Source organism: Teleopsis dalmanni, chromosome 1 (genome assembly GCF_002237135.1).
Source record: "Teleopsis dalmanni isolate 2A chromosome 1, ASM223713v2, whole genome shotgun sequence".
In the NCBI taxonomy this organism is placed as follows: domain Eukaryota; kingdom Metazoa; phylum Arthropoda; class Insecta; order Diptera; family Diopsidae; genus Teleopsis; species Teleopsis dalmanni.
Window position 1 is genome coordinate 5811796 of NC_051846.1, and position 121204 is coordinate 5932999.

Below are 121204 nucleotides of genomic sequence, written 5' to 3' on the forward strand. Positions count from 1 at the left end.
TAAGAAAAATGCATTTAAAGCGAAAGTAAACATTAAGTAAACGTAACTAAATTTCGCCTGCAGCTGTCGTAATAATTATCTCAGCGCTTAGAAATCAATTACGACCTCATATCGCACCTCTACGGCCTAGAGGACAGGGCATTTGCACTGCAATATGCAATTTAAAACTTCATGTAATATTTATTTAGTTTTTTTTTTATTAACTTATTTGCTTTAACTGATAAGCAATGTAAATGTTTAATTCCTAAATGAAAGCGATATTATCTTTTCACATGTAATATTTAACATTTGAACTGGGAAAGTTTCTACAGAAGAATTCTCATACTTTCAGAATTCACATGGCACTTTTATTCTTCTTTACTTTCATTGAAAATTATTTTATTTTTCCCATGCTTTCTGTAATTGCCAATATATTGTCACTGCTGTCATTGTTATTGGTTTTAGTGCTGTTCTAATGCACGATTACCCACGGTGCCCGAATTGATCCGAACTGTGTACCGACTCTTTAAAGAGTAATCTACGGATTTACGACTTTAGTGCACCTTGTAACTGGTATCAATTCACTTTAGTGGTGGAAAGTACTCGGTGACTCATTTGAACTGCAAACAACTTCAAACCGCTATAAGTGATAGTCTCAAATTATACATATTTCTAACAACAGTTAATTTAATTTGTAGTACCATTCGCAACTCAGTTTTTTAGAATGGCTTATAATAAGAATTGTTCAGGCTATAGGATATAGTGTGATTGTAGTATATTCGAATAAAGCAGCACAAGTGGGGCTATTATTCGAAACTACAAACACCCCAATGTGAATAAATCATTTACATTTTAAACCATCACGCGTTATAATGAAGTAGGCAGCATTGTAACATCGTGAGATAATATCCAAAATATAATAGAAACATAAACCTCAAGAAAGTTGAGATTGAGAAACATAGATTTAGATTAGTTTTTCGTATCTCTTTTTGTGGTGTGCCCTACTCAAGACTTTAACCTTACTCTTACTAAGGAGCTATCGAAATGATAACATATTTATTCCTTTGCGTACTACGAAAGACGAACTGTATCCTTTAGATTTCTCATCTTCATCTTTGTTCGTGCGAAAAATAAAGTTCATAAAGTTGTTATTTCTAATTACTCTTCGAATTATCCCCGTGGGATGCACGTCTCGCATTGTGTAACATCTCCTTGGGTTTAGTTGGGAGTTTGAAATAATATATGGTTCTGGGGTTAAGCCTTTAAGATGAGTTTGCGACAAATTCCCTATGAGTCTATTGTGTTATGATAGGGCTATTGTTGTAATATGTTCCATCTCTAAGTAACATGGTTTTTATAGCGTTTTTCTTGGTACATGTATTTCTGATTCAATAGCTACCAGAATTATTTAATCATATTTTCTTTAAAAATGTTGTAAGGTATTCTAAAATAAATATATCAGACAATAAATATGTTGTCTAATATTTTGATATCAGTTTTAAATAGTTCGAAATAGGTCTACGAAAAAAGTTTTTCTCGGATTGGAATTATTTTTAAATTAGTGCTAGAAACTGTTTTAATATTGCGATGTTCGAGGAGTCTGAGTTCATTTGAACTCAAGCACTTGGATCAATGTTTCAATGATTGAAGATGTTCAAGACATTCGATTTGAATAGCAAATCGGTTTTATGTTTAATTGACATTTCGTTTTGTCTTTAATAGACATATATCAGCAAATACTTTTACATTATCTCTTATATTATATTTGATTATATTTGAACTGCTTGCTTTGCTCGAGCCTCTTCGAAAATTGTTGTGTTCAGAGCTTATATATGAAGTTCTTCGAGATTTATTTGATAACACTATCTGTTAACTACTTAAGTATCATACAGATCTAACCTAACCTAGCTAATGATCTGTGTACGGAAGTCAATTTTTTTTATTTATCAATAGTTTAAATGTAAATTATAAATTCTCCATTAAGTATTTAATTTAATGCTTTCAATTAATGTCTGTAGATTTATTTTGTGGGAGAGGTTCGCTGGAGTAGTTTTTATATAAGTAAATATTTTGCTTATGAAAATTATTTCAGTCTGATTTCTAGTGATTTTAATAGGAATTCATAGTGAATCATACTAAAAACAGTAAATGATTTTTTTCTATTTTCATGGCTGTTAATGGCAGAGCGGCTCGTAAGTCGTTACGTAGTGAATGTCACGTTGTTCACATTTTGTATTTGTTGTTGGCGTAGCGATGAACTAGTCAGTCGTCTGTGTCATTCACTGCTTTGGTTCTGTACACTTCCTCAGTAAATTTGTTGCAATCGTAGAACGTTCCTAGCAGTGCTTTCTAGATATTGTAGATATTTCGTCTAAATATAAGAACATTTTTATTTTTGTTTTTAATTTTATTTTATTAATTAAAATTTTTTGCTTTTTATATCATCACGAATATATAATCAATTATATAATTAAGTAAAAATATATTAAAAAATAAAAAACATATAAATAAATACAAAACTAAGAGAATGAAGTGTCATACTAGATAAAAATATAAAGAACTGTTATATAAAAAATTAAAAATAAAATATTTATTTAAGATATAAATTTAAATATAACAGATGATATGGCTACTGACGCTTTTAGTGACATAGATTTTAGTTTCTAACCAAAAATAAATTTTATGAAACTAGAAAATAAAAAAAAAAAACAAGCAGCTTTTTTGTTTTCAAATAAAATAATTGATCAAAATTTCAGAAACTTGTTTGTATTTTATACCCCGGCAAAAAAAAAAAAAAAACAGAAGTCAAGATAAAAAAATGGATTGTTTACATAACAAAAACCCAAACTAAAATAACTAAAATAACAACAACAACTACAACAACTACAAGTTAGCCGTGGCGTTGTTATTTAACAAACAAAAATTAAAAATTAAAAAAAAAAAAAAATCAGATACGTAAGTTTAGAACCGAAAACGTGCACGTTGCGTCAAAACAAATTGTTTTTGTTCTGTCGTTGGTTGGTTCCGCTCAGTTGGCTTATTCCGTTCTGTGAGATACATTTTACCATATAACTTACTAAGTTTGTTTTCTTTTCACCTGTGAATTTCAGAATTTCAGAATTTCTGAATTACTGAATTTCTGAAATATTTGAATTTAGAAGAGCAAAGGTTTGCGTTCATAAATTCTCTTCAAACAAACACATTTACGAGACCGCGAATATACACATTCGCGATAGCAGAAGTACGAGTATCTCAACTTAATTGCATGTTTGTTAGCACAGAAAAATATTAGTTCTACGAGCCATTCGCTTTTGATGAGTGATTCTGATTGTGATTCATTAAAATTCTATTTAATGTTTGTTATATAATCAGTTTGATTAGAGTTCATTGTTTGGAGAGGAAAGAAACATATCACATAGACATCATGGAACAAACGAATTATGAGGAATTCGAAGCCATAGCGGATATGCGGATTTGGTTTTATTAAGCGGATGTGACTTTCTTAATTAAATAAAAAAAATTGAATTTTATCATTTATCTTGCATACAAAGAAATAATTTGGAAAATGGATTTTTTTCTAATTTTATGAATTAATTGTTCATGTTTTATTGTTACGGAAAAGTTGTATTTATATAAAACGATTTTTATTTCTCGTACTATTTGCTGAGTTTTAATATATGCACAATATTTGTCATTTAATTGTACTTTTTTGGATACATGGGATAATGGGAAGTTCTTTAATAATAAATGCAGTATGTTTCTACAAGACCTACAAAAGATATATAAAAAATCTAAGAAAACTATTAAGAATTTGAGTTTTTTTAAGGTATCGTCATACGAATCTCAAACAAGAAACAGTTTCAAAAACCTTTGATGAATAGGATTTTCCAGAAAAATAACCAAATCCTTATAAAAAAAATTAATTCTATATCATATCAGTATCTGAAATAGAAGTACTTCACAATATTTGCTGTCTCACCTACAACTGCACGAGTCTCAAACAAAAAACAGTTCCAAAAACCTTTCAGATGAATTGGATTTTCCAGAAAAATAACCAAATCCTTAAAAAAAAAGTTAATTCTATACCATATCGGTTTCTGAAATAGAAGTACTTCACAATATTTGCTGTCTCACATACAACTGCACGAATCTCAAACAAAAAACAGATCTAAAAACCTTACAGATGAATAGGGTTCTCCAGAAAAATGATCGAAAGCTTGTAAAAAAATTAAATTTGCACTATATCAGTTTCTGAAATAGAAGTGCTTCACAATGAAATAGAAGTAAACTATTCTTTACGAAAACAAATAAACAACCTGTTGATAACGGATATTAACTGATAACTGGATATGAGAATAAAATGGTGTACTATAAAAGCCCTTTTACACTAATAGATCAGTTCATACCTACAACTTTTATAATACCCTGATCTATTTAAACTCAAATATATTTTAGATATCATATTTAAACATATTTAATGGGCTAAGTATCGATGTATGACTAGTGCTTTTTCGATACAACATTTAAGATATACTCTCAATATCTTAAATGTTGTATCGAAAAAGCCTTTAACTGCAGGTTTCCCAACTTTTTTTGTGTTTAAATACAGATATTCTGTATCTCGATAAATATTAAACCTCATTTTCCCTCTCTCTTTCGCTTTTCCCTCTTTTTTGTCTCTTAGATTAAGGAATCACCTCATGTAGTCCAAAGTAAATCCAAAGGATATTCACGCAATTGCAATAAACCTGATAAGTATAATGCCGCAATGCTTTCTTTTATGAACTGATCGAATATATTATAACATATATTCCAATTTTGGATATATATTATAAATTCATTCTTTCGATACAATTTTTTTTGAAAAATACTTTAGAATACTATACTATTTTCTAGTATATAATTTATTATATATATCTATCTTTATATATATATATTATATAATTTATAATAGTAACGCTATACTATATAATAAGATCATTACTTTGGGAAATCTTCTTATTCCTCTTAAAGTTGTTCTATTGGTATATGTGTTGGAAGCTCAATCCGTGTTGGAAGCTCAATTTTTGGAAGTAAGAACTGTGATCACTTGGATGATCCAATATAATAAGTAATTAGAGTACTATATCTAAAGTTGATATTATTTTTTAAGCCGTGAATAATAAACTAATGCCATTTCATGTTCATATATTGACTCATGTTCTTACATATTATTTCTAGCTAAGTGTTTTAATCTAATTCTCTATTTATAAATGTAAATTATTTTATTTTATGCATTTCTTACCTAATTGAAGTTCATATAATATCTACACTTACTTCTTGACCTACAAATGTGATCTATATTTGTATATTTAACTCAGAACAATTGACACTTGCGTTGTCAGTTGTTTCATATTACTTATACTTTCGCTGACTAAAAGGTTTATGTATTACGGAAATGAATTACTAAATAATTAGCTTTGTTAAGCGTTCTATTTATTAAATATTGTATATATTTGTGAAATGTTATATGCACAAAAAGTGCTAAATATTGTATTAAGAGTTTGGATTCTATTTAGGTTTATAGGTCATATGTTTACTAAATATAATACTGGTGCTATAAGCTAATATGTTATCTCAGTTTATGGGTTCATAAAAAGATGATATAGTCATTGTTGTTTTTTATAGCTGTATGTATCAATTTGAGGTCTGTTGTTGGATAAAACCAATTCCTTGACGTTTCAATGGAATTTAAAATTCTTAATATAGTTGTTCAGTTCCGTTTTCATCCACAAAATACTTAGTCACAGAGATGATAGAATTTAAGTTATATATCTGTCTATTTAATTTTTTAGATGTATTGAAGCAGTTATTTAATACAGGTTTGGTTTATTTAAAAGGTTCGATAGTAGTTTTTAGTACTTAATACTAGTGAGCCGATTTACACTATCATGAACGTAACATGAACATAAACTTGAAAACCGGTTACTTATAGATGAGAGAGGGAAGAGAGTGTGATGATGATAGTGTATAGGCCCAGTAGTTAGATTTTGATAGAAATAAAGTCAACTCCGGTAAAAATAGTTGAAAAATTTTTGGTACATTTATATATAATTTATTACAACTGTTTATTTTTTTCCACTTACAATTAAGTAAAAAGCGTAATATCAGGTTTTTTATGCACTCACCTAAGCATTTATTTAATACCGGGTAAGGTAACAGCTTGAAGTATTTAATTTTATGTAAAATTCGATTAAACCTCATGAACATCAAACTCTGTATACTGCTTATTTTATATAATAATTGAGTAGTTTGTAACATAGAATAGTCAATAATTTTATGTTGACTCGAGACAGGGTCTTTCGTTATAAAATGACTTAAATGGCCTATTTTTAGTATTAGTATTTGTTTTTTTTATTATATATAATTTTTTTTTATTAAATTTTTTTTTATTATTTAACTTTTTTTTTTCTCAGTCTTATAACGATTTTATTGTGCTAATAAGAAACGATCTTTGTGTGAATATTATTATTATTATTAAAGAGTAGACGTGAAAATTGCCCAACAGCCGGTACTGCGGCCAGAAGGGACCTATTGTACCAGTTTCACTATTGATTAAACAAAGTCCCTTAAAGCTTTGTGAATAAAGTCTGGAACTAAATCTAGGGAAGAGTTCTTAATCTGTTTTGGTGACAGAAATTCTTTATGAAACAGGTTTCTTCAGTGCGTTATTAAAGCTGGGCAGTCACAAAGAATGTGCATAGTCGTTTCCTCATCTTCAAGGCATTATCTGCTTTCCGAGTTAGCAGATCATTGTAGTTTATGAAGGTGATATTTCAGACCATAATGACCTGTAATGAAACCCGTTATTAACCTTAAATTACATTTTGAGAATTTAAGAATGTCTTTGTAGGAGTACAGTGCTTTGCTTTGTCTGAGTCCTGGAAAGTTTACCCAGTACTCCAACCGCATATGATTTTCCATTTCCTTGATAATCTGTTTTGGACTGGCCCAGTTTATTCCACAAAAGGGTTGAGGGCCTATAAAAGCAGTTTTTGATGCAGTTCTGGCTAGCTCATCAGCTTTTTCATTTCCCAAAACTCCTCTGTGGCCCGGAACCCAGTAAAGGACCTGTTTTGATTTGAAAGTCCAAGAAAAAAGAGCTTTAAGAGCAGCCTGGCTGTCAGATTAAATAACAAATTTCGAGCCAGAAGATTTTTTGATTAAATTGGATGTGTGAATAAGAAACTGCTCTAAAAACGAATATAGTAAATGTCTAATATAACGCAAACCAAATTTAACGAATGTTCAACCTAATGAAGATCACATCTTCGTAATGAATATTCCATATAAAGATGGCATAATTCTTTATATAAAAATAAAATATAAAATATAAAAAATATTACGAAGGGTGCACTTGAAAGAGGAAATCTCCAAAAATACCCCACAATAACGCTGTCAATCATTATAGGTTTCTATATATTGTTCTCTGATCTGTACACGTTACTTTTGATACTTATTTCCTTTTAAAAGTAATGATTTCGGTACTCATTAATGCGTTCAAATTAAATTATTTAAATTTACTGTTATAATATTTGTTAACTACTGAATTTATAAACAAATTCACACTGTCCAGTGTTAATGTTTTTATTATTATTAAAATTACTAATACTAACTTTGAACTGATAAAAAAGTATGCGTGATTCAGAAATTGAACTGAAGTTCAAGGTTAATTACTGTTAACCAATGACAAGCAATTAGATATAAAATAATGGGAAAATAAAAAAAAAGTAAATAAATAAAATTTTCTAAAGTAATTTTTTTTCTAAAGTAATTTTTTTTCCAAAGTATTTTTTTTTGTCTAAAGTAATTTCATTTTATTTGGAGTTGTGGAAAAAGAATTGATTCCCAACGTACGTACCTATTACAGATAAAAACGTTTACAGACAAACAGATAACGTTGATGTTATGGAAAAGAGTAACATTGGAATTTTGTGTGGAACAGCAAATATTTACTGTAATTATGTTAAACGCTATGTAAAGTGTTGGGTAACAAACAGCGTAACAGAGCGTTTTACATAATCACAAATGATTTAATTTTGATGTTAGTTGTGTTGTGTAATAGATTTGTATAATTATGAGGGTTTGAAGGTGTAACATTTTTGCACTTCAACGATAAATAGTTGGGTTTTGTTTTGTGTTATAGAATATTTGACAGCAAACTTGAAGTGGTGGTGTCTTTAGTCCACTTAATATGTGACTGCGGCAAAGGTTTTTAAGATTTAAATAGCAATCGAATCTGTTTGAGTTTTTAATGGAGAAGAAATTACGCGAAGCAGGTCACGTCTCTTCAAACCAAAAAATTGAAATTGAAAAAGTCCAAATTCAACAGTTTTGTATTTTTATTTATTTTTTTTTCCAATAATAATTTTATAACTGCTGATTTTGATTTGATTTTATTGCACACTCTCTCATTTGGCTTTGCTTTTAATAAACCCCTAAGAGTTGGGTTTTTCAGTGTAATTGCTTTGCAAGAGCACAAAATAATATAGGAAAGAGTCTGTTATGTATCTGTGAGATACTTTTGCTCACACAATCTATAAAAATGTTTGATAACTGCTGACGCTGTTGCTCCGGCTCTCACCGCAAAAACAATACAAACACAAACGCAAAATAATGAACTCAACAACTCAACAACTCAACAAAATTCCTATCAAAGTAGAAAAAAATGATTTTAATATTACGTAAATTCTTTTCTGTTTCCAAACATTTCAGATTTGAAATTCACAACTGAAGTCGTCGTCGTCGTCGTTTAACAGTCGAACTTTAAAATTGGATGGAGCGGTACGTGTCAACTGACTGCGGCGCATAAACAGCACCACCAGCAATAAATTGTGTATCAACAAAGAAAATTAAATTAATTCAAGTGATTTGATAATGATAATGAAAAAATTTTTTTTGAATTTATTTAAAAGAGAATTAAGTTTTTAATGTAAAAAAAAATAAAATAAAATTTTTTTTTTACAAAATAATTAAATTTAGCACAATTGAAGGAAGCGTGATTAACGCTAATTTTAAATTTCATTTGAAAAGTGTCGCGTGCGAGCCATAAAAATAGCCGAAAGTGAAAAATATGTGAAAAAACGCGCCGTCACAAGAAGCAGCAGAACGAAAAAGAAAATTGCTTTACAAAAAAGAAAATAAATTTATTTCAAAAAAAAATTTATTAACAAAAAAATAAATTTGTGTAAAAAAAATTTAAATTTCTTTAAAAAAAAAATCAAATATATTTAAAAAAGCAACAAATTTAGCTAAAAAAAAAATTTGAAGTGAAAAATCGTGAAAAATTAGCTAAGAAAAATTCACACACAAAAAATAAAAAAATTAATTTGTTTATAATCATGTGTATTTATTGTATATAAAAAAGAAATCAAATATATTAGAAGATTTATTGTTTTATGAAAGAGTGCGAAAAATAAATAAATTTTAAAAACGTGTAAGGATATATAATGTTAAAAAGTGCTACCGAACGATTTCAAATCAAAAAGAAAAGAAAACGCAACCAACAGAAAAATAAAATATTAATTAATAAAACTTATTTAAATAAAAAAACACCAAACACAACAGCAATAACAGCAACAAAAGTTTCAGCATTGTTAACCTCAGCAACAGCAACAACGGCAACATTAACAATAGGAAAAAATCAACAACAGAGGCAGCAACAAACAAAGCAAAACGTTGCTACCGTGCAAATTGCCGCAAATCTTGAGGAAAAACAAATTCTTAATAAATTTCAATATAAAAATTATTTCTCACTGAGTTCGTTGCTGCCTACGACAATTTTGGGTGAGGACTGTGATTGCATCACAGACGATTGTTGCGTTTGTGACTGCGATTTGAAGTGTGAGTGTCGTTTTGATTGTGAGTGTGACGACTTACCCAAAGCTAAAAAAACCGAAAAGAACAATAACTGCAACAGCAACAGCAACAGCAACAACAAAAACAATAGCAGCGGCGGCAGCAATTGCTGTTTACGTGACCAACAGCACGTTACTAATTCGATTGCTGCTGCAGCTAAAAGTATAATGCCACTATCACAGGGCTTTAACGCCAAGGGTGTGCTAGCCACCAAACGTGCACACAAGACAACCAAAGTCTATAATAATCGTGATGAAGCGAAACGTAAACCCAGCGAGAATTTATGGTACGACAATCACAGTAGAAGCAGCAACAACAACAACAACAACAGTAGCAACAGCAACAATAATTTATATGCATATGTCATACCACAAAAGCGTATGATAAATCAGTTGCAGCAACAATTATACAATAATGGCAACAATTTGAAAAGTCAAAGCAATGCAGAGTTTTCCTTTCTAATAGCTGAGTCCTTAGCAAGTTTTGGACAATTACAGGAAGCTTTTGATATATATGCCTGCATAGCTAGAGAGCAGTGTGTGCCCTTGCAGCGATTGAATAAGTTGGCAAATTGTCTTATAGTGTATATGCGTAGGTTAAGTTATAAGCAAAATGAAAATATAGCACTAACAGTGAATAGTAAATTTCAAACCAACAATTTAAGAAATGAAAATGATTTTGATTATGCTCTAATAACAAATTCAAAGTTAAAATATAACAGACAACAACAACAACAACGTACTTGGTCACATTCTTACGTCAATAATAGTAGTAGTACCGATTCCACAAACCCCACGGGACATATGCTAGGTATGAATTTAAGTTTACATGCACCTACACGAGAACTACGCGTACCAAGTCCTGAAATGTCCGATGATTATGATCCACTCTTATGCCCACTATGTCGTGACATCTTACGCTGTCCAGTTACCACGAATTGCGGGCACACATTTTGTCGTCAGTGTTGTGAAACGATTACCATGTGTAATATATGCCAAATTAAATTTCCACGCACTAGTCTTGATGACTTTGTTCCAGATTCAAATGTTGTCAGACATTATAATAATGAACAATTGTTCAATATTAATTCCCCGCGCACATATTCAAGACCTACTGCAACAACAAGCACGACCAATAGTAGTAATATCACAACATTTTACAACACTAATTCTAATACGAATGTGTTAGGCAGTGTTGTAAGTGACAATAGCAACAATGCACTGTGTAGTGTTAGCACACGCAACGCGCTTAATTATTCTACAAGTGGAGCAACAACAACAGCAACAACAGCCATAACAACAATGCCACAAACAACAACAAGACTGTGTCTGAGTACTACAACGCCTATAACAGTAACAACAACAACTGTTGCTTCAACCACAGCAACAGCAACAACAACAATGGCATCGACCTCAGCTGCGTCAGCAACGACTACAATTGGCGGCAATAATAAGCACAGCGGTATAAGCAGCAGCACAGCGGCTGTTGATAGCTTGAAATTTATGCCGGACGTGCAAGTGCAACGTCTAGTCGAAAAGTGGTGGGGTGCCGATGTGCAAGCAAAAAAAATCAATGAAACAGCGGCGAGCTATATGCATTCCAATCGGCTCGATGAGGCGCTGAAGAACTGTAATGCGAGCTTAGAAAAATGTAAGTCATTTTATTATTTAATATATATAAAATAATTAATATGTTATAAAGTAAACTAAATTTTATGAAAGTATAAAACGAAAATATTAAATAATTATTAGTATAATAATATATTATTATATTTTATGCTTGTTCTTATAAAAATTTATAGTCTTTATAAGTTAAAAACATGCCATAAAACTTTACATAGGGACTTTCAAACAATTTTGTACTGTACACCAAATCCTCCTCTTCCTCCCACTAGTCGGAAAATGTAATAAAATTGTATCTCTGACGCACACGTACGCTGTTTCGCTTTTTATTGCTGTTGTCATGAAAGACGTTTGTCGTATATACATACGCACACAAACAAGAAGACATACAGACAGACGGACAGACAGTCAGTCAAGCAAATTCAGCAACAAGTAAAATTAACTTAACTTTTGTTAAGTTGTCCTTCATTGAAAAGCTTTTAAGGCAACAAAGTAAAGTGGCAAATTTTTTTTTTTGTTTGTTTGTTTTCCATAACTTTTTTTTCTTCTTTTCTTTTTGTATCTTTATGTTATTTTCTGTATTTTTATTTTTTTTTTCAAGCTCTTTGAACTTCAAAGCGCTTATATACTATGCGTTTGTTGTTGGTTTAACAAATTTTAATGCCAATGAATGCATACGTAGCACACGGGGGGAGAGAGTAGTTCTAAACGTTTTATAAGTTCAAATTATTGCTGTGTAATTGAAAATGACATTCTTTTTATTTATTCAAAGGTTTTCAATGTTTGCTTCAATCATTTGATATACCCGTGTCCTATTCTGTTATGTTCTTTCTGTACTGTTATGTTCTGTTCTGTACAAAGCTCTGCTGTATTTTTGCGCAGCAGAGCAGAAACTCTTAAGGACGCCATTAGCTATAACAAACGTACACACCTGTTTACACAGAAACACACACACACATTTTCATATATATGTATATCAGTCACCTGGTGGTTATGCCTGCTTGAGTGCTGTTATTTGGCAACTCATAACCTGTGCCGCCTAAGCTGAAGGCATTGGAGTCGTTCATTGCAGTAGCAAGCAAATTTCGTATAAAATTCAAATACTTACAGTCCCCAAATGGGTCAAGGACTTCAGTGTTGTTTGGTGGTGTTATTTTATGTTTTGTTGCATGTTGTATGGGTTTTTGTGGCTTTATCGTAAATACTGAAAAAAATAAAATATTTCGAAAATAAGTCTTTTAAATTTATACTTATTGTATGGTCCAATGGTTAGTGTCAAAACATTTTCAAAACCCAAAAAAAAAAAAATAGCACAAAAATATTTAATGCTTGTTTTTATAAACAAATATAAATAAAATTTAGTTCCAGTTTCTTTCTAAGTTTATTTATTACTTTAAATAAAGTTTTTTTTATAGTATCATTTTTAAAAACTTGTAAAAACTATTAAAATCAAAACAGATTTTTTCCGAACAAAATTATGTGTTGGATATAAATCGGGTAGTAATAAGGCCTATTTATTTTATGTGGTTACCTACGTCAACATCACGGTATTCTCAACACACGTATCAAGATAGTTAAATGTTTGAATATAATTTCCCCGTTTTAACGGAGTGAGGTTTTTTAAAACTTTAGATGGACTTAGGTTCCTGTTGAATTAAAGCAACTTAATTCAACAGGATTAAGGCTTTTCACCCATATTGAGTGAAAGCATATTGCCAATTCTCTTTTTGCGTTACTTGTAGTATTAACCATTGCTACCACGAATTTTTTCCTATGGCGCTAACCCAGTGTTTAGCATAACTGAAGTTGTGAGCAATTGGATCTCGCATTACCGGATTTCATCTGTGGTAGGATGTGGTTAGCCTATTGCGCTAAAATAATAAAAATATTCTGTGCTTGATCGGAACCTCAAACTGTTGTAGAAGTGCCACTGTTAACATTATATTGAGAAATCGTATCAAGTCCGATCGCCCCATTTCTCTTATTTAATCCAATGGACTCGATTAATATCGCAAATACCTTTTCATAATTTAAGTTGAATTGCTTAAATCGTTTTCTTCCCTTTGTTTGTCTGTTTATGCCTCTGTCTTCTTATCTGTCACTTTGTATTCTGTCTTTTAGTTTAAATGTTGATGATATTCTAACAAAAGTTTGTTTCGGAACTTTTTCTATATATGGGTAGGTAAAGTATATTACGTGTGAATGTAAATGCTATTATGCAGACCTCATATAATTCTTTAAATTCTGATTGATTGAAATTTTAAAAACAAGTAGTATAATATTAAAGTCTAGATAAAATGTGTAGGCATCACTGTTAAATGATAATAATATACAAGTTTAATATATTTCATAACTTTATGATATGTATATAAATATTTTGCCAGTTTATGAATATTTTTCTCTGATTTTAGTTTGTGATTATCTGTACAAAAATTTTCCATTTGATTTGCCCTTTCTAATTGATTAGAGACGATAACTAACGTTTTCGCTTGTGCAATATACTATAGTTGTTGTCAACATACTGCTTTAGAGGTTTCAGTAAAAGAGTTGTTATTTAGTTGCATAGTTTCTAGCAATAAATGCACCAATTGTCGTTTAACATTATTACACGACAAATCTGTAAAATCAATTATGCTACAAATTTAATAACATTGTATCTAACTATGATATCATAAATTCCATCAGACTAAGACCATATGTATCTGTAAAAAATTTTAAGATTAATATCATTGGTATATAAATTAATAATGTATTCTTAAGCTGATAAGTCAGCATGAAAAGCAACTATGACATTTCATTAAGAAAAAAAAAATTCTCACACAATAAAAAAACTGTATAAAAAACCATAATTCTTTCAGTGCCAATAACAAAAACATTTCCTACAAGAGCACAACATTAATCATTTAAACTTCGAGATTATTTCTTAATCCCTGTTAAGTCACTAAAAGAAAAATCCGAGCGACAATCTGTCAGCATTATTCTGTTAAAGTCAACAACATAATCATTATGATGATTTGTTTTCATAAATAGTAAAATAGTTTTAATGTAGTTTTAATGCTTCGAGTTCGTCATCATTATTGTAGTTGTGATATTTTACATTATTTTATCAAGTTGAGATATTTTTTATCTTGCATGTGCTGGCTCGTCTGCCCGCTGCCCGCTGCCTTCTCTATTGTCATTTTGACATTTCAGTAACATTGCATAATCACTTAGTGTTTATACGAGTATCTACAAACTGCCAGTAACAAGAAAATAGTTATAAAATATTTATGACACGATTAAAAAAAAAATAAAAAGAATTATCGTGCAGATATTTTAAGTCCCTCTGAACGTTTGTGCACTATTTGAGCTCATATTTTCAACAGTTTTGACATTTGAGTTGATGGAAAATCAAATTGTGACGGAAAGAAAACCGTACGCTTAAGGCTTTCATATCTGATGTCACTGGCAGTGCGTCGTGAAAAGTGCGGTAGTCACAACTTAAATTTTATTTTTATTTTCATTTTTTATCAGCGTTTAATTTATATTCTCATGTTTTTTTTGTTTTCCGCTTTATTTTTGCTTTGATAAGTGCGGTAATTTAAGTATTTTAAACTAATAACAACAGCGGTCAAAATTGTTATAGTTTAAAAAAAAAAATTCATATAATAAAAATTATTACTTAATTATATTTATCAGCGAAACGTGATTGATACTTTCGATAATGTGTTATTGACTTAATAAAAATAGTCACAGTCATAAAAACCAAAATTACTTAAACATTACGCATGCCATTGATAAGATTTCACAGTGCGTAAGTTTTCTAAAAAACTATGAAATACAAATTAAGTTTGAATCTATTTTATTTTTAAGTAATTAAAAATCCCTTAAAATATATTTTCATATATATTACTTATTCCCTTCGCTTTGTCATATCCGTACAAACTATTAGGATAAGAACCCGAAAAGGTCTACTATTCTGTGGTGTTTCTTCGCAATGCAGTTTTATGTCATTCAAAACCATTCTCACTCCATTGTCCTTTGAATGGCATTTCTATAATGTTTATGACCTTCTCGCCATATGGTTTTCGTCTTATATCTTCATGTGGCTCCTGTCGCAATATGACTTGCGTCTCGTGTCATTACATGGCTCATTTCACAATATGTTTTCAGTTTCGTCATATTAAGTGAGGCGCTGCTTCTTTATATCCTTTAAAACTGTGCTCATTCGGGTTGCTTGTAGTGGACTTATATTATTGGCGGCTCATCTCACCATATAATTTCGTCTTGTCTCGCTATGAGGTTCATTTTACAAAAAGACCTTCGTTCTTCTTATTATGTGACCACGTAATCCTAATCGTTTTTTTTGTAACTCGTCAGTGATAGAAGTAACTTTCGTTGCATTTCTTAAATAAACGCAATTTTTAATCAAATTACTTTCGTCATTATTAATAGTGATTGGATACGGGTCTCTTTCAACAATGTAGTTTTCTTTAAAAACAGCGAACAGTAACGGGCATTGCTCCAAAAATGCAGTCAGTTCGGTATATATGTATACCGATTAGATGGGGATTTCTTTGATAAGGTAGCTTTTATTTAAGTAAGTTATCTTCATAGGTGGGTATGTCACACGGACAAAGACTCCTTCTTAAAACTGTAGTCAGTTCCTTAGTTATATATGTCGACCAAATATGAGCTGTAACTTTATTTAATCAAATTATCTTTGTAGTTATGCAGAAAAGATATGGGTTCCTTTTTAAAAGTACATTCAGAAATGAAAAATTCTTGAACATTTACTTTCGTACGGCATATCATTGATTAGACGAGGTCTATGCACTATAGATTCGGGGTCTTTTGACAAGTATCTGTTATGCCACATATGTGTATTACAAAAATTGCAAAATAAGATTAATTTAAATTTAATTTTTATCCGTTCATTAAAAATTTATTGTAATCATAGAAACAATGATATTATAGTTCGTAATAGAAGTATTCTTAAACTCCTTCGTGAATGTCACAGCGATTCAACTTTTGAATTACTTATATACACTCACTATTTCTTAAATAAGGTGAATATTTATTCATCATTATGAGACACAACAGCCTCATTAATAAGTATTTAACATTGTTTGATACTATTTAATGATTCTTCTGAGAGAGCATTCTTCCATATACTTTACATGCATTTCAGAAATGTTAAGCATTACCTTAACAATTCAAGAGTAAAGACGTCCGGAGTTAAGTTTTTTACTTTTATATTCCTAGCAGAAAACTACTGCAAACAGCAACCGCAAAAGCATCCACAATTCTACACAGTTCAATCAACTAATTTTTGTGGCTACCGTTGTGGCTGCCTTAAAATTGTTTTCTTTTTTCCATACAAAACACATTCTGTTACTGAAAATTGTTGTCCACCGAGTGGGTCATCAGTAAGCTCGTATGCTTTAAAACTTCTCTGTAATATCACAGTAGGCGTACTTTCTATAGTACTTCTTGAAATCGAAGTATGCCAATTGGCATCTATGAGTTGAGCTACCATTGACAACTATTTGTCTATTTGCAGTAGAAATTCAATACTTTTAATCACTTGTAACATTTTAATGTAAACCGCTTAAGTAAGTTTCACCTTTAACCTCCGTACTTTGTTATCATTTTAAATCAAATTAAAAAATATTTAAATTATAATGACAACAAAATCGTTTTCATTATGAAATACTCGTACTCTGCGACGTTATGTGAACTATGTAACAATTTCACTTAAAAATAAAATGCAAATGCCTGCTGTCAAAGCATCGTAATTTGTTGTTACGTTGAGAAATAAATACAAAAAAAAAAGAAAAAATTAAAATTAAATTAAATAAATTAAAAGAAGCAAAAAATATTAGCAAAGTACGAAATAGCGTACACTTAATGGGCGGCGTGCAAATATAAACGCCCGCGCTTCGTCAGGTCCAATATTTGCCAAGTCAAGTTGTGTACAAAAATAGAGCAGCTTACGACTTAATGCAATTTAAATCCATCAACAACAGCAGCAGCAACAACGACGACGCCATCAACAACAGCGCACAATAGCAACAAACATAACATTTTGCAAAATACGTAAAAGCATACGTTTCTGTCTATATTTGGAACAATAACAGAGCAGAAGTAGTAAAATAAATATAAAATATATATAAAAAAAAAAAGAAATTAAAATTAAATTGTAAATAAGAAAATGTATAAGCTTTGCCTTGTACTAACTGTCAGAGCAAAGCAGCAGCGCAATTATGTATCTTACGATTACACGTTGAGGTAAGATACTTTGACAAAGCAAGCACCAACCAATCGAATGAATATCGAATTCATGCCGTAACACTTACGACGTTACTAGAAAATGACTCATTGATTGATTAGATTCATCGAAGCTATTTCCAAGTGCCCTAAGCAATAAAATTGTAAAAGGCTTATCTGTTACGAAAAGCGCACTTGCAAGGATTAAATCTCAGCAATAGGTAGGAATTAGTTTCAAAGTCTCAATGAGCAAAATGACAAGTTGGCAAAGGAATAGAAATAATAAAAATAAATCCTTTAAGTTGTCACTATCAATTTGCTCTATACTTTATTGGCTATAAGAAGTTATTATCCTTTAAGGTGTTTTAACAATTTGATGCTTTACACAGCTTCAAATTCTTTGAAATAATGTGGAATTTTGAAACTTTTTTTAACTTACAATTGTCTTAAATTTTTTTAAATTAATTTTTAATTTAAGGTATTTAGATTCTCATCAAACAATATCTTTACTCCTTTATGTGTATAAAAGCAAAGATTTGAGCCGCTTTATATTAATTCTTACAGTTTTTTATTTATCATCTACTATTTTGAACGCAAATATTTTGAAATAACAACCGATTTTATATCTTTTAATAACACTTTTTTATATTATTCTTCTATTATCGTCTTCTCCCAGTGCAGCATAGGGCTTTCATCATTCTTTTGTATCGAACTCTATTGCATGCTTCTCGGTTGATTTCATTTCAAGAATAATTTACTGCTTGCAATTCTGCATCGACAGTCCTTCGCGATGTTCTAGCAGGTGCCCCAACACGATGGTCACTTCTCTGGGAATTCCATTTGAATGATTAAGCAAAATGTACGAGCAATGTTGTTAGGAGGTCTGCGAAGAATATGACCAATGCAAGGCCATTTGTGCATGCATACTTCTTCAGAGGTTGAAATTTGGTAGGTGACAACACAAAAATCAGCATTGTTGATAATATTAGGCCAACAGATCTTGAGAATCTGACGTAAGCATTTTTGGAAAAAGTTTTTAAACATGTGTCGATGACGATAGCGCGTTTCCACGTCATACATTCTTAAAAGAGCACTATTTTGATGTTAGAATTAGAGATGCGTAGTTCAGTTTTTTGCAGATTTTTGTCGAGATTTTTCGATAGGGCGCAGCATGCCAGAAGAAGACTTAGCTTTGTTTATATGTGCTGAGATGTCCTCATCAGATTTTATGTTAGTTACACATAATTTTTATGTGAGATCACAGCTCTTAAGCATAATTTTTATAAGCTCTGTAAATTCAAAATTTTTTTAATTAAAATTAATGTTGAAAGATCTAAGATTGCTTGATACGTATTGTTATGAAACAGTACCTTTATTCCTTTATGTAGTTGGATGTAAAAGGATAAATCCCTTTGGTTAGTGCTACAAAACTAGGTTTCTTATTTTTCTAGAACTATTTGGAATGCAATATTTGAAAATTACAAACGATTTGACATCTGCTGATAAAACTTTTAGTTTTGTGGTAAATAATATCTTATAAATAAAATATGTTAATTTATAGTACTTTAACATAATTTTTATAAGCTCTGTGAGAAGAAAGTTTTTCCAAATTTTTCACAAAGTACTTTTTTTCGTAGCTATGGCTATAAACTTTAAAGTGTATATACTTTATGTATTTATAATGTATTTTATTATTTTTTTAAATTTTTAACAAATTATGAACTTATTGCACTTTTTATTTTGAAGCTGGTGTATTAAAACTAATTTGAGAAAATAAAAATGTCAAGAATATTCCTTTGATGGTAGTAAATTAATATGTTAAATCTTCCAGAGCGTATATTAAAATTGGTATTTATTTTTATAGCTGAAATAAAAAACTATAAAATGAAAGTAATAAAATAAAGCCATAAAAATATCGCAATATATTTTCTATGTTTGGCCACAACTGAATAATACATATACAGGCAGGGAATTTCATTGCAGTTGCTTATCTTTTCCTTACTGCCATCTCTCACATGCAAAACCGAAACACAAATTCTGTGCTGGTTCATCCTCACTCCAATAGATACAATTTGAGTTGAGCTATAAACATTGTTTAACCATGAAAGTACAAAATTGCTTCACTTTGACTATTTTTGCACTAAAAAATGACTTTTGCTTCATTTGCTTTCTGGCCAGTCAATGCAATCTGCATAAATTTATATAAAAGTCCGAGTAAAAGGACATGAGAGAAATTGCTATTTATTTATAGTAGCAAGCAAAATAGAAAAACCAACAACCAGCGAAGGATAATTTATACTTTGTACAAAGAAAAAAGAAAAAATAAATAAACAACTAAGGCTAACAAAATAACAAAGCAAGTAACAATTTTCTCTGAAAATTGCTGGCAAACAATTCATTTCATAAATTTGGTAAATTTGTTCTAAACTTAATTGAAAATAGAATAAATAAAAAAATAAAATAAAATAAAATAAATAAAAAAATATCTGCAATGGAATGACATAAAATGCTCTGGGGTGCATTGCTCCTATACTACAATGTTACGAGCCTGAAACACAATAAAATTCTATTGTACTATGAATATTTTTCCTTTCTGAGAAGAAAGTTAATAGTTTTAAAGGAAAATTTAGTGCTGCACTTGTTGCTAAATGAAAAGTTGGCAATTTTCAACATTTTAAACTCAATGTTTATTTCACAAAGTTTAATTATATCCCTTACCCTACTGAATGGAGTCGAATTTTAAACTTAAATTATTTCATTCTTGTTTAAAGAAAGTTTTAACGTTGATTTAACAACTCTTAAAAAACTTTTTAACATTGGAATTATTCTGAACTCCTAAAGTTGCTTATCGTACTATTAACTTTAAGTCCATTTGAGAATAAATATAAAAAATATTCTTCTTCTGCTTCTTAGAGGAAGTGTCAGCGGTCACATATATTAACAATAAGCTTATTTTCACATAATTTTCAATTTAAAACTCCAATATTATAACATTTACCTTTTTATATTTATAAGAAAACATTACATATATAAAACATGAGTAAAGAAAAAATCCAATACACACAATTTCAGAGTATATATATTTTTACTTGAATTGCAATTTGTCCCACTGTACAGCCCTATGCTTTATTCAATATTTTTAATGCAAATATGCGTTCTTTGGAACAGACACCAAAGAAAATTATATTTTCAAGCGTAAAATTATAATTATCTTGACTATAGATAATACAGCGTTTCAGTATTTAATATAATTTGAGTCATTAAAGGTCAAACAGATATTATTTATGATGTGTATAACAAATCAATTAGTGCAACATTTTACAACAGAGATATAAATAGTCTTAATGGTAACTATTCGCACATCTATTCTCATCTATTCGCATCTTTTCGCATCTATTCACATATATTCGCATGTATTCACATCTATTCGCATTTATTCGCATCTATTCACATCTATTCGCATTTATTCGCATCTATTCACATCCATTTGCGTTTATTCATATCTATTCACATTTATTCGCATATATTCACAACTGTTGGTGTCTATTCTTATCTATTTGTACCTATTCATACCTATTTTCTTCTATTCGACATAAGTATGTTTCATGTTTCATTTCATGTTTCATATCATGTTTCAATATAGGGCTTCTATACATTCAATGATATAGGTCTCCTTTATCAGTTGATATTGAGTCTACAAGACACTTTTGTGTAACAAACTGTTTATATTATTTAATTAAAAAAGTGAAAAGGTTTCGAAGTAGTTTATTACATTCAAATATTTACAAAAAATTTATTATAAAAACATTTAATTTATTTTATTGACATTATATTTAGTTTTTAACATTGAAGACGCATTCTGTGCTACTAACTTTTGATTTTACTTCCTTTTGTATCGCTATCTGCTATAAAACAGAAGAAGGAATAATAACTATGTATCTGCCGAATTATAAAAATAACATTACTATTACTATTAATTATATCACTTTTATTAAAATAATAATTTTATATTCACTTAAACTTGAATAAATGCTAGCTAACAGCACTAAAAGTATGGAATAAAAGTATTACTTTAAATTTTTAAGTAAATATTCTTATATTATTTATGCTTATTACATAGAAATTTTTCTTAACTTTATTTCGTATTTTTAGTGCCGGTAACTAGCATCCTTTATTATATATTTTGCTTTCTTATTTTTTATTTTTACTTTTGTAGTATTTTTGAGTTTTTGACTAGAAAGTATTATTATTGATTTTCAAAATTGTATCTAATTTCTATTTTATATAACAAATTGTCTAGTCTTATGATATCTATAAGAACTTATTGTACTTGATCACACTGTATTTAAATGGGTTGGTGGTCGAAAAGCACATTCTCGAATTTGTGTAAGTATTATCACCCCTATAAACAGAAAAGAGATATTAAGTGATTAAGTTTTATAGTATATCAATTATATATAATTATGATTTAAACGATCAATGGTCATTAAAAAATATGTTGCATAGTGATCTATATCACAATTTTTGGTATTGCGATTTACAGCTGTATGCCCATTGTTGTCCTATTTGGTTAGTTTGAAATGAATAACTATTATAGTTCTTAGTTCTTATTTTCTAAGGACTTAACACTATATTTGTTTGCATATTTACCTAATAAATATTCAACTACATATGTCTTTAATAATATGAAAAGTCTTTAACTGCAAAGAAGTACTTTCATAGTTGGGTTTTTTAAAATAAAAAAATTTTAAATAAAATAGTTAATGCAAATACATATTAGAATTTTATTTTTTTTATTACAGAAAGTTTCTTTTTGTCCCACTGTTTCCTTGTGGTACGAATATTTTTATGGCAAACATTTCGTTTTTATTGTGTGGCACTATTTGGCCCATATATTCTACTGTTTAACGCTTGTGTGATGTCATTTAATAATTTTTGCTTATGACACGTAATGTGGTAATCGCTTGTGTACTGCAGATCTCGTATATCTTCGGTTGAGTCCATGCATAATCATATTAGTTAGTTGCATGCATCCACAGCCATAAATTTATTTTGGAAAACTTTTTGGCCGTTAAACTGAGACAAATGCTGGTCACGGCTTGTTATGTGCTTAGTCTCCAATGATGGCTATGAAGATAAATTGGGTGCAATATTTGTTACTTAACAAACCAATAAAGTTGCGACTTTGTTGTATAGATAAATGAATTTTATTTCGTTTCAGCAGAATTAAGTCAATAGATCACAGTAATAAATGTCTTCCCATAATAAAATGTTAAGTAATATACTAAACAATTTGTTGTAGATACTATACCGACTAAATAAGTTTCTTTTAATAATAGCAATATATTGTAATTACTTGGTTACTATTGCTTATCTTTGTATAATGAGATAAATTTTTCTTAATATTTCATTAATGTAAATTTTATTAGTTTTGCTTAATACAAAATAATTGTATTTATTAATTATAATAAATGTCTTTGCATAATTAAATATTAAGTAATAAACAAACTCATGAGATTCATTTTAACAATAATAATATTACTTGGTTAATATTGTTTATCTTCGTATAATGAGATAAATTTTTTTTTAAATTTTATAAATGTAAATTTTATGACTTTTGCTTAATACAAATTAATTATTCGAGTTCAATGCACTTATATATGTGCATATTGCATTCGAAAGCGAACATATGTGAGATACTTAATATTAGAGTGCACACATTTATCTTAACATTTTGATTTGATTTATGTAAGTTCGAACACATGTTGAACATAAGATTATATTTTTACATAGCTGCAGTAATGTTGTATTAGATACAAAGAATAGTATAAATTTTTTTTTAAAAATTAATTTGGGATAGTTGCATTGGAAAAAAAATATTGAAATATTTACTTAAAATTGGTCTAAATGATATAACACATATGTAGTATTCTATAAAGTACAATCTAATTATTTCTAATTCAAAATAATTGGTTAACTTTTTCCCTTCTTTGGTTAAGGAGACAGCAATAATAATAGGAAATCAGGTCATCTATAAGACCCAACAATTCTTGGAACAGTAAAACTCGCATTTATGTTTATTAGATATTTAAAGAAAAAGTTTCATAAGCTACTTGCAAATTAGCAGATATAATTATTCGAAATATTATATATAATAATTTTATAATTTTTTTTATAATTTTGAAGTCAAATTGTTTGCATACCCACTGAGATACTATAACATCATTTAGTTAGTTAATATAAATATCAAAATCACCATTTAGAAATATATACATATTGCCTATTTTTAACTGTCAAATTGCTAGGAGGCGCTAACCACTGTAACTATCTCCCTCAAACGTTTGAAGAAACACTCTCGTAAAGAATGAAATGGCATTGTTTGTAGTACTATTCGGAAAAGTAGTTCCTAAGATCTTTGGACCCCTACGAGTTTTTTGTCTACCTTGTGGACTCCAATTTAATCCAATCCATTTCGACATATTTCGGTTGAATTTTTTGCATTTTTTTTAAAGTTTGCCATTGATTCGGTAGATCTCTTCATTAGTTATAGTATTTGACCAACAAACTCTTAAAATTCGTCTCAGGCATTTGTTTATGAAGCTTTGTATTTTCTGTATTATTGTTTCTGTTGTGAGTCATGTTTCAGAACCATTTACTAGCACTGGGTTGACATTTGTTTTGGAATCTCAAAGTTTAGTGTGTGTTGATAACATTGACGGGCACCAAACCTTTCTAAGCTGAGCGTATGCGCTTTTCGCTTTATTTAAGCGGCCAAGTATGTCCTTTTTAGTGCTACACTCCCCGGATGTAGTACTACACAGGTAGTAAAAAGAATTCACGGTTTTAATAATGTGGTCTCCTATTGTAAAATATATTTTACTTGTGACGTTTATTTTAATCCTTTTGATTTCATTTGTCGAAGTCAGATTATTTATTTTTGACTGTACATCGAAATCCTTGACTGATAGTTGGCAGACCTCATGCAAGGTTAAAAGCAATGCATATAGATTAAAAATATATATAGAATAAATAAGTAATATTTATATTATTGTATCCAGATATTATCTTCGGAATTCATATACTCTGATAAGAAAACTCTGTATAAAGTTTTTACGATCTGAAAATGTAATATAAAAATATGTTGAAAACTAAAAGCTTCAAAAATAAATTAAATAAAAATTTTTATATAATGTGCAGATAAGTGAAATAAATTTATAATATTAAAGTACATAATATACTTTTCCTGTTCCAAAAGAATTCAATTTATAAACATTTGTTAATCTCATCCGCAATTCATGGCAATCTCCACAATATCAACAGACGTAATTGCTTGCACAGAACTCGTATTTCATTTCGATTAATTTTAAATGAAATGATGATTGAGATGCTGGCTTACATAATGAGCACACATTTTCCAACATTTTACCACACATACACACACACATACACACACAGATAGACAGTGCAATCGCATAGACTGACAAAAGTCTAGATACATTTGAGAGATAAACAATGCGGCAGAAGTGAACATCTGTGCGCTTCGGTATACTTTCGCTTTTAAACGAAATATTTTTAAAATGTTCTCAAATAAAATTTTTAAGTGTAGAAGTGTAGAACATTAAAAATTATTTTAATTTGCAATAAAAATCGTTTTTTTTGATAATAAAATGAATTTCATTCAATTATGTAACTTAGAATGTTTCGAATAAATTTTTATATAAGAATTTCTCTTCTCTTCTCTGTAGAAGAAACTTTGTACTGAAAACATAAAATTTTATTTTTGTATAGTTTTTAATATTTTTTTTTTGTAATTTTCAAAATTAGCTATTTTATCTCCCTTTTGTTATTAAACAAAAACATTTATTTGGGGATTTTTATTTTATTTTAATTATTGTGGTTTTTGTTCCGTTTACCACACCGAGTTACTGATAAGCCTGAGGGTAAACAAAATAGCAATTTCTTTTTCTAATGGTGAATTGCCTTTTCTATTTATAATTTTTTGTTATATTTTGAAGATAATTTGAAAAAAATGAAAGCAAAAAAAAAAAAAACAAAAACAAATAATAGCACAAAATCTAGCACGTACTGTGCTTGACATTATACTCAGACCTCACATTATACATTATATTATATTATGTAGTATTACTTTTCACTACCATATGGAGTGGGGGACTGGCCGTTCTTTGTGTGTACGAGTACGACTACGACTACGAGTATGACTACGACTACGAGTACGAGTATCTCGACTTTCTTCAATCGAGGGAAATGTTCGAAATTGCTCATGACTTATTTTTAATTTAAAAACAAATTTCGCCTTGTGACTGCTTTTATTTCGTCTAACCTATTTTTTATTCTCTGCTGTTAATTTTTTAACAAATGTCGAGCACTGACTGTTCTGTATTTTCTTTCATTTATTTTTGATTTCTTCATTTAGCACAATATGAGTGGGTTTATTGCGTTCTTAATTTATTTTGACTGGAGAGGGTTCAATGAACGATTCGTAGATTCGTAAATGTTTTGTTTTGATAATCTGTAAGTTAGCACATAAAGTCAATATGTGCGAATTATGATATGAGCGAGAGTATTTACGAAAATTTCTTTTAAATTTTTTGCACCTCTAATGAGGTAAATCAATAATATAATATATAAACTTTTGTGTTTTCCAAATATAAACAAATCATTTATAAGTTATTAGGTCAATATTTTAAATAGATACATAACTATTTTGAAACTTAAGAATTACGAAGAATATATAAGTTCTATAAAGATTATAAATAAAACTAATATTCCGGAGAATTTTGTTAGATTTTTGAATCAAAAACAATTATATTAGTTATAAACAGAGTTGTTATGCGAGTAACTTATTGCCAATGCAGTGACGTGGTGACAAGTTCCCAACCCTCTTAAAACTTATTGCCAAAGACAAAAGAACTAGTTACTAGTTATTTTATATATGGTAATTATTTACGGGTTACGGGAAAATATAATTTCTATAAAGATTATGAATGAAACTAATATGAAGACTATTTTTAAATTTCTTAACTAAAAATAGTTATAAACAGAGTTGTTATACGAGTCTTTGCTTCTCCACTGATGGGCGATTTTTTTAGAGAAAATAATAAAATAAAATAAATAAATAAAAATTAGTGTTTTAAAGTGCTCAAATATATTAGAATTCGAAAATTTTTACTGCACACTTCCAATTTTCAGACATGTTTGAACTACTCGAACAGCTACTCATTCCATTATACTCTTTCTTCAAAAAGTTTAAGATGGGTATGTGTATTTATTCTGACAAAACTTTTGTTAAGCACTGAAGAAAACGTAGTAGATCTCATAAGTTGCATATATTCCCGATCAGCTCGATCAAGCCTATAAAGTCATTTAAGTCTATCTAACCATGTGTGTATTTTAGTACATAGGAGTGCTTATAGCTGTCATGCAGTTTATGAAGGTCTAAAATATCAACTACATAAACGTCGATTATCTGCTAATTCGCTATGCTTTGAAGATTAGGAAACTACTATGCATATGACAGACCAACTTTAACAACGCAAAGAAGAAACTTATTTCAGGAATTTAGGAATTTATCACCAGATCAGATTAAGAGCTGTTGCCTAGATTTAGTTCTGTACTTTGATTACCAAGTTTTAAAGGGCTTTGTTTAGTCAATAGTGAAATTGCTACAATAGGACTCTTCTGGCAGCAGTACCAGTTGTTGGGCGATTTCACGTCTAAAATCTTAATAATAAATAATAAGCTGTCATATAAGTTAAACAATTGTATTAGCTTTCGTGGCTTTTAATAAATATATTCAATAGAAATTCTATACAGATTGTACTTACATTTATTTGAGAGAATACAGCAAAAACTTTGGCTGAAAATGACGGTAAATCCAAGAAATGATGTTAAATACTTTGGCTGAAGATGACGGTAAATCCAAGAAATGAGATAAAATCAGCCAACTAGTCTCTTATTATAAGCAACAGATTAAAAAATTTTTTATTTTTTTTTAAAATTATTTAAATTTTTATTTAAATCAAGTAAATCAAGTATTTAACTTGTATATTTTTGTACGTATTTATTAAGGTTAAAATTAGTTTTCTGTGTGACTTTGTTAACTATTTTAATGAAAGATATCCTTCTGTACTATATTATATTTATTTTTACTTTTATACCACAAACTACCTTCCTTTAAATATTAAATTTGTGATTTTAATTTAATAATTTTTGAATTTTGTGATTTATATTGACTTCAGATTTTTCACAAATTATCTAAAATAAGTATTTCAAATATTTTATACTTCATATAAAATATTTCAAGAAAATATTATGCTTAAATAATTTTGATTTTCATAATTATAATAATAGTAATAATAAAGTATTTTATAAATTTTCCAAATTTTTCTTGGCATGAAAATATTTATTTTACCTTGTGTGTGGTTTTAGTGCTAAATGCCAATATTTTTTTTTTTGTAGTAAAATCTGAAACTAAATTCTTCAATTTTCATTTCGGCAATTTTATCTACTCAATTTCATGCTTAACAAATTATTTGCGAGTATCTGCCACTAAGCGAATCTAACAAAACATGCCAAAGGCCGACATTGTACGAATTCCAATTAAATATTTTTGCAATAAGCTCTTCTCTCTGCTTTTACGAGTATCTTTTACTTTTTATTAGTTTTTGTTTTTAGTGTTGTTTTTGCTTTTGTTTTTGTTACTTGCAAATAAGCATTTCATCCCGTTGTACTTGCGACATAAACGAGCGTAAGTTATTTTCAATAAAAGATCAAGAATTTCATAGCAGAAATGCTCAACTTTTATGTTCAGATATGCTGTTCCGATATGTGTTCATGGCAACGCCTAGCAAAACGCAGAAACCAGAAAGCAGAAACCAGAACATGTGCAGATACTCTTGATTGCAGTGCATTGAAGCTAACATGGGAATGCGTACTATCTCATAAAAGCAAATAATTGAATGCGAACAATTTACATGGTTGGTCACCAGCGTTCTATGAAACTTCAATAAAAGTTTTTCTAGTTGGACATTAAATTTGATAGTAAAATGATATCTTAAAAGTTTTATTGCCATAAGCAACGACTACATAACAATATTAAAATATTTTCTTCTTTGGAGTTTTTATTTTTTTTTTGTAATTGCAGAACAAGTTTTCATTGCCACTAAATTTATTTTTAATTGTTAAAATACATTAACATTATTAAATTTATTTCTTTGTGTTTTTTTTAAGGCAAAGATATAATCTCTAGAATGATTCTCTAACCTAAACTAGAGCCTAACATAGGCTCATAATTTCATGTCACGTCTTTTCAGTGGTTATCGATTAATCTATTAATCTTATCTACAGCACATCCTATGATTTCCTGGAGCAACATTTAAGCAATATTCACTAAATTTTCTAATCCTATCTAGAACACACTCTAACTTCCTGTCACGAGCTTTTAACATTCTCAATGTAACTTGTCTTTCTTCTATCTTTACAATCTATCACTTCGTCTGTTATGATTAAGGTAAAATTTATGCTTCTACTCTCAATGGTTGAGGTGGAGCTTTAGGTATGCACATAATTTGATGAAACCAGTTTCACTTACGGAATAAGAGTGAAGAATATTCACTCAAATATGGTATTTGTTATAATCATTGGTTGACAATTTTTAATTCTTTGGAACCCGTTTGGTATAGCAATCCAGCTATCACACTAATATACCAGCATAGACTTCACATTATAAATGATTAGTAAAATTTTGTTATTATCTAGACTTTTACATCCATCATATTAATTTTAAAAGAAATAATAAGAAATAATTATTGGTATTTATTTACAAATCCTTAACATCATTTATTAAAATAAGTAAATCATGTCTTGAAAATATCACACTGCATATAATTAGAATTTATATCAGGTTGTAGGTAAACTCATTCATTTTACTCATACAAGCGGTCAGTGTTCAACTTAAAATAAATAAACCTAAGAAATAAAACTTAAGAAAAATTACATAGTATAAACAATTATCTTAATATATTGTTTGTGCTACGAGTTGTATGACAAGTTGGTATTATCTTTTTACCAAATATCGTTCCTATCTAATTTATGTCATTAAAGTATTTTTGTGTCTGTGACATTGTCGCTTGACTGTAACTGCTATGCTATTACCATTTTCAAAAAAAATACGGACCATAAACCACAACAAACTGTTAATTTTTATAGATGTGAACGTGTTCCATGAAAAGTATCTGGGTTTTTCTTTACTTAAAATATGGTACATAAAATGGGTTTCATTCCATGAAGATGATGTTGCCATGAAAAAATTGATTGAGTTTTGAGTTGCACTTAAGTTCAGCCCGCAAAATTGCTAAGCTAAAATTGGTCATTTAATACAAGTTGTTGACTCAACTGAATTTAATGTGCTTTAAATAGATTCAAGGGCTATATAGATGCTTTATGTTGGTAATAAATTTTAATGATTTATATATGTACCACAGTTTGTGCAGCTTTTGTGATAAGTTGTCAAATAACATTGCACACAATTGTCAATTTTGATAAGAGTTCGAAAAAAACAACGTCGTTATGATGTGTAAGAAGTTTATCGTAATGATTTGATCATACTGTGTACACATGACCAATATTACATCTTATATTCTTAAATTCAATAGCTGTATACACAGCTTACTTCTAGTAAAAAGTTTCTTGATAAGCTGAATATATACTTTGACATTCTCATTTAAAATCTTAAACATGATTAAACATGAAAACCACTGCTGGTAAGAAGGAAGCAATTTAGTGAGCTATTCCAACCCACAATGAAACAGTCGAACAAATTTCCTTTGCTGTACCAGAATTTCAATTCGATAGTCACTCGTTTTGCACGTTCAGGATATAATTTCTCCTTTGTAAGCAGTGAATGGAAATTGCCATGGTGTTTTTTTATTTTTCACTCCAAGTTGCATGTTTTAAGGATTTTTTTTCTAGGAATTTTAATGAGTACCTAAAATGCGGTCTAAAAGCATTTGTCCCAGAGGCAGTTTACTGTTTTAGCTTCTTTGTTGGAATAATTTTTTTTCTTCCTCTTTTTGTTATAAATTATTAAAACCATTTTATGTACGGTTTGTGTTTGAATATTTAATTTTTGTCAGCTTGTGTATGGATTCTTGTATTTGTGGTTGAATGGCTGCTGGTATCCTTCCATTTCATTAGGAATTCCACTGAGCAAAGCCAACAATGCTTAACTGCTTGAAGTATTTATGGTAATTCTGTGTTTGATGACGCTTATGAGAGCGTTTTTCAACACATTTGCAAAAAGAAAGAAATATGTATATTATAGATGTGTATGTATTGCGGCTGCCAAACGGTGAATGGAGAGGTTGTTAATAATAAAAATGGCCTTAAAGCAATTTGTTGGGATCTTCAAGTTGCTAAAGAAAAATACTCATACTTTTAAAGTTCATTGCACTGTTTTTTACGTGTTAATAGCTTAGAATGTCTTTTTTTTTGAATGTTCGTGTTATTATATATAACACGATAGGTTATGTGTTCTTATATTATTATGTAGTATAATTTGTAAACAAAAAATTTTATTGTATTTATACACGTAAATGTTTAAACATATATTAAAAATTTTATATAACGAACATGTTAATTATCTTATTGAAGCATTCCATATATACTTTAAATCTGCTCTAAAATTGCAATATCTTAACTTCATTAAATATTTTAATGAATATTTATTGCATATTGCTGCTATTTATAGCTATAGAAAAAACAGTTCCGAATATTTGAATATTGATTATATCACACTACTACGAAGTTTTACGCCCCCACAAAAAAAAATTGGCGTTTTTTAAAATATTTAAAAGTTATGACTTAATAAAGTCGTAGCCAGCTGTAAAATGCCATAATGTTACGTTCTCAACGTGGTGAATGCTATACTATTTTTCAATTTTTTTCGAAATATCTTATTTTTATTATATATTTTTTTAATTATATAAAAGCGTTTTTAAATGTATACTCTGACTGCACTTCTAAAAAGTGCAGTTTCCATTGCAAAAAGTTTTAGTCTGTGCCCATTTCATAAGTGTTTAAATGCAACAGAAATTGCAGCAATAACGCCAACAGCAAAAGCAACAGCAACATTCAACATTCAACAGTTAACATAAGTGAAAAACAGCAACAACAACAGTGAATGTAATCACAACAGTCTATGCTACTGCCTCTGTAACTGCGCTGTAGCAGCAGCGCAGCGTGTTTGTGTGCCACGAAAAGAGCAGAATTGCAGCAGCTGCAATTGCTTCATTCATTGTGTCCGCATGAAATGATTACACATTGCATTGCTGCATTTTAAGTGTGTGAGTGTGTGTGTGTGTGTAGCTGAAACTGTTGCACATTAAGTTGAGCTTTCCTGGTGTTTTAGTTAAACAGTTGCTGATGAAGTTGATTTCAGTTCGTATTTGTTGTAATTGGTTTTGCTGTTGCAGTAACTGCAGCGCATTTGTCCTCATTTCGATGTGCCAAAATTTCGTAATAAAAACATTTAATACTTGAATTGCGTTGCTCTCAAATGCTGCAACAGCAAACTATTGTTTATTGTTTGTGTTGTTATTAATTTAAATATAATAAATTTTTTAATTTAATTCCAACTTTATTTTGAAAATACTATAAATTGGAAGATACGACAATATAATCTAAGTTGCATTTAAATTTATTACAATTCACAAAAATTCGAAATCCTAAAGATACATTTACATTTTCAAATGAGTTTCTTGGGTTTTATGTTAAGGTATTAAATTTTATATACATACTTTAGTACTTATAAAGTTTACAGAGGACGTAGACTTTATTAGTAACAAAAACATAAAAATAATAAATTCGATTGTTAACATGTTTAAACAGACATAATTTTCTCATTGATGGCACCTTTACAGAATTCATGACTTTTTAACAGACACAAATTACATGTTTTATATTTCTATGTTATTGATAAGTATTATGTTAAAATGATTTATTATGTTAATTATTAAAAGATTGCATATGTAACAAGTTATGTATTAATTTTTTCAGTTAGATTTAGTGTATTATACAAGAAGATATGAAATTTGTGGGATGTGCATCTGGGCTATATTTGAATATATAATAATATAATGTGATTTTATGTTGTATCTATAAATAAAATTATTTCGCTGTAAATGAAGCACAGCAATTAACTTCCACTATATAACATATGCATGGGTTGATCTCGTTAATATGGGGTTATGATTGGAAATATTTTTCAATACCTATGTTTATATAGATTGTTTTATAGAAGAAATTAGAGGAATGGTCAGACCCTTATTCGAAATGATTATGAAATGATGAACTATAGAAGTCTTAAAGCACTTATTCTTTGCTTTCTCTGCTTACAATAGAATAATTTTATTCTCAATATTTAAAATAAGTGGCTTATTGGCTATGGAATTGAAATTCTGTTACAACAAAGAAAATTTGCACGACTGGGACATTTTGAAATGGAAGTAAGTGCTTAACTGCTTCCTTGTTAGCATCATGGAGTTTAACGAAATTATTGTTAAGAATTTAAATGGATTTGCAGTACCTCATATAACTGCATGTCGTCAAGTATATATCAAGCATCAAAAATAATAGCAAAATCGACTATAAAACATATATTTTTCTAAAGAACTTATTTATTACAAATATATTATATTCTAAATCTATTATTCAATAACATTTATCTTACCAATTTTTGGTACAAAAATATTATAATATAATTGAATGTTAAGTGATTAAGTATTCAATTATTAAAAGTAGTAAATCTAACATTGCTACTCTGGCAACAGTCACTTATTATACCTAAGCAATTATTACAACCTTTGGGTTGATTATAATGGTTTGATACTCGTGGAACACTTGTTAAAGTTAGTTCAGTATCACTATATATATAGCGTATTTAAATGAAATTTCAGAGGATTAACAATGGTAAACAAGCATCTAGTGATATAGCCATGATTAAGCTATATCACAGGAGTGTGATACTTAAAAAAATGTTATTTGGTAACGTTTTTCTGCAGTGTAATTTATGTGTTTTTACAGCATATTTTATATTGTTAAAGTGGAGGAGTGTATCTATCCCTTAATTCTACACTGGGTACTTCACTGCAAACACTCTATTCCATTAGTGAGTAAACATAGGTTTACTGTTGTGGCGTTTTGCGTAAAATATTAATCACAAAATGATGCATAATATTAAAATACGGACTTCTAGCACTAAAAAAATGGGCAACGATTTTTATACTAACTTGCTGCAACTCTTTTGAGACTTTCATCATCATTTCATTGCCTATGATTCATTCTTCCTTTTGAAATGTGTCATAAAGAGAGATTTATTGAGTAAATTATATAAAGCATTGATCTACTTTCCATTCTACTTTAATCTTTTATTAATATTTTATTCAAATTCGAAACGATATTACAATCTTACTATCTTATCATTATTAGATCTCTTGATTTATTATCTGTACTAGCAGTCAATTAAAGGCATAACTCCAATTAGAAAATTAATTAATTAATTAATTTGAAATTGCTTGAAAGTAGTTAGGTATTTTCGTTATTATTAAATAAATGAATAAAACACAACGAATTATATGTATATATAATATATCGGCGAACTGTCTGTTTTCGCCAGACAGATATTTTACTATTAAATTAAGTTAACACTACGTAGTTACAATCATAACGTAATTGCTTATTATTTAAAACGTATTTAGTTGAATGCGGTTACCACATAGTTGAGGCAGTTAAATTACTAGTTTAGCGGTGTAAATTCATGCAAAGTGGCCACTTATTTAACTACTGTAGTAAATCAGTTGCAATTGTAATTGAGAGGTATACATACACCTAATTTCATAGATTTCGAAGGCATTACATCAAATCAATTGCAATTTTTCATTTTAATATTAATACTGCAATCATAATTTATTAATATTTGCATTTATATATTAAAACCATTAATAATGTTTAATCAGATGTTTAAAGATTTGACCGATTCCTTTTGATTTTTTCCTTTTGAGAGTTATAGAATATATATTGAATCACACTTCAATAATAAAGTACATTATAGATGTCTTACTTATTCGGGTTGGGAATATCTCAAATATTAGGCTAAGGCTAAGAATTTGCCTTAGATAGCTAGGTTGAACTGAATGGTTTAAGTTGACCCCATACATCTTGTTTTGCTTTGATTTCGCAGTAGTAGATAGATTGATTTCAACCACTATTAAATGTGGCCAAATGCCCCTAAAAAGATTTTGGACCCAAATTTTCTATGGGTTGTTATATTCCCATTCTTCTTAATTGTTCTTGTTAATTTCTCTTATTGTTTCTATATTTGATTAAAATAAACAAAATTAAGAATTTTTAACTGCGTTCCAAAAAGAATTAATTTGTTGTATTACACCATGTCCTTCAGAGATTAGGTTAACCTTTTATTGTGTTAATAATATTAGATTGTTATTTTAATTTCAAGTGACTAAAACAATATGCTTATGTATTAACACAAATCGTATGCATAGTCGTATAAGCAAATGAAATATTTTATTATATAGTTCCGGCCATATTTCTTATCGTTGCACGCAAAGCCCTTCGTGAGTGTTTGAATTAAACTTGATGGAACTCATTGAGTTATGATTTAATGAATTCTTTCGTAATTCATGTAAGCAACAAACGAAATTGAACTTAAAATAATGAAACTAGATACTTACTATTTCTTTAATACTATTGTAGATATATATGTACATATATATAAGCTGGGTCCTCCAATTGTGCAACAGCCTAACTCAGACTGCTGAACTTTCAAAATAGTGCATTTATATTTCATATAGTAGCTGGTTTTATTATTGAGTGGCTTGCAAAGCTGGTTTTTTAGAAACAATTTCATTCGTGATAAAATTAAAATGTAAAATTATGATAACACTATATATTAGCAGTAAACATTAAGAGACTATTGTTATAGCGCTTGAGTACAGCACACGAATATAACAATCGAATATAGCACGAATATGCTATGTATATGTAGCACAGCCTAAAGTAAATAAATCTTAACTCAAATCAAAGTAAATTATAACGTACCTTCTAGCAGTGTTGTGAAATAGTGAAAAGTGATGATCGAAAAAAAGTGGCATTTACATCAGAAATGGTGCAGAAAGTTAAAGCACGAAGTGAACGAGATCTGTGGTGCAGTGGAAGGAGTAAGGTTTCTATCAATGGAAGCTGGATCTATCAAAAGCATAGCAAAGTTCAAGAAACCCGAAACTTCAAAAATTCGTGCCACAGAAAAACAGAAATGGCTGTTAAGCTAAAAATAACCAAAACAACAATGCATCAGATACTTAAAAACCAAGGTAAAGTCAGTCGAGCACACAAGTAAAGCATTTTTTTTCTGGGTAAGGTGGAATATAGCGTCAACTCAACCCTCGCAGGAATGGTGTACCCGACTTCTACTGTGTATTAAAACACCTCCTATTCTTCGTCGAGATTGGTACGCCTTCAGAATGCCTTTCGGGGAGTATTTCTTTTTAGTTGGCTTTCAACTGTATTCTACTTCTGCCCTCACTTCATTTTCGTTTTTTTTATATTTTTTTTATATTTTTATATTTTTGTTTATATGCTGTATTTCGATTATTCTTCTTTTGATTTAAAAGCGATATTCCTGTGATTCGTTTTATTTCTGTCGAAGTTTACTCCAGTTACTACTGTTGTCTTTGTCCTTATCTATTTTATATAAGTAGGGCCTTTAAAATCTATTTCTCTTGTTTTTATTTTGCTTTTGAGTTTTCCTTCATTTGCGATTTTGTTTAAATAATCCACTCCTGCTTTTTCATTTTTCCAATTATATTTGTGACATTGATGTGTCACTTCTAATAATGTTAGTTTTTCATGCCAACTGCACAAGAGTTGGAAAAAGTGTGCTCAGCAATGCTCTCGTCGGTTCCATAATATATACAGCTGGGTTGCTCTGTTTTTCTTATCGAATATTAATACTGCCAGATCCAGTAAAACATTTGCCATTAGTATTTCATAATATTAAACCATTACATTCTAATGACAGCTTTCCAGCTGTCATTATGTCATAACGTACACCAGTTCGTAAATCTTTTTCTTATTATATTTATTTATGTTAATTATTTGTAAGAAATGAAATATTGTGACTACTACTACTACTTTTAAAACTTTGATTGTTAATTAACTTGAAATGAGATATCTAAACTTGAAGTGTTTTTGAGCTACAACAAACACTTTGTCCAACATTTTTTGTTTTGGTTCAATAAGATTTAGTTTAAAGTTAAATAAATATAGTGTTCTGAAAAGTTGCAGTTGAATTGAGCCATATATATAACTATTACTTATTATATATGTTACGTTATGAGTACATAATTTATTTAATGTAAATAGTTTGTAGTAATACTTCATATCAGTTACACAAATGTACAAGTTGTAATTTAATATACCTTATCTTAGTTTTGGTTTTAAGTTGAAATAGCATGAAATTCTTGGAATTATTTTAAATTTAATTAAAAAAATTTTTCTTCACGTAACATAAAAAAATCTTAAAAGTTGCAATGCAAATACATGTTAAATATCAAATATCGCACAGATACATTTGCTAATAAACAAATGTATCGCAAAGGCAATAACTTGTCATTATTGCAAATATTACAGATACAATTCCGCTTAAGTGAACAAATAATAATAGTTCACAAAATTTACATAACAATATGAGTTCTGCACTCTTCCCGACCCAGTCAACCAAGCATTACACAAGATAACCAAAACGCTACCTTGCATTACGAAACGAAACGAAACGCTTCTGAGTTGTGAGCTAGAATTTTAAACCGAAACTGTTATTCCTGAGATTGCAAGTCAAAATTCGTAGTCGAATTTCACTTCACTTGGCGTTGCGTTGACTTGGACGATACGTAACCGAAATGAAATGTGACTTTTGTATAATTTTACATTTATTACGTGCAAAGGATTGCGCAATGTTTTTAATTGCACAGTCTACATTTATATATTTCATAATAATTTAGCATTTTGTTACGTGTAAACCTAGAACACATTTTGCTGGTATTGCGATTGTTACTGCGATTGCGATTGCACTGCAGCTGCAACTGCAACAGCGACTGCAGCCACAGCGCCAAGCTACGTGCACAATTGCATGCAAAATTAATGCCGGCAATAAAATTGCAGAGCCTGGCAATAGGTTTTATCAAGAAATGTTATAGAATATTGGAAACAGCAGTTTAGATACTTTCCGAAGTATCTATGCAACTAGTATATTGAACCTTATGTGCTTAAGTGTAAGTGCGCGGTATTACGTGACAGCCTTTGTTACGTTGCGTCAGATTGTTTTGCTTCGATGTGCTGTGCTGTGCTGTCTGTTTGATCTGAGTCAGCGCTGGCGAACTATTGTTACTCACTAGGCACATAGGTATACAATGTACTTGCAAATACACCTTTTTTGATCATACACATCTACATAATTACTAAAGTATCTATTGGAAACAAAATAAATTGTAGCGTGCCAAGCGTTTGGACACACCTGATTAAAAAGCTTGCCGTTTTATTTTTTTTTCTTTTTGCATTAAAAAACTGCAATTACAATAATTGTTATTTAATAATATTAATGAAAAATATTAAAAACAACAAAGCAAGCCTTAATTTTAATTATTTTTGCTTTAAATGCAAACGTTATGAGTTCAAATTGCACTGGACTTCGCCGGCATTGTTCGCTATAATTCGCTATGAGCAACTGAGGGGCAGTTGTGAAGTAACTGCAGTTGCATTAGCAATTTTCCGTTGCATAAGGGACGTCGTATTAATATTTCGCTTCTCTCATATATTTTTTATTTCACTTTTTATTTTTAATAAATTATATGTGTTATATATATATTTATTTTTGTTATGCTATTTTTAGTTATGCATGCTTATATTAATTGCATTTTAAGTGATTTAAAATGCTTGCATCAGAACAAATGTTTGCTGATATCGAACTCAGTTACAAAGAACTCATATTCCTCATGTGCTCTGGTCTTACAATGGCGTTGAAATTGCATATTAAATTCAGTCAGCGGCTCAGCGACTCAACGTTCTGTACGCCTTCACCATTCTTTATCTATTATTTATTAAAGGCGCGCATTTGTTGTTATTGTTGCCAACTAATAAAGTTAATGCACTTCGGTGCATTCATCGCAACGTTCATCGCTGCGTATGAGTATTGTGTACGCTAAGTACGCTGTATTGGCATTATGCAATTGCACTTTTGTATTTTATATTGGCTTGGAAGTTACGTAATCGGCAACGCTTCTAATTTATTACCGCCGACAAATCAATAAACTTTGAGAATCAAAAAAAAACAGCGGAAAATATATTTATTTGTTTTTTGCATTTAAAAATAGCGCAAGAAATGCTGTAATAGTCGTTAGCGCTATCAGCCTCTCGAAGTTAGCATTAGCATTTAGCATTTAGCATTCATATTATATCATTCACGTTACTTCATGTTACTTCACGTTACTAAATTGCATTTAATTGAGGAAATATTCTAGTTATTATTACATTACTTATTACATTAGCTGTGATGCAATTTAATTTTATTTTATTAATAAGCTTTGTTCTTTATTGTTTGTAATATAATCACATCGATTAACTTAAGATACTTTTGTTGTATTATTAACACGTCTGCCGCCTGTGAGAACAAGGAAAAATTGTGTGAATGTAATTGAGTTTGTAGTTAGGAAAGATACTTTGTAGTGGAGGTGGAGGTGTGTAATGTGAGAGGTTATTTCGAAAGGTTGACATTTGAATTTATATGTTATGCAATTTACAAAAGTGCAACAGCAAACTTATCTACTTATTCTAATTGTTATGGAAATATTATACAAATTACATATATTTAAAATATTAAAACCATTTGATTTTATAGACCCAGAAAGGTTAAAATCTGCTTTAAATAAGCATTATCTAAGCACGGATTACTTTTAAATTACATTTCATTGCGTTAAATAAGTGCAATGAATTACATTGGAGAGTTTTTATTCTGTATATTTTTTTGTCTATATATATTTAATTTTTTAGGAGAACTAGCAAACATTTTTTCCTAATTTTTAAGCCATTAAATTTATTGGTTAAGTACAATTAGCTGGCACTTGAGTAATTGTTTATTTTAATTGTTAATTATGATGTTGAGCATTGCCTTTGCTCAGTTGGCTTTTTATTGATTTGTAGAGCATAAATTTTTAAAATATTATTTTCATTATTTTAATAAAAACTTTTACATCTTTTCTGCTTTAATAAAAATTTATATAAAATAAGAAAAAATTTTAAATAAAAATTATTAAATAATTAAATTTGATATTTTTAAATGCAATTAGCTGGCACTTGGGCAACTGTTTTTTTTTTAATTGTTAGTTATGATGCCGAGTATTCCCTTTGCTCTGTTGGTTTGTTATGGATTTGTAGAGGAAAAATTTAAAAATATTTTTGTTGCTTTAATAAAAAAATTTATATAATTATAATAATTTTATTTTTTACTGGCTAATTGGTCATTAGTTAAATAATAAAATTTTTTAAAAAATTTTTATTTGTTTTTAAAAGATTGATGATAATCTATAGTTATCATCAGGGTACATCTCTGACCAATTAACTCGTAAAAAAATAAAATATATAATAGTTAATAGAAATTTTTTATAAAAAATTATTAAACAATTAAATTTAATCTTTATTAGCTAATTCAATTAAATGTTTCTTTTTGTATTTTCTCTAAAAGCCAATTTCATTTAAAGTATACATTTTCATTAATCTTAATAGATTGCAAAATCTCACTAAATATGTAATAAGCTTAATTAATCTTAATTTTACCAAAGATTATAATTACGAATGACACTTTTAATGCAATAGAAAATTTGTGCCATTTAATTAAGGATGTGAAAATTACTTCATTAAGATTGCTATTTGCTGAAATGTTCCTTTCTCTTTTGGCTAAAAACGCTCAAATAGCAAAAATTAAATAACAAATAAGATAAAAAAAGGCCTGCAAATATTAAACTCAACAAAATTTGCACAATCTTAGGCGATTATTACGAGTACGTCGGTCGAACGGTCGGATTTCGTATTTGATTAAGTAACGCTTGGTGGCACAATCACAAAATTACAACACAAATAAACTGATACACAAAATTATGGCCAAACAGAAACCCAGAGACAGCGAGCGGTACGAATAGGCGGACTAACAGATAGAGCAACAGACAAACAAATAGACAGACAGACAGATAGACAGGCACTCTAACATGAGAAAACGGCGGATCACGATTTAATTTAATATTGAAAGTGTAACAACCACAAAATGTTTGAGAGCTAAAAGCTAAAAATCATTACGGAATAAATGAGTAAAACGTATTAAGATACAATGTAGTATACTCGTATATTAAAGATAATACATAAATGAGGCCAGATATAAAAATAAGGAATGAAAGAGCAAAAACTAAAGTAACACATTTTACTATTTTTACGATTGGTAACAAATAATTTTAAAACTGTTAAAAAATTGGAAACCTCAAAAAAATAGTAACAAATTAAATTGTTTATAATCACAAAAAAAAAATCAAAAAAAAAAGGAAAAAAAAAAATAAACTTAGCTTACCTAAGCTAAGCTAGTAATACATAGCCACAACATAGCCAGCATCAAGCAGTGCTTTCATACGAAGATACTTACAAAAAATTTAGTTTACCTACGCTGTTGCTGTCTGCCCGGCGTAACCTTATGTAACCAACCCACTTACAGTACCCAAAATAATGACGCATGCAAAAATGTTGAACGCATTGCTGATACAGCATAGCTATCAGCAGCAAAGAAAACGACAACATTGTCGTCGCTGCTATCGCTGCCATCGTCAACATTTGACTTTGACATACTTTTACATAAAGACGTTGTGTTAAGGTGTAGAAAAAGAAAAGCACAAAAAAAATGTGAAAAAATGGTAAAATAAAGACGGTACGAGTTGTAAAAACTGCAACATTATAAAGCGGGAAGCTGAGCTTCGAAGAGTAAAATAAAATAAAGTTAACAGCGTAACGCGACTGTAAAGCATTTGTGGTAATATCAACAACAGCAGCGTAAAACACTAACATGGCAAAACTAAGAGTAGCAAAGAGTTGTAAGCACTGTTGATTGATTACGAAAGCTTAAATAACAGCAATAATGTTATAACAGTTAACAGTATGTATAACAGCATGCAAACACCAATAAAATGAATTAACTAAGTGTGCTATGCAAAAATCGTAGTACAATACATTGTGTGTGTGAGTACACATCAACAGTACAAAAGGTTAAACTGTGCTGTGCTCACAATTATTCGTACTCGTGTTTATGTTACTTAACCGGGAGACTGACGTATTGCATTAACTGTTATATGTAAGTTTGTTGGTGGCAAGTTTGTACGTAAGTCGACGTAAAAAGGGCAGCTGCAAAACTAACAGAAAAAGCCGGTTTTATGTTGTGCACATGAGACAGTTGCGCTCGATTATATAAGAATAAACGACACCAAAAACGATTAGGATTTTGATTGCGCTACGTTGAGCAGCGCAGCGCAGCGCTGAGCTGAGTTGAGTTGAGTTGAGAAATAAAACTAAACCAAATGAATTAAAGTGCAAATGTGGCCAAATTAAAGATTCATTTTGTTGCGATAAAACGATAATTGTCGAATAAAAGCAGTTGTCAAATTAAAAACGAGTCACAACAACAAAATGTGGGTGAAATTGGGTGTATTTTTTGGGAAAAAAAAATAAAAAAAATTTAGTTGGTATTACAAAACATTATAGGTAAATATTTTGAAAGTAAATATAAACTATTAGGTTTACTTACTATTGTTATTAATTTAATTGTAGTAACAAAACTAAATCTATACTAATAAAAAAACAAATAGATGATTAAGCTTGTAGAGCAAAAGTATTTAAGTAAAATGATTTTAATTGAAATGTTAATGTAGTACTATTTCTATACATTCAACTAATGGTAGAACACAACTTTCATGGGTGTGTCAAGGTGCCGGGCACAGGGGTCAAGGTGGGCATACACAAAAAGCAGTTCATAATCAATATAGCTCCGCATAATAAGTTCTCTTATGTACTACGAAATTATAGTCATAGAGTCAAGATTATAGTCAAGATTAAGTTCGAAAATTATCTTTAATATTATTAGGAATTAGACTTTTGCAATTCAATCCTTATACTTGTTTGTCTCACTGGATTAACTCAACAAATACCTGCTTCAGTTTATTTGTTAACAACTCCCCACACACGCTCTCATTTACAAAATAACTGAAACTCAAATTTAAAACATAAATTCAAACTCCAAATCTAAAACTTTTGCTGAAAGACAATATCTGACGTTTTTCTTATTCCTGTTAGTTTCGCCGTATTGCTATGATTTAATATTTTCCAAACCAAATTATATTATTATGGTATATTATTTTATATATTATATTACTTTTTATATATTACTATTCATATATTTGTTTTCATACTTTACTTTTCATATATTATATATCATATATATTACTTTTCATATATTACTTCGAGAACACTTTCATTGGGGCACCACGTTCTTAATCCTTGGGTACGCCTATGGAAACTTCATTAACTAAATGCATTATACATACTCGTTCCTCATTAAATATTTAACAACAATGCTTTTAAGTACTTGTAGTTAGATTATTAATACTATTATTTACATATTTAGTGTTAAACAAGAAAAATAAATCAAAAAAAACAAGAAAAACTAACACTAAACAAACTATATCAATAAACAATAGAAATTTTAGTGACTCATATAAACTTAATTGATTTTATAAGCAATAGACAGAAGTGTAACTGAGCTAATATACACAAGTCAAAAAATTATATGAAATATATACTAAATAACTTAATTTGCTTTGCTGTACTATATAGTTCTGAAGTCAACAAAAAAAAAAAAAATAAAAAAAAATTAATAAAAAATCAATATTAACTAAAACTGAGCTCTCCCTTGCAACCGATTAATCGCATTTTACACGTGTGTTCTTTTCGAATTAAATACATTTTCTGGCTTATCTAAAATCAACAATATTATTATTTTTTAGTCTCAGCCACTCGGCTTTATACGAATAATCGATTTTTTATTAACTACATTTTTTGTTGTTACTTTATTGTATATTCGTACCCAATTCTGCTTTAATTATACTATTATTTGACTTAAATTAAAACCTTTTAAAAACACAAATTAAAATACAAACGCAACAACAACGTTAGCTTAAAAGTAATGACAACAGTTTATTTGCATTAATTTGAGCTCTTAATGTACAGTAGAAGGGGTGGTATTAACTCTATTATCGCCGCTGTTGTGATTTTATTTGCAATATAAAGCCAACAACTGTTAACGGAATTTAGTTTATAACCTTAGCATAACAATTTTAACAGCGAATGTACGAGTAGGGATTAGTTTGTGGGTGTACGGGTGAATAACTTTTTAATGCTCTCATATAAAAGAATGTTTAGACATTATTTGGTAGGAGTACTAAAATTAACGTTTTTTTTTATAGAAAAAGCTTTAATATTAAATTAAAAGAAAATCTGAATATAGTTTTAATTAAAATTTAATCATCCATAATTTGTTATACTCGTGATATGCAATTTGTGATTAAAGCTATGAACTGTTTGATTGCATTGAGTGACTTTTTGTTGACATCAGAAAAAAAATTAATATACTCGTAACTAGTGTTAAATTTGTATGGGCATTAAACTATGAATGAACTATACTATGGGTGTGAACTATGCGGTTAGTCTCTACGGTGCATCTTAATAAAATTGCTATATTTTCCCTGTGTTGCATACAGTTGGATACATAATATTCAAGACTAAGATAGGATGGGATAGGCTCTATACTATTTTTCATTAAAGAAATTGGACTTGAAGAAACATTTTAATCCAACTAAGGAGCACAATAGATGATTTAGGTCGAAGTGCACGATCTCTTCTTTTTAATAATAATAATAAAAAGTGCAAGATTTTATTCGATTAGCGTAAATCTATTTTATAGTTATATGAGTTCGAATATTTACTATTCTTGAAACTATGTCATTTTTTGGATTATTGTGTGTTGAAGTTTGTCCGATTTCTCATCAGACAAACTGATGAGAAATATGTATTATTAATATTATTTTTGACGGATTGGTTTGTTATTAAAGATTGTAAGGACTTCTTTCACTTAACAAAATGATAACTTTTAAATTGATCACGATTTCTTTTAAAACATGTTTTTTTTTCAAATTTTGGGTCAATATTTTAGTTTACTCTTTAAAGAATTAAAAAAAAATTTCTCTCTAAAAATAATTTCGACAAAATATCTAATTTATTATGTTTACGCTAGTAGTTCAAAAGGTTTTATTGGTTTATTTTGTTAAGCAAGTATGCTTAAGTAGATACAGTAAATAGGTTACACAGATAACAAAATAATAGAACATTCAATAGACAATAGACAAAACTATATAGCGGCGCTACCTTTTGCTAAAAATAATGTAGACGTGTGTAAACATGAGTGTACATGTGTGATATTTTGATTAGGGGACTACCATGAACTACTGAATGGTGCACCACCCAATTATTATTTAACCCATTGTGATCATTCGCATACAGTCCTCGTTTCACCAAACAATTCTGACTAATTAATGAGATTAAAGTAAATAACATATTTAGATAAAATAATTCGAATAAATTTCTCTTTTGAAATGTTATTTCACCGCCAAACAAAGTTTACGTACCTCGAAAAGTGATAAAAGCATTTTTCACAACTTTAGTATTATTATGTTTTTGTTGTTGTTGTTGTTGTTTTGTATATCAGAAATAAATTCGTTAAATGTAAAACTAAAAGCTTCCCACATTCCCGTGCTAAGTCTACGTGCTTATGTGAGAATTTATTGTTAAATATGCTAATTATGCGCATACTACATACTATAGTATGTGCCTCGTATGGTGTATGTTGTATGTGGTGTGATATCATATGCGCACATAATGATAACGCATTAGTTTCCGAAAGTGTTGGTTGCCTGCCACAAAGACTGCCTCACATGCAGAGTGTAAGCGTGGAAATGCAGATACTTTTATTATCTACAAAACTATTTTGTTTATAAGTAAATTTATGTAAGTATCTTGCACCAAAAATACGTGTGGATACAGGACTTTATTGATATTTTAATTTTACATGCTTTTATGTGTTGAAAATTCATTTATTATGCATGGGAGTCTGTGTTTGGCATACTCGGTTCCTGGTTGAGGAAAAGTTTCAAATTTATATGGAAAATTCCATTTTCATTTTCAATTTAAAGTAAAAGTCTGTAGGTGGCGATGTTGTTTGTAAAGACGAAATTACTTAGCTTCAGGGTTTCTTCTTATATTTATTACTTGCTTAACATTAAGGTGAGGGTTGTAGTTCTTTCTCCATTGAACTTTTTACATAAGTTGAGAAAATTTATAGCCAAAATTAGTTTGACATTGTGGTATAAAAGTTTTTACCCAAACCATTACATTAAATTTTAAATTCATTGCAAACATTGAAAAAAACATTTTAAATATTTAGTAATGCTGAAAATTTTGAAGTTTATATAATAATTTGTTTTTTATATTTTATACTGCATTTAATAAAGAATAAATAAAAATATAAAAAAACTGCAGTTAATAAAATTCACTTAGTTGTTGATATTTGAATATTCCAAAAATTTAATTTATATGAATTTTCATTAAGTTCGTAACTATATGGCAATCTGAAATGAATTGCTATACAAACCCTTGGGATATGATCCCGACAATCTAGCGAGGTGTGCCCATGTAAACGATTGAATCATATTAGATTGTGTATTATTGTTACATTTTTGCTTATCATTGCTTTATCTTTCTAATTATATATTTATTTTATAACAAAACTTAAAACTTACAGCACTAATTTATTAAATTTTAAAAAACTATTTATGTTTTCCTTACTAATCAATAAACAGGGATGTCTTTCGTGACCCAATATTTCAGCAAATAATCAAGAATGCAAATTTGTTACGATAAATTGGTAATAATTATTTAGCCAATCTAGGTAAAGAGTGTAGTTTTTTATAGGTTTGTTCTATTTTTCTAATATCTTTCTATAGTAGTCTATTTATGTAACTGTGTATATTTGAATTATTACTAAAGATAAAATCTGAGATTTTTTAACGTTTAAAATACTGTTACACCCCGGACTTAAGTTCGTAGTAGTTCCACAGAATACAATAACGTAAGTCCAGATCGGATTTAGATGACTGTAGATACCTAGGTACTTAGATTTAGTTGACTAAGGCTTCAAGGCATTGCTTAACGAACTGCAGAACTATTAATTTTTGTTAAAAATAAATTATATATTTTTTGGTATTGTTTTTTTTTTTTTGTTTTTTTACTTAGTATTTTGCAGACATTACCTATCTATCACATACGATTGACTTCATTATTATAAAGGTGTGATATCTCGTTTATTAAAATTACTACTTTTTATATCGTACTCTATAAAATATACAAATTTAAATTTTTTTAATTTTTAAAATTTTTTTTAATAATTAAAAAATAATATTATTATAATTCATTTTTAGCATCAAATTTTAGCAAAAATAGCACAAACGATTTTATTGAAATAGAAGGAATAGGAATAGGCACATAAGGAATATCTGTGAAAGTTTCTACTTGTAGTGTATGAACTAGAGTAGAGTAGGAGTAGCCCCACAACATCGTCACAAATCACATTTTTTCGGAGACTTATGTTTAAAGCAGTTTAAATGATTATAACAGATAATTTAAGTTTGAAGTCAATTATGATCTAAAGAGAATAATCCCTTTCATACCTACTTAACTCATATCGTAAGACTAATTTTTGTTTATTAAAACCCAAACTTTATTGGTGAGAGTCTTATCATTTAAATGAATAGATTTTTTATACATTTGCAAATAATATTTAATATCAAAAGCATATAATTAAAATATAAGTAATATATACTGATTTGCGAGGCTATTTAAAAACTCAGAAGTGCGATTTGTTAAATGTCCAATTTCCTTCCATCATGTCGTTTTTGTATTTATAGAATAAAATTTATATATATAAAAATAATTCCTATATATATATATTTTTTATATCTATTAAAATGAATGCTTATATATAGCAGGGTAAATGTACTTGTTGAGTTGTGTGTGAGATACTTGTGCACAGTGAATTGCTTCACTCGCCAACATACCTACCAGATACTTTACGTGATGTACACTTTCTGGTTTCTGTCAATAATTTTTTCAGACTGTTTTCATATATTATTTACATATTTTTTTAAGGCAAATTGGGTTGATTACCTTTTTTCCCAGAATGTGCAGTCCGACCTTGAATAAAATAATTTTTTATTAAACAAAACAAAAGTAATAATTTTTTGAAGTGTATTGGTGTGTGCATTTGTTGTCAATTGAGGCGTGTAAACAATTTTTATCACCAAAATATTTTGACATTCATACACATGCATTTCACAGATAATTTTTTTGATTTTATTATATTTTTTATTTTTATTTTTCTTTGATTTTTTTTGTTATTATTTTCTTTTTAGATTATTGTTTTTAGCTTATATGTGTATGAGTATGAAGTTTGTTTTATCAAAATTGAAAGGTTTTTCATAAAATTTTGCAACACTTGAGTACATTTTTGGATCAAATTGAATATATTATTTTTTTTAACTCTAAATATTTGTAAAAGATTATTAATTTTATTAAAAATTAAATATTAAATATGATGTGGAAAACTATATTATAAAAAATTTTTCAATTGCATAAGTTATATTAATATAATAGTTAAATATTCATAAATAATTAAATTATAATATATTCCAATAGATACGGCCGATAGTAGGAAGTTTGCAGTACCCAACAGTTGTTAGCAATATTATATGTTTAAATAAAAATTTTTATTTAAAGTCTTAACCAAAAGAGTGTCTCATTGACGTTTAAAAATAAAAAAAATTTAAAAAGGATTGAAAAAAAATAAAAGAAATTTTGATGGGTTGTATATTTGACTTTCACTTACTTTTTGAACCATAAAATGGATAGCCTTGTATTCAAGATGCAGCATGAGTGACCGAAGTGTAGGGGTTTAGCTCTTATCTATGAATTTGACTTTCACTTACTTTTTAAACCATTAAATGGATAGCCTTGTATTCAAGATGCAGCATGAGTGATCAAAGTGTAGTAGTTTAGCTTGTATCTGATACACTCAAAAAATCATTTAGTAGGTGTAACCAGATTTTAACGAAATCTCAGTTCAAAATATTCTTTCTTGACTCAACATATTGGTTCAATCATATCACAAGTTGGTTTTTATATCTTCTTTACCACATGAGCTAAAATTTTTCAAATAAAATGATCAGGTCAATTTAACTTCTTTGTGGTTCGAATAAATTTTTCTGAGTGTAGAAACTCTATTTAGTACATTAGTGATACATAGGAAAGGAATGTGATTATGAGTCTCTAGAAACGGAAAAACAAAAGGAAATACATTACCGTGAACATCTCACGTTGTCCAGTGAGTACTGCATGTAGTGCTTCTATCTTTCGTTCTGTCAGTACCAGGCATATTTTCTTTTCTAACACATTTTTTCTTACATACACATTTTTTTTAAATGATATAGAGATATATTTATACTGATATATCGGAAATCGAAATAACTTTTACTGTATTAAGGACATAAAAATAACTTCTCTATATAAACTGGAATTTATTTTTTAGTGTAATATTAATATGTCATATTAATAACTGAAAATACTTGTTACAACGTATGTCTGGCCATCGCATCTGACGCAATAGGTGTCGTGTGATTCTGATTGAGTTGTAAGTGTGATATGATAAAATGTCACATGCAACTGTTTGCTTCGCATGTTAAGATTTTCATGAAAAATACTTTTTATATTTATTTTTTACATTTAAGATATTTTTATTGAAAATATAAAAAGACATATGGATATTGATAGATATGAAGGACATTAAAATTTTTTCGTTGGCTTGCTATATTATTCACATTCATTAATGCACTTCAGTGCTTCAACTGTTCCAACTAATAATTAAATTTATTTTACAATTTTGTCAAATTTTTTATACAACATAAATGGATTTAAAATTTTATTTTTTTTTTTTATGCTGCAATTAAAATCATATGCGATGTGTTTGTTCAGTTTATGGCCTTCGCATATATATTTTATTTGCAATTTTTAATTCAATTGCAATTCATGTCAAACTCAAGTTTATTTCGAATATACAGGATTCATAAATGGCAGTTAACCCTTTTCATACCGAACTTCAATCGAAATTTATGACTTTTTGTACATGAAAACTCGCCATTAAAACAAAAACAAAACAAAAAAGAAAATTTATTTCAGATTTTTTGCTCTTTGTTTATGATTCCCAATTGTGTTTGATTCTAGATTTGCTTGCCTTATTTATGACTAAAAAAATTTATTTTTTATTTTAATTTAAATTTGTGGCTTCATTATTTATTTTTAATTTTTTTTTTTAAATTTTACTCTTTAATGATTCAAAAAAATAATCTTTTTTGAAATCATTTCGTTTTTGTATTGCCGCAGTGTTAAGTAGTGAAGGTCAGAGTTACGTAAACGTAACTGATTCATCGCCGCCTTACGTTTTCAAAATATTACGAAATAGGCGCCTTGACTTTATTTCTCGTATGAAGTCTTTCTGGTTTCAGCGAGCTTTGATTTAACTACTTTGAAAAACAAGAATTTTTAAGATTATTTTTTTTTTTTTTTTTTCAACAGTCGAAAAAAATTCTGTGATTAACGTTTCTAAAAATCTTTGCAATTTTCACGTTTGCAATGAAAAATTTTGCTGAAGGATGAAAGATTCTTACAAAGTCATTCAGTTGGAATGGAAAGATAACAAAAGCAGTTAATTTATGACTGCACGATGTAGTAGTCATAAATTAACCAATTTCTAGACAATAAAAATTGTTGCTATGAAGTAGAACGCAAGTATTGGAAAAATTTTAACAATTTTTCAATCCTCATCATAGAACGATAGAATGCATTGATGGTGAGTACCAGTAGCTGCATGTCACCATATACTTCGGCCTTAGAAAGTGGGCCCAATGTGATGCATGGTATATGAAATACATATATACATATTAGTAAACAATAATGAACATGTAATTTTGTTAAGAGTGATAATATAAGAATGTTAATATACTTTTTGTAATTAGTTTTAAAGTTCAGTATCTCAAAGTTCGTTGCTACAAAGTTCATTGTTCTAGAGATCATTGGCTCCAATGTAATTAGTTTTAAAGTTCAGTATCTCAAAGTTCATTGCTACAAAGTTCATTGTTCTAGAGATCATTGTCTCCAATGTTAATTATTCCAAGTTCGTAATTCTATAGCTCGTTGTTCCAGAATTCATTGCTACAAGGATCTTTGCTTTATAGTTCGTTGTTGTAAAGCTTGTTCTTCCAAAGTTCATTGCTTCAAAGTTCATTGTTTTAAAGTTTCTTGTTACAAAGTTCATTGTTTAAAATATGTTGTTCTAAAGTTTCGAAATTTGTTTTTTTTCAAAGTTTGTTGTTCAAAATTTCGCTGATCCAATGTGGCTTCAAAGTATGTTGTTGCGAATTATGTTGTTTCAAGCTTTGCTGCTTTAAAGTTCATTGTATAAACTTATAATGACGACGCAAATGTTGGCAAAAGCTGTTTAAAATACTAGTAGTGCGGATCCAAGGATTCCAATGAATCATTCAAAAACCTACTGATAACAACAAATTTTACAAGGACTGAACAGATTCATATCTGAAAGTATAAAGCCATAAGAATAGAAACTTAAAGATAATCAGTTCAAGCAAACTTGAATAAATGTTTTATATAATAAAGTACTGTTTAAAAATAAAAATTAATTATTTTAATTAATTTTAATTAATATTTATTAAAATTAATTTTTTATAATTAAAAATAAATTGAGAGAATTAAATTATATCTTAATTATAATCTACCGTTCCTTTTCCTACCAAACTGAACGAGGTTTAACTAATGATCACGTATTGCTACAACGTAACAAGAATTAATACTATCTCAACGGACAGAATAAGGATGACATGACTTACATATTACAACTTTAGAACTTTTGAATTAGTCTTGCAAACATGATAAATATATCTAAAATAATATTGGTTCCTTTAAAACACTAAACTATTGGCTGAAATCCAGCCAGACCGGGCTAAAATTCAATATAAAAGCTCTTTTGGATGAGTTGTAGCACTAACGCTAGAAAAACACTTTAAAACCAACCTCTGTTATGCTAATGTCGGCTTATTTTGATACATACTTCAGGACATTTTTGCGCTGTTCTTATAGTCTTTTCAAAATATTATAGCATATAAATTAGTTTACACTTGCGCTTATAATCGCGGTTTGCTGAAGATAGAAAAACTAAATCTAAGGTTTAAGCCTATGAGAACCTAAGAAGATACTACAAGGATATTCGTATGCATTCTTGTATACTAACATAAGAAATTTGAAAGCTATTCACAGTGATCATTTCCGTAAAATACTAAATAGGTCTTCTAGCTAATGCATCATTGACACACTTATCTGTATCTTCATAAAAACAATCCCCTTAGACAGAAGGGGAGGCACTGCCGGCACTAAAACCAACCCAACTATTAGACTTATATATATGTAAATTTAAGTGGCCATTACAATTTATTGTTTTAATGACCAATATTTTTATTAATAATTTTATTTTTGGAACAGGCTAATTGGTGGTCAATTGCTAAATAAAACATTCTTTTAAGAAATTAGTTTTTAAAAAATATTCTACTTACACCAATCAACTACATTCTATAGCCATCTTTAGGGTAGCTAATATAGTATATTAAGAGATTTACATAATCGTATATTAAATAACTTAATAGATTTTATTCTTTACAAAATCTTTTAAAAATTTAAACCTTGTGAAAACACAAATTCCTACAATATCCTTTACTAGTTTTATTTATTTGAATAAATATCTCTTTTGGGAAATTACAGTTTATCCTTAACCATATAGAAACATACCACATTTTGAAATATCTTCTATATTTGCCATTTATTTGGACCCATAAACAACCTCAATTTCATTAGAATTTATTATTTAAATTATTAATATTTTTCCGGTTATTACGAGTTCCTTCAGGCATTAATTTAACTTTGACCCTTATTTAATATTTGGAGCAAAATATTTTAAAAGATCGCAACTTTATCTTCCAACTTCAGTTTATTCTGCCTCTGCCCAATTACTTTGAATTCCTCAATTCTAAACTATTTCAGAAATATCTGCAGGAAAATAAAATCATTTGCATATTCATTCGTCCTTTCAAGTGCTGACATCGTCTTTCATTTGGTTTTATGGAAATGTCAATATTTTGTCAGCTTTGAAAGGGTTCGCCCCAGAGACACACAAGTACATTCCTGTGCTTGTTCTAGCGCACATGTGTAAAATATTCGTTTAACACAAGAACAGCCTCCCGTGCATGCAATGTCGTGCTTGGAATGCCTCCCCGTCTATCGTGCAAATATGGAAGCTCGCAAAAACTGTGGCGTAAATTCAGTCACAACTGCAGATTTTTATTTAAAAAATTCTCATTTTACGGGTATTTCAATTGAAATGACGGGGAGTTGAGAAGTCGAGCCCAGACCTGTGTGGTATTTAGTACGCAGCTTTGCTGCTGTTTGCGCTACAATCGCACAGCAAAGGCGTCGTCATCGGTCGTTCACCTCATGTGCGTCAAAGCATTGTATTAACGTAAGGCAGATAAAAGTGTATTTAAAATAAATGAAATGCTTCAAAATCCAAACCAGCAAATAGAATTTTGTATCTGCTGAAAAAATAAATTCAAACCCAAACGAACGAGCAAACGTGCTTGTGGCTGCGATGGAATAAACAGTCGAGTTTATTGCAGTTAAACAAATACGGCAATTTGTGCGAGTAGTAGAAACCTTGCGAACTGGCGAACTTGCGAACTTGCTTTGCGAGCAAAGCAAATTGTTTATTTACTCGTTAGTTACTCGTACTCCCTCTCACTGGTTAAAGGGTGCACGGACGCTTAATAAATGTATCTATGGTTTATTAAATTTTAACAAAGCAAATATTTTTAACAATTTTGTGGATTTCTGAACTGAACTCTTTTACTTCCAGTTTGCTTTGCCATTCTGTGTTGATTTCAGCGAGTACATATGTATATATATCTTTTGTTTTTTCTTTTTTGTTCTTTATTTGAGTTTATTTTCACAGCACTTTTTGTAGCTGTTCTGCCTCCCGTTTTGTCTTGTTTTTTTTTGTTAATTTTTTCGAAACAGCAGTGCGAACAGCAAACTGTTTACAATGGAAATACATTAATCTATTCTATGTGTGATTTTTTTTCAAGTGTACAAGTATCTGTTTGCAAGCGCATTTATCTTCAACGCTTTTTGCTTTCGGCAAACACTCGCTCTATGCATGAACTTGTTGGATTTGGATTTGGATTTATGCCCTCTGTGATGACGTGTGCCGCAGCGACATTTGCAGACACTCCATGCTTTATATCTGCAATTTAATAAAGATATGAAATATGTGCGAGTATATACTCGCTTACACGCAAAAGTATCTGTAGCGTTGTTGTGTGGGCTCAACTTAGTTCCAGCTGAGTTGTCTAAGAATTTTCACACTCGGTTGACTTTTCGACGTTGTAAATGTACTAATTTTCTTTTTATGGCTTTTTGTAAATATTGTGAGCATTCGCTATTTTTTAAGAAATTCTTTAGATAATTTTTCTTCTAATAATTTTTTGCTTAATATTTTTCAATTTAATTTAAAAAGTTTTTCATGTCTGCTTGGGGTATTTTTCTTCGTTAGCTCCTCAAAATGATTAGAGATATTCTGTTGAATATTAACAAAAATTGACGTAGTATCTCTGTCATATTCTGTAATATTTTTAAGTGCTATTTTTAATTAAATTAAATATCGTTACTTAAACATTCACTAGCATTAGGAATCAATTTTTCTGCTATACAAGTCGAAGTAAATAAATGAATCGTAGCATGTAACGTATACGCACTGTAGTGCTAGTTGGTGGTTGGTTAGCTTTTTAATTAATATATTATGTTTTTTATTTTATTTATTTAAAGTTTGTTAAAGTTCTATTTTGAAATACTTGTCAATTTGTAAGAAAAACCCATATTGTAAAAAGTTGTCAATGTATATCAGAGTTTGATTATAGTATACTGTTAAGCAAAGTTTCCATCAGGGAAAATCTTTGCTTCCAAACTAATATAACTTAATGTTTTTCTTTTGTGGTTATTTGTTTTGTGTTTCATTAAAAGAGCAGTACTAAGCTCATGCCATAGACAAATATTCACTTACTGGATATGAGGTTATAACCATGTTGTATTAAAAAGCTTAAAAATAATCAAACTTGGTAAAGGCCAATGTAATGTATTGTGACTTATGTTATGAAAAAGTGGTTCTGAATAAGATCAACTCACAATAGGGTATAAAAACGAAAATCATATAGAATAAAGATTTTTTAATTAATATATATATATATATATATATATATAATATACAGCATAAAATAACTAAAACTTACTAAGCACAAAATAATGAATAACTTGTATAGTAATACTAAATAACATGAAATATAATATGTAGGCTTAGTATTAATATTGTCCAAAAATTTGTAGTAGTTATCCTTTTTTCATGAAGACATACTAATTAGCAGTTAAATGGACTAACACATAGAATCTCGTACAATCAGAAACTAATATTTATTAGTTTATGAGTTATTAGCTCATTAGATGGTGTATTAACGTTCATATCAGCTATTCTAAGTAATTCATTACAGTTAATTTGAATATCTCTTTAGTCTCTAATTGAACACTTTTTAAATACCAGATTGGGCTTACCCTTAAACTAAACCTTCTGCTATAGTTAGAGTCCGAACAGTTTGGTTTACTCTTCATCATTTTTTGTTTCTGCAAAATACTTAGAGATATGATCTGAATCTTGTAGTATGAGTTTAATTGTTATTATGATCATCTGTTGAAACACTTTCTTAGCTTTCTGTTAAAATAGTATATACCTCATCTGACCAGAACCAATCTAAAATTATATTCAATATGCTAGACATACTGTGAGTTGATGCCCAAATATTCCTGTAAAATGTGATGTAGCGGCTCTGTTCAAATTCATATCGTATTAACAATCTCGGAAACCTTTTTAGAGATTCTTATTTAATGATATCGAGTATATTGTATTATTACTAAAAAGTATTTTAACTATAACATATTTCCTACGCATAGCTGTAGGGAGGATTATTTTTTTGACTGATAAATCTATAGAATAGTCATATAAGTTATAACACGCATGAAGTTGAGTACTCAAAAGTTCAAAAAAACTAAAGAATGCCAATGAAATAAGTTAGATTCAAGGTGCTTAAAAACGTGCTTAAAATGATCAACTTTGAGTTAACTTAAGTGACTTCCTTCAAGGATAGTATAATAAATCTTTTAAATCATAGTGAACTATCACAGTGAATATAATTAATCGCTATACAGCAATACGATATATCATAATAATGCTAATTTTAGCTCATTTTTTGCATACCTTTTAATACTATATAATCTAATCTTATTTTTTAAATAGGTTAAAATATATAATGTTATCATATCGGTCATACCAAACATTACAATGCCCTCATAGCATGATATTTAGTTTTAATTTCATTAATCCAACCGAAATTTCCTTAGTCATCATTAAAATGTATAATTAGAAAATGCTCATCAGCATAGCTAGTATAAAATTTTGAATTTTGGAATTTGCACTGTGGATTGGATACTTTCGTCCTATCTATTTTAAATAGAGAATTGCAGAATAATGGTCACTAGTAAATAATTTTTTTGAGACTGTAAGTACCATGGATTAAACTTATACCCTGCCAAACATTGACACTGAGTTTCACATTCGGCATATGAAAATTAAATGGCATGTGTCGCCAAATTATTTACGACAAATTAAATATAAGAAATAATTCCAAGACCAAAAATTCAGCCAAAAATTCAGTTAATTAAATATAATAAAAATTTTTGTTGTTGCAGTACACTACTGTTCGAAGTGCTCTATTGAAATCAGTAGTTCATATTAACAATTTGGTTTTTTTCGTTAAAACGGATGTTAAAAATTAATTTAATATAGAATATTCCACCTCGATATATATTATTCCCACCTTACATATGAAAAATTTGTGGAATTGCAATTTTTGTAGTGGGAAAATATCAACTAAGCTTAGCATTATTAATATTCAATAAATATTTTATCTTATAATGTAATTACTCAGCTAAATGAATTTGCTGACGTCTTTTGGTTTTGTTATATCAACGTTTATGCCCATTTGTAATTAAATTCCTTCAACCTTTATTCGACTTAATCGCTTAATTCAAATTTATTCCGTCGTCATCTTTGCCTTAACGCGTATATTGAGGTATTATCCATACTGAGCAACTAAATGAGTTTCATTAAGTACATCGCACAACTACTTTTATCATCAGATACTCGTACGTAGGAGAATCTTATATGGATTCCTACAAATTATACCAGCGTTTATATAAATAATACGGGCATACAATGCTTCTTAGTTAGCTTTGATTTACGTATCGTTTATACAAATATGAGTTTAGATATATAAGTACGGCATGTGTGATTGTATTTCATTTGAGCTCTTATTGCTAAAGAGCTTGCAACATTCTATTTGCATTATGTAATTATGCGGCAACAGCTGTTGCTAAATTTTTGTTGCTATCTTAAGCAATAAAGAAGGAACAGAAAAGCAAACCATTCAAATGAGCTACCTACCACCAAAGGCAGTGCTTTATCCACTGATGAAATACTTGAGTAGACGTAATCAACACCGACTCGAACGTCGCAAAAGCAATTTTAATTAAATTCTTCTTTAGAACTTAGATTCTAGACTCTGCTGTTTGACGTCTTTAAGTTGGCGTTGCCTTCAGCTTCAGCGCCTCTCAGCTCATCGCCTTGCTTAGATTTCACTTAAATATTTAAAACTATTTTCAGCATAAGTTTTGCCATTATTGTTTGTTGCAATTAGTTTGTTTGCCATATATGAAGCGATAATTCTGCATTGCATAAGCGTCTGAATTGCATAACTTTCAGTTGCTTGTCATTTGCTAACAACTGCAATGCAGCTCGCGCAATCTTTTCCTTCATTTAGCAAATTTACTTCAAACTTTGTGGAAATTTTCAGCTCGAAAATGACGCTAACGTTCTAAGTATTGCATAATATTTTCTGTTCTTACTAGAGCTAACCAACATTGCTGTGTACTCGAATGTTTATACACAGACACATACTTACATACGAGTATATATTCAAACACTCATACTTCTTAGATACTTAGATACGTAGATACTTTTTTGTGCTGCTTGCTTTCTTGTGTGAATATCGCGATGCTACCTCTTCATTATGAATGAAAAGGTGTTATGTCATAATCTTGCCAGTGTCTTATAACGTAGTTCTGTCATTTAATTTGATTACGTCGAAATTTATTTTATTTCATTTCAGTTTTATTATAACATTTGCCTTTGATTTGTAGGTTGTTTTCTTTATGTGGCAGGCAGCCATTACGAGTACCAGAGGTGGCGGCAACCTATCAAATGTAATGCAGCTGCAAAATTACTTTGTTTCAAATTATCTCATCTCATCTACATTTTCTGTTTAATAATTTTTTTTCTAAATAATACTTTTATATAGAATTTGTAGGTTCAAGGCAAGTGGAGAGTGGAGAGTGGAGAGATTACATATTTATAATAACAAAAAAGATTTTTGATTTGAATCTCAATTCAATGCTGAAAGTAGAACGATCTCACAATGACATTTTTAATTAGATTTTTATATATTTTCGTTATGCAAATTTGTTTGTCTGTCAATTGTAATGAATATTCAAGATACAAAATATATGAAAAAGTATAGCATCTAATGAAATTTATATTTCACATTCAAGTTTGTTTCTCATTGAAATTATTCGCTTCTAAAAAATTTGTTCTCGTTTTTATGTTATGTAATATTGTATATATATATACATTTGTATATATACATTTAAATTTCATCGATGCGATATAAATGTTCTACTCAAATTATAAAGACTTTGATTGACGTGTGCTTATTAGTGTTTTAATTAATAACAAACTATTTATAAACATATAAAATGATTAGAAGAAAATACATGTATTTATGTATATACGGTGTGCTTTCTAGGTGATACAAATTTATGAAGTACCTAGTTTTCTAGTCCTTTCAATGGTACAGTACTCAGATTTGTGGTAAAGGAGGTATATAGTCTTGTAGAAACTAATTTTTGTCAGTGTTTTGTGATTATTTGTAAATTATATTATCAAAAGAGAAAGATCTATCGCCATATTTCCCCATTAGATATTCAACTACCTATAAAAATTATTAATAAAAATTATTAATAAAAATAAAAAACATTACCAAATAAATCTTCTTCGACGAAAACCTAATGATACGCCAATATTATGCCAGCAAACAACTTAAAAATCTTGATACGAGAGATATAGAACAATCTGTATAGGTAGTTATAGAGTTATTATTATAGAGTTATTAGAGTTATTATCAAAAGAAAGAGCTATCGCCTTATTTCCCCATTGGATATTCAACTACCTATAAAAATTATTAATAAAAATTATTAATAAAAATAAAAAACATTACCAAAGAAATCATTTTCGATCAAAACCCAATAATACGCCAATATTATGCCAGCAAACAATTTAAAAATCTTGTTCCGAGAGATATAGAACAATCTGTATAGGTAGTTATAGAGTTAAATGCATAATTTGCTTTTTTTTCTACTAACTAGTGGTAACTAGTTGCCAAGAATCCCACTCCAAAACTGGTTATATTATCAAAACAAAGATCGATTGCCTTATTTCCCCTTTCGATATTCAACTACCTAGAAATATTATTAATAAAAATACGCCAAGACCAAAAAACTTTAATAAAAAATATTTTCAGATAGCAACCAATAATACGTCAATATTATATCAACCAAAAACTTTAACATTTTTTTTCGAGAGATGTAGAGGAATCTGTATAGATAGTCATAGAGTTAATGGCACGATTTTTTTTTATTTTTACTAACTGATAGTAACTAGTTGCGAAAAATCCCACCCCAAGACTGACTTGCATACCAGGCCTGCCACCATGTCATGCTAGGCATCTGGAATCACATTAATACTACCAAGATCGACACAACTAATGGTTTCAATAATACTTGAATAGAGTTAAATATAATAAATTAATTTACTATATTCATAAAAATAGTCACAGATATTCATAAGAATGTCTATAGTTGAGAAAGTATGTTTTTGATGAAAAGTATTTCTATTTTAAATCGACAATATTGCAACTTTTCTATAGTCATATTATAAATAATCATATTATCTATTTTTAATAAACTTTTTTTGGCTATTTCATGCGTTATATCAAATTTTCTTTCCACTGTGGTATGTTGTGTTTCGATTTGATTTTATGCAGTACATGGTCCAAGCCTTATCAATAGATTTCAAGTCATAAATTTTGAAACTTTGTTATAGTCCAAAAAACTATTGCCATTATCTCTATACTAAGAAAAACATAATCTCCACTTTTAGTAAGCTACTATTCAATTTTCCAGTAATTGTATCCAAATATTTTTATTGGTTTTATAATGTTATTTATCAAAACTTCATCAACAGATTTGAACTCATCAATTTTTGATACTTTTTTATAGTTCAAAAACTTGTTGCTCGTATATCTATACTAATGGCTTCGTATTGTCCGTCTTTTGAGTACTCCTTTTGACTCTTCTATTGCTTGTATCTTTTTCATTGCTTGTGAATGTTTGTAAAGAAAAGTGCTTTCAAACAGTGCTAATATATTTAGTGCAGGTACTATTTTTATAATTTTTAATGCATGTGCTTTATAAACGAACATATTTTGTAGTTATTGATGTAATATTAAGTTAACCGTTAATACAAACTAACATTATAATTTTATCCTTGTGCGTGCTTATGGAATAATGTGGTTTAATGCACTCTTTATTATTTTTTGATGTTTATTATTAGAATTTTTAAAAAATTTATATCTTAAATTGTTATTATGTGCACTCATTAATATAAATATAGTGTTTCGATTAAATTGGTGTGTACTTCAGCGTTTCAGCCCTTCCGCTCACGAAATTAAGTCATTGACAAGGATATAAGGAAATGAGCACTCATAAACTCTCCAAAAAAGAAGTCCCTTAAGCAATAAAACCGACTAAATTGTGTTGTAATATATTTAAATAAGTGTGATAGAAAGTTCTAAAGGATCAGAAAAATCAAAGACACACGAAGTCAGTGTTCATCATATAGGTTTAACACAATCTTATTTTTTTTATTAATATATGTATAATGTAAATCATATAGTAACTATTATAGTATAGTATTTTATATTGGCTTATTTCGGAACAAATTAGTCGGGCTATTAACTCAGTACTGTATGTTAGGCTAAATAGACATTTGAGCAACAAATAGTACTGCAAAAAATCTCAAGTGCAGATTCTTTGATAAAGAAACTGAGTCACCAAATCACATAATATGTGATTCTGCACTGCCACATAATAGATAAGATAACAGGAGACAATTTAAAGACTCATATATTATAACTATACATTCTGGAGAATATAGACACAGTGCAAATTCACTTACTAACTTTTCATCTTCCTCGTAGCAACAATCAACAACTATATTTCATCAAATCTTTTTTATTAATATTATTTAATTCATTTCTATATATTTAATTGGCTTGGCATTGCTCTCGTAAGATGCAAATTGCACAGTTACATTTTGTGTTATATAAACGCCTCTACATTTGCACTTCCCGACCACTTCTCACTTCATGTCAATTAAGCATTTTACGCCTGTCATAAAATTAATTACGTTAAAGCGAGAAAAGCAGGCGTACGTAATTTTTGATTAACTGCCTGAAATTACACAAATTATTGCGAAACTATAAAATAGCGAGTAGCGAAGTAGCGAATTGACCCACATTTTGCGAGTATCACTTTACTGGTCGGTCTGTTGTCTGTTGGTTCGTTGTCGACAGTGAAAGAAAGATTAGTTTTTGTTTATTATGTGCTAAACGTGATAGACTTCATGGGTTGTGGTGGTTGCTGTTGACAAAATTTCAGTTTTAATTCGTATTTAATATCCATTAAATGCTTGTCTTCTTTCACTAGTCGTAGTTGGTGGTTGGAACTATTTAAACCCATTTAAAGGTATCTAGATTCACAAATAAAATTGCTCTTTTAAATTTTCAGTTCGTAATTTAATTGGTTTATTAGGGAAAATTTGTTTGGAAATTATTACATATACCTTCATATAACTAAGATTAAATTTATTTTGAGTTAAGATCTTTAAAATTGAAACCTTATTGTATTAATTATAAATCATGCTGCAATATATTATGCAGCTGAAGTCACAACTCGTTTTTAATACACAGAATTAAACAGACAATCCTTACATTTTTAAAATGATTAATTTATACATTGCATATGTTAGACAGTAAGCCCTTTCACATCATTCACGCATGCAGTTAATGCTGAACTTAACTCAAATACGTGCGAATTTATAAAAAGAATTAAAGAAGTCAGCTAATAGCGCTTTCCTGTAGTTTATAAAGTTATTTATAGGTGTGAAGTCTCAATATAGACACAAAAATCAAAGAGCCAACAAATAGTGCTGGTAATTCTAAAACCGGCACTGAATATATCCTCCATGTACTTACTTATTGACGACGTCACTTGACCTATCAATGACATTTATATGAAAATTTATACTCAAAGTTTTTAGCACTTCACAGTTAAATTTATTTACATTATAAAACAGCGTGAAATTGAAATTAAATGCTTTTATAAAATAAATTCACACTCTTATTATCTGCAATACTGACATTTAATGGAACTCCTTTCTTCATATTGCCCAGCACACCCACTTTTCTGATAACAGAAATGGAAGTCATTGTTGCAATTTCAAGCAATTTCCTAAGACAAAGCTTTTGTTATAATTTTCTATTGTCTTTAGGAAAACATAAAGTTCCCTTTATTCACACTTGTTTTATTCTTAATGAAATATTAAATTTGAATTAAAATTAAAATTAAAATTATATGAATTTTATTATGAAACGGTTCAATGCTCAACTTGCAGTACGAAATGCAGCACAGCATCTTTAGTATTTACACATCATAAATTATATTTAAAATCAAAATTAAAAATTCTAAGCACCAAATTAATTCATTCTGAAAAATTATTATTATAATAAAATCAAAATAAGAAAAAAAAGGAGAATTTAATTTGAAATAAAAATTTTTTTAAAAACATTAAAATAAAATTCAATTGTGTCTGCTTACTAATAATAAATTTCATTTTAATAAGTGGCTCTAAATTAAAATGACAAATTTTAATGAAAATCTGCCAAAAAGTAATTTTCATTTTATACCCACTGGCTATATTATGATTAAATTATTTTATGATATTTTTAAAATTTCACAATTTTATGACTAAAATTTTCTATCAAAATTATCTCAAAAAAGGCCTCTAAATTGGCCTATCTTGGCAGCAACTTGACAGACTTCATTACTTGGTCCGAGTATGTCTTTTTTATTTTGTTTTAGAAGAGAATTTTTGATTTAAATGTTATTTTAATAAACTTTATATTCGAAAGTTTAAATAATATATAATAATAAATAATTTATAATAAATGTAATATAAATAAATAAATAATTATACAATTATTTTAATTGGTAAAATATTAAATATTAAAAATGTTATAGATAATATTATATATCGTTAATCAGAATTATTTGTACTGAAGACATCATAGGCTAGAGGTCTTATTGGATTTCTATGATCATCGTAATAATTTAATATCTAATACATATTTTAACTTTTGTATAGAAAAGTGCTGTTAATAAGCACTAACAATTTCAGTAAAATTATCAATATATTTTATATATAAAGGAATACATATCTAAGTTTTTAATGTTTCACAATTTATCCTTAATACATACTAATTAGCTATACGTAGGCTTTCATACTATGTTCCTTTTAACAATATTACGATCCAAGGCAGTGTTATTTTTCCACCTATAGTTTATTTGCATTTTCATATTTGTACTTGTATATTACATTTCAAAGACTACGTGTTTTTATTATTTTTTGTAAAGAGAATATAAAATATTTCCCTTGAGTATTTGTTATAATATACGTTGAATTCTATTATATTTTATATTAATTTACAATAATTATTACCAATTAAGTACTTAAACTCAAGCTCATTGTATGCTGCGGTTTTCTTACATTTTTCAATGTGTAGCTTAACTCCTTCTTCAGCAAAGTCTTTTATATCGCCTTTTAATCCGTGAAGTCCATCTTGATGGTGACACCCACGGTTGCCACTTGAAAATTTTTTTCTGTACCAAAATTGGTTTAAAAAGGTACCATTTCTGTAAAAAAAATGTCCAAAATTTTTCTATTGTCTTTTTATAAGAAAATACAATTTATATAAAATGTACAAAAAGTATAAAACAATACAATATCCACAATAAAGTTGGGTCGCCGAAAATGTACCATTTTTTGAACATGAGTACCAGAGTACCAAACGGAAAAAAAAGTACCAATTTTGGTACTAAAGTACCATAAGTGGCAACCGTGGTGACACCATTTAACTTCGGATTGTTCTGTATTTCGTTGTAACTATTATCATGTTCCCACTGCAGCTAAATCAATTTACATTAATCAAATTAAGATTGGCTCGTTTCCATTGTCATAACTTGATTTATGATTTATGCATATCAAAATGGTTTTATGCGTCAGAAAGTACTGTGAAAGTTCTAGGAGAGGTTTTATTTGTTTACATTTTAATTATTAGTAGATAATATTACTGAATCATGAAAAACACAGAATATGCAAAAAAATTTTGAGTATATTATTTATTTATAAAAAACTAGCATATAAAAAAATTCTTACCTCTAGTTTGTTTGACTTATTTATTTTTTGTTAAAACATATTTTGCAACGTTGCATTCGAAATTTTTGGTATAATTTTCTTAATTTATTCTTAACTAAATTGAAAAGCACGAAAGCTCTACGTACGGTTAATCCTCTTCATTAGCGACTTACAATAAATGAAATAAAGTGATTAAATGAAGGGAATGGAAACATGCTGTTATTTTTAAGCGATATTTTAAGCGATTAAGACATACTTCAAAAATGTGCATTGTATATGTATGTAACTTAAGAATATTAACTAAAGAATATTAACTAAAAAATATATGAACTTAAATTTAATGATTATTTTCTTTATTAATTTTTACTGCACAAAATTTAAAAGTTGTAACCACCCATTTATATACAATTATTTTATATTTAATATATAATTTTTATATTATATTTTATTATATAATTTTTATAATTTTTTTTTTAATATTTTGTGATATAATTTTTAATTTTTTGTATATATATTTTTTAAATTTTTTTATTTTTTTATTTGTTTTTTTATATATTTTTTTTGTTTTTTTTATATTTTTTTTATTACAATTCTTTTTTTTTAATATTCTTTTTTTTATATTTTTTTTTAATATTCTTTTTTTTATATTTTTTTATATAATTTTAACCTAATTTTTACATTTTTATAATCTTTAATATTTTAATATTAAATTAGTAAAGGTACCACCATTGTTTAATTTCAGTAAAACTCATATATCAGAAGCTTCTGGTCACTTCGTTTATAATTTGTGTAGGTCTACGTAGAATTAGTGTCATCTAGAACTTTTACTTCGTTGTCTGTGTGATTATTTCACCGGCAACAGTTAGGTCGATGACGTTTCTGTATTATTTCTTTATACTATAATTCTTTCTAATTTCATACTTAATTTCATACTGCAAGTAGGCATAGCTAACTTTTAGAAAGACCCTTTGGGACTTCAGTTAGTTCAATGATTGGTTCTTGTGTTTGTCTAATTCAGCAAATAGTTTTATAGCTTTACCCATTTCTCATGTTCATTGCTCATATTTTTCTGAAGGTTTTTCTGAATATCTCACACAAAAGGAACCTATTTTATGTGTCTATTCATGATATTTTGTATACTTAAATTACACTTAAGTAACGAAATTCTTACGTAGCGCAACATTGTTGTGTTATTAGAATTCTTGCGAAATAACAATTAATGAATCAGGAAAATAATAAAAGCAAATAATAATAATAAATAATTTTCTAGTTTTCTCCAACGCAGGAAATGTGAAATTAGTTTTACTTTTTATTTAACGGCGGCACGAGTTTCAATGTTAACGCAAATTTCTTTTTTATTTCACGATAAAATAAACATAAAATGTGAAGGTGATAAAATAATTCTTTTGTAAAATAATATAAACACTATTTCCTATATAAACTGTGAGTAGTATTTATTTATATAAAATGTGTAAATTTTATTTTTAATATTTTTTTTTATTTTCATTTATTTTTATTGAGATACTTTTTCACTTCAAAATATCCTTGCTGTCTACTATTTGCTTTGTGTGATGAATGCCTTTGAAATTCTTTTATTATTTCTATATTTTTTTTTTGCAATTCTGATGAGTATTTATTTTTATTTTTAATATTTCATTACTAAATTAAATAAAAGCTAAAAATAAATAAAACTATTTGTTATGTGGTATTTAATTTTTCTTCATTTATGATTTGTTAATGATTCATCATTTTGAATATTTGCTGGCTTGTTGAAAATATTTAAATAAAATGTATTTAAATTTAAATTAAATTCTCATTTTAAATACAAGTACAATACATTTTTTTTTAATGAAAATAAATTATACATTGAAAAGTAATAAACATCGATTATATAATGCTTCTGATAAATTCATGGCAATTTTATTGTTATAAGTTTTTTTGTTATAAAAAAAATGTAGGTTATATATGCACATATATTATATATAGTATGAGTATATCAAACTTTAAACTTATTTAATTACTTTGAAAGAAGAATGAAATTGCAAAAACAATTATATTTATTGGAACAAATACGAATAAAATTATTATTATTTCGATTTCGATATCATCAATTATTTATTTATTTAACTTTTTTAAAGTAAAAAATAAAAATTATTTACAGTAATTTAATATAAAGTGTTAGAAAGTAGCGAAATTTATTATTAACACAGCATACAAAACGCCATTGCCTATGAAAGGTAGATTAAGTTTGTCATAATGTTTGCCATACAGTATATAGTATATAATATCTTAGGCCTTTGCCATATATTACCTAAACCAAACAGAAGTTATGCGCATTAATGCTAACGTCCAAGATCTTTTTATTATAAACAACATCAACAAATGGTGGATCCAGTGTTGCTCTAGAGAACTGTATCAAGAAGTCAAAACAAGCGTTTGGTCACTTAACAATGTCTGGCGATCATCTCAGTTATCGCGCTCAGTTATCTCAGTTTAACACCAACATAAAATCTAGCCTCCTCTACAGATGTCAATCTTGAAATGTTGCTGCAAAATGCATCAATGCACTACAACTTTTCATAAATCAGTCATTATGCAAAATTATTAAAGTATATTGGCCAAATACTATACCAAATAAACGTTTATGGTCTTTAACTTAATAAATGCCTGTAAGAACCGAAATCTACAAGCGCAAATGTGATTGAGTCGGTCACACTTAGACCACAAGAATGGCGATTAAGTGGAACCCGATGGGTAGCAGAAGAAGGGGTAGACCTGCATACACTTGGAGAAGGCAAATTGATATGGAAATGTCACACATAGGGAAAAGTTAGTGAGAGTTAAAGCTACTCGTCAACAATCGTACCGAGTGGAAGATCTTTGTTGCGGCCCTATGTTCTTCCTAGGAGTTAAAGGATTCAATATATATTTATTTATTACCACACACACAGATGGGGTCGGCATAATAGACCAACTAACTCGCGATGTACAAAAATCCTATTGGCAATAAAAATAATAATATACTACTACTATTAAAGTTGGCAAACTCTGGAAAACGCAAGAAGCTAAAGCATTGTTTTCGATTTTGTTTATAAATTTCTAACAGACTTCAGTTATATCCAAATATTTTGATCTCTTTAACAATAGTTATTTGCTATATTAAGGCAGGTGCTACCGTCCATTAGCTGCTATAGCAACTGTTGTTAGAGAAGATATATACATTTATTACTATATATTAGACTATTTATTAAAATATTTTCTTTTAAATTATTGTTTATCTTTAACTGCTGTTGTTAGTATTTGATTAATGTAACCTTTACAGTCTGGCTAAGATACTTCTTCAAAACTTAAGATAATATAATATATATGCAAATACTTAAACACGGAATTTGATATCAATTTTCTATCCATTCTAATTTATTGTATTCCATAAATTTTTCTTAACTTTACATCTTCCTATTGTGATGTGCTGTGCTACACTTGTGATATCTCTAATAAAAACATTTGAATTTTTTCTTTGACAAATAAATTGACTCATTCACTTTGCACATACCTACCATATGAAACCTTAATGATGTGAAGACATCAATACGACTTAATAAGCACATCATTACACTAGTGAACAAGTAATTTTCACCTCAATTTGTTATTGAGAATACCAAGAATTCTGCTGTCTGCATAACAAACAGTTTAACGCATGTTAACATATGTCAACACGCATCAAGCCATTTCCGCATCAATGTTCTGAGTCTTGTCAACCGGAAGGGTGGGGGAAGTGAGATATCCATATAACACGCCACTTGCATATATACGAGTATTTATGAATAAATTACATATATATGTAAAATGAATTTATTATTTTTTAATATAATATATAACAGGCCACTTGTACTTCTTGTGTATATTTTTGAATAAATAATTAATGTATAATTAAGTTTTAAGACACTCTGTATAAATATGCAAAGTGCGCATATTGAATTCCTAAAAATTTCTTTGCAAAAAAAAAAAATATAATAAAAAAAAATTATTTTATTTATCAAAACAAAATAAGAAATACAATAAAAATTTAAAAATAAACTGAAAAAAATAATAAAATAAATTAAGAAATAAATTTATATATGCAAAACAACAAATAACGTAAACAGAGTAAACGCAATTACCAATTCAAAATAGTTTCCTACTACGGAATATGTATCTTTAATGCACTTCCACTAGAAAACTAGTATTTTTAGCTTCAAAGCAAGGCTACGACAGCCGTTTGTGTCCATTTTTTGTGACGAACAACTCGATTTTAACCTTCAATAAACAATAAGCAACAAACAGCAAACAACCAACAGCCAACAGCCAACAACACCTGAAAAGTAATTATGCATGTTAATGTTTCAGTTTATGTCATTATAAGATACGAGTTTACACTGGAAACTTTAACAAAACAATTACATTAAATATTGCTTACATGACTGACTATATTTCAGTTTAGAAAAAAATATAAATATAAAAAAAAATGCTCTAACCCAATTTTTCATCTACTGTTTGTAATGCACATTTTGGCTTTTATGTAAATGTATTGCGTAATGTTAGAAACATTATTATGTTATGCTCTATACGTTAGCGGTGAGAGAGTTTGACATAACATAAGCGTTAACGTAATATATGTTAACTTAACAGTCAGTCTACTCTTAAATGCTGTTTATGCACTGCAAAAATATTTTATTAGAGCAAAATCTGTTATTAAGTTCCGCTTCCGTTTTTTAAGAGTTTATGATATTATTTATTTTAACATAGCTCTTTAGTTTTTAAGAGTATCTATTGTTTCTATTACTTAACTCGATAACTCTTTAATGTTATAACATTGGGATTTACAGTAGCGATTATGAATTGTATAATTATGATGTAATAAATTGAAAGCAAAAAAAAATTATGAAAAAAAGTCGGCATATGAATGAAAACATATGGCCTGTTAATTTGCTTGTTAAATCTTTTGTAATCATGTTGATTTAATCAATTAGAGTAGTCATTTAAAGATTTAGCAAGTATGTCTGTTTATATAATATTTATAAAACAATAGATATTAAATCTATTAAGTGCAGTCATATGTAGTTTTTCTTGACTTAGATACAATGTAAATGTATAAAAATAAATATTAATATTATTTTTTATATTATTTTTCCATAATTTATTAATAATCTTTTTATTATATTATATATTCTAAAACCACTCAGATAAGTTCTCAAATATATATGAATAAATGAGTTTCAAGTTAAAAATTATATTTCTCTAGACAAGATATATATCTTCGAGTAGAATATGTGGTAGCTCTTGATACGAAAACTCTATTCCGAATAGAATAGAATGTTTTCAAATTTAGCCGCAATATGAGATAGACTTTAACCTACTAAAACCACTTCCTACGTGGTATTATGTATTACTAAATGGAGAAAATGTCCATTTCTAGTAATTAAAGGAAAGAGTTGATGTCAAGAACTTAGTATCCAAAAGTCTAAGTTTATTTAGTCAATTCTTAGACTAGCCACACAGCTAATTCGAATACCGTTAAATATCTAACATCAATTGTATTTTAAAAAGTCTATTGACTTAATTGTCCTGTCCGTATGTAATATGTACATTCCAAGTGTCAGGAATTGAATCCTGCCAAATTGGAGCCATTGAACCGCATATTATTCCACAAAAACAACATTATTCAAATTTCTGTAAACCGTATAATCTAATACAAAATTTTATATGAACCGATAAACTCTTAAAAATAAAATAACTAAATATATTTCAAGCCATTATATTTAAAAATAAGGTATTTGTTATCATTTTTTATATTATATAAAATATATTGATATATATAAAATATAATGATTTATTAAATATCATTATTTTGTGTTATGGATCTCCAGAACACAGAGCTAGTGGTAAATTACATTCACATTCCTCTTCTAATCAGCTTTATATATGTGACATTGCACTTAATAATAATAATAAACACGTATATAAACAAGTATCTGGAGAAGTACAAAATTCAGAGATGAATTCTATTTAAATACATATTCCTTAAATACTAATGTGAAAACCCAGAGAAACACTTATAGGAACTATATGTAAAATTTACATATAAAGTGTAAATGTTTTTAATATGAAACTCTCAGCATAAAAGCGCTTTTATCAAATAGCCACAACTTTAGAGTTATTCACTCTTTCCAGACTCAATGAGCTTCTTTGTTCATCTTTTATATTAAATCTCAGCCTAGATATTACAGTAGCGTTTTCATTTGCCCAGGATCTGTTGGTTTGTTGAACGACCTTATTCCCTAAAGATAATACACACGATAGATATTTTAATAATGCGTACTTAGGTGAATACGGAAAGTGGTTGACAGTGTTGAAATGCTATTTTTATCCAAAAAAGTCACCCACAGTTATCGATCGTATGATGAAACACATTATCAAGATTTAACACAAATGTCTACTTTTGCTTAAAGCTTGTTGAATATACGAACCTGTATCAACGAATGTATACAGATTGTGACAGGTATTTCAACAGCACTAAATACGGCGATTGGTTCATACCTAAATGAGATTTCTCTTCATATAGTCGTTTACGGATGTTAATCTATGTTATGGGGCATTATCAAGATATTACACAAGTGTCTCTCTTCTATTCTTCAACGATTATATAGAATTGCCGAGAGGTATTCTTATATAACTAAACCACATGAATACGGGGAGTAATTGGCAGCTAAATACGATTTTTATTCAGAAAGGCGGTCTGGCCTAGAGTTTGTTGAACGGCACTATTATGCAACGAATATATATAGGAGGATGGTTCCAAATGTCGATTACAGATGTCGATCATGCACTAACTGCTAACTTCCTTCTTCGCGATATTCTAATCAAATACGCTATATACAATGCATCGAACGTTTTAAAATGTTATATAAAACAAAAGATTTATGCATTAACCATGGTTTAGCCAAGTTTAGCCATGGGGAACGAACTCTGTAATGAAAATGCCCTTGGAATGAAAAAGACAATTCAACGTTATTTACTTACATAACTTTAGGGTGCATATACAACAAAATGTTTTTAAAATTTTCTCATAACTTCAACATAAAAAATGAATTTTTTAATTATTAAGCAAAAATTTCATTTCCTATAGATACAACGTGTTGGTCATTAACTAAAGAAATTTTTAATTTTTTTTTTGTGGTTTTTCGTATTACAAATTTTGTACTGTAACTTCCTTACCAGTACGTGTCCATAGACTCAACATTTCAACATCTCAGCGCCTCAACATCTCAAATCGTGCGTACCTAAACCGATTTAAAACTTAGTTGCGTCGCTCATGAAGCCAAACTAATTTTCATGAAAATTATGAAAGTACTTCAGTATAATATTTTATTTAGATTTAAGTACCAGAAAAAAAAATAAATAAATTTTAATTTGTATTTAAAGACTTATTCTATAAGAACTTGATTTTTGGCAGCAGCACGACTACTGCTAATTGTGCGCGAAAAATGACCGGCACACACTTTTCGTTTCGTTGAAATGTCAAAAATGGTTCTTAAGTATCTAAAAATGTCTATTTCTTTGAAATTATTCTATCATAAAAAAAAAAAAAATTAACAGCTACTGTTAATTTTTGGCTTTATTTTGACAAAATCATTCGAATTACACAAAACGCTTAAGCGACATTGTCATATCAATGCAACTGGCGCCCTGCTCTTAATGATAAGGACGCATGCTGCACGCAACCATAAGATACAAGATACAAGTACTTAGTGTTGAACATAGGCCTTATGTCAGCCAATTTTTGGGATTGTTTTTTTTTTTTTTTTTTTGAAGAAAATGTCACATAAATGCGCGACGGCAATTATGTGTGTAAGACGAGTGCCTCCATCACCAAATCACGATTGTCAATCTTTTCTTGTGACATTTTGACATTTCATGTGGATTGTGACAATTTATTTTTTGCTTATTTGTTTACTCTTTGAATGTCTATTAATTTATCTATTAATTATGCTTTTCTCATTTCAAAGTAAAAAATTGGTTTTATATTATTTTTTTCCATTTATTTTTTTCAGCGCCCACGAATTTCAAGAGTTTGTTGCTGCGCGCCGAGGTGCTGCGGAAACTTAATCACTTTCAGAGCTCATTGGCAGATGTGGAGAATGCACTGAAAATTCGTTATACATCGGCGAAGGTGAGTAAGATTTTATATTAAAACTATTAGGAAAAAGAAACAGAGCACAAGTATTTGGCAATTAATTAAAGTATTAGTTGAGTGATAGATATGAAGAGTACTATACAAGTGCTTCTTCATCATAAAATTAAAATTAAACGTTGATAGAAACATTTAACGTAAACTATCGTTAATCATCGACTATAAATTGTCTAATAAATAAATATTTAGAGATATCCAAAGTGATCACTTTGAGTAATTGTATTATGGTCTCACCATTCCACTTTCTTCATATAATAAATTTATATGTTTAATAATACAGTATCAATCAATTTTATTGGATTGAAAATAGTTAGAATATGTTTGATTGTTCTTGTTATTCATCTTATCACGAATTGCATCTACCAGAAGGCACATTCAAACTACCATGTTGATTTATTCCCAAAGGAAGTGAGACTACAAGACTGTTGTGTAGTGCGACCATGAATGGATCAATTTTGTGTTGACGATAAGGAATATTTGAGTTTAGTTGGAATATGGTGATGAGAGCGGAATGAAGTGAAGAGGGAAAATGCAGGGAAAATTAAATTAATTCACACTCTAAACTCCTGCTACTTTAGTGGAACAATACTCTGATAAGTTGGCCCAAGACTTATGTGGATAAAGGAGTAATTGAACAATTAGATAATATCATGATTTACACCTCTTCGTGAAATGCACACTTTTAGGGTTAGATGGCGTCATTGCATTGGGGAAGTTCTACTTGTGTTTATAAAAGTCATATGCATGGACATGACTTCCCACTAAGTAAGAAGAGAGATTTTATACTATACTTTAAAAATAGTATGCTAATTCTATACTGTGAAGCACAGCAATCGTTTGAAAATATAATACCACATTGTGTCAAAATATAAGTGCTAACACTAATACTAAGAAGTATTAATTCTTCCAGAAAGATGTCTAAATGGGCACCTGGTTTCAGTAGATTACTGACCAAGTGCTGAAACATACACCGACATACCACTTACCCCAAAAGATTATAAAATAACGCCCAAAAGATATTTGTCGTCTTTTACGACAAACATGTTTTTTTGGGTATATTTTAACCCCTATTTTAAAGGTGGATATGAGAGGTGATAACAAGGGGTCTCTTGAAAATTGCTTTGATTATACAATCTCAAAGATGATATTATAACAGTAATAATACTGATAGTCTGCGAACAACAAGTCCCCCAATTTGTCGATGTGTTCTATGCACGATGATATGGAATGAGTCTATTGGATGATACTTCTCTTGGGATTTTCTGGGGACACGCATTAAAAACTTATTTTGAACAACATCTGGTTGAACTCTTTTGCAAACATATCACAGATTTCGAATGAACTTGTTGGACACTAATATACGACGACAATCCGTTGAAACTACTGAATAACTAAATTTTATTCAAGACCCTTAGTTAGATATTACAAAAAGTCATTTTTAAAAATTTACTGCAATAAAATAGCCTTTTTAATCTTGAATCATTCATTATTTCTTTTGTGTTGTGTACTGCAATTTATTCTAATATATATTTATTTGTTTTTAGGCTCATTATTTAAGGGCTTTGGCTTTAAGTGAACTGGGATGTTTCGATGAAGCACTCTATGACAATTGTCTCGCTATAAGTTTGGACAAAGCAGCTAGTCTAACCACGACAGAATTATTTCAGCATGATCTCTCAAAAGTAAGTTAATTTTTAATAAATTACACTACAGTCATAAATTGATTTTAATTAATTATTAATCACGAAAGTGTCAAACCTCATTCGGTTTGCAAAAGAAAGGTACTTATATAGTATCACCATTCTGTGATATTATTACCTATATGTCTATTATCTACATTACAAAAAAATTTTTCAAATTAATAAATAATAACAATATTCCAGACATTGCAAAAATTCTTGGCTCAATCTCAAAAGAGTAAACTTGCGTCTCACAGATGTTTCTCGACTACCTCACCTTATAGTGTACTCGCCGAACAACGTTTACGTCGCAAACAAATGGCTTTACTGCGCAATGCCGATGAGGATCACATAAATGCCATGGATGAAGATTTCTTAGCTTGTAGCAAGAAATGCGACATCATAGCAGATGAAGAAGAAGTATTAGCCGCCGCTGATTATCATAGCACTTATCCCAGCATAGGAAAGGATTATGATGTTTCGCTGCGACGACATCCGATGCGTAAACATTTTCGACGAAAATGGATACCAAAAGAGACAGAATTATTGCCCACAGTTCCGCTCGATGAGTTGCGTTGTAGCACACAATTTTGCAACATCATTGAACGCACACAACAGGAATTACAGCGTTTAAGAAGTAAGTTGAATATATAATAAAAATGTATGAAGTAACAAACATTATTTTCAATTCCATAGAACTCGAATCCTCGAGCAGTCAATTGAGTAAACAACTGATGCAGGTGCCTACCAATTTAATTGATGCCAGCGACTTTGATTGCGTGTTGTGCTGTCGCACTTTGTGGAAGCCTGTTGTGACACCGTGTGGACACACTTATTGCCGGGTATGCTTGGATCGTTGCATGGATTATACATCCTCGTGTCCATTATGCATGTCACCACTTGTAGAACCAAACGTTAATCAGTTATATCAAGGTGCATCCTCACCAGTACCCTTAAGTTTGGCCAAAAGGCCTGTTACAAAGTTTCTTGAAGCTGCTATGAAACGATTTATTCCAGACAGTTATGAGAAACGTTCCCGCCAAGAAATGAACATGGAACCATCAGTGCCAGTTTTCATTTGTACTACGGCATTTCCACATGTTGCATGTCCTTTGTTCGTGTATGAGCCGCGCTACCGCCTAATGGTGCGACGGGCTGTAGAATCTGGTGAAAAACAGTTTGGCATTGTGCAACCTCACAAGGGCAAATCACGTTATTACGATGTGGGCACCATACTCGATATCCGAGATTGTGTTATGCTACGCGATGGTTGCTCTATTTTAAGCACTGTGGGCTGTAAGCGATTCAAAATATTAACGCGCAATGAAAAGGATGGTTATGAGACTGCTAAGGTGGAGTATATATATGATGAAACTATATCCGATGAAAATGTGAAGTTTGTGAGTGCTATGCACGCCTCGGTACGAGCTAAGGCAATCGATTGGTTTGAAAGTTTGGGTACTGAATTCAAACAGGAAATATTACAAAGTTTTGGTGAAATGCCAGCAGTTGAAGATAACTGGGAAAGTATTGCTGATGGGCCAGCGTGGGCGTGGTGGATTATAGCATTGCTACCACTCAATCCGCAGTTGAAAGTGAGTTTTGGTTTATTTTAATTTATAGTTTTGATTAAGGTTTTATTAAGTTTAGTGTAAATATTAATGAAACTGAAGATTCTTTGACTGACTGACATTGACTGAATTTAATGGTTACTAAGAAATTTTTTAAATTAAGACAATGCTATTTGTTTAATAGTAGTAGTATGTTGTTGTTGTATGTTTGGGTTATCGAAATTGACAAGTGCCTTCGGAACATAGATTCAGCCTTTCATGGAATAGTAGTAGTATAGTAGTAGTTAGTTTTTTCCATTAAGTATATTATAGATCATTGATAGATATAGTCGTCTTGCCGGTAATTATGTACATAGAATATATATTACATATATAATTGTCAGACATTATAGAACATAAATACCGAAAATTTATATATATAATACTTCTTCTTGTTGTTGTAGACCGCAGTAATCTGCCAATGAAATTTCTTTCGAAGATGCTGAACGGCACTTAGTTGTCGAATTTGACGAGTGACTCCTGGGCATAGACCAGGTCTTATAATAATTCTTCTTCTTGTTTGCGAGTCAATGAAATGCGAGTCGATGTTTAATACTACCTGTGATCACTTGATCACATAAATGTTTCATTCAAATATGATAATGAGTTATACTACTTCAGTAATAATTACTTAATCATAAGCATTTTATTCGTTAATCCATTAAGTAAGAGTCGCCGTTGCTTCATTTAGCAAATGTTTATATTTATTTTCATATTTTTATAATATATTATTTAAATATAATGATTGCGGATCACGCTATATATCATGCAAAGTTTCATTGTTCAGTCACATGATATTTCTCTCCGCTCAAGGGCAATTTAGTATTAATATTTCATTTTTTCACAAGTGAAGTTAATTATAAAAAAATGTAATAAAATATGTTAATAACTATTTTCACCTTTCATTTATTTACTTGTTCCATTTTTACTTAATTATTGTGTTGTAAATTAACACTAAATATACATTCATACTCAATTACTTAAGTTAATTTAGCGATCAAGTCAAAGAACTATTCCAAAATAAGACATTTATTATTCAACCTTACATTCAATTATCTCTCTGATATAATAGATGAACTAAAAGTCATTAAGTTTCTAACATACTTTGATATATATATATATTTAATAATATCAGTATAATTGTTTTAACAAAACAATATATTGTAAAGTGCAATCTGGTTTGTTAGTTTTCAATCTAAATTAATAAACTCAGGAACGCTTCCGAAACGGTTGAAATTATAAAAACTAATTAAACCTTACTTATCGTTCACTAAAAATCATATAAAAATAAATTAAAGCAAAAAATATTTATAATAAATATTCGTATATTATTAGATATATATATATATACATATAGATATATATCTGTTAATGTGATTGCAGCTAATATTGCTTCATAACTTATTCATTAGCCAATTTTATAATAGTATTAAATAATTATATATATATAATATATATATATAATATGACGTTAGATCCTGACAATAATTAAAATAAATGCAATAAATAATAAAATACAGATTATATCTTTCATATTATAGAGTTAATGCAATATAGTCAATGCAAGTCACTTACTATCTATTAATAAAATATTTAAAAGTTTCTCATGGGTGTTGTAAAGGGGGTCTAAGTGGTGCTGTTACTTTCAGCAAATGTAAAATTGAATATTGAAAACAGGTCGTTTAGGTTTATTACCCCTTTAACTTTGTTTAATTGTTGGCAAAGATATATTGCCTATATAGACACTTACTTACTTAGTTGGCCAATAGAGACGTAAGTCGTCCTTTAGCCGCGCCCAGTAGCCTCTGCCAACCAGTCTGATCAGTGACTTGCTGCCGCCTATCAGTGATTTGCTGATCTTTCCATCTAATATGTGGATATCCTCTAACACGATTTCTACCGGTGGGTAATGAATTTTCTACCATTCGCACGACATAATCAAATCAGCGAAGGATCTCAATAGTTATGCGTTTAACCATATGAATGTAGAGATATGTCTTATACAATTCATCGTCCCATCTAATTCGATATTCGTTGCTAACGCATTAGGGACCCTAGATCTTCCGAAGAATTTTTCTCTCAAGTGCTCCTAACGCTTTTTTAATATAGTTGATAATTGTTAAAGCTTCTACAACACACAGTAGGACAGGCGTGATACGAGGCTTGTAGAACCTGATTTTTGTATGTCGAGAGAGGATCTTAAATCTCTCTTAACTCAAAGTGACATCTGTTGGTAAGAGTAATCCCTTTATTGAGTCTCTAGATTGACTTCATTTGTAGTGTTAACATTGATTCTAAATATACAAAGTTTTTCAGAACTTTCAAGTAAACTTACTTACGTGCGTCCAAAGACGCTCAGAAAATAAAGATTCTCGATTTGAACTCGATGATTTATTTGGTTTTTTTAATATCATATATAGTCAATGGATCTTTCTTTATTCTTTAATAGGAACAACTTGTTTTTTTTTTGACAAATTTTACAAAGCGACTTTACAAAATATTTTTTTTTTGTAAAAAATCTTTTTTTCTTGTAATTTTTTTTAAAACCACTGCGGCCCCCATGACCTGCCAGTTTATGACTACGCCTATATATGGCTACTTAGAGGTGTGTCTTTTGTTGCTCTGCACAACATAAATGCACACCGCACGATCAGATAAAAACAACTTGTTTCAATAACAATTAAGTCAACCATTTAGCATAAAATTAAGTTAATTATTAATTACAAAATAATTACTTATACGAAAACAATATAGTAATTACAAATTATTGAATAAATAAATTTTTTTTGTCTCCATGCTTAGGTCAATATCTTGGCAACAACTTCTCTGGAGAAACGTTTGCGTGCAATTGAAAAAACACTCGACTATATAGCGGTTATGTTAAGGCGATCTCAGCAAGATTGTGATGTTGTTGTAGTGCAACAACAGCAACACCAACAGCAACAGCATCAACAGCACCAGCAGCAACAACAGCAACACCAATGTGAGAATGCATTGACGCACGCCTGTCAGAATGATGAATGTTTTCAACGCACAACCAATGCAAGTGTTGGTGTGGTTGAAAATGCAACAGATGCAGCAGCAATAGATGCAACTACAGCTGTCTTAAGTCCTAGGACTGATACACATAATCACGACAGCACAAATAAAGAAATGCAACATAATTGATAATATATGCTGGAACAATCTGATATGGAAAAAACATGGAGCATTGCGTGGATGAAATGTAAACATGAATTTGCTCACTAGCACATCCGTTGCTAATGTACCAACTACTGTCAAACTCAAAGCTTTAAAAGTAAATCAACACAACTTCAATAAAATCAAAAATAATTATCTATTAAAAATAAAACTAAAAACAGACTAAAATATCCTTAAAAGGGATTTGAAGAAAATCTGTTGTCCTGTTCTAAACTGTTAAATGTGTGTTCGTCTCGTTCGTGTCTCTCGTAGTGTTGCAAACTTTTAGTTTCTAAGAAATTAGCCATGTAAGAAAGAAACAAATAGTAAACATACAAAACAACTACAAACAATTCATATGCATTTCTAAAACATAATTCTAGCTTTAACTATAATTGAATTAAGTATTTAATAATTAAATTAAGTAATTATATGTGTAATTTATAGTTAATGTATGGTAACATTTATTTAGTCGTAATTACAATAATTAATTAATTAAAGTCAATGTAATTGTATTTGTATTTGTAACTGAAATGTAGTTGTATGTATTTGTGTGTGTTTAGCAGTTCAACTGTAATTGTAGTTATTCTTCTATTTATTATGATAGAGTACATATACACATATACATTTATACTATATACTATACTATATAAAACTATATATATATATAAATATACATATTGTATTTTTTTATTTGTAACTAGCGAAACGGTCAAAAATTTTATGTCAAAAGTGTTATCTAGGGGCCAAAACTTAGCTGAACCAGTTTAACCAATTTAGACACTTAATCTCTCATCAAAGTACACATAATGTATAATGTTTATATATACAAATATTATTTATATGTTTTTAAATTAGTTTTCTTAAATATGTGTCATGATATGTAAATTAAAAAAAAATAAAAATAAAAATGTTAAATGTGAAATTGTATGTATTTAGTGTGAATTATGCAAATGCAATTATGTATAATTATATATAGTTTATGTATCTAATAACTTCTAAAGTCACATAGATATAAAATTGTAATCTCTATGTGTTAACTGTAAGTAATCTATTATACTATAATACCTATTTATCTCAATTGTTAAGTTCATTTGCCTCAATTCTATCACTTTTAATTATAATTATTCTTAAATATTTAATATTAAAATTTTGTAAATTGTAATTTTTTATACTTATTACATATATGTATGAATATACTATATGTATATAAAATATATATGATGTACACTATGGAGATGTATAATGTTAATTTTTCTTTATACCATAAGTTCTTAAAAAAAAATTTATTACTTATATCTTATTCCAATCTATATTTTAACGCATTCCAAAATAAAGTCTTTTAAGATGGAGCAAACAATGTAGGAATAGAATAAAGTAATTTCAAATTATTAATTTTATTTATATCTATATGCATTTTATTATTTTTACTTTTTCATTAAGAATTTATTTTTATAATTGTATACTTCGTTTTTCATATTTTTGTTTTATTATTACTATGTACTTGGTCTATAGTCCGTCAAAAAATATTAGAAATAATAAAAAAGTAATAAGAATATATTAAGAAAATAAAAAAATAATTCAATAATTACTTTCTTGAATTCTTTCAATTATTATTTATTTTTTAGTTTTTGATTTAGTTAATTATTTTTTTGAATTTTATTTCAATATCTTAATTTATTTATAATATTTTTTAAATCTTTAAAGTTTTCTCTTTATTATTTTTAATAATTTTTTTATTATTTCAAATGTTTTTCTTTAACAACTTATATATATTATTCTATACGTATATCATTTCTTATTGATATATTATCAAAAGATATATATCAGATATGCATGATATATATTAAAAGATATTTTATATTTAATTATTGAGTTTTTATTGGTTTGAATTATATTTAAATATATGAATTTATTTTTTAATATATTTTTTATTAACTTTAATATATATTTTATTTTAAATTTTGGTTTATTATTTTTAAAATATTTTTTATTTATAATTTTCTTTTATAGTATTTCTATTTTGTAATTTATATCTGAAGCATTGTACTACTATTTTTTATATTATGTTAACATTATTTTAATATTCAAAATATTACAGACTTTTTTTATGAAATTTCTCTTCTGTGTTTTTTCTTCAGTTTATTATTTAATATGTGGCAATTTTAGTGCTGTTAGCTGACTCTCTTTTATTATACTATGAATTACTTTTACTCTCTTTTCTTATTATAAAAATTATTCTTACTTTTTTGTTGTTTTATCTTTTACTTAATTCATATTTATATTTTAATTAGATCGAATTTGAGCACTAACTGCTTTCTTGAATTTAGTAAAAGGGCTTCTGTATAAACGCTATTAGTTCAAATCAGTGGAGCATTGACTGAGCATGATACTGAGCATTATTTTATACTTTCTTTTACTTAATAGTTTAAGTGCAGTAAACTTTTTTACTATTATATTCTAGAATTGCATTTGACTGAAATATAAAAATATTTGGAACCTAATTTTGAAATTAACACAATTTTAAAATTATAGTAAGTTTTTAATATTATTAAGTTGGGAGATATCGTACTGCAGTTTATTGATATATTTTAATCCTAACATTGTTTTAGATAATATCTTTGATTCCAATTTTCTCTTCAAATTACGTCAAACCTCTTTATTGAAAACAATAATTTATATAATGAATGTAGTTTCTGTTGTAAAAACGAGCGTTAAAAATCAATTTCATATGTCTTCAAATACAATTTGAGTGCAGTAAGCTGGTACTTGACTATTGTTTTTTTGGAACTTTATTTTAATGAAGTGTTAAAAGGTTTACAACACAGTTCTAATGTCTTAAGATTTTAGTAAACTATTAATATTTTTATTAAGTTGAGGTATTAAGTACCGCAATCTATGCTGCAATTTTTATGAATCAGGTTATATCTCTGATTCCGATTATTGAATAAGTCGAGCATTTTAATAATATTAAACATATTCAACTGATTTGTATTTCTTCATCCGATGAAAGACCTTCAGTTAGGTAATTATTCGTTTAAGCATAAATACCATTGTAGTTTTACGTGTATTTATATATAAAATAAATATTATTTTATTTTAAACCTTATTAGGAAATAACATCATTTTTTTACATATTTTAATATAAACTATAATTATAATAGTGATATTGTAGTTATGTTATTATAAATTCTTTTAATCATTAATTTTTTATTTAGTTATTGCAATATAGCTTTTATAGTCCAGTGGCTAACATACTCAGATTTAGCTTTAAAGGATTTATTTGTTTCATTGATGAAATAAAAATTTTTTCTATATTATTTTATTTGAGTAATAATTATAATTGAGAAAATGATATGAAAAGTATTGAAATCCCAGTAAATAGAACACAAATACATTAAGAACATACATTAAGATTGGATCAGAACAAATCTTTATTAGTGACGTACTTGTTAGATTATTATTATAACATTTTTTAATTAGATACCATAAATAATAAATTGCAATAAAATATACAGCTCCTGGGAAGAATTTTTATCATCTTCGCAATGAATATTCTGCGGGTTTGATAATATTTGATTAATTATAACAATTTTTCTACTGGTAAACAGTTTTCGTTTTCTTTTCTCTGTCAATAAGTACCAGATAATTGATTATTAATTAACTTATCAAGTACTTTATTATTAAATAAAAAAATTTGAACTTTTTGCCATTATTCCCACTTTTATATTTTTCTATAATTTTTTATTATAAGGTTTTATAAACATTTATTTATAAATGTTTATGTAATTTGCATTCTTAATTGATATGAATATCTAGCAAAATATAAATGAATATTTATGTGATATGCACTCTTAATTGGTCTAAATATCTACGGTAACTATCACTTAATGTATATTTATTATTCAAGCATACTATATGAATGAATATATAAATAAAAATTTAACTCAAACCTTGTCTATTTGGGTTTCTCTTCTCCTAGATTATAGATACTTCTAATGCATCACACGTCTTCGAGTTGAAATATTGTTAGTTCTATCAGCACTCATCCTTAACATATCCAAATATTACCTTTTATACTGCAATATATGAAGTTTCATATAAATTTGATATTTGTGGATACATCTGTTTCTTTAGATCTCACTTAAAAAAGAGTTTAAATTTTCAGATTCTAACTTTTAGATTCCGCAGTTTCACATACTCTTCTATCTAAAATAGATGTCTTGTCATAGGGTCAAATATTTTAATGAGATTCTGATGTACTTTGACAATTCTAATAGAATGTTTAGAATAATTAAACGACAAATTGCAAAAAAATATCAATTGCAAATTAGCTCATTATATATATATATATGTATGCATAATTCCAGATATTTGATAAAACTTACTAAACTATAATTATAGATAGTAGAGAAGATCAACTGATTACTTAGTTAGTTTTTTGAGAAAGTATTGCCATTATATTATATATCGGATGAGAAATGGAGTCATCAACATGTCTTGCTTATTGCTCAATAAATAGTTTATTTGCTAAAATAAAAAAATTATCTTAATAAGATTATATTTCAAATTTATTGTCTTTTAATGAAGTATTCTTTCCCATACATATTTTATTGAAGTATAAAATTGATTGATGAGCCTTTAACAGTAGGAAATAAACGATTACTACATAAATCAAATGAGAGATATTGCAGTAAAATATTCATCGATGAGATGAAACTTTTTCTTCTACTTCAGTCCAACTCAAACAATAATTATTTATTATTAATAATTTTATCAGCCAATTAAACTTTAATATTATATAAAAAAATTGAAAATAATTACATTGATTATTACTGACAACAATAAAGAAGCTCTTTTTAATTTACCATATATGTCAATTAAACCATATATAAATATATATAAAAACTGAAAGTGATTATTAAATAGTGAATTAAAACACATAAATTATTTTTATTAAATTAATATTTACAATATAAAATGTTTGTTCAGTTTTTTATTTTAAATTTTTTTTATTTTTTTGTTAATTTTGTTAACGCTGCATTCTTTCACCACATGTTTGCTTCACTTATTATTAAATAACGTATACTTCCTATTGCTTTTCTCAAATAATTATAAAAGAAATTATAAAAGTTTTATATATATAAAATAAAAAATAGTTAATTAATTAAAAGGTTTCTTGAATCATATATCTAAAGCATGAATTTGTAACAAAAAAAAAAAATTCTGATGTAAAGAATACTGTTTAAGGAAATAGTTTAAAATCAATTCATAATTCTTTTTGAAATATAAAATAAAAATAATTTTAATTCAAATTAAGCATAGTTATAAATTATTTTTTAATTATTTTTCAATTCAGTTTTACATACATGTAAATAATCAAAATCATAGTTCGAGATGTTGAGAAACGAAATTAATCTGCAAATATTAAGTGTGAGAAGTGCCAATAATTTATTTTTATACCTAAAATCCTTATGAAATATTGGTTCCAAAAATTGACTGCTTATATAAAAATACTTCTCAACCCAAAAAATGTTCAACATTTAAAGCTGGAACTGTATGACAATCTGCATCTTAAGTGTTATATATAAAAAAATACATTAAACAAACAAAACAAAAACAAAAATCGTTATTAATTTAAGAAACTTACCAAAACTAATTTTAAAATAAAATAAAATTATTGAACTATATTAAATAACTATTTACTTTAGTAATTTTAATGTAAAATAGTAAATACATAATAACTTTTTAAGAAATAAATCTTTATTTGTTAAATCCCTAAACAAACAAAAAATAAAATTAAGTAAAGGAAACAAATTCCTTTATTAAATTAACATTGATAATAAAAATAAAAACAATTAAAATATTTAAACTTTTGCTCTTTTTTATTATTCATTTTAATATATTTAAATTATTGCATAAATATTTAAATTCGCATTCCTTTAATAAATATTTACTTATTTTAAATATTTTTATATTTACGTTTGTGAATTGTAATAAAAAACAATAAACAAACAAAAAAGTCTTATAAGAAAGTTTAATAAACAATTGCTATTCAATTTTTTATATATAAATGGCAAATAATAATCATCTTAACAACAAATAAATAAAAGAATACAATGAATGGTGGCAATCTTATTGATAAGAAAAATTTATTAAATAATTAAAAATTTTAAACTAAAATATGATATCATATACATTATAAATGAGTTTAACTTATACGAAAGGAAAGTAAATTTATATAACTTTTCTAATATAATAAAACAAAAATTATAAAAGAATTGTACTTTTTTTTTTAATTCATATTTAAATATTTTAAAATTATAAAGTTAATGAACATTTATTAAATTTAGACTCATTTGTAAAATATTTTATTGTTAATAAAGTTTTATATGACGATAAATTTTTTATAAGAAAAAGTTTAATATTTTTATATAAATAATGTACTGAATATATTTTATTATAATATTTTTGAATTTTTTACATAAATGGTTCATATATTATAGAAAAATTTTGCAAATTAAAGCATTGAACACCTTAATTATTTAAATTATTATTTATATAATAGGTTTGTTTTTTTTTTATTTTATTTTAACATACATATTTTAGTATACAGTAATTCATACTAATATATGAATATATTTAATTCTTAATTTTGAGTTCTAAAGTTTGATTAAAAAAATTTATTTGAACTATCTAATGCAAGTAATTTTATTTATTTATTTAACTTAATGGCATACAGAATCAAAATATTCAATATAATATTTTTTAAATTTACTGATTAAATACGTTTTAGGATTTTTAGATTTATTTTATTCTAATTTTCAATAAAAAACTCATTACAAAATTTTCTTTTATTAATTATATTCAAATATTAAAAAATATTAAAGAACTTGTCTTTTAAAAAATAAAATGTTTTTTAATTTTTTAAGCATAATAACTTTATATAATTATCTAAATTTTTATTATACGACATTATAACCAATTAATATTAAAATAAATTCAGTAATTGTATGTTATGTCAAAAGAATAAAAAATATTTATATTAAATAAGACAAATTCTTTAATATATATAATATAATATTTTCAAAAAAATATAAAGTACACATACATGGCATATTTAATACCATTAATATTTTTGAATTATATTATTTTTTATATTTTTAAATATTTATAAGATATGTCCTTATTTAATTAATATATCTTTGCCTTTTTTTTAAAAAGTCTTTTTTAAATCGACTTAAAATTGAAATTAAATTATTTTTTAATTTAAATAAAAAAAGAATGCTAGAAAGCTTTCAGTAAATAAAGTTTTATAGTTTAATTAAACTATTTTAATAAGTTTTTATTATAACAGTAATAAAATATGTTATATTAAAAATAAAAATTAGATAAATTTTTATGAAACTAACTTTTTTATTTATTTTTGATCATATATATAATAAAACAGTTTCGAAAGATTTTAAATGTTATTCATAATTAAGACTTATTAGTAAATTGTACGTATTTTTAATTAAATAATAAATGAAGTTCTAATTAATTGACAGTCAGTTTATAGGTTTTATAAAAATTAAATAAAATTTTATTATAAAAACTTTTTACAAACTTTTATAATGTATATAGTTTTACATCTTTATAATAAAAAATTCCAATATAAATGAAGGCAACATTTTTTCAAAATTTTTTAATTAAAATATTCTTTCAATTAAATTTTATTTATAGAAAATATAATTAATTTATTTAAAAAATCTAAATAAACCCAAAAATTTAAATACAAAAACAAACTTTCTTATGAGACATTTTTTATTTTAAACTTGAAATTATTTCTTACATGTTTTAATAAATGTATAACAAATTAATTATAAAATTAGTTTTTATATATAATAAATTTGAATGCTGTGAATAATTTAGATTTCAGTATTTTTGTTACTGAATAATGTTTAATTAATAATTTTTTTAGGTACATTAATTAATTTAAGTGAAACGTTCTCATTAATATGTTTTGTTTTATTAAAACTACATTTACATTTATAATTTAGCACTTAAAATGTCTTATAAATATTAAATATTATATTTATATTTGAAATATATTTAATTTTTGCTTAAATTTAAAAATTTCCTAATATAATAACAAACACTTACACATTATACGTACACACACAAATAATTTTTTTACTACATTATAATTTATAATAAATAATAAAAATTGTATCTTAAACAAAAAATAAAGTGTTTTATTTTGCTATAATATATATGTATATATAGGTACACAAAAAATTATTGCTCTTTTCTAAATAGAGATGAAGTCCTAATATGGCGCGCTTAAACGATCGCATCAATAATTAAGTAATACTCGTATTACTGTAGGCTTTCTAATTAAATAATTTTCATTAATTTTTTTTTTTTTTTTATTATTTTTCATTATTAATTCTCTATGGTATAGTATTTGCAATTACTTTAACCACAACATATGATTAGCAGCGATCTAGATGACACTAATTATTTAAAAAGCATTCAATAGATTGCCCTTTGATACATTCTATTTAGAGAGAGAACTTATGAAATCTGATTAAGAAAATTAAGTTCACCTCTCGCATTATAGACTTTACTAATGTGCTCAGTGATTTTCAAATTATTACTTAGGTATTTGAAAAAATGTAAATACTTTGTCATATTATTTAATATTTCAAATGGTATAAATAAACAGTTTTGCATTAAGTAATAGCAGTTACAATAAATATACTATAATACGATTGATATAGTATTAATTATTAATAAGGGAAATTAATTTTTTATTGTTATAATTTTACTCAGCGGATATGTTAATACTTTATGTTTATATATATATTACAAAAATATATATAGTATACTATATATATAATGTATATCTTTCTATTATAAAGAATATTTATGTGTCGCACATTTTTATTTTATTATTATCATGTTATTTGATTTCTAATAAAAAAGTAAAATAAAATGCTAATTTTTTATGCTGGGTTTGAATGAGGATGGCAAACGTTTTATTTGTATTCCGTCTTTCATTTTCTACAATAGAATGTTAAAAATTCTATAGTAGAGACATCAAATTTATTTAAGAACTTCAAAAAATTATTTTGATGTCTCTTCTAGAGAATGTTTAAAGTATATGTATACTAATATTGTTCAATATGAAAGAGGGCGTAAAACAATATTTGGGGAGCAATACTCATACAGGCCCTCTCGTATTAAAACATTCTGTTTGTTCTTTTTTTTTATAACTTCATTTCCGAATAGACACATCACTGCCTAAATGAACAGTGGTGCGTCTGTAAATCTATAGTACCATATGGGACTCACAACACCGAAGAAAGCAAAACTAGACAGTTTTCTAGACAGTTTTAGACTGTCAAGTATTAGAAAAAAGAAAGAAAACTTGTCATTGGCATGGTGATGATGTTTTAAGTATAATATCATCACTGGATGATGCTCATTTTTCACTTAGTGGATATATTAACAAATAAGAATATCACAGTAAAAGTTCACAAGTAACTATCAAAAGACCATTGTAGTCACGAATTCATAAAAAGTCATTGTACGGTTTAGCATACATGGGTCTCGAGTGTGATAGGCTCCTATATTTTTTAAAAAGACGAAATTGACACAAATTATTAGTGTTAATAGTTAAAGTCACATGATTATCAATTATTTTTGACGCGAAAGTGTCAGTGGATAACGCTGTATTGAACAAACTAAACAAAGATCTATAAAATGAACTGGCTTTAAATATTGTTATTTGATAAAATTTAGTTTTTCAGCTTTGGGATGAGCCTTGCGGTCCATCATCCACGGTTATCTGAGTCCTAATGTTGCCATCATACTCCTATCAACTGCCTGCCGATATTGTTGTTTTCCATGCAATTTGCCTTTCGTTCTTAAGCCTGCAGGTCAATGGGAATATAAGTACTTATCACCAGCACCACTGCATCAGAGATGGTGCGGTACGCTGGAGATATTCTCAAAGCTGCTGTTCGTTTCGCTGACGCTAGCTACTTTCTGCGATATTGTGCTTGTAGTACATCTGTCTATATCTTACTTTCACACAGTAGATTGGAGTTCACCGTCATCATAACCGGCTTTTAACATTAAAACTATTTGATTAAATAATATTATAGTTAAATTTTTACTTAATACTTAAAAATTATGAAAGTAGATATATGGAGCTAATATTTTCGAATCTAATAGTTATTTAGAATATGATTTATTTGATTCTTTTATATATAAATTATTTTCATTTTTGTGATATGTGCTTTTATTTGTTATTTTAACTTAGCAACATAATATTGTATTAATGGAAGAAACGTAAAATTATAGACAATTTCATTTTGCAATAAGCAAAAAATGCAGTTGACGTAATTTTGGGTCTTAAGTATTACATATTTTATACGGTTAATTCCATAAAACCTACTTGGATAATTTAACGATTTTATTAAATTTCTTATCGTGGCATTGTTAAAGCAAAAAATGTAAACAAAACCGATTGTCAGCAGTATTTGTGAATATCTTTTAAGCAGGAAAATCCGAAACGTCTTGCCGCAGGTCCCACAAAAAACTGCACAAAAAACTGCAAAAATGCACGAGCTCGTAATTTGAGATAATTTAAGTCTACGCGTTTAGCTTATATACGGTTTTTACATATATTAAATTGTACATATTGTATTGTAATATTAAATAACAATTTGTGGCTCTACTAATTTTGTAAAAATAATTAACTTAAATTACATATTTTTTTACTTTAACAGTAGACTAAATCATTATAGTAAATAAATTAATTATATTTTAAAGCAATTTATAATAGAGTATCTCATATATTATATATTTGATCTTCTGAGTTATTTTTTATTTGGTGTATTAAATCACTTTGCTTGGAATTAAGTATGAATAAATTGGGCTATTGATATGAATAACTTGTATGTAACAGAGCTATTTGAGGTGTTTCAGACTACTTTGCAATTATAAGGCGACACAATTCCGAACTTCATATTTTATGCATTCGACTTGGTTGATGATTTTAAGATGCATTCAAGACACCCATTAAAAATATTAGTAGGACTCTACTAGATTTTATAAGCAATAGTCGAAACTATTGCAGCATCAAACGATATGCGTTTGAATATATTTTTCCATATCTCTAGTAGTTTCCATCATAATGCCAGAAACATTGTTGATCGAATATCGGATGATTGTAAATAAAAAGCGAGTAGTAGCAGAAATTACCATATTTTTTCTGGCATAAATGCAATTCATTTCGACACAACAATAAAGAATAAATTTGAAATCATTTAATCGATGGTCGGTCACCGATCTCAAAGTAATACTATTGCTCTTATTTATCTTATTTATATTAATTTATTGTTTTTGTGAATTTCATAATATGTGCAGTGCAATTGTTTGAGAAAACATTAAAATCCACTGCTTACATAGTCATGACGGAAACTTCTACGAGTTTATTAAATTTAATACAAAATTTTATAGTGTTAGAATGCTAAATATATTAAGCGATTATTTTTTTAAATAAAATAATAACGAATGTAAACAAAAGCATCAAATACATTAGAAATTTTACTACTATCGGACAAGATACATTACGATTGAAATAAATTTTTATGCCTTGCTTTTTAAACCGGAATGTTTAGGCTTTAAAGACAGTTTTAACATAGTTTTGGGTTTGTCTGCAGAGTTTATATGAGGGTAATTGGCGAATCCTTATTCACTCCATCAACTCTCTACTACACGATTGCGCCTATGCTTCAACGGTGGCGAGTTTCAACAAGCGGTTCATTAGGATTATGCAAAACAAGATTATGTCTTAGGGATCGCTTTTTCACTGGCTTGGAAGAGATGACCATAGCAAACTTATCGGATCTCTTTAACTTCATCTGGAAAACCAAATGGTTTAGCAAGGATAACAAAAGTTAACAAATCGCCTATTCCGGCAAAATTTTTGAAGATATCACAATGGGCAATATATGCCTCCGAGTGGAAGTGCTGACAACTGTCAGCTTCGGTTCTTTCAGGAATTTTAGTAATTTAAAAATAATTTTTATCTTATTGAACATTCTTTAAACATTAATAATGAATATATGTAAATATAGGTCAGTAGTTACGGACTCTCATTTTGTGGACTGGAAAGGCTAAATAACCTTTCCTGTCAACCTGCTATTAAGAGCAAAACATTTATAAAAAATTTGATTCATATTAAAAACTCGATAGATATTAATGTTAGAAAAATTTAACTCAAGAGTTTTGAAGTGATACCTGCAGTGATACTTCAGGTTGATATCACCTGTACAATACCCAGATAGATTCCTTAGTCACAGTGAATCTTAATCTTAAGATTCCTTAATCTTCACAGTGAAAATATTGCAACTTGTATTCTATTTGCCAAGATGAGAAATTATTGCTTGTAGTTGGACAGTGACATTTCCCCATTTGCTCAAAACTTCACTTTTCTTTTCTATATCCACGGAAAGGCGCAGGTTAATTTAAATGGATGTTTGTCACTATTTTAGCCAGAAAATGATTCAATACATTGTTCTTGTGTATTTCATGTCAAAGGATCTATTCTAATACAACAATATAAGTTCTTTGACATATAAAGAAAATTTGTTGGAATTATATATCTTTTTCCAGGTAATCGTTAATGATTGCAAGGCCCGTAATGCTGTTTCATTGTATGAAAGTAAGTAAAATACAATTTTTTTATTTTCTCCTTTCATTTCCTTATGAAGACCTTCTATAACATTAATTTCAATGTTACGTATTTAAGTCAGAAAATTTTTTTAAATAGGCACACATAAGATTTGATTTCTTTAAAATTGAGTCATTCATAATTATCCTTCATATTTTCTTTTTTGAGTTCGGATATGTCTTGTAATCTCTAAGCACATAAACGTAAATTTATTTCTCAACTAGAATATTTTAAAAGGGGATGCCTCGCGATTTAATGTTTAGGAACACAGCTAGAAAGGCTTTTGTTGTATTATTTTATTGTATTTAAATTTTTGGCCATGATGCCAGCGATAATAAAGTGATTTTGCTTTTAGTGCAGAGGTCAATGTTCTATATACCCTTGTGGTATTTAGATCCTAAGTCTTCACAAAAACTCTTGAATAGGCACCTAATGCCGTTTGTGAGCTTGCAAACAATTTCTATAAAAAAAATATATTTATATATTTGAGCTGATATGGCTTGAAAAAGTATCAGAGGTAAAGTGATGAAATGTTTTGATAAGAATAATAATAATTGAATCATCAGGAAAATGCGGTTTTGTACAATGTAAGTATAACAAATATTTCTGCCTTCATCAATACCAATGGACTTAAACTAGGTCCATCACTACAAGTTAGAATTAAACTTGTAGTTAGATCAATAAAACGATCAATTTTGTGAGTTCAAATGGATTAAAAACATAAGCTTCAACTAGTAAGGTTGAGGTATACGCTGAGATATCATATTTATGGAGTACTTGTCCATAATACGATGCATATACGTATTACAAATATTTGAATCCATATTCGTTTATATTTTTTTAATAATTTGAAGTTAGATATTGCAATATGAATACTCCATACATGGTAAGGAAAATAAAACGTCTTATGAGATAATCCATTATGTTACAGGTCGTCCTTTTCGAAGCCAATTGAACTGCTTTCACTTCCACCAAAATTTGCACACCAATTTTATGTAGGTATATATAGCTTTAAGATTTATAACAAATCTTAAAAAAGATTCTCCCGAGAAATAGATTTAAGAACAACAACGATGTCATGTCCAAAATTAACATACATTATGAGGCTAAAAATAAATCTCTCTGCAAGAATATAAGAGATATGTTAAAGAACTGTTGGAAAGACTGTTTCACAGATGGCCCAATGTTTATGTCTTAAATACAGTAAGTTCCGAAACTTGAAGAATGATGATTTAAATTAATATATATTTCCAAATGTCAAATTGGAAAAAATTTAATCAGGATATTTTACAATATAAAATTCAAAATACTAAATTATTATAACACAATTGAATAAAAGCCTAAAACGAAATTTTATTTAAAAATAAAAAATATTTCATATCAAAGAAATCTATTTAATTAGATCTTGATTGATTGATATGTACTATCCCATTTTATATGTATGTGTTTTAAGATATTAGTTATCGGTTCAAGTTTTCAATAATATACAAATATTAGCAAAATTAAAAAATCTACAACATTTTGAACGAGCTGCTATGCAATTCTATTGCAAAAATGTCACTCATACGTCATGGTATCTACTTAAGGTACTTCACAATAATTTGCAATAATTCAATTCAATATGAAAATCAATCGAAACTTAGCGTAGTTTACTCATTGATATAGTACTTAAAACATGTCACTTTATAATATAAGTGAATTAGGTAAATGACTAAAGGAATTTAACAAAAAAAATTACTTGTCTAACCAATAAAAATCAATTTTAAAACTGATTCATTTTTTATATGATTATTTTGAAGTCATTGAAACTATCTTTTTACTGTACTCCTTTGGTCAAAAATTTGTGGCAAATCGGAGTGCCTAATTCCGTAGCTGCAGCTTCCGATCTGCTTTATTATTCATAAAGTAATATATTCGAAAAATGCTACTAATATTACTAAACAAATATAGTTGGATAGAAATTTATTGTAAATTCTGTCAAATAAATCCAATAATTGAATGAATTCGGATCACCTATTTATCAGTTATCGTATCATCTATTAATAAGTTTTTAAACATAAGTCAATTGTCGCGACAATAGCGCATATTAAATATGTGTATAGTAAATGCAAAATTAATGTCAGCCATCTACCTGTAGAATATAAGAAAATTTCAGTTCTACGTAACTATCTAGAGCCACATGAATGCTGCAGTACATGTTCTGAAGTTACCAACAATACAACAATACAACAAGTGTTCTGTATTTTTTTATGATGCACCTAACGTTGTTACTACTATAATACCAATTGATATCACAGCCAAAGAAGATGAATGTATTGGATATAATTTAAGCAGTATGTCAGCAATTGAAAAAAATCCATAAGTACATAAAAAGATCCCAAACATTTAACAATAGATCAAGAAAAATCTGATAAAATCTGTTAACACCTCACTAAAGTACCTTTGCAAATGTAAGTACGAATATCAACCAATTCTGTGTCTGAGTGATTTCATATCATTTGCAAGTATTACTTAAATGCACTAAGTTTGTTACTGGTGGAAACTTAACTGAACAAAGTATACAGAAGGAGATGAATGTACCAGAACTGGTTGATCACATGGTTACGTACCAAATGAACTGTGCCACCAAATATAATATAGTGACCACTATTAAAGAATGCTTGTGAGATGATTACCAATCACTGACACTGTGCGATATATCTAAATGATCGGGACCGAAATAACCCGAAAGTTACAACGACAGAAATATACTTTAAGTTGTACAAAAGTAGTTTAATTAGACATTGAAAATGTTTGTGATATATTTTATAACAATTATGTCACAAATCAATAATAATAATACAAGCTTATGAGATCCCGTAGCATAAAATATTTCAAATTAACAAATTAAAAAAATTTTGTACATGCGAAGCAACTTCGAGAATACCTCTTAATCTATAGTCCGCCAAGCACTTAGTGCAATAAAACTCAGAGTGTTCTTAGAGGAGTTTCAACTTATTATGTATATATTATAGAATATAGTATATAATATATATAATATTTATTGTAGTTATCAGATAATCGTACACAAGAATAAATCACTCATTAGATGATATATGTCAATATTTGGTTTATATTTCGATTGTTATGTCAAATTTAGTATCAGAGAAGTAAAAATGAAAGGAAGTTCAGTTATCGTTTAAGCAAGGAAATTAACTCAACTCTTCAATTGATCTGAAGAAAAGGTATTACGGTATCCATGATTAGAAAACCATGGTATCTACTGTAATATATATAAAATATAATCCTTATTGCTGAACATTTTTTGTTTTCTCTCAAATACATACTTTTGATAAGAATTATTATAGAAACAATATGTCTATGATATCTTGTGTCTAATAATGATAACACAGCGATTAATCAGTAAAAAGGTTTTATTGTTTTCGAAGTATTCTATTTGAAGATCGTTACATGTTTGCATTCGATTGAACCAATTTTCTATAAAATTTTCCCACTTTTGTTGGGTTCTGCTTACTTTGGAAAACCCAAACAGTAGCTTGCCGTTTTGTTTCGAGTTCATAGGCGTAGATCTGACATGATGGCGTAGACGTGTGTTGAGCTACCTTGACCATATTTTTTCAGCTATAACTTTTTACCGAAATTTTAAATAAATAAAAAAAAGTATTTGCCATGGTCAATAATAATTACTATATTATATTACTATAAACTGTACTATACTAGTATATATTATATTACTATATTAATAAATGTTATTAAACTAAATATTCATTTTACACAATATTTTAAGTATTTTATATAGAAAATTTTTTTAGTGCAAATTTTTTTGTCGATTTAATCTACTAGTACTATTTTTTAAAAAAAATATAACTTACTAAAATGACTCATGTCTTAGTAAGTTTATCTAATTTGTAATTACTTTCAAAGGCAAAAGTCTATAGTTCTATTGGCGAATACCTTAATTAATGTACAAATTTAATCTTAATTTTATTTTTTTTTTTTTTGTGAAGTTTCGCATAGAACAGCTCAAGTCTCTAACTCAAGAGCCCATACGCGAGCTTTGAGTGAAAAGGTACTTGTAGCAACATTTCTAAGAATTCTGTTATCATTTATTTTCTAATACCATTTCTATTACTAAACGACATTTTTTTTTTGCAAGCTCGCACAACTTTGCATTGTTTTACATTTGCAGCGGTTTTTTTAGATAAAGAACATTTCATTTTAATTGTTTAGATTGCACACATATATTGCACGTAAATAACCAACACATATGCAATGCACGGCTGACAACAAAAAGCTCGATGCAATAATGCAAGCACCAAAACGACTATCGACTGTCGACTGTAGACTGTAGACCGTCGGTATTAAATAATCTACGTAATATTTTTTGCAACAAATCAGAATGCTTTGAACCCAACGACGACGTCCGTTACCAATGAGGCTCGTGTATTTACATTTCTAATTAGATTTTCTCTCCATACAATCATTCGTCGTCAATCGTTCGCGCTCTTTTGCGGTGCTCTCTCTCTTGACCAGTCTTGTATGTAATGGCCAGTTGAAAACAAAAAAAATTACTTAATTCCTAAGCCAAGAATCAGGGAGCTTGAGAAATGTTATGCTAAGGCCGAACACTGCAGTTGAGTTGACAGAACGAAACATAAGAAATGAAGAAATGAAGAAAACGCAGAAAAAACGAAAGAGAAAAAATCTACCAAGCAAACTTTTCTTCGCGCTCAGTAGAAATGTTAGTGAAAAAAATGTGAACAGTAGAGAATTGAGAATTGAGAACTCAGAACTGAGAACTCAGCACTCAGAACTTTTCCAAGTTTGTTTGAAAATATTCGAGCTTAGAAATTGCAGTTTTTAGTAACGTTTGTCGTGCGGTGCAGGGATCAGCAGCTATAACGACTATTACGGTAACGACGATTACGTTCACGACCAAAATAACCACGAAATCGAACGTTACGTTTGCTTCGACGGCGGCAGTTTTTGTGGTAGTGGCGTTCGCCGTACGAAAAGCGCGAATTTAGCGAAAGTGACAATTTGAAATTTGCTAAGGAAAATTTTGAAAAAATTAAATTAATTAATAAAAATACAAAAATTAATTAATCACGTATTTAGTGAGAAAATTAATAACACAACAGGTGATAAAATTTGCTTAATTACAATAAAGTTTTTGAGAATTATTGCCATTTCAATCAATGCAAAACATCACATCTACTTAAAAAAATAAAAATCTAACAGTGCAAACAAAGTGTAAAAATTAATTAAATTAAGTATTATATTTCAAAAACAAAAAAAAAATTATTTACAAATAAATAAAATAATTATTTAATAACAATTTTATAGTTTTATTGAAAATATTTCAATGAGTTTCGATCGTGCCATACTGAATGTCGCTATGTAAATGAAACAAAGTCATAATTTATAATAAAAAACAACTCAATTAAAATCGCATAATACATCGACACACACACACACTCGCACACAATGAAATACACATAAATATAAATATAAACAAAACTAAATCTAATATCTGTATAATGCAATATTTATATTCTTATAGATATTATGTAATTTTTTTAAAATTCAGAAACAAAAAAAATCTCAAAGATATTAAGTTTCCAGCAAATGCGATGTGACTGGGACTACTTGCATTTTGTGTATGTGGAATGAGTAATATTTTTTATTTATGAGCTTCAAATATTCATAGTACCTATTTATTATGTGAAGTGTATTTATGGAAAATGCCATAAAAAAGCTATTAAAATAAGAAAAAAAATAAATCAATATTTGATCATAAAAAACAAAAACAAAAAACAAAAACAAAAACAAAAATTTATTTAAAAGTGAAATGTGTTCATTTATACTTAAGAAGAAAACGCAACAATGCATTTTTAGCATAAAAACAATTAAAAAATATTTTAATTACGCTTTGCTGCTAATATAAATAAAAATTAAATAATAATTTTTATACATATACCTAAAAAAGTAAATAGAAATAAATGTTAATAGGTTTTTATTATTTTTTTTTTTTTATTATTTAGTTTACTTGTCGAAAGCTATCCGACAACGTTCGCTTATCGTCCAAGTCTGTATGCTGGCATTGTGTGTTTAGTATTTTTCACTGTCAAAGTCGTTTGTTGCCGTCATGTGAACGTCATCGAAAAACTGCAACATTATACGCCGCCGCGAAATGCAACTAAACTCAAAACGCGGAACTCGCGGCTTCTAATAATGACTTAGAATTTTTATAAAATTATTGAAAAAAATTTTAAATTAAAATTTATTTAAATAATTAATTACATTTGGTACCGTGTGGTGCAGTTATATTGTGAATCCTTATAAATTAATATATTTTTAAAATTTTTTTTGCTAATAATTACTTCCATCAATATAAGCTGTTTTCTATCTCTGTCCCAAGATATGAGATATGGTGTTCGGTGTAAAGTAAGCTGTACTTTTAAATACTTAAAAATCCATTTCAACTAATGAAAATAGTAATTAAGCTGTTGAGTTCAAATTGTTGAAATAGTTTTAGGAAAAAAAGAAAAAAAAACAGTAAATAGTTTTTTGTCATTATTGCAAATATTGTATACTAGCAACTGTAAGATAAATTGAAAATAAGTTCATTTTTGATTTATTATATTTAATGCAAATCAGTTCAGTAATATTTCAGCTAAGACAGTACATTAATATTTGGGCGGATATATATACATATATCTATCTATATTTACACCTACATATAGATTCAGATATATATACATATATATATATATATAGTTTTAGGTATATATTGAACTTGTATGCTAATTTTCTTGAAAACTAAATATAGGTATCTATGTACCTATTTTAGTATATTACATAAATACAAATATTATCATCAGTTTCTCACCAATTTATTTTTATTAATATTTTAGTAATATTTATTATAGTAGATCATTAATCCATAGGCAAATATATATATCAGTGCATCGAACCGTAACCGAACCGGCATCGTACAGAAAACCGGAAAAAACCGAAAATCGGAACCAAACCGAAAAAAATATATCGGTTTATTTCGATTCCGCACCATATAGTTTGGTATCTGTGCATCTATTTCTTCAGGTGTTGATTTTTTATTTATTTATTTTTTCGAAAAATACTTTAAATTGACTAAAACTTGTTACCATTAATGGGTGTTCCTTTGAAATGTTGGAGTATTCAGGATTTAAAAGAATAATGACCCTAATAGTGACTGCTATACGTAGTAATTTTTCATTAAATTGTTAATACCTATTAATTTATTGTTAATAAATTGTTAAAACGGTTTCTAAAATTATAACTAAAGTACGTACAGTAATTCGAACGGAAAAAATTTCGGTTCAATGCCCTCGTATATATACATATAAGTACGCAATGCACTAATATTTGTGTAAGGAGCAATATAAGCATTATTAACTATAATATATATACATTAGGGTGGCCGTTATTTACGAATGTGTTCAAATTCTAGATGCCACCCCCTAAATTTATTCGAATACTCAAAAAACTACTAAATGTGAAGTTTTAGACTAATCGGATAATGTTTAGAGGTCGCTCATCGACCTTAAACTTCGGAAAAATGCCATTTTTTCACTTTTTTCAAATTTCTTCGCTCCCATCTCGCGTATTTTTCACCTTTGACTATTTGTACCAAATTAATATTATTCTTTAACATATTAGCTTTCAAATAAGGTAAAAATCAATCAATTTCGTCCACAATTAACTAAATTATTACTAAAATAAGAAATCATACTCGACGTTTATTGAAGCTTTCAAGAGCAGCATAAATATGGGAGTAAATACGAGTACGTATGAGCGAAAGCACAGTTTCTTGGACACAAAATGGTACAATATAATATTTGAAGACAATCAAATACTTCCTCACTATATATAATTGTCCACACTTGATTTGAATAATATGCACAAAATAGATTAATAAATATAATAAAAGGAAAGGAGTCCTTAAGTAATTTATTTAAAAAAAATATTAAATTTATTTATTATTTGACAAAACTGTTTTAGTATACTTTTTAAAAGTCTTTCTATAATCTGTTATTACTTGCAATAAATATTGTTTATCTTACTCATTTTTACCAAGGACTCTATTAAATTCTTCGAAAAGTTTTACTCCTCGCTCTGCCGTATCATTAACAGGTCTTATACTGTGAACAATTTTTAACGCGTGTACATAATCTGTATGTTGGTTCCATTTATCTGGTTCTAGGTTCAAGAAATCTGTAGATATATTGAATCGCTTAAAAAAGTTAATGGTATTGGCTGTCACAAAATCCTCTAGTGATTTCGATAAAAAATCGGTTACATTCTCCGTCTTCAAAAGAATTCGTTTTTCTCCGTCTTTTTTAATATCGTCCACATTGTCGTGGCTTTCATTGTTATCACCACTATCTACTTCAACATTCATTGATATAATTTTTTTTAACTTATCTGCCATTCTTTTTTTAATTTTAATTGGAATGTTGTCATCAAAAATGATAGACCAATGCATTCATCGGAGAAATACCATAAATGGTTACACATCTTCTTAATAGCAGTCTCAGATATTGTCTTATCAATACATCTATAATTATACGTTTCTTTTATAAAACAAAAATTTTGGTAAGCTGCTTCTGATGCTATAACACATTTGAACCAATATTTTACGTAAACAAGTATTATGAACAAACAGATTTCTTTTAGCTTTTGCTCTTCGAAAGATGGCAATGTGAACTCATTTCGAAATAAATATATCTTTAAACAGTAAAGGGCTTTGGACATCCAACGAGCATGGTGCATTGGTCCAGGGTCACGGAATATTGGTGATGAACTTTCTCCCAAAGAGATGATAACTAGTTCCAATAGTTCTTTATAGTCATCTCTGCAAATTGATTTTTGTAGTTTTTTGTAACAAAAAGTTGTTATTTCATCTTTAACACCTAAGAGAATTTCTTTTGTTTACTTAAGGACTCCTTTCCTTTTATTATATTTATTAATCTATTTTGAGCATATTATTCAAATCAAGTGTGGACAATTATATATAGTGAGGAAGTATTTGATTGTCTTCAAATATTATATTGTACCATTTTGTGTCCAAGAAACTGTGCTTTCGCTCATACGTACTCGTATTTACTCCCATATTTATGCTGCTCTTGAAAGCTTCAATAAACGTCGAGTATGATTTCTTATTTTAGTAATAATTTAGTTAATTGTGGACGAAATTGATTGATTTTTACCTTATTTGAAAGCTAATATGTTAAAGAATAATATTAATTTGGTACAAATAGTCAAAGGTGAAAAATACGCGAGATGGGAGCGAAGAAATTTGAAAAAAGTGAAAAAATGGCATTTTTCCGAAGTTTAAGCTCGATGAGCGACCTCTAAACATTATCCAATTAGTCTAAAACTTCACATTTAGTAGTTTTTTGAGTATTCGAATAAATTTAGGGGGTGGCATCTAGAATTCGAACACATTTTTTTGCCCCCATACATATTACGGCCACCCTAATATACATACATATGTATAAAGGTTCATATATATTCTTTAATCCTACCTCACTACTCAAAACTGTATGGACTTGTTTCGATTAGATACTTGGATATAGAAATAGGTAGAAAGGTTTTGAGGTACATAAGTATGTAGACTTCATTACTTTATAACTGATATATTCTTTCTATAATGTTCCTATCAAATACTTAAGTATATATAGAGTTTTCAGAATGATAGATATATACGTGAGTTTGTCGTCTTTATTGCAATAAAGGTGATGTACTTTTCTTTAATCTTATCAGCAATAAGATAGATACGAAAGTTATAGAAAGGTTAGTCAGTACAGGTGTTTGTAGTCTTCATTACTTTAAAAGTGATATACTCTATCTTAATTGATCTGTTCACTCGAACACTGAAATAGACGCGTTAGTAGTTGAAAGTCAGGAAGGTACGGGATCACAACTGACAAACATAGTTTAATTAATCTGTGGTGATGTTTTACTATATCAGTAAGAGTGCAAATTAACGTAAATTAAGTAACTACAAGTCTTCAATAAACTACGTTGAAGATTATAAATTTTTATTTCCCATAGTATTAAGTTTTTTTCGAATAAAAAAGCGTGTAATAATAGACAATTATCTAATACATTAACCACAGCTACAAAAATTTAATTAGCTATTATAAATTTTTATTTGATTAATTAATTAATTAATTATTATTATATTAATAATTATTATAAATTTTAAAATTTAAATAAAAATGTATATAGAAAACATATCTGCACACTTACTTTAGATTGCTTGAAGTCTGCGAGAAGGTTAAATGTGTTCTGCACATAGCCGAACCCTACAGAAACTCAAACCAGACTGAGATATAAAAAACATAGATGAGACATGAGACATAAATGGTTGTTTGTATGCTCTTAACCATTTTTTAATTACTAAGTTTTATGAGCTACCATTTGACCGTGCTACAAATGATAATTACATTGTTAGAAAAATTTTAATGCATCTAGAATTCATGGTACCCTCCCACCAGTTATGCTAGAAAATAGTATGGGGTGATGCCAATAATTAGACTTAAGTTACCTCTTACAACAAGCATGTCTAACCTCTGAGAATATTCTTAGGCTTATCCAGTAACTTGATGCAAGAATTACGATAAAATATATCGAGTCAAGATAACTAGTACCATCCCCTTGGTATGTTGTGTTTAGAATTGATAATCGATTGATTGAAGTACATATTGGCAAATTATAAGATATTTGATAATATATTTGTACATACGTTTGTTCCAACAAAAAAAACGTAATGCTAACAAATTTCTCAATTCGTAGATCAATAAATAGATTTCTGTCAAGTTTTTGTGATGGGTTATATGTAGATTTTAAACAAAATTGAGACAAGTATTTTTGTTGATATTAAATCCTTTACTTTGTAAGTTCAAGGTTAAGATTATGTGTAGAATATTGTTGCACATGATATTATTTCCTCATGGAACTAATCTCGCCCTGTCTTATTCCTGTGTTCTGTAATTCATATACTATCAGCGACCATGGAAGATACATCTTAACAATTGTGCAGTAAATAACGATTCAAGCATATGATCGCAGTGATCTCTAATAGACTCCATAGCAGTCTCTTCTGTCTCTATTTGCATCCATCAATATATCTATATGGTTATGACATTCTAAACTCTTCTTCCAATGGTGTCTATATATTAAAAATTGAACATAGAGCTGTTGTGTTAAGTCAAATATTTTCAATTTATGAAACCAAGCCATATATAAAAACCTGAAACAGCATTTTTAAACTGGCTATGGAACCTTCACAATTTTTGAATTGTAGGTGCAATTTTATATTGAAAAATATACTTTCATAAATCTTACAAACGAGTATTAAATTAAAAATAATTACACAGTTAAATCAATAGATAAATTTGAATTTTTTTTTTTATTATAGAAAAGCATTAGACATATATTCATTCCATTCATTTGCATATGTATAGTTGAATCAATTATGTTGAAAACAAGCTGCTGAAAACTCTAAGTAGCATTTTTCTTCTATAAATATTCAGTATATCACATAAGAAACTACATATTTATAATTTTAAATAAAAATTATATTATAAAAATTCCTTTATATGGTAAAAGTCATGACTTAATAAAATTAATAAAATTGTTGACTTTGCATAAACAAATATTAGAAAATTTAATTGATTTTAATTCTGGAATAGCGTAATGTGCTGCAAATTTAATTACTTAATTAATATATTTGATTCCCTTTAAAATTTACACAATTTTTTTTTTGCAATTAGAAGTAATTATATCTATTAACTTCATCACTTATAAGTTAAAAATAACTTCATTTGTTATTCCGCACATTGATCGGTGGTTCAGTTCAGACTGTTGCGGAGTTTGTTGATGTTAATAACATAATAATATATTATTATATTAAGCTTTACTTCTCTAATGTGTTTTGTCATGCATTGTTCAGACTAAATTAATCAATTAATATATTTAAATTTTTTTATATATTTTTATGAAGTTTTAAATAATTGTCACTATCAATTTTATTGCTAATAAATTTAAAATAATTTCTCTATTCTCCAATCTATTCATCGCTACTCAACAGCCTCTAGCACAGGTTTGTTAATGTTAATAACAGACGAATGTTATGTTGGGCTTAATTTTTAACATAACAATAATATTGTTTCACTTTGAGAAAGTAAATTTTTATTTATAAAGAATTGATTATGTTTATCTTGGTTGTATAAAACGTAGCCAGTAACCGGGACTGGAAAAATGGGAACATTTTTTTATTTCCATTTAACTTAACAGGTTGTTTATTTGAACTAAATAATTAAAAGACGTCTTTGATATTTAGTAAAAATCGAATTATTTGCTGTGTTTTTTAATATTTAGGTAATTTGCATTGGATATGAATAGTTTGACCTCAGCTTGAATTTCGTCGTTCGAAATCCAACAACATTACAACTATTTCTATATGGTACAGATCCCACCTACATTAAAATAGATTTGAAGTTATCCCCCCTATAGTTAGAGTCGTACCTAATACTAATTGAATTATATACTAAATATACTCATTATATATTTATATTATTAGTTAATATGATTTGTTGACGAAATAATGTAAGAAATTTATTTATGAATATATTTAACAATTCTACACTAAAGCTATTTAAAAAATTTTTTCAATTTTCTTTCAACATTTAATCGGTATTATAAAGGGTAGGTTGGACCTCAGTGTTGGTCAGAAACCCAACAAATTAATTATTATTCTTACAATGTACATAATCTATTTTTTAATTGAATTTAACATACATATAAACACATCATAAATATTATTAACAATATTATGTCAGAATTATATTTATAGGTACTTTTTCACAACACTATATATTTAAACTGTTAAAATTTGGTACTCAAATCTCTTTCAATATTCAATCAATGTAGAATGGGGTTACCTAGTATTAGTATTATGTACGTGGATAGTCTCTATTTAAATTTGATTTATGTATATTTTATGTATCATTAAATACCATCAATATGTTATACATATTACAGTAAATATAATTACTATAAAAACACCTTTTTACCTATTATCTATTGTCCAATATTCTTATTATGAGATATTACTGCTTTGGGGGCAATGATAATTATCTTAAGGACATAATATGCTTATATCTGATTTGGACAGAAAATATTGCAGAAAACTCGAAGCAAATAAAACGTTTACTTCTTTTCTGAGAAACCACGAAGACAAGTAAAAGAAATAATAAATCTCCGTCTAGGTGATTCACATTATAAGACCCTGAGTAATGAAATATGTGACACATGAATTCAAAAAGCATCACAATATTTTTTATATTAATATCTATTACCGAAAAACTTTATATATTCCAAAATGTTTTTTAGTTAAAAAAAGTACTCGGTTCTTAATGTTATCATTTATCCTTATGACATCAAATATATGCTAGACAGCAGTGATATAATATACCACCAGGTTCAGTTTATAGACTGCACAATAAATATAATGTACTCTTTTTTAAATATTCTGTTCAACTTTTAAATATTCTGTTCTATTCCCTGTATCGTATAGTAGCCAATATGTCTTTGGTCAACTCATTTCAAACTTGAAAGAAAGAAAGACTTGCTAATCGTCAAAGACACGTTCACCCATAGATAATTGTTTTTTTTTTATTTCTTCAGTTAAAATACTTTTTTAAAATCTTGATTCCATAAATGTGCAGAGTTTCGTTCAGTGTTTATGATATGTGACATGTGACATATATCTACAAAGTTTGTCTCATAAAATATTTTGTTGGTTAAACATTTATGGGAATTGAATCATGGTTTTAAGCCATGGGGCATAATTATTTCTATTATTCCACATCATTTTAAAAGAGATAACATTCAACAGCAATTATCAGAAAATAGGATCACTTCAAATCGCTTTTTATACTTTTTTCCGGGACTGCAAATGAAACGACTTTGATATCTTGAAGATCAGCCCTGACAGAGATAACGATAGTGGACTTGTTGGTTCTCCCCAACTTTATCTGGTGATCAAATGGTATAAGAAGCTGCCTCTCCCAGACAACTTTTACGGCATCGCAATGGACCATAGACGTTTTCGAGTGGAAGTATTGCAGGTGTAACAACTTGCGCCATTATAACCTAACCTAACCTTATTTAACCTATACGATGATTTTTCAACAATTAAGTATAAGGCATAGAACTCAATAATGATTTCGAATGCGGGACATCAACATTTTAAAAACTTGCTTTTTTATTGTAAAGTAAATAAGAAGCTATAAAATCCGTTAGCTTTCTAGAATTTATCAAATAGTGTAATAAGTTACCTAGAAAAAAATAGGAACAGCAAAAAGATATCTCCGAGTGAAAGTGCTGGTAGTTATGTTAGCATGAGTATATTGGCAGTATACTTAGCGTAAGATCACTTCTATTATATTATTAATATTATTTATGACTCTGCATTCAATTTTGCATCTATTCATTTAGATGGCTTCATTTGGAAGTATATATACTGGTTTGAAAATATATTAAGCATAATAAATTTAAGCAAATATTTACTGAATTTAGTGCATCTGAATTTACTGACTTTTATGCCAATAAAGTATTTATAATCTGCTTTTTTTTAAAATATTAATATAGATTCTTAACATTAATGACTAACACCTACAGAAATCAAACTAATAAACCAAGTTAGTATTATAATCCCAGTACCCATATATAAATTCCATTAGTTTAAAATTGAAATAAATTAAAAGTGCTTAACAATGTACAATAATAAATATAAAAAATCATTATCAATATTAAAACATATACATATATTTAAATAAATATAGTAGATTGTTTATGAAGAAAAGTGCTGCGTGTACCTTAATTAATGCAATATATCTTGACTCTGGAGGCAATATTTATTTTAGTGAACAAATAATTATATTTTATATACTTTTCAATTATTTTATGAATAAAATCTAATTATTGTGTTTAAAAGAATTCTAATTTGAACTGAATGAATAACACAAAACACATTGTTGAAAGAATATATCGTATAAATAATAATTATATAGTACCTGAAACCAATCTCCATTAAATTTCAATACTTAAAGGTTATATGCCCTTTTCCCGGTTTTAACTAGAAACTCTTTGTATCTCATATTGAGTTGCCATTAATTGAATAAATATCGGAATTAGTTTGCTTATTTTATTTTATTTTTTTTGTTGTATTTTTTGCATTATTTACAGTTCCATATTGTATTTTAATAATTAAAAGAAACCTGTTCTCTAACAGTTAAATTGTTTTCATGAAAGTCATATTTCTTGTTTTTGTAATTATCATTACAAGATTTCGAACTGCAGTTACTTTACAAAGTTTAAACCATACCCGACCTCAAAGTTTATGCATAAATAGCTAAATTAACCTATTAAACAATTTCAGATACGAAGGAGAGTTGGTATTTAAGTCAAAGAATCTATGAACAGGTATTGGGACTAAGAAAACTGATTAAAATTATTTAACTTTTAATTATTACATATATGTATATTGCATTATATACATGTATGTATGTAATATTATGTTATTACTTAAGACAAGTGTAATTTAAAATGACGTCATCAATTGTTTTTTAAATTTATTTGAAACTGAAAGTTTATTATTTGCTGCAATTAACAATAGAAAAAATGGAAATGACTGTACTTCCCCTTATAATTAACTTCAATAAAAATATATTGTTTCCACTCATATGAAAGTATATTTATTATATTAATTAATATATTGTTTTTTTATTGTAATATCATATTGTAGTTCATTGTTTCCTATGTAAAGATAAATACTCTACATTTACAAATGATGAAAAATAATTTGATGTATAAAATAAATATAGTAATTAAAAAATTTTATATATATTGTATACACACGAAAACTCTAAATAAAGTGAGATATATGCGGGAACTGATACCTTTCTCCCAGAAACAAATTTCCATGGGGAAAAACTTATTTCTTTATACGGGGTGTGAAAGAAAAGAGTGCCCAAAAAAAACTCTCGATATAATCGATTCTTTTTAGTTATCGATAACCTCTCTTTTGTTCTGTATTTATACTCAGCAGATAAATATATATAAGAGATGTTTTTTTAGAGGCTTTTTATATATCGCACTATGACCATGGTACATCCGCACGAATGACATGCTAAGAAACCTTAGAATAGATCCGGTCAAAAAATACATAAGGGACAGAGCTCTAAAGCTATATGCGAAAACCGACAGGCTGCCCTACTTAGCACTATCTAATCTCAGAGTATTGACTAACCGGTACACAGATCTTAGATCTATTATATATTAATCACGAAGATTATCAGGAATACTCAAATTAGTCAGTGAGATGGGCCGGACTCTGCAGAATCCCCCCAGCTATCATAGAGTAAAAGTGCCCAGATGCACTAACTCGGAAAAGGCTTAACATAACATAACATAACATAACTATGACTTACATATTAATTGTGAGACAAAGAGACATATAGAAACAAATTTTAGTATCGTACCTACTTTATGGTGAGAAGAAGTAAGATGGATTGGTTAGTTACTGTAACTGGTCAGCAGATATCCTTCCACTATCCATAATTAAAGATTTTTTGCTGTTTTACCACCTCATTTTTTGCAAGAAACCTTAAAAGAAAAGCTAACTTCCTTCCGTTAAGTTAACAATCTTTCGCCGTTTACAATGCACTGACAAACTGCAGTGAGTATTAAAAAGAAGTGATCGCAATGAACTGCAGTAAGACCTAGTGTTGTTATATGAGGCTCATGTTAACCGAAAACGGTACTCAATTGTCTTCAATTTATTATTAGCACTCACAAAAAAGTAGAGGTTAGTTGTTCACTTAAAGATCTCCAAGGAAAAAAAACCGGTTCTCCTAGTGATACATCTAGGGAATCACCAAGGCGAGTCAAGTTATCTCTGCTTTTTCTGTCTACTAGCCGGTTTACCTTGTCCATTATCTCTCTACATTCTTTAAGTAACTTTGATTTTTTGATGCAGAAAAATGCCAGAATCATATCTGTTCTTGATGATTAAGGAGGCGTGCCATCTAATTCATTAAACTTCAATTTGAAAAAACGTAGCTGCATTGAGAAGCGTGATAGATATGTTTAAATTTACGAATGGTGAACAAATTAATGCTTCTGCAGTTCAGTTTATAGCCGTGATAATTGACATCTAAGCGTAATTTGCTATATTTTCTTCTAGTTTTTTGTTTTTCACTAGTTTTTTGATAGAAATATTACCTGATAGTTACTTACCCAACGTAAGTATACTGCTAGACCCGTTGTCATCCCATACAGATAGCTTGGAACTGTACCTAAGATCGAGCTATGTCCATGTATACGTTAGAAATCAGACTCCCGAAAAAAATGCCTTTTTAGCATAGAATTGCTTTAAGATAATTTATATTCAAGAAACCAACTGTTCTAAAGCTGAATTGAAGCAAACAAATTAATTAATAAAAAAGAAAATTACAACTTTAACTTAAAAGATTAAAAACTAATTTTGATATTTTTATTTTTAATTAATTAATTTTTAGAACAGAACTTACCACTTAGTCACTCCCACTGAAAACTCATTGGATTCACATAACATCCGTGTTCGTTGCCTTTTATTTTATTATGTTTAAATTGTTTAAAAAATATTAGTTAAAAAAACTAATTTAAGTAATATACAATTTTTATGAATTTTTATGAATGACGATCAGATGAGCAGTGATCATCAACAATAAATCATTCTAATGCACTAATTTGTCGAGTTCTATCATAGCAGGCAACTGGTATTTCTAAAAAAAAGTATTTTAAATGGAAATAAAACAAATAACAATAAGCACTTTATAAATCTTTATAAGTCTTTATTATACAAAAGTAAAAATGAAGTACTTTATTATTTCGTCGTCTTGAGGAATATACTTTAGGAATATCTATAAATAAAGCTTACATATTTAAGTAAGACTTAATAGCTATACCCGCTATGGCCTTAAGCTTGATCTAACAGAAAATTATAAACTAAAATTATTTTTAAAAAAATATATAAGTAACTTTATTGCAAGCGAAACAGAGACAAGAGATCCCAACTCTCTGGAAAAAACTTTCAAACTTAAATCTTTAATTTTTCTCTAGGCGATCGATCAATTTTTAAATGGCCATATCTTATAATCTATACATGAAAAAGACCTAAAATTTTTTGCATTGTTAAGATAATAAATCAAACTTTTTGTAAAAAATTTAAATAATTAAATTGTTTATATTTAGTTACTAGATTTAAAAAAAATTTTTTTTTTTTAAAATATGCATCAATAATTTTCATTTACAATTTTGGTTTTAGACTCATTATGACATTTTATTGAGAAACTGATACTCTCGATGTTAATATTTTTAGAAGTATTTTTTAAAAATTAATTTAATGCATACAGACATCACTAATAGGCACGTTTCTTCCATTCAAATGAAATAGAACCAATCTGAATCTGAAGACCCCAAGTTTTTAATTTAGTAGGTTAACAAAGCTGTCAGGTTGGCAAGAAGCAAGACCTCAAAGATTTTGAATCTCTTCTTAGTGAATGATGACATTGGTACATAAGATGAAGCACAGGTTCTGCTTCGCATGAAAGATATAAAATCCAATGAACATAAACATGAATTTCACTGAAAAGAATTAGCTGTGCCAAAATTCTTTATTATTGGAGGCTATTTAGAAATGAAACTCTCAATGCTAAGAACAGGAAACTAATATATAACCAAATATTTCGTCCGTCACTTCTATATGGTTGTATAGCGTATAGCAAAGCTTCAAACACTACTATTTACCAGCTAGAAATTGCACAAAGCCAGGCTCTGAGAAGACTCAGATGTACCATAATGTACCATGGTACATTAGGACGAATGACATACTCAGGGATCAAAAAATACATAAAGGATAGAGCCCTGAAATTATTTGCGAAATCTGACAGACTTACTAACACTGCGATATCAAATCTCAGAATGGTTACAGGCTTCTCGGGGAGGTATGCAGATCTGAGGTCAATTATTGCTTAGTTTGATGAAGTGATAGACAATAATCTAGTCAAGGCGTGAAGAGGGATTTTGAAGAAACCTCGCAGTTAATAGAGAGTAAAAGTGCTCAGGTGCACTGATTTAACTAGCCTCAACATAATAATATTATAAACATGAATTCACTCGCTTTTTAATTCAAAGGCGTATAATATTTTTTGCAAACCCACAATAACTTGAAGCTTACTTTATATTAATACTATATATGGAAAGGTAAACTCGGTTGACCAATCATACTAACCTGCAATCATGGTAGTGCCTCTTAATTTAAATAATATTTTCCATATCATAAGCCCGGGGCAATATCACATTAACCAAAACAAGTTAATTGATAACAGATATATATGACCTTAGAAGTTATCTTAAATAACTGAAAAACTGCAGAAATAATCTTAATTAATAATCTATTGTAAGTAAGTCAAATCACATGTAGACTTGATTGCTTATCTTTTCTTATAAATTAAGCGCTGAAACACTACATTTCAAGACAATTAAGACTTTTATTTTCCCTCCAATGCACTGCAATAAATAATATCATACAAAAGTATAGGAAAATAGGTATCATTAGTCCATATTGAAACGTTCTGACTGCGGATAAATAATAAAAATCAATAAGAAAATCGACAATCAAACACAATTGAATAATTTAACGATTTTTTTCGTATTTTCTTTCTATTTTTTTTTTATTTTTAATTATTACCAAATGAAAATTAAGTCAAGCTTTTAGACGGAAACTCAAATAAGAATAGTTTAGCTTAAAGTTCAAGGTCAAAGCAAATAACAATAAAATTCAACAAGACGAAACTATTGTGAAGAAGGTAAACAAATGAATACATTAGAAAAAAATCACAAAAAAAATGAAAAACATTTAAAAAAAAATAACAAAAAAACTGCAACAAAACACTAATGTAAAATGTATAAATAAGATAATAAAATAAAAATAAACAACATGCATGCAATTACGAGTACGAAGTCAGAATTCCACACACATACACACACACGCAAACGCACTCATGCACACGTTTACTGTTCAATCAGAAACAGTGACGGCTGTCATGTGTAAAAAAAGCTTAAGAAAACACTCAAAAAGCTTTGAATATTATCAAATGATTTTTTTCACATTTGTCGGCTTACTTATCGTCATTGTGTGTACATTGCACCAACACAAGCAAAGTATGCCGTAACCGAATATGCAATTGGAATATTAGAAAACCTAAACTGCAAATAAAAAAAGTGAGAAAAACACAAAACATGTGTGAATAGCAACTGAAATAAAAGCTCAATTAGCAGAAAAAATGAACTGCAAATTTGAGCTTCAATTTTCAAGTGCATAGCTTGTGTGATAATAAAGAGAGAAGAAAAAATAATGATACAAAAAATGTAAGTAAAAATTAAATTGGGATAAGAATTGTTTAAAACAGACACTGTCATTGCATATTTGAATAAAGTCCACAACGAATTGCTAATACACTACAGTAGTGCATAATTTTATTATGCTATATAAAGGGAATGATACTATATAAAGGGAATAAGGGAGCAGCCTAAATAACTATAACATAATAATCCGTTACCTAATTTCGGACAGACGCAGCATGCCACTCGCGGCACCTCTACTGTGCCCGTGACTTCTCCAATATCGTAAATCAAATGTGATTAGTGCTTCCTTAAGTTGATCACTTTACCGGAGACACGATTTACCCCTACGCCTTCATCCATCAATTACGGATTCAAATAACTTTTTCACTGGAGTATCGTCATGGATTCTTACAATGTGATCCAACCAGCAAAACTGCTGAATTTGAATTCATGTTTCATTCGTTTGCAGTAGTTGTCACCAACTCGTAAGTGACTAAAGGACTTATGAAGAACTTTTCTCTCAAAAACTGCAAGTGTTGCTTCATCATTCTATTATAAAGTCCATGTTACTACGCTATCTAGAAGCAGAGGTAATATGAACGACCTCTATAGTCGAGAGAGCTCTAAAACATAATTGTCTACTGAGCACAAAAAGGCACCTATTGGTAATGGTGATTCTTTTTCTGATCGTCAAGCTGACATAGTTGTTGTTTGTTATGATGGTGACAAGACAGATGAAGTCTTTAAAAGATTCGAAACCCAGTGATCAGCTAGGCAACCGAGCTACTCATATTTTTATTAGTAGTCGTTTTGCACTTATTTATCGTTACGCCAATTTTCGCTTATTCCTATTTGAGAGCAGCAAAGGTAGCTGTGTCATCATAAATTTAATACCCAATAATGTCATTGTTATTGGACGTAAGCAAGAAGCTAGACACATTTTTAGAATATTATTTGATTATGATGAAAATCTGCTCTGCGCATAAACACTTTTACAAGGAAACCGAAAAGATTGTAATCTTTTGGCAAGACGTTGTGTGAAACCTCAAAGGATATAAAAAGATTCTAAGAGACTAGATCTTCATATAACGTAGCAGCGAGTATTGCATAATGTATAGTAATGCTACAAAATAGTCTGAAGTTTGCGACTTTTCATGGGTTTATTAAAATCTGGTTCATAATCGATCAAAAAAAGCTGAATCACTTAACTGATTAACTGAATTACTGGATTTTTAACAGGGCATTTCTGTTTAACAAACGCCAAAGTTAGTCTCTCAGAAATATCCGCGACTTTTATTAAATGGATGTTGTAGTGTCAGGAAATGCATGAGACAAAGTAGTAGTAAACTTAATCATTTTTTGGACACATTTGTTTAGTAATTCTACACAACTCAAACTCGACGCCATGTTCCAAATGTTCTGTGTTTGTTAACACATTGTTAATGATATTAAAATAAATACCATTAACATTAAATATCATTGATAGATAAATAGAATAAAATAACTAGAGATCACTACAGTTTTTAATAAAAATACTAACCATCTAATTACATTGTGCAATAAAAATAAAAGCTTTTTTTCTCCTTTTGGATATTTCAATGGTTTCAGTTTAATTTGGATCTATTGAGTTTAGCAATAACTATTGAGTTTTCTTTCAAAAATTGCGGTTTTGAAAGGATTAATACAAATAGGTACAGTCGTTATTTACGATTTGTAACCCACTTTTGTCATCCGGATCTTTAACATTAACGAATCATAATTTAGGGTGTTTGGTTTTTAAAGGGTTAATACAAATAAAGTCATTGTTTTCGAACTTATGATTTCTTAATCTTTTGAAAGTTATTTTGCATTTACTGAATAGAAATAAGTTTGTAACCCGTTTTTTTCATCTGAACCTTTATCATTAATCGGTCAAAGTTTAAAGTTTTCAGTTTTTAAAGGGTTAACAAAGGGTTTGGTTTTAGAGGTATAAAATTTGCCTTTCAATAAATATGCTAGGAATGAATTTTTGGAAAGAAGATATTTTTGGGTCAGACATCCCTCCCTAAATTCGTAGAAAATTTTTTGTTAAAGTCAAGGAAAACGAGTTTAGGCTCAACGGTCCCGAATTAATCTAAAACCTTTGATGAATTAAAAAAGAAAATATAGTGGTATACAGTCTAAGAATGTGTAAGAACGGTTTCTTTCACTTTTTTCAAGTAGCGGATTCAAACCTTCTACTCTTATTGGGACACAAAACTGTTTTTGTGGTCCAATAATATTCTATGAAAACTTCATCAGTATCCGTTGTATAGACTTCAATTACGTTCACATAAGGATTAGAGATATAAATTAAATAATTTTATTTTTATATGGAAGTATGTAAATGATTTTTTATCTTAAATATGAAAGTAATTTATTATTAATTAAAAAATAAATATTTTTATTTTGTATAAATAAAAATATTTTAATTTCATACCATAATAATTATTATGCCAATCACAATTCAGAAAAGATGATCCATCAAACAGTACAACAACAACAACTACAACTAATTATTATATAGCAAATGATCTAGTAGAGTCACTTTCGTTTCTACATAAGAAATAACAACAAATATATGAGTATTTCCTTATGTTTACTTCAAAAATATCACTCATTTTTAATTCGGTGAGAGCTTTATTGAGTGCTTTTGTTAGTATTTAGCTTATAGCAAACTTATTGTATAAAAGAAAAAAACACTCAATTAAATTTGAAAAGCATTTTTTCTTTTGCTTTTTTTTTGTGTGTTTTCTTATTTATAATCTCTTTACATATCGTTTTTTGTCCCTTACCTTTCTTTGGTTCAACATTTTCACTTCCCATGAAAGTCTTAAAAATGGCAGCACTTAAATTTGGGACATGGTCAAGTTCATTGTGATTGCTCAGTGGGTTAAAACGTTATCAGTTTTCATTTGAATGCAGTAATAGGCTTTGCTACGTCTTATCATTTGTAAATCAGTTATTTGTTGTGATTTTAAAAGTAGAGATAGAAAAATGATAATAAAAATTGAAAGATAAGAATATATCATAACACAAATAAAAAATTCAGTTAATAAGAATATATAATCTATTTAGGTTTATGGTGTTAATTTATTATAATTATTTGTTTTATTAATAAACAACTGAGTTTTATTTTTTTTCTGCTTACACAGTTAGAAATTATAGTGAATATAAAATTTTTTTCAATTTTTTATTTTATTATATATCAAAGAACATTTCTGATTTTCTATATGTACCCTTATCAAACCAATCTTCACCAATTATTTGCTACAGTGCTTCTTTAACTTCTTAAAGATACAGTTTCTATGTTCTGTAAAAAGTTTACTTTACTTATGTTGTCAATACCATAAGAAAACTCTTCTATCAACTCATTTTTCAAACTGGACTCCAATTAATTCTTTTAACTTTAATTGTGTCTTATTTTACCACAAATTAGTGCATTTGTAAACTCGCCTGGAATAAGAAAAAATTAACTTAAAACCATTAAAATTGACTTAATGCCAACATTTGTAACTAACGCATGAAACAGCTACTTGCAATCATTCTACACATCACTCTTTTGTCACATCACTCCTTTGTCACACCACTTCTGGTTAGGTTATTTTTGGCTTAAGGTTAACCAAGCAACACTTTCTGTTTGAATGAGGTGCGCTTTGAAGTTGCACCCACTCTCCATTTCCTACTAGCCATGGTCATGTAGAGAAATGCCACTGGGAAATTATCACTCGTTAAATGCTTGACTACTGGATTTATCTTCTCACATATGAAAATCACATCAAAAGTTATTTACATCAATAATTTTTGTTTGTTGTGCGTTTGTTGTCCTTTGAGTCCTTAATCGGATTGTAAAATTTTCTCATGTGACCTCTCCGTACCTCGTACTTTTTAAACGCTTCGACTGGATTATAAATTAAACGATTTCCATACAAAATTTAATTAATATTTTAAAATTATTGAATTTTTAAATAAAAATTTTTTGTTGCAATAAATTTTAACTTTTGATTTGATATGCAAGTCGGTTTATTTGTTTGTTTGGAAGAAATTTATAGGACTTCGACGTCGTCAAAAAGTTAAAATGAATTTTCTTGCTTCTTTGACAAAAGTTTGATGCAAATTTTCTTGAATGTTTCGACTTAAGAAATTGTGAGGAAGCCATTCGGTGTTGCAATTAAACACCTTTTAAGTTAAATTAATTGAAATTGTAACTCTTAAAACAGTTGTTTTTATCTAAAATAGCATAAAGGGTGAAAAAGTCTTATGAAGTAAAAATAATATATGTATATATTTTCTTATGTTATTCGTAAAAGTTTCTTTTTGTTATTATATATTATTAATTTAAAAACTTTTTAAATTTTATATCAATAAGTAAATAATTTAATGTATATTAAGTACATATATGCATACATATAATTTGTTAGTTAATAATAAAGAATTTAATGACGGAAATAATTGATACTTTATTATCCGGTAAATTTAAATCTCAGAGAGCAATTTGCTTTTATAGTCTCAAATAAGATTCGAACCATCTTAAAACGAAAATTAAACTTGGTTTTAAATACCCTTCACTCTGTTTGATTTCAAATAATTTATTCACCTTTTACTTTCAAGATTTTTTCAGCTATTTTATCATTAAATCAGAAGAAATAAAATTTATGAAGTCATTTAATTTGTGTAGGTGATAAAGTTAACCATCTTCATTCTTGTGAATAAAATATGCATAAAATATATACTGTTTCATACGTATGGATCCGCGAATTAACTTTTGTCAGACTGCATAATTACTTGAACAAATTAAAAAATTTTAATAAAAAATTATAAATAAATATTGCTTTTTTATAAAAATTAAGTGCCTCACACAAAAATGTACTAAAATGGATCCATTGATCGAAATAATTTCAAACAACTCAAAGGAGTAGGCAACAAATATGGCGGATTTTTCATTTTAAACACTTTCTTTTAAAGGAGTAAGCAACAAATATGACGGATATTTCATTTTAAACAGATCAGTACTCAGATTAATCGTTAGTAACCTAATTGAGCATGAAACTTAAGGATACCAGCACCTTAAGATTCTGTAAATTGTAAAATGCAGTATGAACCTTTAACTCAATTCATCCTATAGTGTCTTGCGATTGTCAATAAACAAGTTCTTTACCGCCTTACGGCCACTATGAAATCGAATAAAACTTGGAAACTGAAGCCAAATAGCATATTGTTCGGTTTTTCTGTAGTTTGAGTTAACCATTCCAACCTAAACTCCACTGGGCTAGTTTGGGATACTTTTTCCAGATGTATTATAAAAGATATCATACACCAATGTGCTTTTAAATATTAAAAATAGCTAGTAACTTATTAATGTTTAGACAGTTTTATTCAATTCGTTATGATAATAAAAACATGAACGGCTTCCAACGTTTCTTTCATTGCATTAAATCTGTACTTATCTTCTAAAATTGTTCCTATTAACAGTTTAAAGTGTATATATGACATGATTCATATTGAGTAATACTAATAAAGCTTCCTTTTTAACACTTTTCCAATATATACAATTAATGCTGACGACCCCCTTGTCTTTCTTCACACTTGCGCCCTGTTAGTTTTTGTAAGAATCTGTTTAAGTGTGGTCTTTTCCGACTTTCAGCCATCTTCTATACTAACACGTATGGCAAGCATAAATTACCCTGATATATTTATAATTCATTTTTTAATTTAATTCTTTTTGTATCAATCAAAAAATCAGATTAAGTATATATGAAATTCAATAAAGACTTTTGACTTATATTGCAGGTTTTGGTGTTATGTTAGTGGGCTGTATCTTTTATCTGAATACCTGAATAGTAATTCTAAAAATTTTGAGAATTCTTATATTATAAGAATACAATTACGTTCGTTATAAAGCATAAAACATCCGTAATCGACGAAAAACTTATTCTGTTTGCTGAGTTAACAGTGACATCATGTCGTAACATATGGATACAACATACATTAGTTCTATATTTAGCTTTCTAAACCATATACTTTCTGACTTTCTTCGTTGCTACTTCATTATGGTTTGTGACGAAATGCTTGTTATGCAAAGTTATACACAGACCCCTGGAGTATATGTCTGATCCTTAACAATTTCCGCCCTTGCGTTTCGACAATTATTTACGGCTTACTTGTCCTAGCCCATAGATTTTATTACAGACACTTATTCGTAAAAACTTTGAGTAGTTTTTGAATATTGGATGATTTTAAAGTCGGTATTAAGACCTCTCGTCCTCAATTGCTTTTTATATAAATGAAAGAAAGCCAACTTAAGGTTAAATAATGGCTATTGTGGTACTGCAGGAATAAAGTTGGTTCGTACATAGACTAAAATGTCAGTAACAGGCAACGACTCCCTCATTAGGTACAGGTAAACCAACCTCACAGAACCATGAATTTGGCTAAGTTCCTAATATAACAGGATTAAAGCTCGGTCAGTTCGGTAAGAATAGGAGCACCGCATATTTTAATCTTCTTCTAGCTATATATGGGTACTGACACATGAAATGGAGCACAGTCTCCTACTCATCCTCAGAGCTGCTGCCGCAACAAAACCCATTATAGCGTAGACCCAGTTCATAACGTGCCCTATTATGCAGGGAGTTTTTCAGGGTGGCTCTTCAGTATCTTAGCTGATGTTATTGTTTATTAAGCATATGAAACCCAAGTTAAGGCTAAGTAATTAACCTAATAAATTATAGTTTGTCCCGTTTGTTTGCTATATTTTTTATATCTTATTAATATATATTCGTTTCCGTTAGAGGTAGCGCTAACTAAACGATATAAGAGACTGGTGAAGGCGAGTGCACAGTACAGACGCCTGAAGAGAAATGCTGCGTTAGGACGAATACCGGTAACGGATTCTGATAGCCATTTAAATAAGTAAATAATAATAAATTAATTAAATAATTTTGGAGAGTGATTAATACAACTTTAGAAAAATATGTAATTAATTTTAATTCAAAAAAGTTTTTGAATATTTAAATTATAGAAGGATATAAAATGAATTATATAAATCATGTAGAAATATAGAACAAAATTTTGAACAGGAATTAAAACAGTTTTAGAAAAATCTGGGACTAATTTTTATATATATATATAAGAACAGGAATTATAATAGGTTAAATGAAAAATCTGAAATTTATTTTTTATATATAAAAATAGCAAAAATTTAAAAAAATATAATCATCTTATAAAATAATAAATTATACATATGTAAAGAAATGTTGGACACCATTTAATATAGCTCTACAGGGATCTGTGACTTATGTTTTATACACAGAAAATGTTTTGAATGGTTTCACCTCTAGAAATAGCTTTTTTTCTTTTTCTACTATTCACGTATTATGTACTTATATTATATATCGTATAAATAAATATGTCTTACTCATTCCCCTATTCCAGAAACATATCATGATTTTTGCATTTACTAAATTTGATTGGTTAAAAGTTATTACTGAAATTATAACAGCAACATTACGAAATATTCAGCAATCCTTTCATCCATACGTATTACCCAATTCATTCTGTTCATTCATTCTAGCAACAATTGTTAACCTTGGCTTGGGTACCATCTGTTCTCCACATATGCAATACAAACCTAATTGCAGTATTTAATTGAGCATAAGTTGCTCAAAATCATCCTAGCCAATAATGTTGTCATGGTCGCTATGGAATTAAAATTCTGTGAATTAACTTTTCTCCGTTTATTTATTACCTTTCTGTTTCTGTTTTTTTTTTATTTATTTATTTTTTTTTATTCTGTGATTGTTAAGCTGTGAACGTTAGCTTTTCAAGTCAACACACAAACGGAATTTATTTTTAAACCAATTTTGAGGGTTGAAAATGCATTCTTGCATTCATTGGTTTACATAGCCAAACATCAGTCGGCAAATTTCCTACATGGCATTTATTGATGGTGCTAGGCATGCGCAACAATAATCCCAGTTACGTAATTGCACAAACGTAGCAAGATTTGGACAAAAAAGTATAAGCGAACGAACGGAAGCAGAGTGAATTATACACACACATACACACACACGAACACATTTAAATAAGACATTAATACCAGTGTATGAAATAAACAATGCCCATCGTACAAACTGCCGACGCATGAATATAACCAATACAATCTTACAACGCAAAAACACAATTATTCATTTCAATGTATAAAAATTTTTGTTTGTTTGTTTGTTTGTGTGTGTGTGGTGTTTCTATAAAATATCCTTAGAACTTCTTCTGTTTTCTTAGCCAAACATCCGGTTAGATTTAACGCTGCACT

At 28.3% G+C, this 121204-nt stretch overlaps 1 protein-coding gene across 2 annotated transcripts; it reads left to right on the forward strand.

The window, feature by feature from the left end:
• The first annotated feature begins 9563 nt into the window (after positions 1–9563).
• On the forward strand, positions 9564–80514 carry LOC119667196 (LON peptidase N-terminal domain and RING finger protein 1). 2 transcript variants are annotated; one of them, XR_005251415.1, is made up of 7 exons: positions 9564–11526; positions 73038–73156; positions 74722–74859; positions 75061–75493; positions 75553–76451; positions 79269–79764; positions 80351–80514. XR_005251415.1 is itself a non-coding variant. In XM_038076488.1 (6 exons), the coding sequence occupies exons 1-6, from the start codon at positions 10044–10046 to the stop codon at positions 79632–79634; spliced, it is 3438 nt and encodes a 1145-aa protein (XP_037932416.1). In that variant the 5' UTR covers positions 9564–10043; the 3' UTR covers positions 79635–80102. The 2 variants fall into 2 exon arrangements, 1 of the variants encoding a protein (XP_037932416.1); XM_038076488.1 differs by lacking the exon at positions 80351–80514 and having other exon boundaries at positions 79269–80102.
• Positions 80515–121204: the final 40690 nt, after the last annotated feature.

Bases quoted from the DNA above. Each gene is read 5' to 3' on its own strand.
- LOC119667196 (XM_038076488.1), top strand. From the start codon at position 10,044: ATGCCACTATCACAGGGCTTTAACGCCAAGGGTGTGCTAGCCACCAAA. The intron at 73,157-74,721 runs GTGAGTAAGATT...ATTTGTTTTTAG, and splicing joins TTCGTTATACATCGGCGAAG to GCTCATTATTTAAGGGCTTT. The intron at 75,494-75,552 runs GTAAGTTGAATA...TCAATTCCATAG, and splicing joins GGAATTACAGCGTTTAAGAA to AACTCGAATCCTCGAGCAGT.